The 144179-nt window shown below is 35.7% G+C and overlaps 2 protein-coding genes across 12 annotated transcripts in view; both read left to right on the top strand.

Annotated features, from left to right (window-relative positions):
• Positions 1-9284: 9284 nt before the first annotated feature.
• On the top strand, positions 9285-73024 carry USP15 (ubiquitin specific peptidase 15). 6 transcript variants are annotated; one of them, XM_062583986.1, is made up of 22 exons: positions 9291-9556; positions 23577-23704; positions 28010-28140; positions 30744-30870; positions 34198-34343; positions 37012-37073; positions 47747-47830; positions 54858-55002; positions 60051-60224; positions 60885-61043; positions 61747-61971; positions 63955-64038; positions 64128-64222; positions 64388-64576; positions 65422-65537; positions 65671-65946; positions 66257-66327; positions 66648-66763; positions 68652-68801; positions 69187-69290; positions 69953-70041; positions 71111-73024. In XM_062583986.1, exons 1-22 carry the CDS (start codon positions 9468-9470, stop codon positions 71294-71296), a joined length of 2946 nt encoding a protein of 981 aa, XP_062439970.1. In that variant the 5' UTR covers positions 9291-9467; the 3' UTR covers positions 71297-73024. The 6 variants fall into 6 exon arrangements, with proteins under 6 accessions (XP_062439993.1, XP_062440000.1, XP_062440008.1 ...); XM_062583993.1 differs by lacking the exon at positions 47747-47830; XM_062584000.1 differs by lacking the exons at positions 9291-9556; positions 23577-23704; positions 28010-28140 and adding an exon at positions 30096-30114.
• Positions 73025-89834: 16810 nt separating this feature from the next.
• MON2 (MON2 homolog, regulator of endosome-to-Golgi trafficking) overlaps positions 89835-144179 on the top strand; it is a 76090-nt gene continuing 21745 nt past the window's right edge. For 4 of the 6 annotated variants that reach the window (XR_009959493.1, XM_062584035.1, XM_062584043.1 and 1 more), the window contains exons 1-26: positions 89835-90090; positions 103890-103953; positions 107948-108075; positions 108932-109063; positions 111949-112078; positions 112595-112692; positions 113369-113494; positions 114314-114508; positions 115295-115419; positions 115740-115879; positions 119315-119468; positions 122428-122660; positions 124185-124266; positions 125464-125645; positions 127055-127167; positions 130400-130504; positions 130845-130925; positions 131009-131082; positions 131161-131251; positions 132456-132557; positions 134759-134869; positions 135655-135830; positions 139117-139279; positions 139768-140061; positions 140866-141064; positions 142943-143571. Coding sequence is in view for 5 of the 6 variants with exons in the window: in XM_062584035.1 (XP_062440019.1) it covers positions 89980-90090; positions 103890-103953; positions 107948-108075; positions 108932-109063; positions 111949-112078; positions 112595-112692; positions 113369-113494; positions 114314-114508; positions 115295-115419; positions 115740-115879; positions 119315-119468; positions 122428-122660; positions 124185-124266; positions 125464-125645; positions 127055-127167; positions 130400-130504; positions 130845-130925; positions 131009-131082; positions 131161-131251; positions 132456-132557; positions 134759-134869; positions 135655-135830; positions 139117-139279; positions 139768-140061; positions 140866-141064; positions 142943-143571 (4038 nt within the window). In the remaining variant the exon portion in view is untranslated. The remainder of the gene's footprint in view (positions 90091-103889; positions 103954-107947; positions 108076-108931; positions 109064-111948; positions 112079-112594; positions 112693-113368; positions 113495-114313; positions 114509-115294; positions 115420-115739; positions 115880-119314; positions 119469-122427; positions 122661-124184; positions 124267-125463; positions 125646-127054; positions 127168-130399; positions 130505-130844; positions 130926-131008; positions 131083-131160; positions 131252-132455; positions 132558-134758; positions 134870-135654; positions 135831-139116; positions 139280-139767; positions 140062-140865; positions 141065-142942; positions 143572-144179) is intronic. The other 2 variants (XM_062584053.1, XM_062584048.1) reach the window with 2 other exon arrangements.

Below are 144179 nucleotides of genomic sequence, written 5' to 3' on the forward strand. Positions count from 1 at the left end.
TAATTCTTATTTCTAACTAAAGAGATACCTAGTCCTTTTTTAATTGGGAGTGTTGGCCTGAATTTATCAGTCAGCAGCCTAATGTCATTGTTGCCTTTATCCTGTAGAAAGAACTTCTTTGCAAATTAAAATCATCTTCACACAGGAACAGCTTCAAAATGGACATAAATACAGACTGGTTTCTAGTTTCTCCAAAGTTGATTAGAAATGGATATTAATATAGATTTTACCCTGCATAAAATTAAAAAGACTGAAATCTTCAATAAATAATGCTGGTACAAAACACAAGTGCACAAGCCAGATTCATTAGAAAACAAGTGAAGCCACCATTTCAGCAGTCATGGCAATAGCATTTTTTCCCAGGAGCTAGCATTTTATCCAGGTGTTTAGCTTTTTACAAGATAGAGATGTTTCACTCTTCTGAGAGGATATGTAATGACTGAAAGAAATAAATTTGGGTTTATTTTTTAAAAAAAGCAATTATTTTACATTAGAAAGAATACAAGCCAGAATACCATCCCTGAGCCATCACTACTCAATAATTTCTGAGCTATTTGGACATCAGTGCTTGTTACTTTTCAGTCTCAAATTTGGATCTCAAAATTCAGAAGGCACTTGAAGTAGAATTCATCTCACCAAGCATTAACTGTCATTCTCTCCTTCTCTAAATTCCCTTTATAAACACCAGAAAGACATCCCTGGACAGCGATTTATCTCACTCTAGCTCAGACAGGATGAATCATCCTTCAGAAGAGATCATCTCTCTCCAATGACAGATGAAGGACCAGCTAGCTAAGACCAGACACTAACATTTCAATATTACAGTGAGCTCAGATGAATTTCATAAATGGTGAACTAAGACAAAATACACTTCCCTTTCTCATATTAGTATATTGAAGTGGTGCAGGGAGACTTTCACAGTATATCTATTCTCTTTCATACCTTTTAAAGTCATCTGAAATTCTAGAGATAAAGAAACTGAGAAATCAGTCACAACTTACTGCTAAAGGATAGCCTCCAGAGGTGCCAAACACCTGCAACTCCCTTTACTCAAAATATCATTATGGATTCTTCTAACTTCATTGTCATGTTCTCTAATTCTAGAGTGGAATAAAAAAAATGCAATCACCATTTCAGATAGTCTGCCGCATTTCTGTGTGGTACTGAAAAGACAAATTATACTGTGTAACAATTCTGGGGACATAAAATAAGTTCTTTAGTTAACTGCCATAGAACCATATTTTAACACTTAAATCTATCAGTCTAATTGCAATATGTGCTACAGTCTGCAGTATTTTTCACAGCATACCTCTTTCCTCTATCAATTATCAAATTTCCATCCTAACTCAATTATATGCACTTCTACTGTACCATTTTCACATTTCATATTTGTTGTTCATTTTACACCCAGAATGTGTTTCCATTGCTACTTTGATGTAATTTCTATTCTTTCCCAGATAATTTTCCACTTATTTTTTAAGATTCAAAATAGTCATATTATATTTCTTCTCTTAGAATGTGTTCCATGAAGCTCAGTGAAAATGGGAACAGGTCTAAAGTCATTTGCCTAAAAACGTATTCTACATATATTCCAGGAGAATGATATTTAGATCAATTTATAATAAAGTATTGTGTTACCCACAAAATAATTAATTTAACATCAATATATGGTGTAAGAAATCCTTATTCATAATGTAAGAATAATTCAAAATTTTAATTTCCCACTATTTATGTTAAATAAAGGATCTAGATGACCCCCTGGATCCAATCATGGTAGAGACCATTCACAGAGGAATCACAGAATCACAGAATGGTTGAGGTTGGAAGGGACCTCTGGAGAGCATTTAGTCCAACCCTCCTGCTCAGGTACGGTCACCTAAAGCATGTTGCACAGGATTGCATTCAGGTGGGGTTTTGAATATCTGCAGAGAAGAAGACTTCACAGCCTCCCTGGGCAACCTGTGCCAGTGCTCTGTAACCCTCACAATAAAGAAATTCTTCCTTATATTCAGGTGGAACCTTCTGTGGTTCAGTTTGTGCTTGTTGCCTCTTGTCCTGTCGCATGGGACAACTGAAAAGAGTCCAGCCCCATCTTCTTGACACCTTCCCTTAAGGTATTTGTAGAAATTGGTAAGATCCCCTCCCAGTCTTCCCTTGTCTAGGCTAACCAGACCCAGCTCTCGCAGCCATTCCTCATAAGAGAGATGTTCCAGTCCCTTCATCATCTTTGTAGCCTGGTGCTGGACTTGCTCTAGTAGCCTCCTGTCTCTCTTGTACCAGTACTTGGACACAGTACTCCAGATGCGGCCTCACCAGGGCTGAGTAGAGATGGAGGATCACCTCCCTCAACCTGCTGGTAATGTTCTTCTTATGCAGCCCAGGATACCATTGGCCTTCTTGGCCACAAGAGCACATTGCCAGCTCATGAATTCGTTCCCTAGGACACCTAGCTCCTTTTCCATAGAGCTATTTTTCAGCACATCACCCCCCAACCTGTGCTGGTGCATGGAGTTATTCCTCCCTATAAGGGGAAGAGAGAGCCCTTTTACTCAGCTAGGCAATGTCCCAAATAACAGATAAAACAAATAAAGTGACAGACAAGTAGGAAGAAAGCTGTACAATAGATCAGTTGTCTGGCTGAGAAGAGAAACCAGTCTCCTGCCTCTCTTCCCAGTCCTCTATTAATCTGACCATTAAATAGTTCAACCATCAGACAGTTCACAAAGATCTGAGTCTTGTAGCTATTTGAAGTGAACAATACTCTGTTTACAAGAATTTCAAATGGCCATTTGTGTCTATATTTAAGACACAGATATCTAAAGATAGAGATAGAGATAGAAATGGAGACAGTGATAGAGACAGAGATAGAGATGGAGATGTAAGTATCATCATCTAATTAAGCTTAACAGCATCCCTGCCAAGGAGCGAACTGATCATCAGAAAACTTATCTAGGCTTGTCCAAGATCACACAGGACTGGCATCAAAACTTAAAGCTCAGTAAGTACTCCAGCAGTACTCAAGTCATATATGAATTAACATCAGGTATATGTAAAATTATGCCAAAGCAAACCTCGAGCATAAAAATACTTAAATGGATACAAATTTTGTAATTCGGTTATTAACTTACACTGAAGAATTTAAGGAAATATTAAAACCACTTAAGTTCATTAGCTGTTTGTAACAGCTTGCATCCTTCCTGTATTAGTCTGCTACTTCCTTTCATAGTCACAACATAGCTTTTGGTAATATTAGAGATAGCTTAAATATTTTTTTCAAGTTCTGATTCCTTGGTGCATCCAAACTCATTTTATCTGCAATGAATGCAAATCAGTTAATTAAAGCATTCATGCTTTATAGATACTCCTTTAATATATTCTTATGAGGGCCAGATATTACCACTTTTGTGGGAAATATTTTTTAGAGCTTGAATAACTGACAATAAATAACCTTATTGCCTGTAGGGAAGAACGGACTTATAAAAAGCTAGTCTTTCCCTCACATGAAGGAGAGGCATTTTAAACAGTTTCTTTATCACTCTCCCTAAAGCACTGGTGGGCACTGCTCCAGTCTGCTCATTAGCTGATCACAGCTCTGCTCACAGCCATCACTGATGTCTACTTCACACTGGCTGCAAGCGGAAGTAACTTTCCTTCACACTATTACAAGAAGCAGTTTGGTCGCATTGCAGAGAGTAAAGAATTTTTGTGTCACATGCACTAGCACAGCCAAATCCTGTGTTCCACAACTGCAAGTTAATTGTTTCTTCTTATTAATTCCCATACAGACCCATCAAGAGACGATGAAATGAAATTAGTGTACTTTTTACACTTTTTCTCCTAAAAAATCTCTCATCACCAAAATCTCCTACAGTAATTTTGGAAGGTCAGAGCAGCAATTGAAGAATTTTCAAATTTTTTAATCTTTCCATGCCAGAGATATTTCAGCCAAAATATTTATTATTTTTTCCTTCCGTAGATCAACCCACATTGTGCTTTTCGCTGTATCTTGCTTTGCCAACATCTTGTTCAAATATTTTCCCGGTTAGAATAAATTTTACCATATTCTACAGTTAACAGTAATGTTTTATTATAAAGGAAGCTTACAACAGGAAAGCAGAAACTATCCGTCTAAAAAGTATAGTACTAGCATATGTCTTTATGTAATTATATACTTGACATATAAGAAAATATACCTTAAATGTGATATAGCTTTAATTGTTGCAATCCATGTACATGTGTTTGTGCATGTAAAGTTTGAATTTATTCTAATACATACTATACCGGTATTTTGCTTCTTGTTCTCTTGGTTTTAATGACACAGTTAATAAAATGACTAGCAATTTATTCATACTTTAGACAGCTGGAAAAATATACTTATGCCAGCAATATTAACTTCTTCAACTTCTCTGTTGTCTATATTAGGTCCTGCTATAAATCTCACTGTTTTCTCCTTCCACTTAAGTACCAGCTATTTTCATAGAACAGCAGCCTATTTTTAGCACACAAAGGACAAATCTTACCAAACATAACTTCTACATTATGCTCAGATTCCATAAATCTTCAGCAGCTACTGTTTAAACTCTATATTATGAATCATTTTTTTAAAACTTGTTCCTCTTGAATTATATTAACTGACATGTTTTGTGTATACTTAACATATTTAATTTTACCTCTTGGCTTCAAACACAAGCAGTTCATTTATCAACCATATAGGAGAAATTTTGGATCCACTGTGGTGTGCAAATCAAATATAGGAGCTGGTAAGAGTTTTGACACATCTGCCAATCGTAACTAAAACCTGCTCCCATAATACCTTTTAAAATATTTCCTGTATTTCAAATTCTAGATGGAAAAAACATTTTTGAAAGAGAAATACAGAAGTTAATTAATTTGCAATAATTTGAAAACAGACTTTTGGTATCTAGTTAAAAGCGCTGGGTTAAGGACATGGAAAGTCATGTTATCTCAGTGAAAACAGGTAATTATTGTTTAAATGAACATTTCATTAAAATCAGATAATAGGAAAGGCCTGTTTTTCAGTCATTCTTTTTTCCAGTCCATTTGAAATTTTCAATTAAACAGAGGGGTAACCAATAAAAGGATAGTAACTACATTCATTACAGAATCACAGAATGGGTAAGTTTGGAAGGGATCTCAGGAGATCACCTAGTTCAACCTCCCTGCTCAAGCAGGGTCACCTAGAGCATGTTAGACAGGAGAAGGAGACTCCACAACCTCTCTGGGCAACCTGTGCCAGTGCTCCGTCACTCTCACAGGGAAGAAATTCCCCCTCACAGTAAGGCAGAACTTCCTGTGCTTCAATTTCTGCCCATTGCCCCTTGTCCTGTCACACGGGACATCTGAAAAGAGTTTGTTCCCGTCCCCTTGACACCCTCCCTTCAGGTACTTGTACACACTGATAAGATCCCCCCTCAGTCTTCTCTTCCCCAGGCTGAAGAGGCCCAGCTCTCACAGCCGTTCCTCATAGGGCAGGTGCTCCAGCCCTCTGATCATCTTTGTAGCCCTACACTGGACTCTCTCCAGTAGCTGCATGTCTCTCCTGTACTGGGGAGCCCAGAACTGGACACAGTACTCGAGATGAGGCCCCCCCAGGTCTGAGTAGAGGGGCAGGATCACCACCTCCACCTGCTGGCAACACTCTTCCTAAGGCACCCCAGGATGCCATTGGTCTTCCTGGCCACAAGTGCCTTGTGACTATGCTGGCTCATAGTCAACTTGTTAATATTTCCATTTGGCATATTTAGCTATTTTTTTTAATTGCTTGTATGTTCTATCAAGAGTTAATTCTCTGGAAAATTATAAAAACAAATAAAAAGAATACTTTCCACTATTTAAAAAATTTAAATTAGAATAATGGGAAAATGTTGGCATTTCTTCTACTGTCATTAAATTAGAAAGACTTCTGAGACATCCTCACTTGGTCCCACTGGACTTTTCTATATTGTCATTCCCCTATATTCTCATCTATGAATGTTCTTATTTAATTCTTCTAAGGATACAATGTTATTAGATTAAGGACATGCAGATAAGAAGATAAAGGAAGACTGAACACTCTGTGTTACATAAATTAGAAAAATAACAGTCACATCTTCAGCAGTCTAAACCTTTGTTCTCTCATTTGAAACATCCTTAACTACTAAAAATACGGTAAAAATATAAAGTTGGATTAATTTAACCAAATAAAGAACTATCAAATTTTAAAATGCTGGGGGCATTTTTTGTCTCAACAAAAGATAGTGTGCTATTGCAATAACATCTAGAAATTGCCATTCCACCTAACTCATACAAAGATTTAACACTGTTACACACAACCTACATGAATTAAGCAAATCATCTACAGAGTGAATATCTTAATTACATGTTATTTCCACACTTCTCTGTCTTTTAAATTTATCCCATACTTCTCTCTCTTAAAAGTATATTCTTATGTGCTTCTATCCGTCATTTCTTCCATGCTACCCTGGGTTTCCCCAAGTTTCAAAAGTACTAAATTTTTGTTCCTATGTCAATTTGCCTTACAAGTGCCCTGCTTTATCTTGCCATTATATAGCTCCAGTATATTGTGATTTCTGCTTTCTTGTTTCTGTTACTGAACTACTTCAAAGAAGCTTGTAACTTTATCATTATTTTAAGACAGCTCCCATACATCCCCCAAAAAGTAAGATATGGAACAAAAACAGCAATGGTAGATACTGATAATTGACCTTCCATTCCACTTTAAGTATTTAAAACATATTAAGCTAGTAACACTAGCCTTAAAAGAGTTTCCGTCAGATTTCTCACCCAGAAGTGCAATTACCAATGCATTTTCCTGACTACATGTATGAATGCTATATGTAAAATATGTACCCATGGATATTCAAGCTACATATCTGACTCAGCTTTAAACTAAATAGGAAATTGAAAGAGTCACCCTAGCTGTAATCGTACCATGTAACTTGAGTGTTTGCCGGGCTTTGGGGAAGGGAACCTGAAACATTTTTTCTCCTCCATAAACTTACAGCTATGCTTTAGAAGGCGTAGGAAGAAAAGAAGATATGGAGAAGTGGGGTTTTTTTTTTCTATAGTATATTTGAGGCGAGACTTACAGTTGTCTGCCATTTCTACGGAACGTACTGTGTACACTGGCTTTCCTGGAGAGAAGCAGACAGGCTAATATCCCAAAAGATGAAGCCACAAGTTTCTTTATCAAAGTCCACTAATTGACTTGAAAACAAGAACTGAGAGCGTAAACTTTGTGTTGTATTGGGAATCAATAGAATCATCAACTCACATGCTTTGTTATCTGCAACCCATTTGCTAAATGTCTGAGCAGCTATACATTATTTTAATTGTTTCCCTTTTTTTAGGATCAATGTGTAGAAAAACAACGCAACATGTTTACAAGAATTCATCAGATAGCAATGAAATCAGGTAACAAGGGAGGCCCAATGATTACTGGAAAGTCTGCCACCTTTCTCAGCTAGATTAACAATATCCTGAATTCAATTATATTGAAAGCACTAAGATATAAATCTATATTACAAAAGCTTGTTTTTATCAGAGAGGGCAGGAGGTCATTCATCAGTATCTCCAGCGCTGTTCTTGTTTATCCAATGTTTTAAAATGCAAAAATCCCCAGGCACTGTCTAGGACAGATGTACTTGCAAACAATTCCTTGCCAACTCAGAAAGCTTTACTGAAAATACAGATTTAACACTAACTGGCAGTTTTCAAGAATTTTGCATGGATGAAACATTTCTTGAAGCTTGTGAAGACTATGTGCTGTTTCAGTGTGAAAGGCACAGCTACTTCTTGTGAAGCGCTAACAATCCCGGAAGGAGACTTAGTCATTCTTGTCTCTCCTTTACAGTTCTTAAGCAAAGCTCCGATTCAGATAGCACATTATACTCCTTTCCGCTTAAGACTTTTAATATCTAATGTCTGTCTAATATCTGCTTCTGTACCATGGATAGACTAAATTCAGGAAAAGGAGTTCTTTCACTTAGTAACTGCGATTCGGAAACCCAAAAAGTAGAGGCACGGGTGGCTCCAGGTGAGCCCTCTGGCAAAGCAAACTGGTCTTGGTCTTACTGCAAACTGCTGAACAATAAAGCTGTTTTCCAGCATAGCGAATTGACAAATATTTTCCCCTAATTTACAAGCAAATATATTTTTTGTAAAAATTTAACTTTGGCACATAGACAATTTTCAGTGTTTTCAGATGTTTGTCATCAGCACTTACTCCCTCAGCCTGATTTTCTATACGGTTTTGATTTGATGAAATCAATATCCAAGTGGAAAGGTAGAACAGGGAGAGTTCTGTTAATGGCACGTAACACATGGACTCATTTAACTTTTGGTCAGGTATCAAACGTCCGGTTGCACTGCTTGTACAACTATCAGGTTTTGATAAGGACGACTGAAACAGACCCAACAAACTATCCCGTGGTTTCTGTAAAGATCTGGGAACGTTTACACCCGCAGCAGTGCTTGCCTGTGTCATTAGAGGGACCCAAACCACTCATCTGCTAGCAAGGTGTCCAGCACCTAATTACATTTATGGTTAAAGTAAACCACTGAGAGCAAAGCGAAGAGGGCATCCCAAAAGCCCTTTATCCCCGAAACACGGTCTCCATCACAACCCTCCTTCAGACCCCTTTGGAGACCTGCTCTCACAGGGTTGGAACCGCCCGGGGAGGACGCGACGGCGACGCTCCGCGCCAGGCCGCAGCCAGCAGGCTGCGACACCCCGCGGCGCACGGCGGAGGCCAGCGGACTGCCTGAGCGCCGGCAGCGCGGCCGAAGCGCCGGCCCCGGCTGGGCCCGCGCAGTTCGCCCCCACGACGCGCCCGCAGCGCCCAACCCGCCCCGGCAGAGCCGCCGCCGCGGCACCACGGGGCGTCCCGCCGCCCACGCCACGGGCCAGCGGCAGCGCCGGCGGCGGGGCCTGCGGGGCGCCGGGCCGAGGGGGCGGGGCCTGCGGGCGGCTGGGCCGAGGGGGCGGGGCCTGGCGGACAGGCCACGTCCCCCGGCGGGCGCAGGGCTGGCGTCTCCGTCGGGGCCGCCTCCTCCCTTTCCCGTCAGCCTATGGCCGTGCTGAGTCATCGTCCCGCGGCCCCGAGCTCCCCTCCCCTCCCCACGAGCGGCGGCATGCAGCAGCGGCCCCGCCCCGCCGAGCGCCCCGCCTCCTTTCGCCCGCCCCTGCGGCCGGGCCGCGCGCATGCGCGCTGCTTGTCAAGTGGTGCCATGACAGACCTCCCGGCCGCTAGGGGACGGCAGCAAGCGTGGCGGCGGCGGCTGCGGCGGCCCAGCTCCCCCTGCCCGGCCCCCGCCCTGCGGATTGTGGGAAGGGAGGGGGGGCGAGGGCGTCTCCCCGGTCGGCGTCACTCCCAGCATGCAGCGCGGCCCGCTCCTGCCCCTGCTGCCGCCGCTGCTGCCGCCGCCGCTGTTGCCGGGGGGAGAAGATGGCGGAGGGAGGCGCGGCGGATCTGGAGACCCAGCGCACGGACATCGCGGCGCTGCTCAAAACCGCCCTCCGCAAGGGCGACACCTGGTGAGGGAGGGGCCGGGGGGCCCGGGCTGGTCGACGCGGGCGGCTCCCTCCGCCCCCGGTGCCGCCGGGCCGGCGGAGGGACCGACCTCCTTGCCTCAGCCTTGCCCGCGGCCGCCGGGGGGCAACGCGGCCCCCTGCGCGCCCTGTGGGAGACGGAAGGAGAGGCGGGTGGCAGCTCCCGGGCGGGGAGCGGCGGGCCGCGGGTTGGGGGCGGCCGTAGGGCCGCGGCGGCCGAGGGGAGGAGGGGGCAGGCCCCGACGTCGGCTCCTCGACGGGGGAGGGGGTGGCGGATGGCGGCCGCGGGCGGCGAGGGGCCCGGCGGCCCCGCGGGGAGAAGGGCTGCGGGAGGAGCGGGTCTGCCGTCATCCGCGCTGAAGGGAGGAAACGGCTCCGGCGTCACCTTCAGGTTACCAGAAAACGTGTCTGTAGCGTAGGAATGTCGCTATGAAACCCGTCCTCGGCTGCGATGGGCCTCGAGTTGAAACTTCAATTTCCCCGTGGCCGTGTTAATTGCATAAAAAGAGGCCGCTGAAGGTGCCAGCAGGCCCCTAGGAATGTCTAATCCGTAACAAACATCTTCAAACACATGTTTTTCTGGTCAGGGATGAAATATTTCTTAGTATGCCGTACAGATTGCCAGCAGAATAATCCCTGGTTGAAAAGAATCAGGCAGGTTAAAGAAGCATCTCTTTCCAGATGTGTTTTGTTAATTGAACTTCTGTAACTGAATTATTTGAGGCTAGGAAGCAAGCTTTTTTCTTTCTTCAAAAAAAAAAATAAAAATAAAATAAAAAAACAGGAAAAGGAGCTGACACTTTTTCCACCACTCAACCTTTTTGTCTTTTCCCTTGTGAAATTATCACCCCAAACCAAAGGCTAAAACACAAACTTGCTAAAAATTACAAATACACAAAAGTAGAACTTGCCCACCTCATTTCAGCTGTCATCACTCACTGTTCCAGTTCTATAAAAGACTATATTTAACAGTGTTGATACTGCAGCATGTGTCAGAACCATACATATATTCTGATGCATTATTCAAATACTGCTGAGTGTGTGTTCACTTTTTGGCATAAGAACAGGCTGCTCTTAAACTGAGAAATATCAGCAACTAGAAAAAGGAAATCAATTCACATGATAATGTTGAAAATGACCAGTCGTAGTACAAGGTTGCATAGACTTGAAATCTTCTATTTTAAGAGATTTTTGTTTTATGAGTCTGTTGGGTACTTTCCAAGGACTTAAAATTTTCTCAAACGGTTAATATTACTCAAAATGAAAATAACTTTATGACTGTCTACATAATGACTAAAACCAGTAAGTCTATTTAAGCTGTGTTTTTAGTACATAATGTATTTTAATGTATGTAAAAATCAGTTGGAGAAATAAGCTTCTAAACAAGTATATTTAAGTATATTTATATTAAGTGTATTTAGCTGTGATTGCTATCGAATCTAATATTTCAATACTAGTTGGATGTTTTAAGGCTGAAAAAGCTATGGCAAAGTCTTAACTTTGACTCTTGAACTAGTAAATCTAGGAACAAAAATAGGTATACATGTGCATTCATAAGAATAATACTTAGAGCTATGTATTTAAGACATCACCAGTTAAGGAATATATTTAGTCTAGATATGTTATTCAGAGAGGTTTTGGTAATAGCCTTTAGATCTTGTAGGGGGTCAGTAAGGAAACGTAATAGTTAAAGTGCTTTAAGTACTGATTCAGAATTGCAGTTTCATTCATTCAGTAGTTAGCGTTGCTGAAAAAAATTTGAACAATGGTATATCAGCTTGTTCTGATTGGGCCTTAAAGTATTCTATTTAAAATACACTACTTCCAAAATTACCAGCTTATATTGAAAGTTTTGTCTAAGTTATTCAGGAGTAGAGTCGAGAGGAAAACAATAAGCTATTATAAGGAAAGTATAAAGCTTTGGAGTTTTCCATTAATAAAAGAGGAAACTAAAGAATAGGGCGAAGAGAGGCAGGTCTTTTATCTATAATGAGGGCAATGAAATCTTTCTTCTCTCTGCAGTGAATATGAAGAACTAATGAAATGAAAGTGACTTTAATGCAACATTTTTAAAGTTAGATGTTAGGTAAGAAATTACAGAATAGTGAAACAGTTGTACATTGAGTAAGCTGTAAAATTTGTTTCATAAGATGTTAAAAATAGCTTGGGCATAGTATAGATTAAAATATATTGCCTCAGTGGATGGGCAAGATGAATGTGTTCTGAATGTCCTGTCCTCAGAGAAAGGGTTTTGGGGCTAGTTATCTGGAATGGCCTTTTTGCGTTCTTACACTCCTATTTTTATAGACAGTTAATAAATTGATTGAACTAGGAGAGATTGAGGATTCTTCCATTTTTACATTTTTTTCTAAACAGGTATGTTAATTAAACATCAAAATAAAGCTTTTGCAAGACATAAGCTTATTAGATTACCAGCGGCTTAAAAAACATTCACTACTTTCGTTAGTGAATTCAACATTATAAACCCTACTGGCATTCCACAAAACTTGAATTACATATTTTCTTAATTCTTTCTTCTTACAATGTTGTTCAAAAAACCTTCAGATCCAGTGGCTGAAAGTATCTTTAATTCTGTTTTAGAATAGAAGAAATGTTGTATATGGTTTTATATCTCATTAGGATCCAGTGTGATTACTACTTAGTATTTTGAAATTCCGCTGATCCTTGACAAGTGAAGGGGATTTTAATTGTTAGTGCAGATTTTAATTTCTTCTTCGGAAAGAAAAAGAAAAATTTGATCATTACAATTGCAGACAAATTTGGTCTGAGTCAGTATCTTCCTGAATCTACTCTGAAAAAGTTGAGAGCTGTTAATTTTCATCGTTTTTCTAGTCATGCATAATTGGCACAACCAACTCGCCTTAGTGTTGTCTTTTAATGCATTTAGAGCTGCAGTGGAACTCTTGAGAACCTTGCCAAGCTTTTCTGGTTTTTAGTGTTACAAAGGTACAGTTTTCAGTGCTGAAGGTTATTGATCTTGGAGCAGTTTGCTTAAAGGAGTTCATGAAGACTATCCATTCTTGTATGTAACTTCTGAATATCTCTAATTTCCCCTCACATTGAGGACAGGTTTATTGTCTTCAAGTCCTCTTTCAGCCCTGCTTTCTCTCTAGCTGCTGATCATCTCTGACTCTTGGTCAGCAATGTTGCCTAAATTACTTATGAATGACATTATAAATGCGCTCATACCCTTTACTTTGCTACCTCTTACGCACACTTGCCCTCCATGGGCTAGACTGTGAGACCACATTTCTCACCTTTCTCAGAATCACAGAATGGTTGAGGTTGGACCTCTGGAGATCGTCTAGTCCAACCCCCCCTACTCAAGCAGGGTCACTTAGAACACATTAGACAGGATCACATCCAGGCAGGTTTTGAATATCTGCAGAGAAGGAGGCTCCACAACCTCTCTGGGCAACCTTTTCCAGTGCACTGTCATTCTCACAGTAAAGAAGTTCTTCCTTATATTCAGGTGGAACTTCCTGTGTTTCAGTTTGTGCCCATTGCCTCTTGTCCTGTTGCATGCCTTCGATATTATCTGACAATTAATATTTCACTTACACTGAGTAATAATAACAGTGTGTTTCTGTCAGTCAGTTTCATCTAGTTTTCTCTCTCCCACTGTGTTTCTTTCCTATGTTTCTTGCCATATATTAACTTGTGAGCAGGAGAGAATATTGATAGCATTGGTATTTTTGAAAGCACTGACTTGAAAACAGACTAGGCTGTCACAGTGGACAACTAATTGTCCCAGGGAGTTTGGTGCCTAAGGGAACACACGCAATCCTTAAATATTTAAATATGAAATACTATGTGGCAGTACAAAGATGTGCCATATAAAGTAAGATATTAGTGAAACCATTAATAATGTCCATGTGTCCACGTGTCATTGAAGGTGTTGATTTGGAATAGATTCAAAAATCTCAAAATTTAGTAGAGAAAGAAGAAACCTGCCTTACAGAGAAGAACATAAGGGACTCAGTCTGTCGTGATGGAATATCTAGTCTTGTGTTCAAATGCTTATGTAGGATAGACAGTATCTTATAGGATAAGAATTTTAGACTACCAGATGAAGATTTAAGAAAGTATCTGCACGCTGAAGCTCAGACAAGAAGGAAGGTGCTCATTTTCAGCATTGCTAGCCAATAAATTTTGGATCTATTTACGTAGTGATGGGATAGGTGCTTGATTTTTAAGACTTGCAGATTATGAAAAATGCAGAACTGTAGAGGTTTGTATTCTTTCAGATATCTCTGATACTCATCACTCCTGAAATTCTGGTGACATTGTTCACCAACTAGTATATTTCTTAGAAGATGAACAAAATATTGTCCCTTTTTCCACTGTGAGACTTTTATTGGCTGAATCTTAATGAATGGGCATAGATTGCACTACATGAAAATTCTGCAGTGCCCATCATTGATGATAACCTTGATATTGAAGTGCATAACCTTAATAACAGTTTATACTCTGATCTTTCCATAGATTTCCGTGTTTGATTATCCATTAATGTGGTGCACATGAGTGGAGTACAGGTTGAATATAAATGGAAGATTTTTCCTTGATTTCCCTGAGAGCATGAGCAGAGGCTATGGGCTGCACACCTCAGCAACATTTTGAATAATATTCTGAACTGATGGCTTAGTATGATTGGAAACGAGGAGCACCGTGTCAGTGCTCCAAGGATAGAATTGTCTTCTTTTGGTTTCAAATGAGGTTTAGGTTGTTAATTTTTGTCTTTGAAATCTTATTGTCCAAGTTCTGCATTAGATTTTTGACTGGTATAATCTAATTAGTTGTTTTGGAATTATCTTAATGCATTTAGTTCAACAAAGCTTTTATTTCTGAGGAGGAATGTAAAATATTTAGACTAAGATTTCTTAAAACAGGAAGCTAAGGGATACATTTTTTGATCTCTTTGACACCTGGATTTTTTGTGGATTTGCCTAATTTTGAATAAAATCATGGTTTCAGTTGTATATGAGGAAGTAGACTAATTATCTTCTCTTTTGAGGTCTTAAGATTTTAGTTTCTCTATATGTAGAGCTTGTTAATTCAGACAGAAATTTGATTTTTGAAGTCGTCTATTAATCATGAATGTACTTGGTCAAATAATGTTGGCTAGTCTAATCGTTTAGAGTAGAAATACAGATGTAAGCCCCTTCCTACATTACATATTTTTATGCTATGAAATACTGGCTTGGAATCTTGCAAGAACAGAAATTGAATGTTATGCCTTTAAACAGGAGTCCTAATTTGCTTTCAGCAACACAGTTGTTCCATTTTGTCCTCAGTATTGCTTAATCTGTACTCAAGCACATTAAGGAGAGGAGAGAAAAACTGAACTATCTCTCTGGACAATTTGAAAAGTTTTGCTGTGAAATGACTTGTGTCCAGAAGATTTTGTATCCCAGCAGTACACAGTGGTAGAATGAATGCCTCTGTATGAAGTATCTATATTGCATCTTCAAGTGAATTGCTTTGATTTTTGGAAGTCCAGGGACTGACCTATCAGTATAAATAAACCTAGATTAAATGTTGTTTAATTTTCATAATATATAACTGAAGAAAGTGTTCAGAATGCTCTGAACAGCAATGCAAAATACCAAGATTATAATTGTATTGGTTTTTTTATTATCAACTTCTGCCTTAAGAAAAGGAGTCATACTTATGTAATATTGATGTTGTATTAACAGTGTATGAATTCAAAATGGCAGTAAACCACAGCTGAAGTTAAATTATATGATAAAACTGGAAGACCACAAAATAATTAGAAATTGGTTAAAAGCTGTCCCACCATTATTTTTTGTGAAGTGAACAGTGTCCATATGTGATCATGCAGCTGTGAAATTTTAAAGCTTTGTATAAGTTTATCATTGATTTTTCTATTTGTTGAGTTTTGTTAAAAGAAATGAACACACTTTTACAGAAGTTATAATAGCCTCATTCTTTTGGTTTTGTAAGTTAATGGATAAAGACTATTAAGCCATCCCATTTTGGCTACCCTAATTCTCTACACTTAATCATTCATGAGGATACTGTCTTTGTGGGTAATTTTAACTGCTTTACCTAATGCAGATGTGTATTTTAGATGTAATGCATGACTATCATCTGATAACCATGTTTTAATATGTGACCATGTTGTTACATAGAAGTACAAGGACCAAAATATTTGTTACCTACATTAGGAAAAACAATAAAATTCTTAATTTTTCTCAGTGATGTGCAGATTAAGTTGGAGAAACTTGAAGTCCAATAATTGATGAGAACACAGCCAGGAACAAAAGAGTTACTAGTGTTCCTTTATCCACAGGTATCAGCAGTCCTTTGTAAATGCTGGAAATACTATTTCATCCCACTTTAATGGGGACTGAAGTATAATGTTGTCTGCAGTGAACTGTTTCCTCGGTGTTGTTGCCTTTAAGTGCTATTTGAGGTTGGAATCCTAAAGACAGAGTTAGTCTGTTTAGTGCTTTCGGCTAACAGGTTTTAAGCGGTTATGTTTTGCTTTTTAATGTTGGTTTCCAATGTTTCAAAGTAAACCTTATTAAATTTTAACCATGAGAATGAAGTAGAATATCACACATTTTAGTATGTGAGGAATATGTTATTTTTAAAGAAAATAATTTAGAAGTAGCTTAAGGTGAAAATTAATCTATGCCTTGAAAACCACCTGAGTATAGAAAAGCAGGAAGACGATAATGGGTTGAAATGTTGAGTACTGTGCTTTGTAATTGTCAGTACATCTCAAGGAATCATTCAAATAAATAACTTAATGTTCTGCCTAAATGGTAAGAAAGTATTAGAGAATAGTTTCTATATGGGATGAGCTAGGTATGACCAGCAGTTTTCACTGCTTTTCAGAGAAATGAAGTGACATACAATATCAGAGGATACCAAGAAATATTCTAATCATTTTTCAACTTCTGTCCATAATCAGTTGGCTGAAGTAAGACTTATAGCCTGAAGTAAGACTGGAAGACAAGAAAAGCAAATTTAATCTTTGAGGACCCTCGGACTTTAAATAAAGGTTATCACTTTTGTCATCAGCTGCTAAAAGGAGGAGGATGTTGGAATTTATACTGCAGGATTCAGAATTTCATTCTCTATTTCATCACCTGTTGTAATAACACTGAATCCCTGTGATCTGAAAGCCTAAATATAGTAAAGACAAAGAGTACACTTTGGTGTAATATGTGCCCCATGTGCAAGGAAATCTTTGCCATTGCATAGGTTGTCCATGCCTTTGTTACCAGAATGATACAGAACATGTTCTAAATACATTCTACAAATCTTTGAAACATGTCTGCAAGGACTGACTTTTCTTGTGACTGATCTGATATGAATAGTGTAGATTTTGGTTATACAAACTTCTCTTGTGATCTGGGTGGATATAAGGTTATATTCTTATTTATTATCTGGCATCTAATGGATTTAAGAGTATAAATTATCTCTTGTATATTATAATCTGCTTTAGATTGACAAGAAATGTTTTACAGGTGAGAGCAGATATTTCTTGTAAAAAGATCTGAAACTCGGTCAGAAGTAAACTCTGAATACTGAAGTAGGCCAGATTTGGGACTGGGCACCTGGCCATAAACATATTTTACAGCTTTCTGCTTGATAAAAGAAAATATAGATCTCTTTAAACATATGCAATATAACTAAGGGAAAATACTTAAAACTACTTAAGCTGAACAGATATTTCCAATAACAAGAACTATATCATATTTTAATGTAATTTTCAGCAAATCAGATGTGTTTTTCTGTTTACTTTTACCTAATACTTTGGAGCTGTTCCAGTATTTATGTATTTCTGTTATAAACTTGTTAGCTCTAGGTGTCTAATATAAACAAACTGAGTTGTATTGTTCATATCAAGCAATTTATTGAAGTGACTGATTTATTTAAAATGCCTGTAAATGTTAAGCATTTGCTATTTTAAAAGTTAATGAGTTTTCCTCATTGTGAAGTCATCTTGATTTCTAGATTTGCACTTCAAAACAGCATACCAAGAAATTTGAGACTGTTCTCTGCTTCAGTTTCTATAGAAATCCTTCATGTGTGTTTCACGCCTGAAGATGGGCTGGCTAGCCCATTTGTTAGCTTGACTGGTGACTTCTGAAAGAACACAATTTTCATTTCCTAGTTGAATGAAGTCTTGATACCATCAGTAGTAGAAAACAATCATTTGTTAATAGTTGCTTTCGAGAATGGTTAGGTCATATTTTCAAACTGTGCTAAGGTGTTCTGGGGTAGCTGTCTCAATGAGGTCCACAGTTCAAAAAAAAACAAAAAAAAAATGCTTAGGTGTAGCATTAGACTATTTTTGAGAGCTTTTCCACATTGAGTAATAGTAACAAAAATAAACACAGAACAATGTAATAAGCATAAAATGCAGGTGTTTTTATCTCTTTATTACTAATGCATGGTATGCTATTTATGTATCTGAGACAATACATACAATACAGTGAAATGTATGTAGTCTCAAGAGCATCTTGCAAATTTTTGATAGGTTTCCCCTAAAAAGTGATCAACTCTAATTAAAGAAATGAGGCTTCAGGGCATGTAGTTCTATTTACTTGAATTATATATTTTTCTTCTCAACCAATTCATAGGTGGTATTTAGTTTTCGGGTGCTTTATTGTATCACAGATACTGCAACATTGATGAAAAAAAAACTAAGTTGCCAAACCTATTAGGGTTTCCCTGCCTTGTTTTGTGTAGTTGACTAGTTTTGTTGATTTTTGATGAGAACGCTAAATTGAAGGTGTTTGTAGGATTTAAATTCATACTCTGAAGATTTGATTTTTAGTCTTTACCTTAATGCTAAGAAGTCTGGATTTAGGTATGTGCTATAGCAGTGTGATCCCCTAAGCTAGGCGTGGTAAAATTACATTTTTTGCAATATAATCTTTTAACATGGTAAATCCTTCTTGCATAGAGATGAAGGAATTGTATGGCATTTGCACATAACCATCCATTTTTCTTGCTGAAAAAGAAGTATTTCATCTATTGCTTAAGAAAAAGTTCTTGTAAAGGTGCAAGGTTGCTGCTGCTGTGTTAGTGTTCTATAGTAAATTAAAAGCAGTTCTCACCTGTACTAGATTTTTATTGAAGTAAAAGTTCGTGCTGATTAAAATGCCATATATATATTTATTAAAAATATTTATACGTATGCACGCATAGCCAGTAAGTCACTATAAGAATTCATGGCTACAGTATCTGTTAGAATTTGTCAAAAGCTATCTGTAACATATTTTTCTTAATTATACAAATCACTAAATCCTCCTTTTGCAAGTAATGCATACTACTGTTTATCTCACAGTAGTGGTAAAATGCTCATCTGCTTTACTGAATTTGCTCTTAAGAATATCTTTGTGAGGGTGAAGACTATACTTGGTTAAATTAAGAAGTTTAATTCTGGTGAATCTTGATTCAACAGAAAGCTGTTATTTCAGAACAGAAAATAAATACATTATCAAACATGTGCAAGTATCCTGCTTAACTTTGTTTATAAAGGATGTTAAGAGTTGAATATTTGGATAGTGAATAAGGCAGTACTTTCAAAGCCATAGTCTGCTCTGGTCAACTTCACTAGGCTCTGTTGCCCAGAGCCATATCAAATCTTTAGTGTTTCACTTCAGATTTGATTATTATGATATGATGTAGTCTGTAAGAAGTCGTGAGAACTAGTTGTGGACTGTTTGCTGCTTACCAGGAAGTTCATTTTGTTGTTATTGCTCTATTTAAAAATTACCATATGGAGATAAATACTCCATCATGTTACAACAACTTTAACTAGAGTATTAAGTTTTGCTCGAGTGCACTGAAGCTTCACAAATCTTTTTCAGTCTTTAATAGAAGTTTTTAAAAAAAACCCATGTAGTCACGTGTAGTCTGACAAAACGTAATTTTAATCACACTTTTTAGATGTTACCTTATTTTTTACGGTTGCAAAAGTTAGTGTTTCACAACAATTTTGCTTTGTAGTTTTTTTGTTTTTACTGACTGAAAAAAATGCAACAAAATTACCAGTGATGTAATCCTACTAGTACTGACCACATGCCCAAAATATACCAGGCTTACAGAGTATTGTTCAGTGTGAATTCAGACAGGAAGAAGGGAAAGAAGAAAGATAAAAACATAAAGATATTTGAGTAGTTTTCAGGTTTTTGGCATTCATACATTCTTCATTTTGCTTTTCTCCATTATAGTACTAGATTGCCATTGTTCAAGAAATCTCAAATTTCGTGTGAATTTGCAAGTCTTCAACATGGTTTTGGAGTTTTGTTTCCAGGGAAGGACCTCAACTGTGCCTTTCAAACAATGCCTTTCATTGTTTCTACACTAGAAATATTAATCTTTCTTTTTTAGCATGAAAATACAAATTCTTAAATTTTAAGGGAAGAAATGCAAGCTTTTCTGCTTTATTTTAGGAAACAGATTTTAGAGCTTTTCAGTTAGGAGAACTATAAAGAGACATCACAGAGGAAAATTTGGTCAGTGCAAAATTAATTGAGTGTTGAAGAGTAAGGACTTTACGAAGTATTGAGTTGGTAATACTGAACATTAAAATCTAGAAGAGTGCATTCCTGAGCTTTTTTGTACTGTGAATATGCCCAACCATCAAAATTTTTGATTAGTCAGTATGTTACCTGTATAATCAGACATTTAACAGTAAGCAATTTTAAAGCAATACGATTCTACAGCTTATGCTCCTAGCTAGTTACTTTGTGAGCAGTAATTAATTAGAAGAGTGGATGAGTTTGCCTATGATAATTTGCCTTCTATGTAGACTTATAGTTTTCCTTCTTTAGGGTTGATAGTTTCCTTCAAATTCAAGTCTAGAAAGTACTGGCCGTGGAATGGAGTAGGAGCAAGGATGGCAGGTTCAGTGGCAGAATGGATATTTAAAGGTGACTGAACACAGCTGTGGTTGTTGTGAAATAGTGCTGGAGGGCCACAGATTTTTAAGATAAGCAGGGGAAGAGAGATGAGAATGCTATTGGCCTTTCATATGTTCCTAAGATGGAAACCTTTGTCTGTAAAATAAAAAGCCAAGGGCATGTCAGAATAATCAAACTCTATCCCTTTTTGCATTTATTAAAGAAAATTGAGTTAGATATTAAGAGGCAGTTGGAAAAGGAACTGAGACTTGTAAAGACAGAGTGAAAGGACTAGATTTTTGCTAATTTTTTGCATTCACTGTTGAGTCTGTACCTCCAAAAACATTCTTGTATTCAGTGAACCAGATCACATCTGAAGACATCTATATCTGACTATGGATTTTGGAAAAGGAGGCACTTATTAATTCTGTAGAATTTAGACCTAATTTGTTCATTCTATCCTTTATGATAGGAACTTTATGATAGAAAAATTATAGTTGAAAACCGCTTGAAAACAAACATGTTAAGTAAATTCTGCCACAATCCTGAAATAGTGATTGGCCAGGCATTGAGGATCTCATAACTTTGGACTAGGACTTCAGCCACACTGTTTCATATAATTTGAAGGGTTGCACTGTGCCCAAAGTACCCTGTTAAGTCACTGGCTGTTTGTGACTTTAGTAGGGGTGTAAAAGGACATTATTACAGCAAAATACTTTTCATACAAATTTCCTTAATATTACTTAAAAGAAAACTTGATATTTAGATAATTTTGGTTCAATTTGAGACAGTTTTCTAAATGCTTTATTAAGTTCTTAAAATTTCAGAAAGAAATTGTGTCCTACAAGCACCAAGATAAAAGTTGTTTTCAACAACAATTTGAGAGGCGGTAGTGGCTTGTGCAGTACTGACGGCTCTTGAGCAGTAGTGATGGATTGTGGCTAGCGGAATATGCTCATGTCTAGACAAAGCACTGTGAGGTTGTCAAGGTACCTGCTGCAGAGTATAGTGACATGGGTGTGGGAAGGGGGAAGCGTGGTCCCTGACCAAATTTCTTGTACTGGCAGAAGTGCAACTGTAACATTTGAGACAGCTCTGCATTTGCTGTATGTGTTGTTTTGCTTAGGATAAATGCAAACTAATGCTCTAGGCATGTTTAATGCGAGGAATAATTTATCCACAGAATCATTAAAGTCTTTTACTGTGAGTGCAACCACATTTTGGAGCAAGACTATTTACAACATGATTTAGGATAGTGTTGTCACTGATGTTGTCAAATTGCCTTTGAGACTTTACTCTTTGGTTTTGAAGGTGGATGGGGGAGATAAACATCCAAAAGCTTGTGGTGATCTCATGTATTCCCATCTAATGCCTTCTTTCTCTTACTTTCCAAAGAACTTTTATCTATTGATTCAGATGCTTAAGAGCACATTATGTAGACAACTGAACAACTAGGGCTTAGTGAGAAGAGAATCTGGTAAGTTGACCAGAAAGAATTTAGCTACTAAGTAGTAGTTGTAATTACTGAGTAGTAATTAGAGTTTTAATTACTACTTTGCCAGAGGTTTACTAGGGATACTTTTGAGGGTGGACTTCAGGCTGGGTCTTTGTGAGTAAGAGAAACTGAACTCAAAAAGATTTAAGTCAAAACTTAGATCTTTTAGCTTTCTTGTTTAGTTACATTGTTTAGAAGCTCACATTTAAGAGTGTTTACCCAAGAAATGTTTTTGTATTTTTTGGTAACAGGATTTGTAGGTGTAAATGTTTTGTTCTACATTACTTCCCTGGCATTCGTGGGTAATTCCTACATGGTGAATGCCTATGTGCGTTAGCAGACTGGTATTTGAATCACCAGAAGAGTTTTTGAGACCTGTCAAAGGTTCGATAGCATATTATTGTTGTGCTACAAATAAGAGCTCGGTAGTCAAATACTGGAGAACAGAAGAAGGATTAGCTTAGATCATTAGTTTTACTTAGCATTTCATCCTGGTAATGATATTCTGGCATGTGAGAGGGCAGTAGCGAAAGGGTTGATGCAGACCAGAGAGAGGCACTTGGAGGCTTTTAGGAAAAAGAAATAACAAAAATGGAGTCTTCTTTTAAAAGAAACTTTGAGAAACACTAAACAAATTTGGTATGTTGAAGTTAGATAAAGTATGACAAAGAAGACATAAAATGGAGGTTTCTCTGGATTTAGTAAAAGCCTAAATGTAAAGAGTTCAACCTGTGAAGAAATACTGTGGACCTGGGCTTACAGAGCTATCCCTTTATATGGAAGTGTGAAGACCCATAGGGAGAAATATCTAGTACTACTTCAAAATCAGAACTTTTGCTATATGTATTGATGCTGACTCAAAGTGTCAAAATACCTAAGCTCTTTGTTTTTTGACAAACATCAAAGTTCGAAAATTTTTGTGCTTGCACGTGAATGCTACAAATGAAACTACAGCAGAGAAACTATTTTACTGTATGTTGCCTTTTATTTTTTTTTTTAAGGTCTGTTCAATAATAAATGCCTTTGTATAAAGATTTAACTTGGATATCTTGAATTAGTAAACTGAGAAGAGAAGTCAAAGCTGGTGATATTTCATGCTAAAGAGGAAACAGTTTTTGGAACTTGCCATTCTTCAACGGCTGGTGTGCTGTATTGACAGCCTTGTGAAACTACTTGCCTCTTGTGATTAGTGGGAACATTAATTGTCCACAGTAAAAATTCTTGTTGGTAAGAGGTGCTGATAATGTTTAGCACACCAGACACAAAGATGCTCTCCATTTTGCAAAACTGGTATGTATGAGTGAGTTAATAGGAATGAATTAATATCACAGGAAGTAATAACATACAAATAGCCCTCACTTCTGATTTTATATATATATATATATATATATAATATGAATATAAATGTAAGGCAAAAAGGCTTAGCAGTTGGAGTAGAAACTTCAGGTGCCATCAAATGTGCTTAAAAATATGCCAACTTGTCCTTCTAGAATCAAAGCATACCATCATACATAAGGTACTTTAATATTATTGAGAAGATAAGCTAAGTATTGGTTGAATTTAAAGTAAAGTTGTTTGTTGGTTTGTTTTTCCATTTAAGGTATCTAGTGGACAGTCGCTGGTTCAAACAGTGGAAAAAATATGTTGGTTTTGACAGCTGGGACAAATACCAGATGGGAGATCAGAATGTGTACCCTGGTCCTATTGATAATTCTGGACTTCTCAAAGGTAACCGCTTTTGATTGTATATTAAGCCAAAACAATTTCTAGTGCAAACTTCTCACAGTTTTTTCATTTTTTTCTAGTTTGTAGCATAGATGAATCTCTGCATTTATGCAGATGAGCCTTTTTTAGTTTTCAGACAGTGACAAGGCAACTGGAATAGAGATATCTTTAATGATTTGTTAGTTTATACAAAAAAGTTCCAACAAATAATTTTAGTGGTAACAAAATATTCAATAATGTACAAAATATTAACTTGCAATAATAGCTGGGACATGGAATGCAGTCAAGATCACAGATAACTGGCCTGATTCCATCAAAACTTTTTCAGTTTAACCGAATCGGTTTAAAATAACATTTTAAAATTGAACAGTAAAATTTCTTTTGTCAGCGAACTCCAAACCTTTACACTCATTTTGGAGCAATTAAGGAAGTTACTAAACAGTTTGGCGATTGTATAAAGCATTCTGAAATGACAGAGGATAATTTTGTAATCCTTTATGGAGTTCTATATGTGGTTAAATTCTGCCATTGTAAAAATTACACAAGTCTGACTGATTTTAATGAACATAGTCAGGTTTGTTGACACAAGTCTCAGAAAAAATTTCACAGAATCTAATAGATAATTAATTTCCCCCTTTGTAATTATTGATACTTTAACTACTACATGATTTGTTTACATATATAAATACAAATTTTTACAATTTTATGGGCTTTGGTGGCTTTATGGTGAACTATGACTTTCTTTGTATAAAACCTCTTAACTAGAATTCATATCTCATTATTTAATGACTTATATTTTTGAGATAATCACCACCTTCACAGGACTTGTCATACCATGTTGCCCTAGTTGTCAATTTAAGTGAATATGCATGTTTGAGAGTGACTAGTATCAGTGCTTTTGAGGAAGGTGCTTTATGATCACTCCATCCTCTACCTACAGACTAAAAGATCTCTTTTCTCCAGGTGGGTGGCATGCTTTGTTTTCTGAAACGTGGGGGTTCAGTTCTTTTGTACATTTCTGTAGTAAGTCTTGTAACAAGGTAGGTCTGTTTCAGTGTTACTTTTCTTCTCAATTGAAATCAGACATAGCAAGATCCTTTTTAGCCTCAGCTCGGCAGCAACAGATTGTTCTCTCTTCTCTGTCCACCCATCCAAACAAGGTGACTTCTAGATGTGCAAAGCACTGTAGTAATTAATTGGAGTTACTGGTAACTTTCTTAATATACATACATGTTCTGATTATGTTTAAAGTTACTGTGAATGTGAGGGCTGTGTTAGAGGTTCAAATCTGAAATCATACTGGCTATTTTGCTTTAAAATTCCTGAAATGCAGTTTTCTTACTACTGTGTTGAAACTGCCCTGCACCCCTTTCAGAATAAGCACAGCCTCAGGGTTTATGGACTTAACATCTTTTTGCTCATTCACAGTTCTAAAAGTATGGCTCTGCATTGGCAGTGATAGCGTGCACTCAACTACTGTCTGACATCTGCTGTTCCTATGTGAAGGCGTTTTTAAAATTAAGAGCATTAGTGCCCAACAAATAGGAGCCATCTAGTTCACATACTGCAGAACAGCAATTCTCTGTGCTAGACTTCTTATCATAAATTGAAACTGAAAATGTGTTCATGCTTTTTAATCTAGTCTTTGGCACTTAATAAAACTGTATATTATGTAACAATAGTTGCTCTCATACTACTCTCCAAAAGTGTTGATTCTGGAAGTTTACATCTAATATAAAGAGTGTAAAATAAAAATGTGCATGTTTTCTCAGATATTCTGTGGTGTAGTGCACTGATGAAGGAAAACTATTATTAAATTCAAGAAGTACTGATTCCAGAAAACTGAAGCAATATGTTGTGCTTATATTACTTAAATACTGTCCCCTTATTTCTAGAACATTTGGATGAAGTGAGAGCAATGCAAAAATAACTAGTGCAGGTTTCAGTTAATCTCAACGTACTGGAATGTTGTTGAACATAAAGCAATGCACCCCTACCGTGTTCAAAAGAATAGGTATATAGTCAACTTCAGATTAACGGAACAAGGAAATTATCATTCTGGACAGCTGACTGCTTATCACAGAAAACAATTTTGCATTTGAGGGGCTCAGTTATCAGTGTCTGAGATTTCTCTGATGGAAATAGGTGACTGAAATTTATACTAGAAAAAAGTGTTTTTAGGAGGACATAATGGTGGAATCCAAATAGCATCTTCTCACTATAGGTACCTGTAGCAATATGAAACCAGTGCAGAAATACAGTATGTGTTTCTTATGTGGTAACTGGACACAGATGTTTATGGATTCCTCCCCACCCACATATCCCCATTCTAGTGGAACTGATTGTAGTGCTGCTATCAATCACCATATCTATATTATTGAGGGGGCCAAGTAGTAGAATTGATGGTACAAGTCACAGCTTGTTTCAACAAGAGTTTCTTGGATACAGCTCCTGAATATAGATTTGGGGGTATTGGGGGGTTGTTGTTGTTGGGTTTTTATATTTGGCTATTTCTACTAAATCATTTATGTGATTTTTATCAGAGAAAACTGCATGCAAACTACATTGTACTCTTGTCTGCTTACCAAAGTATCTTCTGAACTGCAGGTACTACGTAGTATGGAAAGAGTAGGGGTTTTGTTTGTTTGTTTTTGCCACCTCTGAGCAGCTAATGGTAGTAATTAATAGCACTCACTTAAAATACATGAGATGAGAACAATGTGCATCTCCCATTTTTCACTTGCATGCTAAAGTACTTAGCTGGAAAGAGAAGGAAAAAGAGTCAACACCAGTGATAAGCTAATAGGGACAAGAGAGCTGTACATCCTTCTTTGTCCATGTTTCCACCATTTGGGAGATTAAAGCAATAGCATTGCTTTTTCCCTTATTTTCCTGTCAGATCACAAACTATTTAAACCAACTTAAGATATAGCAAATGCAAGTAGAATGGGAAGATTGCTAGAGTCTTGGTAAGCTGGAGTCTCGTTGACTCTTCCAATCAGAAAGCAACTACATCCCTTAAACATATTCCATAAATGTCTTCAGCAGTGATGCCGTCCTACAGAAAAGGTCATATGGAAACACAGTTTCTTAAAATTGTAGTACCAAAAAAGTCAGAACAGCAATTATTAAAGGATGTTTTAATTTAAGGGAGGGTTTTTAATGCTTAGAGATTTTTTTTAATTGAAGTAAATATTGTTATGCTGTGTTTGCTAAATCTCTACAGAGGAGAAATGTGAGACATATAAACATGATAAAATGAGGGAGCTTTAGAACCTTTCACATGCATGCACTTATTTTTCTTATTGCAGAAGAATGTGGGTAACTTCATTTTGTTTAGAAGTATTAAATACAAATCATCTAAGTGGAAGGCCAACACCTACAGCAATATGAGATTATTTAAGATTAATTTTATACTCAATTGTGCACTTTCTGCAATTCATTCACATAGATCGTGTATTTATTTTCATTGTTTTATTTATTTTTATACTTCTGTGTTAAGTTTGCTATCCTGCTTCACTCTTTGGAGCTGATTGTATAAGTCTCCCTCTGTCATCTCCTTCCATATGAAGGGGTGTTTACTGGCCTATAGTTGTGTACTTCCAAGTAGAAGACAGCGGTCCTAATTGAGGCTCTCAGTGGCTCAGGTCTGGAATGAACGTACAGGACTGTATGTTCATTCCAGGACACATACAGGATTGCTGTTACCTTACTACTATAATACAGATTGAACCAAAGCTAAAAGCTTGCTATTTATATAAGAGGTTGTCAAACTGTGCTACTTTCAAGTGCTGAATCTCACTGTCTCTGAAGAGTTTTGTAGGGACCGTTTTCCAGAGCCTGTAGGATTCTTTAAACAGGAGAATCGTACTATGCGTTTCTCCCAGTTTGGCATAGGTGAGTGACTTTGAACTTTGGCTGCAACTGCCCATTCCTGCATTTTCAGTCAAGGATGCAGGAGTAGAACTCATTCATGGTGATGGAGGAGTACGCGCAAAGTGGGTGAGGAAATGAATTGAGTTCTTGAAGGTCGTCATGGTGTGTTATCAAGATAGAAGCTTGTGATTGCGAGAGGCTGTGAAGTTCTCATTTGGACATATGAGAATAGGACTACTACGTGTAATAGGTATGCCATGCAGGTACTAGATAGCTTACCTGTATAGTTTCAAATTAGTTTTGCTTTGAATTCCGTTATACTGATAACATAATGGTGACCTAGAAAGTACTTGATTGCTATTTACATTAAAAAAATGTTTCATTAAAAAATGAAGAGTTAACAACATCCAAGTAAAAGTCTTTCTTTTACAGACGGTGATTCTCAGTCTCTCAAGGAACATCTCATTGATGAGCTGGACTACATCCTTTTGCCAACTGAAGGCTGGAATAGGCTACTTAGCTGGTACACACTGATGGAAGGTCAAGAGCCAATAGCGCGCAAGGTATTCTTAAATAAATTTCCTCCTGGGATGAATAAGATTCAAATACAGTTTGGCAAATAATAGCAAATGCATAGGAGTTGCACAGAAATCTATTAGGAGCTGGCTCTATTAGGAGATCTCAAGTCCTGACCTATGATGATCACTTAGACAAATCCTACTTTAGTTGCTTGTAGATACCGAATTTTATTGAAATTTTAGAGACTTAAGTTTTGAAAATTGAGAAGAATACAAAGGTTACAATTCTTCTTTTCTTTTTGAAAAAAGACCTCTAATTTTTCAAGAACAACTTACTTAGAAGCTTTTAAGCCTAAAAATGCAAATGATTTTGTAAAATAAATATAAACCGTAAAACTCTGGTATTAGTGAAAAGTCTAGCCGTTACAATGTTAATACGGACAGAGTAATTGTTAGTTCCTTTTGCAGTGAACAGTCTTCTCTGTTCAGCAGATTGCTGATTATTTTTTAAGTGAAAACTATGTCTTGACACAAGCAATAGTCCTTTGTCCAGTAGAGGAAGTGGCCCTTCATCAATGTGAGTTGACATATGCATGTTAAATATTAACATCTTGGGCTATTTACTCCAGCATTTATACAATTCACCTGTTTATTTAGCAAATATTTTTTAAATTTTGATTATTTCATAAGATTTTCAACATAGTAATTCAAAGAGGGTACAACTGTACTCACTTAAGTTTAAAAAAATATTTGGGAGGTTTGTGATTTCTAAATTGATTGTTAAGGGATATTCTTTCACTTACAGGGCTCTATGACAATTCCTCAAAATTTGCTGAAAGTATCTATTATAATTAGAATTTAGTTTGGCATAATTTTCAAACAAATGCTAGATTTAGCTCTAGAAGGAACTTTGTGTCTTCAAGATTCATGTGGTCAGCAAGAAAAGAAGTTCAAGAGCTGAAAACTGAATTTTTTTTTTCAACAGTCTCTAACAGTAAAATATTTTTTTTAAAGAGACACCGCTGGAATGTCTCTCTTTTTCTCTAGTTCTTTAAAAGCTGAAATCCACTAAGATGTCTCTCCTTCTTTAAGATAGCTATTATTTACTTGTTACTGTTGTTTATGAAGATGGATTTCATCAAAGTGGATGTTCATTTTTCTTCTTGGTAAAATACAGGTTCTGTAACTTCTCACTTTTGTTTTCCTCTCTACCAATATAGGAGGAAATGGAAGGAGAGAGAAGGAAAATTAGAGTAGCTTGCCTTCTACTCAGAAGGAACTAATTGGAAAAATAATTGGAGTAATGAGTAGCCAAGTAGACTGGCATAGATTCATTGGTTTCTGTCGATATGAACAGTAGTTACCATGTGAGATAACATATTTCCATTTAGATAAACTAATTTTTCTTTATGATGCTTTTCTCATTTGTTCATTGATTCCTCTCATCTGTCTTAGTATTTTTTCATAGTGGTAGAATGGTAGATTTCTTTCATCCCACTTGTTGCAGCAACTTTTTTTTTAACGTGGAACTAAATTTTAAATTAATAGAGTATTTTATGTGATCTGTGTCAAACATTATAAATTTTTAGTAGCATGTAAAAATACTATTAGCACTATATCAGTTTTATCTCAGAAGGGTCTTAACACCATTGCACAGTTTTGTTTACAGCAGCTATTTTGTTGTTACTCTAATAGCTGAAAATCCCAATAAGCTGCCCAAATGAAGATGCATTTTGATTTAAAAAGTCATGATTAGCAGTCATGATAGGTAAGGCAAACTACTGAATAGCAGTAGAATCAGAATCAATCACTTTTTTTTTTCTTTTTTCCCTTATGGCACATGCATAAAAGTTATATTTGTTCAGCAGATCTCTCCTAGCAAGTAGTTGTTGCTTTTTTTTTTTTTTTTTAACACCATATTTGTCAGATGTATCATATATCAGGCTGATGGCTATTTTCAGAGCAGTCTACATGACTAAGTACTGCAGTTACATTTGGGAAGATCAAAGGGAAAAACATGTAAGAGGTGACCCTGAATATTTTTTTTTCTACATTTTACCTTTATAAAAATTTTTTTCCTTTTGTACTTTACTGTTTTGTAATAGATGTTACAAAAGTGAACATCTAAACAACTGTAATGAGTAAGTGAAATTTCACTTAAATTATTAAATGTCAGAATATAGCTGAAAGATCTGATTTGTAGGTATTCGTTTAAAAATCAGTAAATTTTGTCCAGAATTCAGCTGTTAGTCTGTTTTTTGATAAATGTTCTTTAACTGCTGTGTAAAAAGCAGCTCTTCATGTTTTGAGGAAATAGCATACACTGAATGTGTTTTGAAACTAAAAAAAAAATTTATCTTTTGATCTTATCTTTTGATGAAGTTATGCATGTTTGGTTTTCACTGTACTTAACATTTCTGAAAGGCATGGTGGTGTGTATACACAGGTAAGATATAATCATGAGAATATTTTACCTTTCAGGTTACTATATTTTTAAAAAGTTATAAGAGTACCTTAGTTCTCATTTTTGGCGTTTAAGTGTCTTAAGTTATCTGAACTTTAGTTTCTTGAAGAGCTGTTAAAAATATTTTGAAGTGTATGTGTTAAAATATATTTGGACTGATATCTAATGCCAGTCTGTTTTTCAGGTGGTTGAACAGGGTATGTTTGTAAAGCACTGCAAAGTAGAAGTATATCTAACAGAATTAAAGCTTTGTGAAAATGGAAATATGAACAATGTTGTCACACGAAGGTTTAGTAAAGCTGATACAATAGGTATGTACAATTATTTTTTAATAGTTATTAAGATATTAAGATAGTTATGTCTTTAAATGGTACTCGGTGGCAAGTTCTGAATAAATATGTCCTAGGAAAATGACAGATGAGTATCATAGCCTTTATGATGGGATTAGTCTTGTTTGGGTCAATAGTAGAAATTGATCAACTTGGAATGTTTGGGAGTTTAATACAGTTTTTAAAAAAATTATGGTTTATTGTCTAGGCATCTGTGTTAACTTAAAAGTTTGTGCTTTTCAGAAAGTGAACAGCTAGATGTTTTTCATTACCTTTGTTGGATTTCACGGTGCTTTTTCTTGGCTCTAATGTGTTTAAAAAAAAAAAAAAAAAAAACTTTGCTTGCATTTTCATTGATGCCTTTCATTAACCAACACTTTTAGTCACTTAGAAAGGTATATTGGGAAATACAGGAATGAATTGAGTTGATACATTAATGGCCAAAGGTGACCTATAAAGATAACATTCTTTGAGCTGTGGAATGGCTTTTCGGTAACTTTTTGCTCACTGGCAACTCTGTTCCAAGCACTGATCTTATTTGTTTTCCTGAGATACGGGATGAGGTGTTCTTAGAAGCCTTAAAAACATGTCCTTTCTGATGCTGAATCTTATGCATAGCAGTACAGTGGGCCATCATAGAGAGGCCATCCAAAAAAGCTTGCCTCTTAGAGATAGAAAAATTGAGAACAATTTCAAGGGTGAAAGAATAACTGATCCCTGCGCTTCTTATTTTATGCTCCTTTAAAGAGATGGTGGGAGGGGGATCTGTCCTTATCTTTAGTATATTTGAAGTAGTCCTGGAATTCATCAAATGTATAGCTAAGATACTCATTATATCAGTAAAGAATATGCAAAGGGTATCTTACAGAACCTTGAATATTTTTCACCCTTGCTTGCATGTGCTAGTCAGAAGGAGATGCATGTTACCTGTTTATGGTTGCAAAAAGCTTGTAGCACAAAAGAGTTGGTATCAACCCCATTAAAGTTGAGTAGGTGTAGTAAAATCTTCTCAAGAGGTTTGAATATTTCTACCTCTCATCATAATTGTTTATATTACTTACTACCCTCCAGAGGTCAGGACTAGAGCTTTCTTAATTCACATCCACGGAGGAGGTTTGGAGATGCTTACATACTCTTAAGTGCAAGATGTATTTATCTGCCAATCTTCAAATGTGTATTATTCCTAGAATTCCTTTGCTTTTCTACCCAAGTAGAAATATTTTAACTAAGCTAAGTTGTATGTGAATAAGATAGCACAAGATGGGGAAAAAATTAGTTATAGTAGATGAGCCTAATAACGACTGTTGTTTTTCTTGGGATTGTATTGGTTACATCTGGTGCGTTCTATGGGCCTTCTTGGAGATCTGCAATTGAGGACGCTGCCTTTGGAGTCAGTGCATATTAACTTTGAGACTGGTTGACTAAGTCATTTTCGTTGTTGTTAAGAAAAGAAGCTAGATAATATATGTATTTCAGGCAGCATTTCTTTATAGTTTATATGCTTGAACAGACGTGTACATTTTGGATCATAAGTCAGCACTTCAGTGATACTTGCTTGGGGTGGCTGAGGGCAGGAGGGAGAGGATTATAAAGTGCACATTAGTTAAATTAATGTAAATGTATTAAAGATATCTTAGTTTCACAGTTTCCAAGTAGCATAGTGGTCAAGCAAAACAAGCTTTTCCCAGAGACGTGAACATATGTGTCTGTTGTGTTGTCATCTGATGGGATTGGTGCTTCCTGTCTTGTAACAGTTCTTGCAGAAGATACAGGAGGTATTACTTCAGTGCTTGCTACAAATGAGAACTGCAATGATCAAAAACTTAATGTATCATGGTATTAATAAGATAACGAAAAAATACACTTTTTTAAAATTCATTTTTCTAATGAAAGTCATTGACAAATTTGGAATATTTTGGAAGATTGTTGCCGGGTAATCTTATTCTTCTGTTCAAGTATAATGATTTAAAATCATTGATAATTGATTAGACAGTACATGATTAAAAAAAACAACAAAATAGTCAACAACCTCTTGCATTGTTCATAGCACCTACCTTGCTACGGATGACCTCAGCATTTGCTTTCACACTGAAAGCATAAGTTAACCAATATAAAGGGAACTTGTATTCAATTACTTACAATATCTACAGATACTATTGGCCAGTTGTTATGCATTTCACAAGCCAACAGTTGGATTTTTACAACATACAGCTAAGCTTTAAATCTTGTTTTGACTTTTTGTATTTGTCATAGGTGTATTAGAAATAATAATAATCTTAACTAAAGCGGGAGGTGGAAGGGAAATGCTGGAGAAACTGAAACACTGACATTTTTATCCTGAGACTTCAGAGGAGCATCTTCCAAAGAGTTTATGTTGCGCATTTTTATTATGGTTTTCAGTGATCATGAGGAATCAACTTGTTTAGGATAGTCTTTGTTTTTTATTTGGCTGTTTGACAACTGATTGTTGGCTGTTAGGAGAGTTGACAGTTGGCGGCTTTATGAATGGACCAGTTAAAATCATCTACATAAAGTTGCTATGATGTAGCAGTGACTTAAGACATTGGTTCATATTGAATAACTCTTTCCCAAATTCACCTTTTGCAGAAAAAGAATGAAGTTAATGATTAAGTTCTTAAAATCCAGTTTCAGACAATAATTATACTACCTCAAAATTATATAGCGCTGAATATGTTTCTAAGGAGCAGGAGCTTGTAAACCTTTTTATGTTAAATCTTTCAGGGACCTCAAATATTTCATAATTCCTTCTAAATAATTATGCGTTCCAGTTATACGGAATAGTCTTCAGTTTCTGTGAGTCTACAAATTAGCGTTTATGTGTATGTGCTATGGTGAGTGATAGGAGTAGTACAAGTGAGTGAAAAAACAAAGGGATTGATCTGGGGAGAGGATCAGAACGACTTGCCTTCCCTGTTTTGCTGCCAGTCTCACTTCTAGTCACTGCCCACCCATTTAGCCTCTTGTGTTACCACACTCTCAGGGAAACAAGTAAATGGATAGCTGTGTAGATCCTGTCATCTGTTATTTGTGTACCTCTCTTTATTTGATCTACTTTGTCAGAGCAGTCTGGTGAAGGAGAATCAGTCAGGAATAAAATAGTTTTTTGGCTGTTTTAGACAACTAGCAAATTCCTGCTTTTCCTACAACATGATAGAATTGCATGTTTATTTCTACACTCTTATTCATATTCTGAATATAAAAAAGAGTAGGTGCCTTTTGTGCTTCAGTAAAACTCACAGTGTTTGTATACTGAAATGCTAAACCTGTGTTTTCTCTCTTTCAAAACAGATACAATTGAAAAAGAGATAAGAAAAATCTTCAATATTCCAGGTGAAAAAGAAACCAGACTGTGGAACAAATACATGAGTAATACTTTTGAACCTTTAAATAAACCAGACAGTACCATACAAGATGCTGGTTTATACCAGGGACAGGTACTATGTATATCGTTTCTGTTTTGTATATCTTAATTTTTTGCATATGAAAATGTTCCTGTACTCAATTTTCCATATTTCTAAGTGGAATTTACCTCCTGTCCTAATAGGTTATGTTTGGGATACAGGATTTTATAAACAAATCATCAAAATAAGTTGTCTCTGTGTGCCTTTTCAGGGTTAAAAATGAGTTTCATTCTCCTGGTGAATGTAATATTGCTGACATGAATTTGGTAAAACCTGAAGTAAAATGTTCTGGGGATCTAGGATATGTTCTAGTCATGCAAACCAAGTTTTGAATAACTTTTTTGATATCTAGGAGAATAAATCCTCTGCTCTGATTCCAGTGTCCAGATTTCAGAAAGTAGTTAAGAAGAATTGAAGACGTTTCAGATAAGACCTATAGAGATTAAAGAGCTGGAAAACCTGCTTTACCATGAGACTACATCATTATCTAAAAATATCTTGTAAGAAATCTTTCCATAAAGATACTTATGGGAAGATTTCTTACAAGGTATTTTTTTTTAGCTGCTCAGAGTAATGTAAGAACAAATATTGTAGTTAAATCTGTACAAATGTAAGTGGGAACTGACTAGACAATTTGAGGGGTGGCATCATTAGAATAACTTTTCTGATGATTACATTGATTCTGTGTTATGTAGTCTTCCAATCAAGTTGGATATTTTCTCAAAAGCTGTAGTTCATGCAGTCCTGTTACAGATATGAATGGATGAAATCTGATAGCAATATTTGCAGGCGAGATTATATTAAAGTATTTTCTTTGCCTTAAAATGCTGAACACTAACCTACCTACTAGAAGCATTTATGCAGTGCTTTAGTTTCTTTTATGGGACAGAAGATGAATAATCAGTGTACCAAAATAAAAGCTTGAGGTACAGTACCCTTTTAGCATTGTGCTGCTCACACTTAAACCCTAATGCAGTTAATTTTCACAATGTGCAGGTCCTCCTGTAAGAGCCCACATCTTCCATGAAAGATTTGTGTCAAAGATGTAACTTGTAAATTGCCTCTATACAAGTGAAACATTAACCATGAAGCATGCATGTCCTGAAATTAGCCATAAAAAGATCTACAGGTAACATCTGTACTAGCAGCAAAACAAATATTATTCAAAAGCATGGTTTCTGAAAATGATAAATGTCATGGTAAACCATGTCTGCTTGAGTCAGTTGTACTTGCTGACACACTTGAGGTAGTTGTTTTTCTTGTTGAGCCTTCTAATCTAATAATAGTTATTCAGACTATTAGATTCTATCAAATCTAGTACTTCTTCATTACCTAATACCAAACTATGTATGTGATTGGTAAGTAAATTAATGTTCTGAATTGAATTGATATTCACAAGTTGGTTTCTGAAGTGAACTTTTAAGGATTCCACTCAACTCTTAAGTATAAATTTTCTTTTTAATGGGTAGTCTCTGAGAAGCAATGAAAGGAAATGTTGGCTGTCTTAGAGCACTTATGACCAAAGACAACAAACTATTCTTTTCCAGGTTTTCAGATGGTCATGTTAGAAACCTGTTTTCAAATTTCATGTGTTAATGTGTTCAGAGTGAAAATGTAATTTCATCTTCAAGTGGCAGCATGATTTATATGTAACGTTTTAAACATCAGTACATGTGAATGTGTATGCCTTTGTGTATCTGTATGCTTACACAATGTAACAAAACTTGGCAGTTATAATCCTGTCATGTGAATGTACAATTATGCAGAATTAGTTTCATTTGAAACTAAGAGTTAGATTCAGCTTAAATTTTGGAGTCTACTGCCATTCAGATGATTTTGGCTCTCCTGCCTAGCTTTCAGCTGTCAATCCAGAAAGGCATGAGTTTTTTGTAGGTCCTGTGTCATATCTGCCAGCCTAGGCCAGATATCTCAAATACCCAACGGCGTTTCAAATAGCACTTGATGCCTGTGTTTAGGACTGAGTGTTCTGTACTCCTATTTGTAGTAGTAACAACTTGAATTAAATGAATTTCATTAGCCAACTGTTCTGCTGGGAAATAAATATTATATGAATGGTTTTACAGAGCGTGCAGGAGTAACCAGATAGGTATGATTTTAGGGATGTCAAGGCAGCAAATATTTCTCGATCTGTATAGCATCTGAGGCAAAATTCCATCATTAATGCCCCTTCCCTTAACAGGGCTGTTCTGTAGATATGATTTGTATAGATTGTTTTGACACTGCAGTTCTTTTTCTAGCCAATGTGCTGCTTTGCCTTTAACTCTGAAAATATCTATTATGAACTTAACAGACAAAACAGTCTGTGTACCTTGTCTGCCTTAGATACTTACATGGCATCCCAGTTATAATGGTAACTTCAAATCTTAATCTCTTTAAGTGAATTCCCACTACATTCTTGACAGGTAAGGACTTGCCATTTTATCCATGGGGAGTTAAAGCACAGAAGTGATAAGTGACTTGCCCAAAGCTTCACAAACGTGCAAAGAAAGGAGGACTAGAGCAAGAAAAAAATTCATGTAATTGAATGGTTTATTCTTGAACCTCAGGGAACTGGCTTAAACATCAGTCTTTTCTCTCTTGGTCATGTGTCAGCAAACCCATTAAAAAGATCCTCATTAGAATAGAATGTAATCTATTGATATTGTTATCTCATTTTTCTTTATTTTACTTTTTTTGGTAGGTACTAGTGATAGAACAGAAGAATGAGGATGGAACATGGCCAAGGGGTCCTTCAACTCCTAAGTAAGTTGTGAATTTGTCATGTTGCTTGATAAATCTTAATTTCTTAATGTTCACTAGTTATTTTGCTTTAAAAACAAGTGGTTTCTTTTGAAAGTGGTGTTTTATTTTGAAAACCATTCTTTAAAAATCTAGCTGAAAAAATGCAATAAGCTGTATTTGTCATTAAACTAAACATTGTAGAATATGACTTTTAAAATGGCTTCTTACATATACATTGCATAATTCTGTTGACTTCAGCCAGTGATATGCTTTGTCCTGTTTACAGTGGCTTTCTACCATGGATTGTTTTCTATAATACTTAGTTTATTTTAAATTACTGTTTTAAAGCATAGTATGTCTGTTAGGAGAACATGGGTATGTATGTTTTATTAGAATTATTAAATATTCTCATAGGTGGTTGATCCTTTTATCTGTAGAGCACAATGTTTACACATAAACATGCTTTTAAATTGCAGTCTTCATCACTAGAATGTTCCCTTTGTTCTTTGGGGCTATCCTCAATTAAGAATATAATGGTATTTGTCTTTTCTATTTTTCCTGCAACCATTAACAGCAGCATCTTGATAGTGGAAAGCAAGTAGGAAATGACTTGTGTGGGGAGGTTTTTGTTTCTTTCTTTCTTTCATTTATTTGGCTACATTTTTTTGGATATCCTTTCTGGAATCTAGATTGTGTTGTTCATTGTTTACATGCATTTTGAACAACAGTTGAAACTAGTTACTAGTAGATTTATGGCATTATCTCAGCCTTACAATATTTAACTTTTTTCTTTTGTCTACTTGATAAGTATATTTTTCATTAAAACTAAGTTCCTCTTATTCCTTTTGACATCCTGAATTCATATAGATGAGGTTTATCGTAGGTTTAAAACACTTTCATAATATCTTCTCTTACCCTTTGAAGGACAGAGATACTTATCTTTGGGATTATCTATGCCAGCACTTTAGTTAGGAGCACCAGTTCGTGTTAAGTTGCCTAATGAAATCTGATTTGTCCAATTTAAGCTTTGTATGAGCAGTATAACTTTACTTAGCAGGATGTTATTTCATGGAGAGAATGGAGAGCAGCAAAAAGAATGAGATGCAGAATACTTGAATTTTAATCTCTGGTCTTAGAATGCATCTCCTTGAAATATAACTTGACTTTCAGTCAAATTTTTAAAGGCGTATTTGAAGGCAAATGGAACTTAATTGAACATCATGGTTTCTTTTGAAAGTTTTGCTAGGAAAATATTCTTGACGATGGCATCTACTTTTATTCTCCCAAATTTCCATTCCACTACATGGAAGACGTTCAGAAGTTATATTTAAATTAAAGCATATTTCTTGGAAAAAAATTGATTTGGGGGAAAGTAAAAGGCTAATTGAGAATTCTGGTATCAAAAGAGGCTCATCTGGAAAACAGAAAATGAAGATGAACAGTTCTGCCACTAACTTGAGGTATATTTTTGAGATTTGAGAGTTATCAGAAACATAAATTAGTTGAAAAAATGCAGATATGTTGTAATAACAGGTTTGCAAAATTAAGTGAAAGCAGATATAAGCTAGCAACAAATAGTAATGGGGCCAAGTTTTTATATCTGTTTAAAATTTTTATGAAACAAATGTAAATCTTTAAAATAATAGAAGTGTAAAACACTTGCTTTTGAATATTATATGGCAGATTAGGAGTATTATTATTTTATTTGTAGTTTGCCATCACTATTAGTACATCCCCAAGTATCTTCCTAAAGTCCTGTCGTTGGTGTCTCATACTGCACTAGTCCCTGCTGAGACTAGTTCTTTGTAATACTTGTTTTAGAAGAGTACATTTGTAAATTTTAATTCTTAGGCTTGGAAATACAATGCTGTATTTAGAAAGATCAAAATATTGAATATTGGAAAGTGTGAAAGAATTACAATGCTCGAAACAAAGTCGTTTTAGAACATAAGCTTAACTTCTCATAGAATCACGGAATTGTTGAGGTTGGAAGGGACCTCTGGAGGTTGTCAAGTCTGACCTCCCTGCTCAAAACAGGATTACCTAGAGCAGGTTGTTCAGGGCCATGACCTATTGGGTTTTGAATACTTCCAAAGATGGAGACTCCACAGTCTATCTGGGCAACCTGTTCCAGTGTTCCACTGTCACAGTAAAAAGAAAAAAAGTATTTGTTTTGTTCATTGCCTCTTGTTCTATCACTGGACACTACTTTGAAGAGTTTGACTCCATCATTTTTTATTCCCACCCATCAGGTGTTCATACACATTTATAAGATCCCCCTGAGCCTCCAGGCTGAACAATCCCTGCTCTCTCGGCCTCTCCTTGTTTGATGGATGCTTCAGTCATCTTCCTGGCCCTTCAGTGGACTCGTTCCAGTAGCTCCATGTCTCTCTTGTGCTGGGGAGCCCAGAACTAGACCCAGCACTCCAAATGAGTTATCACCAGTGCTGAGTAGTGGGGAAGGGGACTTTCTCCACCTGCTGACAACACTTATCCAAATGCATCCCAGGATGCCACTGGCTGCCTTTGCTGCAAGGGCACACTGCTGGCACATGTTTGACTTGTTATCCACCAGAACCCCAATGTCCTGGTAGCAAAGCTACTTTGCAGCTGGTTGGTCCCTAGCCTGTACTGATGCAAGTATTATACCTACCTAAATGAAGGACACTGTATTTCCCTTTGCTGAACCTCATTAGGTTCCTCTCTGCCCACTTCTCCAGCCTGCCGAGAGGTCTCTCTGAATTGCAGCACATCCTGTATGGTGTCAGTTGAAAATGAAAGCTAGCGAGATATTCTGGTTGTGATACTTTTCCATGCCTGTTTCTTGATAGTTGAAGCAGAATAGCAATCTTAATACTGGTTATGCCCTATTGCAAGTGGGGAATGGTGGCAGTTTTTAAGAGAAACATGTTAAAGGTGTGTTCATCTTTTCTACAGCAAGAGAAGAACTTATTTTGAAAATGTTCAAACTGAAGCCTCAGCTGAGGAGAGGAGAGAACACTTTGGAAAACGACAGTTCTGATTATCTGATTTTCAAGACTATTGTGAAGCAGTATAAGTGAAAAGATTATTAGTAGCAAAGCAACCTTTTCTTGTAAAGAAAATAGGAGCAAGTTAATTAAACTTTGAGATCATTTTTATGCAGCAACTGTGCAACTGAGAATTTCAGCAACTGTTGCAACTGAGAATTTATGTTGCTATGCAAATAAGAATTTCAGCTCTATGTCCAAGCCTGTCAGTGCTTGGTTTTCTTATGTTCAGTGCTCTAACTTCTGAATTTACTTAAGTTTTGCAAGTAATTGCATCATCCCTGTAAAACCCCCTCTTAAATCTAGTACTATCTGCTACTGTCTCATATCTTAACACTGCTTGAAATATCTGGAAGTATATTAAGAGTATGAAATGCATTCTTAAAATGCATACAAGGTCAGTCTTCTGGCTTAGTATCTTGAGAATAGTTGGATTTTTGGCTCTCTGAGAAGTTCTGTTTATATCAGCTGTTTATATTGGCTACTGGGATGTTTGTTGCTCAGGAACTTTGGCTTCTGTGAAACTGTTTCTAGGGAGCTGATAGTGACTTCTCCCGGAATGTCTTTACTGTCATTGCTCCCAAAATAGATTTTATTTGGCATTAATGGATTGTTCTGCGGAAGTGAACTGTATTATACAAACTTTTCTGTGAGTAGCTGTCTCCTAAGTGCCATATATGTGACAAATTCATCCAAACATGGAGATCCCAATTGTTCTGGTAGCATAGTTTCTCGGATCCGAGTCTTTAAATGAAAACTTGCAATGTGAGTGCAGAGGTTGGTATTCATATCCAGATCCATCTAGGGCAGATTATTGCACAGACAGAAAAACAATTATTTGAATGTCTTAAGAGGATATTTTAAACTAAGATGTCAAAAATCTAAGATTGTAGTTCAAATAACATTTGAACTAGCAATTTTACTAGTAAGTTCTTTCCTGTTTATGTGCTATTATAAAAGCAGTTTAAAGAACCATACAGAGAAGTGACTTATATTTTTTCCTTCTGATTTTAGAAAGATGACTACTGTATTTTTTAGAAAGTTTGGCTAAAAGGTATTAAAACTGTTGATTCATCGTACCTTCAGTAATGCTTCTTATTTGTTTTTAGGTTTTCACAGTATAAAATATATAAGCATCTATCTTTTCATAAATCTGTCATACGTCTTTGTATAACTAAGAAGAGTAACATGTAATTCTGATTTGCTTGTTCTATCTTTAGCTATTGACTAAATCATCCTAATAAAATAGCTAACATTCATCATATGATCATGTTTTTTTATAAGAAAAAAATTTGATTCTAAAATGTATACCTTTTTTTCTGGGAAAATCACTAAAGACTCGCTTCATTTTTTGTTTGCTGAGCTAGGCCCCTATGATTTTTAAGGAAAATATCTTTTATTCATAAAAAATATTATAACCATCCTTTTGGAAGACCATGAAGGTATATTTACTCAGATATAAATATGCCTGTACAGCCTAAGTTTTTTTAAGAAAAAACATCCATGATACTTCAAAAGAAAAACTAAGTTTGCCTACTGGAATGAAAGATACTAACTTTCATCAAGAGGTTTAAAATCTGTTTTTTCCTGAAGGAATTAATGTGCAGATAAGTGTACCTTTCTCTTGACTTTGCTGTAAGAAAGACAAATGTAGAGGACAGAGCTGACGACTGGGGACTTAACTCTGGTGTCTTAAATCATAAAAATGCTTACCTATATATGTGCTATTATAAAAGCAGTTTAAAGGCAGCTGTGAAAGCTTGCCTACTAGTACACAAAGAGCCAGTCTGCAGTTCACTGGTGCATAATAACTTTGTGGACTATAATAACCATGTGTCTGAGCCCATGTGGGTAAATATCAAACATCCATAATGTACAGCAGAGACATTTTCGTGTTAACTTTAACAAACATGTTTTCTTTGGGAAGAAGGAGAATGAACTTAACTGAATTAGTTATTTTTTGTAAGAAGAGAACAGCCTATACTGTAGTTGGTGTAACTTGCTAAAGCTAGATTTAAAACAGGTAAATTGTATATAAGCGTGATTTCTAACCACACCTTCATGGATTTTAGCTATCACAGAAAAATAGTTCTCTAAGGCTCTACTTTGCATATCCACTATGCTCAGTGAATGAAAGAAAATTCAGCATAGTCTAAAAACATAAATATGACAATCAAAGAATAAAATCAAAAATTTACATGAAACATTGAAAATGTAATCTAAATAAAATATTAAACAGCTAGGAATCAAGGAGGGAAAGAGTTGTTCTCTGCTTGCAATAGTTTTGGTATATTATCCGTATTTATGTATTGTCTCTGTGGATCACTACTAAAGTATAGTATAAATTAACCATAAGGTTAATGAGACAAAAGTTTAATTTCATGCAAGCTCAGAAGATTCACCAGAGTTTCTGATGATTTAGTGCAATACAGAAAAAAATATGTATTTCAAAATTACATTACATAGTTCCTGATGTTATTTTTCTAGCTATGCTGAGAATTTGGTTTGCTGTCCTACTTCTCCTGCATATGAGAAATGAGGCTATTTAGTATTTTTTTTCCTCTTTTTATTTGACAGCCAGAGTTTCAAATTGATTTTTTTTATCAAGTCAGTAACTATTCGTCCACGAGTGTGTGATTACTGCCAGTGATCAGGTATAGTATACCTGGTATCTTCCAGGAGTGTTACCTATATCCAGAAAAGACTTTAAGTTACTTTATTTGTGTTGGGTGAGAGCATGGGCATGGATACCTAGAAAACAGACAGGCGGTAAGTCTGTATCATGGCTTACCTTACAATTCCTTTTTTCTGTATCCTCAGTCACCATGCTGCTATGTCGTTAGCTTCTTACCTTTCTCTTGATCAGGCAAATAGTTTAATTTCAAACTAGCTTCAGTTTCTTTCTGACTGTTTGTGGTAAGCTCAGGATGGCATAATCAACTTTTATATGCTAAAAAAAGGACAGATATTTGCATCACCATTGCCCTTTCTGGCCATCTTCAACTGATCAGGATTTGTCTGGGACATGATGTTCATGCCTCCTGTGAAGGAATTTCCAAATAGCTGTGTGCATATTGGGATGTTTCTCTATTCCAAGCATCAGATCTGGATTAGGCTTGAGTTAGGTATGTCCATGTCCTATGTTCAGTGCATCTAGCCACATGGATTACTGCTAGTGAGAAAAATATGATTAGCATCTGCAGCCTGTAATATTTTACATATATTTTAATACAAATTGAATCTTCTTTGTGTTATAATTTATCCTACTCTGCCAGCTGTTTTAAGATACAAAAAACAAGGTGATTGTTTGTCCTAGGCCATGCAGAGATGGTCTTAACTATGAACTTGACTGCAGTTCTTCTTACGCATTGGATTTTGGTTTCTCAAGTCTTTGTGCCAGCTCTGAGTTGGACTGCAAACTTGAAAGAACTAGGCAAAGATGATACATTGTGGTGATATTATTTAATTTAGGCCTTTCTTATCATAAGCCAATGATGCATGAGTGTCTAGAACAAAACTACTGGGCTCCCTGGTGCAAGAGGAACGTGGAACTACTGGAGAGAGTCCAGCGTAGAGCTACAAAGATGATGAAGGGATGGGAGCATCTTTCTGATGAGGAAAGGCAATGAAAGCTGGGCCTGTTTAGCCTGTAGAAGAAAAGACTGAAAGGGGATGTTATCAGTGTCTACAAACACCCTAAGGGAGGATGTCCAGAGGATGGGGCCAGACTCTTTTCAGTGGTACCCAGCAACAGGACAAGAGGTAACAGGGTACAAACTGAAACACAGGAACAGGCACTGGAGCAGGTTGCCCAGAGAGGTTGTGGAGTCTCCTTCTCTGGAGATCCTCAAAGCCCGCCTGGATGCAACCCTGTCTAACATGCTCTAGGTGACCCTGCTGAGCAGGGGGATTGAACTAGATGATCTCCAGAGGCCCCTTCAACCTCAACCATTCTGTGATTCTGTGAAAACTCTCTTTGAAGCATGAGTAATTTCATGTTGTTCATTAGTTTACCTCATTCTTCTGTATGTTGTCTCAGAATTTGTTTTGTTTAGAGATCTGCTGTAAACCAGATGAACTGCAGCTAGTCAATACACTACTGTTAGGTTTAGGTTGGGGCAAAATTACAGATTTTTCTGTGTTGGTGCTGCCGTTCCATTAAGCATATAACTTCTTTTATGTAGGAAGAATTTATTTTGACTGTTACAGTTATGTTTCAATTTATTAATAAATACTGGTGTAGCAGTCTTCTACTAAATTCTTTTACTGAACATAGTATACTAGTTGTCTTATACTTCCAGTTACGATTCAGCCTGTACACTTTTTTATAGCTCCAGCTTCTTCCTGATACGAGTGTTGGTCAGTTATTAGGAATAAAGACAAGAGAATTGACCCTGCCAAATATAGTGTGAACATCCAGTGTTCCCTAATGCGTAACGTTGGAAAGTAGAAAATACACAGGTGTTATCCTGTTGTTAGCTAAACGTAGAGTATCTGAAGTAGCAACATATTTTGTTGTGCCTTGTGAAGATGTAAAAGCTGTTTTAAGATTTGTTGAAATCAAGGACAGTGTAAAACACAAACCTTTGAACAGATCAAGCCAGAGCTTTAGTGAAGAATGGGTTATAGTTGGAGGAGTAGGGGAGAGAAGCATGCAGTAATTTGATTATCTTTCCCTTTGTCCCAGTGATTCCTAATTTAGGGGTTTGTCTCAGTGAAATAAAGCAGGGCTTTGAAAACCTTCTGGCTTCTTTAGCATCTCTATATTTTGCCGCCTCTTTCTTTTCTCTTCTCTTCTCTTCTCTTCTCTTCTTTCCTCTTCAGCAGACTTGTCCCCTGTGTACACTTCTGGGTGGCTTTATTCCTCTCAGATGTTGCAGAGCTTCCATTACTACAGGAGTACTGTGGTGTAATCACCTACTTACAGCAATGTTTGTTTTGTTTTTTGTTTTTTTAAGAACACCTGGTAAACGGGATGGCAGCACTTAGATTTTTTTTCTCATTTCTGTTTGATAGTCATCTTCCATTGTTTGCTTGATTGTAGGTTTTCAGGGAGCCCTATGTGTATATCTATGAAGATGTGCTTATAAATATGAACAGAATAAGTTATTTAAGAAATGCACTGAGTGACTCCAAAGCCTGTTTGGAGAGGGTGACAGACTGAGGTCATGATTGCTGTTGACAGTGGGAGTTAAGACTGCTGGGCAGCTGATACACGGGCTCTGGACAGCAGGCCTTTGGCCTTTCAGGGAACATACTTCATTTCACTGTTGTGAACAAACACATAAGAATATGTTAAATGTAAAGCAACCTTCTCCAATAAAACTAAAGCACTTTAAACAAGAACTCAGGTCAAACCCATAGGGTGTCGTCTTTGCATGCCAAACAGAAATTCAGAGCAGAACTGTTTTTTTCTGTTATTACTACCCAGAATGTTTCTGATAGCTTGTCCATGGGAAAGTATATAGTCTGGATCTAGCTGTTCCCCCAAAACAGAAGGAGGGACAGTCTTCTGGTACTGCTGTGAGTTCAGTGGCCAGCTATATTGTGAGGCTAAATAGGTACTTACAAACTTGCAAGAGGAATGTTGAATGCTAGTCATTTCTCCTCATTCCTACTTCTTAGAGATGAAATGATGAAACAAAAGTCCACACAACTCTAACATATTTGATAATTTGAGAAGCTCCAGAGTTAACTCAAGTATTAGTTGGTGATATATTTGTGATTCAGAATATCATTTAACTAGTAAAGACCCAGATAAGAAAATTGTGCAGAATATAATTAATCTGACAAAATCAAGTAGATTTTTTTGTTCATAATTTATTACAAGAATGCCAAACTTACCACTCTTTATACAAACATTAAATATAAGCAAGTATTCGATTAATTGAGTAAATTTTATTTCAAATATTCAAATATGTGAAAGTGTAGAAGAGTACTACTGTGGGTTCTCTTCTTACTTGACCCTATTGTTTTACAATAAAAATGTTTGTTTATAATATTTCATAACCATATTTCCTGATGTTAAAATGCCTTCAATAAATATGCATAGTGTAACAATGCAAATGTTTCACTGTTTTTGACATAACTTGATTTATTTTTCTAAAAACAGAATAATCTAATCTAAAGTCTTACTAGGTTTTATATATTTAAATGCAGGGAAGAGTTATTACGTTACATCTCTGTATGCAGGACTTAGTGATGTAAGCAAGAACATAAGCTGCTATAAGCATGTAGAAGAGGATTCTGTTCTGTTTTTTGTGTCAGTATCACATTGTATTTGATAGCAAATGCTGAATTTTAAGTTGATAAAAAAAGAATAGACCTTTGTAACTTATTCTGGTTACTTAGAAATTTTAGACATCTGTTGTTATATATAAAGTTTTTAATATTAAGACAATATTCTATTTGAATTTGATTTATATTATATAATAGCTTCAAATTTGTTTTGAAAATTAAGTCAATATCAAATTTCAATTCCAAATGACTCATTTCAAGTAGCTTTTTGTAAAATATTTACATGTATATAGTTTAACTTTTGCCTTGAATTCAAATATGAATACACTGATTTCAATATTATCTTTCTTGTGACATACTCTATATATTTTGCTTCTTTGAAGATAATATTGTTCAAAGGAGCGGATTTAGATTGATAAAATTGTTCAGATTGATATTGCATGTTTTCTTTTGGATAAAGTTTTATTAATAAGAATTTGAAAATAAATGTCCAAATATACCTGAAAGTATATTAGAGTAAAAAGTGTATCTTTTTGCATATATTATTTCTTGAAATGTGTTTTTTTAAAAAAATCCTCAGCATGCAGAATTTATTGCTGCCTTAATTTTGAGATGTATTTCAAAGCTTTACATGAACAGCTGGAGCTTGATTCAACTCAGCAGCTATGAAGCTGCATAGGGTCCACCCAAAGAAGCATGAAGGTGCCTCAATACCTTTGAATATTCAGAGCCTTTTTCGTGGGTATCTGTAAGATTTGATCTAGAAAAGAAAAATACACTGCAAGATAGTTGTATGTTGTATTAAACTGTTACATTGAGAGGGTCTTTTGTAACTAAAATGTTCTATATTCTTGTATTTAAAAATAGGCTTATGCAGTGGGGTTGGTATTACATTTGGCTAGAGAGATTTTAAAGCTTGCTTAATAGCCTGCATAATATCATGGAATTTTATAACAATGTTAATAAGACAATTTTAATTAAATGCTTTCATGCTACTTTTAAACTAACCTTGGAGTATACATCTTAATCACTTTCATATCTCACCTCAACACCCATTTATGGTTAAATAAAAAAATTCATAAAATTACCATGTTAAAAACTTTACGTTGTAGGTTTTAGGACAACATACTCGTATTATTAACTGAAAATGATTTTTAGTACTATGGTCTGTGGTTTTTTGTTTTGTTTTTAGTAGAGCTATCTCTTTAACATCATACGAAAGTTTAAAGTGTTGTGAAGTCTTTTCACTTCTTTTAAAAGATGAATTCTGGGAGTTGCATGTCCTGGCTGTTTTTAGTATGTAGCTGAGTTTAAAGGAGAAAACCTTTTTCATTCTTGTTTCTATGCATTGTTCGTTTGTTAGCTTTCTTTCATTGTTTTTAATATCTCAGAATTTTTATCTAATTTATCACTTTTGTATTTTTAAAGGTCCCCAGGTGCATCCAATTTTTCAACTTTACCAAAGATCTCTCCTTCTCTATCAAATAATTATAACAACATGAACAACAGAAAGTAAGCAATATTTCTTAAAACTATTTCTTTAATTGAATCACCTAAATATGACATCAGAAAATTTCTTTGTTTTTGTAGTTATTAGGTTAAGGATTTGGAGGGTTTTTTGATAATATTTGGACTGTAAGTTGTTATCAGTCAGTATTTTATAGTGTATGTGTTGTATTGCATGGTACCAGGAAATGAAACTCTGTTAAAGATGTTTGGTAAATTTTAGTCCGCAGTAGATGAGATACTAAAAAGAATGTTGAGCACCGTAAGAAAAAAAATAAAAGGACTCTATTCAGAGTTTATCATGTTAACAATACAAAGTATTACAAACATTATCCTCCTATCTGAGATGGCCAACAACTACTTCTAGTTCAGGTATTCAGGTTTTCCCTTACTGATTGATGATAAGATATTATAGCAGCATATATGATATGACACATTTGAGACCACTAAAACTGAAAATATAATTGTTATCTTAGTGAATATTGCCATTAATTTTCAGCAATTTAACTTCTGTGTCTTACCACTAGGAGTTTTGAGAGAGATGAGTTTGTGATTAGTGTGCTTGAATATTGTAGAGTAGAGAATTAGTAAAAGAGATTTCTCATTTTTAAGGATTTTCTCCTTTTTATTGCATATTAGAAGTTGCATAAAGTATGTGGGTTGCTTAATGTGATAAAACTCTAAAAGAGCAGCTTTGATAGCCTAGTGGCCAACTTTCTACATAATCCGTTTTGTTGTACACATCTGTAAAAAGTTGGCGAATATAGAAAAACATGGAATTATTTCACTTTAACTTAACAGATATTGGAGCATCTTTCAAATGCTTGAACCAGAAAGCACCCATCTTTAAGGCAAACATGAGGAAATTGAAGAGGCTTATTCTTACCATTCAAATCAAAATTAAAATATTTTTCCGGACTTGTGTTTTGTGATCAAACATGAAGATGTTAAATATTAAAAAGGTGATATAAATATTAAATATCTTATACAATATCTTCCAGTTAAATACTGCATTTATCAGAAGTGATTTTTCGTAAGGGGTGAAGTGTCACTTGTGCTTCTACCAATTGTGAGTAGCCCCAACTCTCACTGTTAAACAGTTCAAATCCATGTATTTAACTGCAGTCTATTGTACTGTGTGTGTGAATGTGTAGTAAACTTAAAAAAAAAAAAAAAAAAAAAAAAAGTTTATTTTATCTATGATTGTATGAAAAATTACTTGACTGGAGCTGAGCCTCTAGCTGAGAACTAATCTCTCCTTCCCCCATTGCTTATGCAAAAGACAGTTGTAATGCCTAAAGCAAAGCTTAACAATCAGTGTTTTCTAGGGAGACTAGATTTTAAATCAAGTCAGTAAGCTCTTTTTTTCATTTGTTTTGGATTTTTTTTGTGTGCGTTAACATATGTTATCTCCCTAGTGATGCTGTAGCTATTTTTACGAAGCACTTACAAAACCTGTTGCCAGCTCTTGCAGCTCTTAAAGACATTTTCCTCACTTGCTTTAACTGATTTTTGTTGTTTGTTTTGAGACCAAAATAGACATTTTTAGAACTTAAAGTTCTGTTAAATTAATTTCTTTTTTGAATTTGAGGATTTCAACAGAAATGAATGCTTAAGAGAAAGTGATAGAAGATTGAGATTTGATACAGAATTTGCCCTTCAAAGTGCCCTAAGTATAACTTTAGTATTTAGAAACTAGATAGTAGGAGCATGTTCTCTGTAGTGTTATGAAATACTAGCCATTTTTCTCTTGTAATTCAAAACACTGTATATCTGGATGTCAGGCAACACAGATACTCAGTGCAGAAGTATGTATTTTTCCTTACAATGCAGTAATCCAATTATGGTAAGTTTAAATTGTACAAAAAGTACAAAAAACCCCATAAATTTGTAATTCAATACAATATGTAATAACAGAGAACCTTTAGCAGCACTTTTATGGAATGCATGTTCAAGATGAAGTCACTCAGTAATAAAGAATTCGTATCAATTTATGTACAGAGTATGTGTTTTAAAGTATGTAATGTTGCACTAAGAATTTTTGGCTTCAAAAGATAACTGAAAAAAATACATTTCTGTATTTAATTCTGGTACAAAATTGATTTTCTACTCTTCCCTCAAATAATCTTCTTTTCCGTTACTTAATACTACCTTCATTACTTTCATAATTAACTATTTATGTCAGCCTTGTCTGAAACTTATTTTCATATTTCTGCCTCATTGTCTTTTGCATTGCCTTCTATCTTTAGTGCAAAAGAGAAATTATACCTTTTGGGGCCTCTCAGGATCCATTGGCACCTCCATATTTAGCTCAGTTGATTGGAGCATGGTGCTAATAATGCCAAGGTTGTGGGTTTGATCCTCGTACAGGCCACTCATTTGGAGGTTGGACTGCATGATCTCCAGAGGTCCCTTCCAACCCTACCAATTCTGTGATTTCTGTGATAAGATGCTGTGACTCTTAAGGAAATACCAAAATTTGTTTTGAAGATAATTTTAGTTGACAAAGCTAAATTTAAGGCAGAAAAGGAAAAGAACAGTCATATATTGGTTATTTGCTAATAGATAATAATTAGCACAAGAAATTTGAACCTCTGGGTTGTTTAGTAATAGTAGTAAATGCTACTAGTTGCAAACCTGTTTTTTGCAATCAGATAGCTAATCTAAGCCACAAAGTATTCTGAGTGATATTAAGCTTTAAATGGTTAAATACTTAATTATGAATTGAGCTATTCATCTGTTAGATTAAAAAAAATAGCTTGTGCAAATTTTCTCAGGACTAAAGCCTTCATTTCTGTAAACATGGATTTAAATTATGCATTTGTTGGACTGGATGATTCGAAACAGTTGATCATTGATATTATTTTGCCTTATTTGTTCAACAAGATCACCTATAAATAGGTGAATTAGCATAATATGTTAGTGGATTCAGGAGCAGGGAGAGACATGCATCATTTAGGGTCTTACTGAAATGTCTGTCATAAATCAATACATTTCATGACACACATAAGGTATTTTTTTAATTATGTGGGGGAAGGGAGGATTAAAAATAATTGAACGAGGATTTTGCTTGGGGATTTAAATAAAAGCTTTGTTTTGTTTTCTTCATTTGTAACCATTGCTGTAGACTCCTAAAATGACATGCTTCATCATTTAGTAATGTCAGCTTGTCAGAAGATAGACAACTGGCATCTTTGTTCACATGCTTAGTGAAGACACCAATATTTCAATAAGTACAATTATTGATTATATGTCATGTGTAGAAACAGTTTCTTCTTATTACATCTGGCACATAGACAGCATAGTATGAAGAAGATGGGTTTTTTTTCAGTCTTATCTAAATGACTGTAATGTCATTGTTTGATCTCCAGATGATGATCATCAGAAATCAGAGTAGTCTGTGTAGTGGCATGGGCCTCTCCTGCTGCATCAGGCATGTCTAACAATTGATGGAACCCAGTTATGGGTTTGTTAAACTGTTTGGTAGTCACAAAAATACATTAACAGTACGTTAAAGTGGCTGAAATATGGCAGAGCTCAGTAAGTGTTCCAAGCTTCAAATCTTCTGGGCTCATTTTTGCTACGCACGTATTTTTTTACAGCACCTGTTGTTGATGTATGGGACTCCAGTGCCATGTTATGTGATTCTCAAAGCTAGTGATGCTTTTCTAAACCTCTCTGTACCAATTTAATGCTTCCCAGAACACCAAGTATGCTGTGAATGCCCCAGACGTGATCTCATCATCTCATCTGAGAGCTGGTTTGAAGTTTAAAGCAAGGATACCAGTGGTACCTATAAGTCATTTCAACTGTTTCACACGCAACCCAAGATTTATAGATTTATGGATAATAAAATCTCTTTCAGAAACCTCCCTTTACCCTTTTCACTACTCCAGAAGCTCGGCCTAGTTGTTCAAGGGTCCTAAGATCATTTCTGTAGTCTTGCCTCATTTTTTGATTGAGCGGCAATTTCTGTTAAGAGCCAGTGGTGTTCTCTTTTTGTTATTGTACTTAGAATGCTCTATTTTAACACTACCCTACTAATTTTTCTTGTGTTATTCTTCTCTTACAGGCAGCTTTTAAAAGGTTTACTGGAAAAGTTGACTGGGGAGGGTGGCTGTGGCAAAATTTCTCCTAGGGCGTTTCTGTTTTGAATAGAAGTTTATATAGACTTGCCTTGGGTCTAGATTTTCTTTCCATTGTTAGCCATTTACTAATGGCTGTTAATAATCCTGTAGCTTTTGTCCCGTTTCAAAAGCATGAAAAGCCAGCGGCAAAATGTAATTTAAATAAAAATAACTTTCAGGAAAAAAAGACATTTGCAGACTGATAAAGTTATAAAGAGAGGTAAACTAATCTTAAACATTCTTTTTACTTGTGGGTAGGATTCTTAATGTATATACCTCTTTTACTATTTTTCCCCATAAAATGCATAGCAACCAAATGATTCTGTATATATAATATATAATAAAATATAATGCCTCCTACGTGTGATAGGCACTGTATTTCATCTGAAGCCTTTTGATAAAATACCAGAAACTTGAAAATTTCTGCATATGTGCACAGTATTTAACTCAAAAAGAAAAGGAATTTGCCAGATTCCTGATGTTCTCTGTAGTCTCTTGAGGGCCCTTATGATTGCCAGTCTAATTACTAAATCAGGTAGTACAGTTATTTCACCAATTGAAAGAATACTTCTTCCTTGAGAAGAAAAATAAATGAATAGACCTGACTCATGGGATGAGTGTGATAACCCCGCTGTCTAAACCTCTAAAATGTACTTCTGTGGGCAGATACAGGAGATGAAAGAGCTTAGCAATGGCTTTCTCTTTTGAGATATAAACTTGAATAGTTTGTCCCATATAGCAACCTTGCTCTGAGGATCTATCTTCATTACAATTATCCTGAATTAAACTGTATTATTAAATTAAATTATATTACTCAGCTAATTTGAGGAGGTGAGAGAAAGACACTGATTGCAGTTTCTAACTTTCTAGTGACCTTCCTAAGGTGACAGTTCTTGAGTGGGAGGGGGGTCTTGGAGACAGAAAAAGAGAGGGAGTGAAAATCCCCAGGGAAATTGCCTTCAACTAGTTTATTGCCCTACACCTCCCAGATTTCCAAGAGAGTTCTGTCTTCTGATAACCATGTGAAAAGTGTTATCTTTGAGTCAGAGGAAGAAGCAAGCAGAGTCAAAAGTTGGAATTTATTGTGTAACCTGTATGTGTGTAATCAGTAAGAGGTACATTCACATACTGCTTTTGTGCACTGTTGAGCTGAGTTGGGTATTATATTGTGGAAGTTGCATTAGCTCCAATGGCAGGATTGTGCTTTTTCTTCCTGGGAGAACCAGAGCTTGCCAATTTAAGGCAGTTGGGGTTGATATTGACTGCAGTGAGCTGGGTTGCAGTTGCAAAAAGAGACTGAAGGTATTTTTCCCTGGGAATCTTTGCATGCATGGATGAACCAGGGACTAATAATAATAGGAAAGGGGAGACTGTAGAGAGAAGTTGAAGGGAATGTAGGCTCTACACTTCAGAAAATGTCTTGTATAAAATAGGATGAAGGATTTAGTTCAGGAATAAGATGAACAGGCCCAATGAGCTTTACAGGGATTTTGCATGGAAAATGACCAGTAAACACAATGCCAATTAGCTGGTTTGGGGGCAGATCAGACTGAATATGCATATGTATGGAGAAGGGAAGGGCAGAAGGGGAATTTGACTATTAAAAAAAAAAAAGATCAGATGTTACGATTGAGAACAAGAACTCTTAAGGGTCAGTGAAAATATAAGCTATACAGATTCTTGAGAACATCAAAAAGGAGAAATTCTCTTCCTTCTTCCATTTGAAATTTTCAGTAAATCTTTTTGATTAAAAACAAACCAACTGCTACTCATTAAAAGGATAATTACTGCACCATGGTGACAGCTGGAATTCAGTTGGATATGGAGAGTATTATACTGCAAAATGAAGCAATGTGACTAGAGTATACTGTTGGGTACTGTTGCATCCTCATACTTTTAAGATTACAAATCTTGATTATTTTTCAGGATTATTTCATTGCACTGCAAATTTTTCTTTGTCATTCTCAGAAATTGACTTTCACATTTTTGTTCAAGTTTCTTCTAATGTGAGTAATGCTTAGGGAACTTTAGCCAAAGCCATTATCACAAGTATTTCATTATGATCAGTGACTGAAATAGTTTAAGAAAGAGTTTAACCTTTTCATTTCATTGGCTTTTTAATATCTGTAATATTACAGTGCATCACTACAGTACTAGATTCTTTCACCTTTGTAGTGTTGTCAGATATGCTTGTTTTATTGTTTGGGGTGGCAGGGTTCTTCTGTATTTAGTTTTTGAATTATATCATCTAGTAAGAAAGTACTGTAAATCTAACCGTTTCACCTGCTTCAGAGTTCTCCAGTTTCCCCCAACAGATGCATCATAGGAATTTCTAAGGAAGTTGATTTAAAATAAATAAAAAAATAAAAGGCGTTTTGTGTTTCCCCTCTTCCCTGCTCTCTCTCAAGGCTTTCCTGCGTTTGCATGCTGGATTGTGCTGTCCTAGCAGGGAAGCTATAAATAGAGTATCTGATGCAGTGAAGCAGTGATGCCACAGTGGCCTTGGAAATCTCAGCTCTCATCTGTAACTCAGTAATACTCAGTGAGTGTCCTCACTGTCTTACAGTAGCAGGATGCAAAGGGGACATAAATGATTTATTGCTGCTGGTGGTGTCTAAAGTCTGAGTGTGTTAATGGCGCAATGGAGTCCTGTCAAAAAGGATTAGAGATGTAATGGTTATGGTTACTGCAGTACATTAGGGTTTGGTTGTTTGCAAAGGCGACTTTTTAATTTGAAATCTAATGTTTTTACCAAAGTAAAATGCTACTTTAAAACCTTTTTGTGTTCACAGTAGTTCTTTAAAATTCTAAATCATTTAAGCTTATAAAATATTTGTATGTATTAAAGCACTAGAGTATATGTGTTTACATGGTGAAACATGTTTTGTTTTGTTTTGTTTTTGCAGTGTGAAAAATTCAAACTATTGTCTCCCTTCATACACTGCTTATAAGAACTATGATTATTCAGAACCAGGAAGACACAATGAGCAACCAGGCCTTTGTGGCCTGAGTAACTTGGGGAATACATGCTTCATGAATTCAGCAATTCAGGTATGTACTTTTATAGTAAAATGAGTTTATCTTATTATTTTAAAACTAATATTTTATGATACTTGTGTCATATTTGAAGCTAACATTTAGGGACTCCACCAAGTGGCAGGATAGTATTAATACTGAGAAAATAGTATTGATATGAAAAAAAGTAGATTTACATACCTCTTTCATTGTTTGCCCTTTTTCTGCACTGGTGACCAATGTCAAAAAGAGATGTGGCTAGCCTTCTAAATGAAGGAACCCGTAAATGGGATTTTTTGCTTTCTGTAATGATTTTCCTGCATGTCATGAAAAATAGTAGAAACAAAGTGAAATATTTATTGTAATATTATAGTTTTTCGTCTTTTTTTAATTAAGTGTATGTAGTTGACTACAAAGAATTACACTTCCTTTACAGAGAGGGAAATAAGGAGAACACATAATAAAGATCAGAAAATCATTTTTCTGTGCTGTTTTGAAAAATATAGGGAGGAAAAAAGTCAGAATTCTGAGAAGATGTATTTAAATTCTCATTCTTGTCTACCACTGCTTACTTTTCTAAGTACATAAAAAATTAGTGTTTAGTAGTTTCCCTAGGTAGCTAAAGCTATTACCATTTTTTACAAAATGTCCTGTAAAGCTTTACTTTTTCATTTCTGAAATGTTTAAATAATCCTTTACACATCTATGTTATTTCTCCAAGAAGGAACCTGAGGCAAGTTTCATGACTTTTCCAGAGTTATTCCTTTGCTACATTTGTGATACAATCCTCAACTGAACTTTGTAGTTGAAATAAGTGTTTCTTCATACTGATAATAATTTTTTGTAAAAGATAAGAACATTTTTGCACTATTTTACAAGTTCATTGGTAGAATAAATGTTTGGTTCCACTGACAAGATAATATTCTCTGTGCTAAAGAGGAGAGTGCTCATTTATTTGTAAAAAGGTGGTTTTGTGGTTAGTGGATATAAAAATCCTTTTACAGACTTTGGTCCATCATATTACATAGAATTAAGTGGATTTTTTTCTATAACCTCATTATATCAGATATGAAATGACTGAGCAATGCAAACTATACCTCTCTGTTTCTCCAAAAAGAACATACTGCATTTACAATGTCTTCTATCAAAGTCTATCATTAAATCACTGCCTATCTACCCTTCAGAGATCCTTCGATAAAAGTGATATTTGTGTGTTTTCTGAAGGCATTTTTGTTGGCCTGTTAATGAAGTGCAGCATGAGCTAAACAACTCGAATGTATATGTATTTTACCATTTTAATTTTGCTATTAAACTTGCTGGAATGTGATGAGGATTTTTAATACCCTCACTTGGCTAATGAACATTTAAACTTTATCTTTTTTGAGATGCACTTGAATACAGATCATAGTGCTGAAGCACTGAGCTGTCAAAAAAACTCAGTAGAAAAGTTCAACTGATTACTTGGCCTTTATTTCTAACTAGTTATCCTGTACTTTTAGCATATAGGTTAGTGTATCAGAAACCTTTGAAAATATTTCCCCCCCAATCCCAACCCCTTTGAATTGCCATTATTTCATGAATGTAACTGAATATAACTGAAGAGATATAACTGAATGTGATTGCAATAGGATTACTAGTATAGCTGTACTGTTACCAAGATAAAGAGCATTAGTTCTTTTGCTTTTAAGTAGAAGCTGCAGAAGTAGATGTGTTAATGGTCAGAAAGAACCAATACTCTAATTTGCTTTTGTCTATTTCTAAAACTTCTTTTCGTCAAAGCAATCTTATTTTTAAAAAATTTAAAATGTAGTTAACCTGCCTTTCATGTTTTTTTCCTGCTGAATATAAAGATATTAAACCTTAACCAAGCATGCTTCAGAGTTATTCTCCTCCTTCCATCATCACAGTGGTTCATAGAATCATAGAATCAGTAAGGTTGTGAGGGACCTCTGGAGATCATCTAGTCCGGGTTCCTTAATTACATTTGAGATCTCTTAGGGTGAAATAAAAAAAAAAACATGTTAAACTCCTCCTTTAACCTGTTCAGGAAAGTAGTAGTTTCATATACAGTTGTAAGCTAAACTTAAGCTGTTGAACTTTGTCCAGTAGAAGAAATATATTAGTGATACATAGTCTGTACAGATTTGCTATCGTTTCTGTATATGTAGAGTCAGAGAATAACTTGGGTCGGAAGGGATCTCAGTATGGTTTTTGGCCCAGCCCTCTGCTCAAAGCAACCAACAGGGCCTTGTTCAGTTGGGCTTTGAGTACCTTCAAGGAAGGAGATTATACATCCTTACTGGGCAACCTGTTCTTGTGTTTGGCGTACAATATCAGAACAAAAATACTATGCCTGTGGAGTCTGTGCATTTCCTGAAATGAATTCTTCAGTTGACAAACAGTTTTCAGTTTTGAAGTCATTAATTGTACTTGTTTAGCTCTTGTTGTTTTCTGTTACTCTTCATCCATCAATATACATGCTGATTTATCAATCCTCATTTTTTCAAAGTGTAGCTTAAACAGACCACATATATATGACTGCTTTGCTGTCTAGTAGATTGATTTGATGCCTTCTGTAAGGCTTCTTTGATACCTACAATGCATCAGATCACAAGGAGGAGATGAGAATGTAGGCTTCCTGTCAAAGTGGCTGCTGAATGCTATTTTTTTTCTCCTTGATGATAGTCATAATCTTAAAGGTCTCCTCTACCATCCTCTCAAGATGTAAACAAGTTAGCAATTGTTTAGCCTTATAAATAGTTTGAAAAGATTATGCATCAGTGGCCAACTGTATTAGTTCCTTTAGTAGCTACTGAAAAGTAGTCTGAAACTGTAGAAAAGATAACAGCTCTGTATTTCAGATATAGCCACATTCAGACAGATAGATATGTGTACATTCCATTTCTACCATTAATGTCTTGCTCTGTTGGAATGTGAAAATAAATACAAAGAAAAATGGCAATGATCTGTAGTAATCTTTCCATTTCATGTATACAAATACAAATGAATAGTCTTAACAAAGGGATAAAACTAACTGTTCAGATGAAAACAGATAACTAAAAAATTAGCTTTCTGGTGAAACAACATATTGTCAGCACACTAAGTGTAGTGCTTTACTAAGAACCTGTGGAAGAATTTACTATTTTTGCATTACTTAATTCCTTGTTCTGGAACTGTCATCATGCTAAGCTAATCAGCTAAGCTGATTTGACCTGCTATACCAGTCAAAGAGAAAAAAAAATAGACCAACAGAAGAGTGAGGAAGAAAAGTACTTTTTTTCTGGTTAGTAAACTGAGTAGGCTTACTGAGTACTTCAGATGAGTATCAGAACCAGCACAGAAAGAGCAAGACCTCTCTCTTTGGACAGCAGCAGTTATTTGTCTCATAACTCAGAACATGAGATTTTACCTGAAGTGTAATTTTATCTGTTGTTAGCTTAGCCTGATTTGCACTGAATAGTTTCGGGGTAACTGGTGGGACTTGGAAGCTCATCCATTCGTTTTTAGGCTAATGCTAAAAGCAGTCTATTGACAACTCTCCACTTGACCACTTCTCTACAGCATTGAGAGACCAAGTATTTATCCTCTTAGCTGCACTGAACAGTTCAGAATTGACAACACATCTGTGAGGTAGGATTGTCTTTAGATGACCACTACTAGGGATAAAACTCTTTGCCACATGACAGGAGGAAAAAGAGCATTCTTCAGCCCTCAGTGTTCCGAAAGGGCCTGTAATATGAGGATGATTTCGCAGTGTTTACAAAGGACTGCGATATGCTACGAAACTCAGCTCCTGTATGAAGAGCTGCCTATAACGTAAGACTGACTTTGCTTAGTTGTATCCCACCAATATAATAGGCAAAAATAGCACCTTTTTTCCCTCCTTTCTCAATAAAGCTATAATTCTTCCACCCTCAGTTGCTGCATCTTAAGCAGAAGAGTGTGTGGACCCAAAATTTTTGTTCTTCCCCTTCTTTGCAGGGAGGCAGATGAGAAGGATGAAATGTTTGATCTTTCTTTGAACCTTTAATAGAAGAAAGAATGCAGAAAAGTTTGTAATGCATAATGAAGAAGCTTTGATAAATCCATATGTTAAGACATGGCATATGGATCATTTCTGAGTTTTTGGAGAAGTTTTTGCTTAAAGGAGTGTGAGGAGTAGCATACGCAAATTCAAAGTGGTTTCCTAAAATTGTAAGTGTTATTTCAATGATTATATCCCGGTATCTATAAGTGCTGACAGAAGAAACAAACTAGTACAAAGGATAAATGATTATCTGAGTCTAAACAAAGGCACCTACATTTCTGGAACTAGTTGAGGCTCTAAACAGCTTCACAAAATTTAAGAAAACATAGAAAGGGCTGCACTAGTTCTGACCCCCAGGGTCCAGTCCATATAGTCTAGTATACTTTCTTCAACAGCATCTGTAAGCAGATGCCTAGGAAGAGAAGGAGTAGGGCAAATATCTTAACCTTCCCTTCCTTCTCACTGCTGCCAAAAATAAAAATGTTTGCAACTATTTTCAGCTCACAGATTGTTCTGAATGTTGTGTAATCTGATTAAATAAGTCCCATTGGCTCTCTCTTCCAAGTACCTATGCTCTCTCTTCTTGAGGCCTTGTAAACTTTGTGCATCTGAAACATCCTTCAGCAAGGAGTTTCATAAAGCTACTGTTCATTTGTCAAGAACCACCTTTTTCTTTTGTTTTGAACTTGGATGAAAATACTGTCATCACCCTGGGCAACAGGAAGAGATTGTGCAAAAGTATCAGTTTTCCTACACAACACTTAAGCTTTAATTGACTAAACTACTATTACTATGTCTATTAAATTTTGCTGTAAAGCTTTTGAAAGTCATTATCCTTGAAGGACTTGTAATGATAGCTGCAGCCAATCTTGATTTAAAATCATAATTTGCTTCTGGAAAAGACCTAGTTTTTTCTGGTAGGCACGAGGCATTGCAGTTTAGAGTATTGTTTACAAGTACTTTAACAAAGTTCAAACCTCTTTTTTTTTTTCCTTTTCAGAACTAATTCTAATCACAGTTCCTTTTATGTCTAAAAATTCTCTATTTCTATTTACAGTGTTTGAGCAACACACCTCCACTTACAGAATATTTCCTCAATGATAAATACCAAGAAGAGCTAAATTTTGACAATCCTTTAGGAATGAGAGGTGAAATAGCAAAATCTTATGCAGAGCTCATCAAGCAAATGTGGTCAGGAAAATATAGTTATGTTACCCCACGAGCATTTAAGGTTAGTATGGAATTTCACTTGTATGTATATTGTCAGTTTTGTTTCCATAGTATAAAAAACTCATGAAAGTATGACAAGAATAAGAATTTGAAGTAATATTCATTAGTGCATTTAACCTTTTGTTCAAACATTTAGATGTGTATTTAAATAAGTCTGATGTTCATTGTTTTTTGTTCACTGTAAATTAGTTTTGGCTTCCTGCCTCCATTGAAGAGCTTATGTTTGATTTTTTGGGGGCTCTTTTGACTTGATATTGGACAAGATGTCAATAAGCTTTGTCTTCTCTGAAGACAGTCTGGTTCTGAGATTTTCTAAGATGCATACCTATGTATCATGTACACTATTTTGCACTGTGCATAGTCTCCTTCCTTAATTAAATACTGTATTTATATATTTCACAAGCTGTTAATATTTTGTGATTATCAATAAACATGTTAATGCACTTAACTTTTACTTATCCCTCCTGTCTTTTGGTCTTCATCTTGCATAGTTCCTTGTTGTGGATCTTTATATTTTAGAGTAGTTCTCTAATACTTTTTATAGTAATTAAGATACTAGAAGTGTTAATTTGCAATTATTGTAAAGTTCTAGTGGCATTGTGCTATTAGCTCCTGTTAAAGTAAACACTAGGTTTTCTGAACTAAAAATTCCTATTTTTAGACACAAGTAGGACGATTTGCACCGCAATTTTCTGGTTATCAGCAACAAGATTGCCAAGAGCTACTGGCTTTTCTCCTGGATGGTTTACATGAGGATTTGAATCGAATTAGGAAAAAGCCTTATATTCAGTTGAAAGATGCGGATGGGAGGCCAGACAAGGTAATGTTTTTGGTGCTGGGTTTTTTGGTTTTAGTCAAAGCTATAGGTTACAAGATATTTTTTTAACATGTTCAGGTGCTGAAAGTTTGGAACACAGATTAAGTGTCACTTTTTCTGGAACAGATTTAAGAAAATATACTGAGAGCTTAAAATGGAGATCTTATTTACATACAAAAGTAAGTTTCTGTTTACATTGAAGAGAAATGCTGCTGAGGGGCAGTGCTAATGCTATAAGTGTTTTCTGTTCAAATCCTTGCTAATTTCAGCTGGAAAAACAGTTTCCATTCTTTTGTTTTTATTCTCATGTGTACAGTGTACTGGCTTTCTCCAGTACTCTCACCTTGGGACACTGCTTTAGCATTGAGCTACAAGCATCTTGATCATTTGTCTCCTAGTATGAGTTACTTAAAATAAATGTTTACATTTATTTTTTCCTTTTGTCATGCCCTGCGCCACTTGAAGTCTCTTTCAGAAATTTAGTATCCCAGACTCTCAGAACTGGTTTCTCAATCTCTGTCCTAGAAAAGGCACATTTCATTTAACCTGTGGTCCTGGTAGTAATAACATACTTAAGGAGTCCTTCAGAGTAAGATTTCTCTACCTAGCTGGTAACTGAGAATGTTCTATCAAGTATTCTTGCTAATAAATCTCACTCGTCATTTCTTGCTACTTTGTCATAACCCAGATTGTACTCTAATTACAGGTGGTTGCTGAAGAAGCCTGGGAAAATCATTTAAAAAGAAATGATTCCATCATTGTCGATATATTTCATGGCCTTTTTAAATCCACCTTAGTGTGTCCTGAATGTGCTAAGATCTCTGTAACCTTTGATCCCTTTTGTTATTTGACACTTCCGTTACCCATGAAAAAAGAACGTACTTTGGAAGTTTATTTAGTTAGAATGGATCCACTTGCTAAGCCTATGCAGGTAAGCATCTTAGTGTATATATGACACTCCTGGTTCATGTGGCATAAGCAGTGAATCTGAGCTCACTTATATTTTAAAGCTTGCAAATACAACAAGTAAGTCCAACAAATTTTAGTTTTCTGGTAGACGTTCTGAAGTTCTACTCTGAATATCTGAGGAAAACTACATATATCTTAGAGTCTTATCAGTTTCAAGGAAGATATTGGTAACTTCTTTATGACTACGTCAATGAAGTTTCCTAATCTTTAAAATGTATAACCTGCTCTTTATATCTTTCTGCTGTTGCCATAATGAATTTTTTGTGGTTATAATAAAAATAGCCTTAAGCCAGGTTTAATTCCTCAGTTTATTAAGCTCAAAAAATAGAGAATTGGTGGCAGGTGATAAAGAAAAGCATGACTAAATATACTCAGTTGTCCTGAATTATTCTGTGCTGTCACTTAATAGTCAAAAGAATTTTTTTCGGATGAGATATCTTTGTTGAGAGAATCTGCTTTCCCTTCTTTTTTATGACGAGTGTATACACCTAACAATGGCAGGAAACAGTATATGTAGATTATCATAGCAAAATAATGACAAACAGGTTCTAGCTGTGTCCGATGATAGATAGGTGAAATAAGACACGGGCAGTTAGGTAGACCTGCCAAAATGCTTTAGCACCTGAAATCGGAGTACTAGAAGTAGGAAAGTAGAAGGCGGGGGGGGGGGGGGGGGGGGGGGAGAAGTGGTCAGAACATTTCCTCAAAGGCAATGTGAGTTAAGTAGTCAAAGATTAAAGGACATGTATTAACTGGAGGGAGATGAGCCTACTAGGAATTTATTTAGTTGTGAGATTTGATTATATCTGATAATGGGGGAAAGAGAGTATGGGTATAATCTGGCAGGGTTTGCACAAGGATCACACTATAGTTGAGAATGAGCCCTGTTGGACAGGTGAGAAATGAATAGAGATTGGAAAGTACGAGTTCAGTAGAGCTATTGTGAGTCTAAAGAACAGTAAGACTTCAAGAGATGCCAAACATGCTCTCCAGGAAATTAATTACCAACTTAGAAAGTCATATTTCCAATTAATTCTGTCTTGATTTATTATGCAAATAACAGCTATAAATCCTTTCTAGGGTTTCATTACACACTGCAGGAGTATTGCACAAAGGGACTCATGGAAACGTTTTCTTTGTTAATCATCGTGTTCTCACTGCACATGAAACGAGTTCAGTTGTTAGCCTTTGCCTTCTCTTGCTTTTCTTATCCTATGCTGAAAGCGCTACCGGAGGAAAAAAAAAAATATTTGCATGATAACATTCCATTCAATAATACAATATGCTGCACTTTTAACAAAGGTCTTTGAAATACTGTGACAAACAATGGCTAAGACTAGTAACCTGGGAAGTATTCCAGAGTATAACCATCCTAGAGAGAAAGCAATATCCCATCTTTTCCTACCAAAAACTTTTGAATTTGATTTTAAGAAACCACAGAGTATTACTGTAGTTGGTTATTGTGTGGGGATTTGAGATTAGTTTTTGTTTGTTTGTTTGAGTTTTTTTATGCTTACAAGGTTTAGGGCAAAGTTAAAGTTAAAGTTAAAAATAAATTCCAGTAATACTTTTTAAACTACTTGTCTTGTGTTCCAAATAAAAATAGATATTTAAAAATGTAATCAACAGCGCACATACTATTTAAGTATGTCTAAATCAATAGATACTGCTAGTTGTCGTATGGAAAAAATAAAATAACATCCAGAAACACACTTCAAGAAAGAAATGTGTTCAAAGTGGGCATGTTCATATAAATAAAGCACGAAGATAACAAATGTTTTCAGTACTGGAGTTTTCAGTAACTCTTGAATTATTAGTTGTTTTAAATACTTTATACCATAAATTAGGAATCTGAAAGAAGTACATGAACTATGCTGAACATGTGATAAATCTTTTTCATGTGTCTTTGGTCTCTTAAGAATTAAAGTAATGTTTTATTTTTTAGTACAAAGTAGTTGTTCCAAAAATTGGAAACATATTGGATCTTTGCACAGCATTGTCAGCTCTGTCTGGTGTTGCTGCAGATAAGGTAAGAGTAATTTCTTGTACGAAGCACAGCATTAAGCATTCTAACATGTATTAACCCAACTTAATTATACATACTCTGTTTTCTTTTAGATGATTGTTACTGATATATACAATCACAGGTTCCACAGAATATTTGCCATGGATGAAAATCTGAGTAGTATTATGGAACGTGATGACATTTATGTGTAAGTATAGATTATATATTTCATGACTTTCTGCAGTTTTAATTGCTTACATGAAATTAAATTTTAAAGTATATGATAAAGACAAAACTTGGGGGATTTTCCCCTCTTTATAGCTTTGTAAATGGCAGTTGTCCTTTCAGTGTCTGACTGTTTCATGTTTTCTAGATTTGAAATTGCTATCAATAGAACAGAAGATACAGAACAAGTTATAATTCCTGTTTGTTTGAGGGAAAAGTGCAGGCACACTAGCTACAGCCATAGTGGTTCTTCGCTGTTTGGTCAACCTTTTCTCATAGCAGTGCCTAGAAACAATACTGAAGATAAACTGTATAACCTGCTGCTGCTAAGAATGTGGTAAGATTATTGCTTAAAGAAAAATGCTTGTTGTGAAAAATGCTTATAGCTGCAATCAGTAGTTGCTTGTCTTTACATATTTGCTAGCAAATTAATTAGATTTGAGTAGTTAGTCTTTTATATGCTTTCCGTCAAATATAGTAAATTTCAAATTTTAAATGCTTAAGATGTGAATTTGTGTGTATTTCAGTTCGATTTTTGTTAGCATGACCTCATACAAAAGTGATTTCAAAGGTCACTGGAGAGTGTCTCTGGCAGTTTAGGGGAACTGATTCTGTTGTGTATATATAGCTGTTTGTTAGGGCTTGGTAAAATGGAAGCATTTCACTAATTTTTCTGATATAGTTAAGCCTATGTATTTGCTATACAATTCTATATACTAACTTTTGTAGTAAAACTACATGATAGGCTTTTTCAAACTAAACTAGAAAGAATGTCATCGCATGGAGGAGTTTAGAGTCATATAACCTTCAATTTAAATTTACCATTTTTCTTTTATTAATGTAACTTTCCCTGTAAGTGACCTTATGTATTTCTTCTGTGAAAAATGTGGTTAATGTGATTTCAGATTAAAAAGAAACTAATATCAAGAACCAAGCTGTATAAAGTTAAATGCCTCCCCCCCCCCAAAAAAAAGGATAATAGATATGCCAAATTTCAGATGTGCCTTCAACAATAGACCTATTAGGTGATAAAATTATTTATTCTGAATAAATGAGAAAGGATTATATGAATACAGTAAGTTGTAAAGAATTTACTGTAACTGTGTAGTTCTCTGGCTTCAACAATATAAATATTAAAAAGTCCATTGATACTAAGTTGTTGTTTTCACTTGTTATATTTAGCCGATATGTGAAAACATGTACTGAAAGTGAAGACACTGAAGGATCCCTACATTGCTGTAAGGACCATGGTATCAATGGTAACGGCCCAAATGGAATACATGAAGAAGGATCTCCAAGTAAGACTGGAACATCTAAACCTGTTTAGTATTTTGTGTTCAATATAAAAATGAAGTTATTCTGCGGTGTCTTTTCTTTCAGTTCTTGTTACTCTGCCTCATTTCTTCCTCTTTATTCTGTCAATTGTTTAAGGTGAAATGGAGACTGATGAACAAGATGATGAATCCAGCCAGGATCAGGAGCTTCCTTCAGAGAATGAAAACAGCCAGTCAGAAGACTCAGTTGGAGGTGACAATGACTCTGAGAATGGATTGTGTACTGAGGACACTTGCAAAGGTCAACCACCTACGGGACACAAAAAGCGATTGTTTACATTCCAGTTCAATAATTTAGGCAATACTGACATAAACTACATCAAAGATGATACCAGACACATTAGATTTGATGATAGGCAACCTAGACTTGATGGTAAGTGATGGAGAACAAATTTATCAGCATTTGATTCTAATGTTTTTTTTCTTGACTCTACTGCTGTAGAATAATGTGTCAGTCCCTCTGTGTGCTATATGAAGTTTGTCTCTTTCCCAAGAGTAAATCTTTTGTATAAATAATGATCTTGTTATTGTAATTATTAGAAATGCAGAAGTTAATGTGTGCTTCAATTTTTCACCTTAAATTCATAACAATGTTGTTTAATTTTGATGAGTCTTTACTCAAAGTAAATATAATTTAATATAAAGAAAAATAATATTAAGAAAAAATGTGTTTTTAATCTTAGAAAGATCTTTCCTTGCTTTGGATTGGGATCCTGAATTGAAGAAGAGATATTTTGATGATAGTGCAGCAGAGGTAAGCTGCTTACGTTGCTCCCCTTTCCAACACTAAATAACATGTAAGTGTGAAAAATACAATTTAATTCATGTAATAGAGGTTTTAAAACTCTTCAAAAGAAGAACCTGGGAGGAAAACATGTGTGTTTCATGTCATTCATATTAAATACACTTCATTTATGCATGTAAGTAATTAGCAAAACTGAAGCTAGTTTAGAAATGAATGATTTCTGATCAGCTTTTCCATATATAGGAGCTTTGTAGTTACTGTTAAGATGACATCACTAAAATGAATTTTGTTTCATTTGTTCTCTTAACTCAAGAAATACTTCTCTTTAGGATTTTGAAAAACATGAAAGTGTGGAATACAAACCTCCCAAAAAGCCCTTTGTGAAATTAAAAGATTGTATTGAGCTGTTCACAACAAAGGAAAAACTAGGTGCTGAAGACCCATGGTAAGGACAAAAAATTAAAAATTGATATGTTCTATGGAACTTTTTTTTCTCAAAATGTAGTCAAAAATCACTTCTAATTGTCAAAAATACCTAACTGATTTCTCATGGTGTTTTGAATCTTTTCATATGTTAAATTTCAAGAGTAGCTGAATTGCATTAAGTATCAAAATGTTCTCCATTTTGCTTTATTTTATAAATAAACGCTGTTACTATGTATTGGAGATTGTGTTTGTATAGGAGATGATTTGTGCAGTCAACATAGGAAGAAGAATGGATCCATAATCAATTTGTGAGTTGTGATCTACACTGAATTATTAAATATCATGCCAAATGCGATACAGTGATTTAAATGAGTATTCCTTTCTGAGATGAAAAAGCTTACTGCATATTATATTTTTGATGCAAGTATATAATTTGCCTTACATTGATATGTGAAATAGTGATGTGTTTAAACAGCAGACTTGTGCAGTGGGGGATGCTTGGAATGAGTAGAACCTTTTGGATTCATGTTCCAACCATATGTTGTTAATTTTGGGGAGAGACATTTATTATGACTCGTAGTTCTTCCAAATTCTAAATTTGAATGATATCTAAATATTCACAATTACAGGATGTTCCCCTAATATCATTCTTCTGCAGGAATTTCTAGCAAATAGATGAGAATCCTGCTCAACACCTGAAGTTTGAAAAGATCTGCTGTATTCAGTTTTGTGGATACTTACAAGTTTTGGACACTTCTAAACTCTGTAACCAGAGGACCTTCCAAAATGTGTTTTTCATTTCCTTTGGCAGGAGGAGCAGGGGTACTGAGTTGCAACTTATTTTTCTAGGTTGGCTAGATTATACAATGCTGGACAGACTACTTGAGATACTGTGCAACTCAAGTATGGTGAAGTGTTTGTTTTTGCAGCACATTTTAAGCAGTGTGTGGAGACTACTAAATACTACTACTGCTCAAGTCTTGCAGTTGCTTCTAGATATGTCTCACAAAAGGTCATTCATCACATTCTTGATTTGTTGGATCTTCCCAGCTCTAATCTATGAGAGCTCCTCATGCCTGGTCCAGCTATACCTGTACTGCAGATGTTCTAAGCCAACTGGGAAAACAGCTCTTTAATCACAGTCTGGCCTTACGGATGAAAAGAGAATTGTATCTTATGTTGCTGTGGAAAGGCAATTGTGCAGTCTTTTCTAATTAGGATTTATCTTGCTTTGCTAGTTCTTTATTTACTAGATACCAAGACATAGAACAGATGTAGGTCACTTAACAGAAAAGTTGATTTCTAGTTCTTACTACTTGTTCTCCTCCCTGAGCCTTGATGCTTGGAAGATTCAGCTGTATCTTGGAGGGAACAAAAGCATATATAAGTCACAGCCCTTTTAGCACTTGATTACTCACAAGTAGGGATGTAAATAGCTCTACAAGTTCCAGTAATCACTGTTCTCTCATTTTAGTGGTAGATATGAGGGGATAGGAGATGTATGGATTTAAAAATTGAAACTTGGAAGAATCACAGTTGCCTGTTGTTTATGGCCTTTCATAAAGTCAATTTTGCTGAAATTTTTCCATAACCCTTCATCTTTTTTATAAAATATGAGAAAACTTGTGTTTTAAATATAGTCTCTGGAGATTATTATGAGAAAAGAAGAATACTATATTGTAGAGTGCTACAAATGTGTTCAAAATATTGTGAAGGCTTTGTTGTGAACTGGCTTGCACACTAGCACCTTCTGTTTTAAACTAGAAGGGATACCAGTGGTATTAGCAACAGTAGATGGAAAGTTTGTGTTGCAGCTTTTACTCATTCTGTTCCTCCCCTGTTTTCTCCATGATAATATATTTTAGCATACATAAGGATTGCAGTTATTTATTTTTTTTTCCTTTTAGGTATTGTCCTAACTGTAAAGAACATCAGCAAGCTACCAAAAAGTTAGACTTGTGGTCACTGCCCCCAGTACTGGTAGTTCATCTAAAGCGCTTTTCCTACAGCAGATATATGAGGGACAAGTTGGATACATTGGTTGACTTTCCAATAAAGTAAGAAACCTAAGTATTTCAGTGTTAGAACTGTAAAAGTTATCATGCCTAGGACATAAGCTTTAATCCAGCAGTTATGCAGAATGGGCTAGTGCTCAGCTTCTGTACATAAATCTAGTATATACTAATGAGAAAATATTTGGAGGTGAGAAGAATGAACCTAAACAGTAATAGTAGATAAGTGTGGCAGAACTCTATACATAGGTTTGGGAAAGATTACTGATTTTTGTTTTACTCCTCAGAGATTGAAGGAGATGCACTGTCAGCGTGTATATGTTTTTTTTCTGTGGGAAATGTAAGATAAAGGGCTCAAGGACAAATAAAACGTGAAATGATTTTAAAATATTATTAGTGTGAGCTTATTGGTTGTTTTCTTTTTTAACAGTGACCTGGACATGTCAGAGTTCCTTATTAATCCAAATGCAGGGCCTTGCCGCTATAACTTAATTGCTGTCTCCAACCACTATGGAGGAATGGGAGGAGGGCACTGTAAGTTGATTTTTTAGTTTTACACATCAGCTTTCTTTCCATTTTTGGTGGTGTTTTGTTTGTTTGTTTGTTTTTTAATTTAGGTACTGATCACTTTGAATTCAGTCACATTTTCTGATGGTTGAAGAACAATTTTTTTCATTACCTTGAAATGCATAAGGGGAAAAATTTAATGCTTTCATAAGTGTTCTTATACAAACCTCTATATGAAGTGAGCTTTCAAAAATAATTGTAGGTTCTTTTGTGGTTCTAGCTATACATATTCCGAAACAGAAAATAGAAAAGCTCCATAAGAGCTACTGTATTCTGACAGCTTAATTTGTCTTACTGTTCTGTATCTGTGTACATTACACAACTCCTTGAAAGAAGAGAGAAAAATGAAAATGTAACTGAGGAACTTTATTTTGACTATTCTTTCTCTCTATTCATTCCCTTTAAAAAGGGAGTGTAATTGTAAATTATCGTCTTTATGCTGCTGATAGGGTAAGATGATACTTAAGCCCTCTTAGATAAAAGTAAAAAACTGAGATTATGACTCATAGCAGTAATAGATTTTCTGTTGTTAAGTGTCAAATGTCAAGTGGGGCTAACTAGCAACTGACTGTAGTAAATCTCTGAAGGTGCAAAGTCCTTAGTCATTGCACTTTTTCTTTCTAATCTAGATACTGCTTTTGCAAAAAATAAGGATGATGGAAAATGGTACTACTTTGATGACAGTAGCGTGTCAACTGCATGTGAGGACCAAATAGTGGTAAGTACCTTTTGCATTTCTAAAACTGTGTCTATTGACGATACTAACCTGAGGAAAGGAAAATAAGGGTAAATCTTGAAAGCATAAATTTGTAACTAGGATTTTGTTGTCTTTTAAAGGGCAGTAAAAAGCCAAAAAAGAAAAAGAAAAAAAAATAAGAAAAACTTATTTACATGAAACTTTTGGATCTCTATGTAATTTTACCTAATGAAGCAAGTTGTCAGAGGGTACTGTTTTGGTATTTTCTTATTACTTCAGAGCTAGATAAACAATCATGAAACTGTGCTTTTGAAGGTTTTTTCTAAATCATATTTTTTGTGAAGTAGAAGTTGGAAAAGCGTACAAGCTTTTAAGTTAGGAAAAACAGAAAAAGTACAAACTTATAGGAGCACTGCAAAATTAAAAAAAAATGAAAAGCATCAAAGAAATGTTAGGAACATTAAAAATTAGTAAGGTACTGCAATATATTTCAATAAACAACTCTACTTTGAGTGATATTTCATTTTTAGTAAGGTTTTGGGGGGTCTTTCTGAAAATTTATTTTAAAAAATACTTCTCTATAATATTTATTTAGTGAATCTTTAATTTTACAATCTGCCAAGTGCAATTAAATCTGGAGTCCTTGGCTTTACTAAAAAAAAAAAGAAAAAAAAAATTATGGCCATAACATTGGGAAGAGCTCAAGGTGCAGGAATTGCTATGAGTTGTTTCTTCAGGGCAGGTAGCTTGGAACTATACGCTGTACTGAAAAATGAACCTGTTGTGTTGTGTTTGTATTAGTGGCTTCTATTACAGTTGAACAGCAATGTTTTCCGTAAAATATAATAATTAACTGTCCAGGGCTTTTTATTTTCACAGAGATTAAGCACTTTCTGGTCTTAAATCCATTCTCATCCTTAACTGTATCACCTTCCAATTCATTTGTAAGAAGTGAAAGGCTATTAAAAAGAAAAAATATTGAAATCACACCCACTTCTATTGTGAATGTTTTGTTTGGACTGTCATCAGCATTTGTATCTTTTTTATTATTATTATTATTTTTATATATTTTTTTTTATTTTTTTTACAGTCCAAAGCAGCATATGTGCTCTTCTACCAGAGACAGGACACAATCAGTGGAACTGGCTTTTTTCCTCTTGACCGGGAAACTAAACAAGGTGCTTCAGCTGCCACAGGCATCCCATTAGAAAGTGATGAAGACAGTAATGAAAATGATAATGATATAGAAAATGAAAATTGTATGCATACTAACTAATGGAAGAACTAGAAGCCATAAAAGAGACTTTCTTACTGGGGATACCTATTGAAAGGAAGAGTGAGATTGCCCACCAAATTAAAAACAAAAAATCTGAGACAAGGAATTTCAGATAATAGAATGTAAATCTTTATTACATTTTAACATGTGCAGTACTTGAAGTGAAACAATAAAAACTTTAACAAAAATTGTCTCTAATGCATTTACAGTCTTGTATTCACAAGCTATATATAGGAAATCACAAATAAACCCCTTTTAAGTTTTCTGCTGCTGTTCTGATGGATTATGTTTTCTTTTGTTTTGGATGTGAGTTGATAACTAAAATGTTAAATTTGTGGACTTCTGACATTTATTTTCTTAGTACTGCAAGAATACTACTGCCAAATCTTAATTTCTGGATGAATATATTCATGTTCATTAGGCTGTCACACTGGCTACAAATAAAAATGTCAAAAATATAAAAGCAGTAGTTTTCTTGAAACATCAATTTTTTGTTCCCCCCCCCCAAAAAAAAAATAATATTAATTTAAAATAAATCAATCACTGTAGAAGAAAATAGATTGAAAAGGTGTTTTAACCTTTTGTGGTATAGTTGAGCATCCAGAATAATATGTTCATCTTACTGCTGCTGTGGAACAGGTTCTGGATTTCATGCTGCATTAACAAAAAGTTTTCAATTAAATGTAAGTATTCTTTGTTGCTTGTTGGATCTACTATGCGGACATAATTCCTGATATCTTGCTTATAAGACATGCATAATTTTAATCTGGTGTCAGTCCAAAATTTAAAATTGTGCTTTAAGTTCTCTCTCCCCAGTTTTGGTAGTTTGACAGACTACAAACTACTCTAATAGAGTCAGAGATAATAGTATTCTGTATCCATAGTAATGACTATGTATCAGGCTTAGATGAGGGGGTTTTTTTCCATATAACTTGCCTTTAAATTGTTAATGAATGAATTGGTTTTAAAAGTAGGCTTGTTAATTGTCTTTGTGTGTTCCTGGTGGACTCACTATAGCCTTACAGCATATCTAAAAAGGTAATTCATTAAGAAAATTGGCATTTGCATGTTCAAGTCAGAACCTGTACAGTATATAAGGCATACAAACTTTGAATTGGATTTTTAGTTAACTACGTTCAGGGGTCCAGGATGCCAAAATAAGTGTGACAGTTTGAAACATTTTTTTTTAATTTGCTGCTTTCCCTTTGATCTAGTTGGAAGAATGTATTGTTGATTCGTATACAATACTGCCTTTGAGAGGAACTCTAGTATGGGGGCACACTTCACATATCTGCTACCTGGAAAGTTGCTTTGTGTCCCACTGTTAAAACAAATAATTAAAAAATAAAAATAAAAGCAAAAAGTATGATGTTCTTCACTTGAACTAATCAAATACAATAGGTTATAAATTGTGTATTGTAAATAAAAGTTCACTCTGTGAGTGCACATTTTGGTAAATTATTTATTTATGTTAGCATTTAAAAGTTTAAAATGCATTTGACCAGGATATAAATGAGGTATGTTGGACATGGCTTTGCTTTATACCTTGATATTAAAACTGGTGTTTCATCCTGGTATTTTAAAGCTGCTTTGAATTTTTTTTTAATGTAAACTAACCTCCTGCATGACAGAGGTTAAAATTTTGTCTGCACTTGAGTTCACTTGGGTTTACATTTGAAATGCGCATGTTTATTTATACAGATTTCAATAAAGCTATTCAAGGCCTTATTCAGTCTTTCAGTTTCTTCCAAATTCTTTTCCTATAGCATTGTGAATTGTGTAGTCTTTATTTAATCAGAAGACTTATCATTGGTTACAGAATGGTTATTTAATGACCAACGTCATGATTTACATTATTTGCAGAAGATAGAATGTGTAAAATGGGTTCTCTTCTATCATTATCTGGCTCTGAAACATAAGGCAGCAGAAAAATTATTCCATGTCAAGAAAGCCAAGATTACTTAAAAAAAAAGATACAGTGATAATTAATGGTCAAGTAGAAAGATACTAGCCTTTGGGCATGGACCCTCTTATCCAGTTCTGAAATACAAACCCCCAATACAGAGCTAAATGCAGAACAAAAATAGAGCTTCTGAGTTTAATTTGGTTGTTATTCAGACCACTTGAGAGAAAAATTATCTGTGAACTGGAGAAAGTAACTCTAGAGAGTTACACTCAATCACGTATTTGAGTACTGCATACAAATTATCTTTCCTACACAGAGAGCGCCTTACATTCATACCCCTGTTGGTTTTCCCATATCGTGTTAGCCTAGAATTTGGGAAATAACTAAACAGTTTGGATCCTCCTTTTATAGAGATTGTTATTTAAATGAAATTTTCCTAAAAGCTGCATTACTGATTGTCATAGAGCTCCTCCAACTTGTATTCATCAAAAGCAAGCTCTTTGCATGTCAACATACACCAAATAGTACCAGACTATGCTTGAGCAACAGAGGTAAAACTTGTTCACACATCTCCTCAAGTACCACTGTAAATTTTTCCTTAAAAAAATAATCAGAACTTCAGCCCTAACATATAGATTTCCCAGAATTTGAGTTACTTTGTCCAGAAGAACAGATCTCATAGAAACTGTGACTTTATGAGAAGTCTTTTGGTATAGGTTTTTAAGTCTTTAAACAACCAGAGCTATAATATTTCTGCTGCTTATCTGAAGACTGTCAAAAGTTTAAGACAAAACTCTGGCTTTGTTTTTAAAAATAATCTTGATTTTTTTTTCGGGGGGGGGGAAGAGGGGAGCATGGTCAAGCTATTTCATGTAAATAGTACATAAACATACTGCTTGTTACTGAACATCATGATTAAGATCCTATATTTGTAGCTCTCAATTCATTTTTCCCTCAGTCTTCTAGTCAAAAATTCTGCTAGTATATAGTATTAGTATTTTCCACAAAAGTCTTTAAAACCCAGTCTGACGTCAGTAACTACAGTAATCAGGCTTGGCCTCTTGAAATAGGGTTCTACATTTAGCTCTTACTGCACTGTTCAGTTTGCTTCACTGGTCTGAAGCTTTTTGTTGCAGTTTGCCTTGGAAGTTTCATCAACATTCTGAAAAAAAGTTTGTTTTTTTTTTAATAGAATATCACTGGAAATATATGACTGAGGCCACATCTGTTATAGGCTATGATTGCTTGAAATATTATATCTTTTTGCATTTATTGGAAGTATATGAGAACAGCTTTATGCCTTGAATGTATGAGAAGCCTTCTTTAGCCACAGAGCAGCATGTTCAATAGAGCTTGAAGCATTTCTACAGGCAGTTGATTAGTTTGTGTAAGTTTGGGGAACATTTAGATTTTGAGCCAGAAGAAGTAAGATGACCAAATAAGAAGCTTATATAAGGTAAATGCATAGAGGGATAACATCTACAGCTGAGGCTAGATGAGATGAGTTACAGTGATTTCAATTATTTTTCCTTTTCATGTTGCCAGTGAGATCATATTAAACTCGGGGACATGTTAATCATCAAAATTGCCAGCTTTGTATTTGGATCCTGTCACAAACATGAATGATGTTCATCCATATTAAACTAAACATCTTCTATTGTGATTTTCATTGTTAGTTCTAACATCATAACTACTTACATTTATTTTACTGTGAATACTTTTGCAGATGCTACAATCTGTCAATTTTCAAAATAAGATTAAAATTTGGAGTATTTTACTGTTTTCAAAGTAAAGGCAAAGAAGATATGTTAATATCTTACTATACATACTTCATGATTTAGCTCCTTTTAAATGCAAGATTAAATATAAAAGAAACTTGGCACTGATGTGTAGAATTACAATGCTAGTGTTAAGCATACAAGTCCATACAGATGCATATTTCCCTGAATATCTAGCTATGTGCTAAATAGCTCTGATTTGGAAACTAAGCTTTTTAATAGTGTGTTCCACCTCAGGCAAGTGATGAGGAGTAACTGTAGCACCACAAGCACAACACCGCTCTAACGCAGCTGTTGTTCCCAGATTATTGTTTTGAGATTGCTTGGCCCAGGATAGAGAAACTCAGTTTTCCTGCATTTGGTTTCATGACGCTCCCCAAATGATTCATATTGTCTAGGAAGACGATAGGATGCGCACTGGCATGTATACATTAGTGGTTAATCTATCTGGTTAATTTGCTGAGTGCAAAGAAGTTTCCTGCAAGTTCTCCAGAGCTGAACTAATTTTCCTACGTCAGTAAGGACAGTGAAACTGGGATTCATTACTAAGAATCTTTTTCTGGGTTTAGATAGTAGAGGGTCCTTTTGGAAATGAAGGATTGTTTCACTTTTTTAATTATTACTTCTTTAGCAGTGTTTATGGAGGAAGAAAGATAAGAGATTTGCCCAGATGAGGTTTGGACTCCATTACCCTGTATAATCACATTGTCATTCAGGGAATTGATCCGTCTTCAGCTGCCCTTTTTGCATTTTTTGCATTTTTTGCATTTTGCTGTGCAGAAGCAAATGCTGCAGTTCTAGGACGGAGAAAACAGGAGAGTTGTGGTCCAGGCCCAGGGGTGCTTACATGAGAGCACAGTCCTGGGTTCCTCTTCCACCTACAGCTATTTATGCATTATATGCAATAATAAACAGAGTTTGTGGATCTGAGCTTTAATATCTGATAACTCAGTTTCCATGTAGACTTCATTCCCCCTTTGAAAATGAAGATCTATATATGTGATCTTATATCTGAAGGAATATATTTATTCACTAATAGCTGGATCTGGCTAATGTTTAAAGGATGTTGCTAAAAGTAAAGTTTGTTTAATCAGCTGATACCTAGCAGAATCTGCCCCTTGCTAAATGGTACACCAGGGACTGACGAGACTCTCAACACAATCTACGTTTCAAATAGACTTACAGTCTAATAGTGATAATTCAGTATGATAACAGAAAACAGGTAATCTCAAAAAGCAAAATTAGTAAAATTCCCTACCCGTTTTTTGTGATGACTTTGTTATTACAGCACTATCTAATCCAAAGCTGACTTCTAGAGCCTATTTCCAGTAAGAGTTCTCAAGAATGCTACTTTCATATTTTGGGCAAAGGAGATAGAATTTTGATCAGGTCTCTTAAGGATGATCTTTATAATTTGTCCAAGCCAACTTTTGGAAGTTCTTGGAAAATATCAGAAAAAAATTACATAGCTATTTTGGTTTCTAAAATACATTATTTTGTTGTTGATTTGGCTTCCTAGACTATACATACTGTGTATTAGCTTCCTAATCAGATATAAAAATTATTAACTTTTCTATATGACTCTCAAAGATCATAGGGAGTGCACAGAATTCTGGGAATTTAGTTAAATTGTCAGTTTAGTTAATAATTATGTGTTCATACATAAGATATGGTAATTCATTCAGTGCAGATATTCTTAAGTTTAAAACTACAGACAGTATATAATTCCAGTTTTTTATGATTCCTGTCAAAATTTTTGTCACTCAGTTTATGTTGTGAAGAAAAGAGGTTTCTGCAGTCTCTTTTTCAGAATCATTCCTGACAAAAAAACATTAAATTTCTTTTTTTCAGTTATATTGACAGCATACTTTTTGATCATTATAAGTAGCAGAATAAAGACAAAAATGGTAAAATACAGTTAACCTTGTTAATGAGAGATTTACAGAAACAAAACAGAGTAGGAGACAGGAGACAGCTTGCAAGCCCCATTATTCCGCCTAATTTTGCATCAGCAATATTTACATTATTTAAGATCTGACTTGGGTGCTGAAGAGGTCGGAGGTATATTGCCTGCGCCCTCTCGCTCTCGTTGCCTTCAATCTGGATGCTGCTGTGCAGATCAGTGCCTTGATCTTTTTTACCATCCATTACTTTAGACTTCTGCCTGCCTTCCTGACACACTACAAATATGAGGAAACAGCAAATACTGAGACTATAGGTGCTGGAATAAGTACATTCTTAATCTGCAGGCAAGATGCTTGGTTTTTTTCTTCTTCAGATTTTTTAATCTTTTTTGTCTCCTTGTATACAAACTGTGAGAACAGCTCCACTTACTCAGCTGCAGCACTGCATGCTCAGGTCACATCAGATACTCCTGAGGCGGCTAAAGAGATCTGTCTCATTGGAAAACCAGCAAATCTTGGAATAGCATGAAACACCAGAACAGTCCAAGTGTGACAAATTTCTGGCAATTCTTCCCCTTAACTGTGGAGCGAACAGGGTTCGTTCTGTTTGCCAGATAGCATTAACAGCCCTCTTGGGCCAAACGATGGAAAAGCTGATGCAGGACTAAATTTGATAAAAAAACTCATGTCAGTCATTCTGACTTTATGAAATATAAGTTTGTTAGATTATAAAGGAGTTTTATTGTTACGGAATAGACTTGATAAAGATAATAATGTAGGTGCACTTAGAACAATTTAAGTGCTGAGCACAGTACTGCATAACTCTCATCAAAACATTAGTAATATGCAGTTTCACTCGATACATTTCCAGAGATTAGGAACTGATCAACAATCTTAAAATGGTTTTCATTAGGAACTTACCGTGGAATAGGCATGCTGTTAGCATGTCTGTGGAACTTGGGCTTAAATTAATTCAGTTTTATTCAGTGTATAAAATAACTGCTCACTAAGTTTGTGGATGGCAGTTTTAGAAATAATTTTAAGGGAATGAAGTATCATCTGACTCATTTAGTAAATTAGGTCAATCAATCAAAATTAAATTGCTTAATAATGCCAATGCAGTATAGTGAAGGAATTAGGAACTCATAGCTACAGGATGATGGGTCATATACCAGAAAGTAGCAAGTGTTCCTGTATCTTGTGCAGCCCTAGCAGCTAGGCAATCCTGCGCAAGTTCCCGGTAAAACAGTGGCACAAGGATTTGTCCTGGAATGCATAAGCAGAAATAAGAAATTAATTTAATCTTCCAAGATCAGCAGTAAGGAGGATGCTGGAAAAATACACCATTTGAGTTAATGCCTTTTGAAAGTTCAGATGAAAACTGGAAGGCATTTTGGAAAAAAGTTACCACTCCCAAGTAAATGCATTCACACTAACACACAAAGAACAGTTGTTTTATCAGGAAGATGAGTCAGAAGTGACTAGATTTGTTCCCATCACTTTGTGGGGGCAGGGGAATAATCGCAGCCAGAAGGGGTCTTGGAAGGGAGAGTAATACTTAAAGAATTAATGGTTCAAAATTGAAACTGGACAAACTGAAAATAGAGATAAGTGTACTGGCGTTTAATGCAATTATTTGTTAACAGTGAGACGAAGATACCAGTGCAACAGCCAGCAAAGGAAAGAGGTGGATTCTGTTATACTCAGGCTGAACATCTTTTCTGGACTAAATATTTGAAACGTAATACCCTTCTACTGCCTGAATGGAGACAAAATCTGAATTATCATCTGCTGCAGCTTTAAAATCTATGACTTTTTAAATACTGCATTCTCTTCAGAGAAATGTTCTTGCCTGTTCAGACCAAATGACACCATTTAATAAATCAATTAAATGTTTAGTTGAATTATAATATCCTCTGAGCTCAGTGTGTTTGGAGTCAAGGTCTTTGCTCACTAGTGTTACTACAATTTGCCAGTATGTGAATAAAACCCAGGCTGTTGTTTCATGGCAGAAGAAGGAAGGATTTTTTTTTTTTTTTTTTCCTTTCAGCGCCATCGCTACTGACTTACAAGATCGCATTCATGAAGCAACACCAAACACGGTTGGAATGACCTCTTTGATTTACTGTCGTTTCCTCAAAGTAACTCTTCTTCCAGGTCACTTCCTAAACTCAAACACATTTCTCTTCATCCTTTCTTGTAATGCCAGGTAAGCATTGCTGCTGCTTTATGCAAATTCCTGCTAATGAATAATGCAGGTTCAGACATGTCTCTGTTGAAAAATGCACAGTTCCTTGAAAATGAAAATTAAAAGCTACAAATCATGCAAATGAAGAGCAGCCTGCTGCAAGTTCTGAGGGCAGGAAATAGTTGTCCGGAACACAATGAAAAAGTGTGTGGAAAGAAGAATTTAGATGAGTTGTACTAATTTTTAACATCTGTCCATGTTGCAAAATATGTACTTCTCTATAGGTGTTTTGCGAGTGTGTCTCTCAACTGAGAAGAAAATCTGCTAATAGAAGGGATGGTAATTTGTAATTCTGTATCAGCTATACTTATTAAGAGCAAATACAATCAAAACTATCTTCTGCCAGTTAAGTTGTATGTTCTCAGTGGTATTCAAGAAACATACAGTTTAAGACAGTTTATATAATATTATTTTTCTTGTGCAAATTGCCAAATAAGATAAAAAGATATTAAAGTCCCATTTTAGTTCTGCTCCTCCCATTCCAAAGGTGAAACATCAGTTTCCATAAACCTTAACGTAATTCTGCTACATGCGAACATGTCAATAGAAGTTGCAAAACAGTTTTATTTCCAAATCAAATGTGTAAGTCATGCAGATTAATTTGGTATTACTTAATAGCTGCTCAGTGAAGTAAATGCAGTGTCCACATGAACCTGTTTATTTGGTGAGTTTAATATACTGTCTAATTTTGTCATGAATGGCATGTAAGCAGTACGTTGAAACAGTCCCATGTTTAGTCCTTGGCCTTCTGGTTCTTAAGTGCATATATAGATGAATGTTTTTGCATGTTTTAATTTGTGCCGGCTGCTATCTAAACTTTGCTTTGGAAGTCACAGGCCACATATGCCACATGTCTCATAGCAGACATGCTGCTCTGCTTCCTTGGCATGTATTTCCCTGACGCTTCCTCATTCGCAGTACACGGGGATTTGCTCCAGATTTTTCCGTGCCAGTCAGTACCACCCTGCACATTTGACTCAAAGCAATTATTTAGAGCAAGGATTTCTAATGCACTCGTGACTACAGTGCTTGAGCAGCAATAGCATATTTAAAGATGCTGAAGGGATTTTGACATGGTAGAAGCTGGGGAGGGGGGAGCAGGCATGAAGCAATTTCACTTTCAGCTTTTGTTAATTCTCTTTGCATTTGGGATAACGTGATAATATAGTATCTTTAATGATAGCTTCTTCTTTAATGATAGAACAACCAAGCTTCACTATCTATAGGATCCTACAGAGATTTACTGTGCAAAACACCATTCTTTTCGTATTAAGATCATTTCAGTATCACAAGTTTCTTATGTCAGAAAAAAATAAAAAAAAAAAACTACGAAGAAGCACTTGGTTTTTAGTAAAAAGGAATAAGCATGATGGGTCTCTGAAGATGATCAAAACTTGGCTGAATATGACCCTGACCAACATGTCTGAAATCTGAAATTCTAACTTTGAAGTTGACCCTTCTTTGAGCAGGAGGCAGGACCAGAGGACGTCCTGAGGTCCTTTCTAACCTGAATAATTTCTATCATTCTTGACATGAATTCTGCTCAGGCTCACCTATTAGCAGATTAGATTAACAAAAAAAAAAAAAAAAAAAAAAAAAAAAAAACAATACTTCTGAATGGATTTTAAAGTCTATTAGCACACAGGAGTTTTTAATCCCTCAAGCAATGATATAGCAGTAACTTAAGCACAAATATTCTCATGCATAAGCATTTGTAGAACTCAAACCTGGATTCATACATATCTTTCAAACGTGTATTTGGATTGTCAGTAATGACTGATTTTCCCTTTAAAAAATTCAGTATCATCAATGTGTTTCTGAATATGTGGATGCTTTTATTTTTAACTGTAAAAGAAAAACATTTATATACTAAAGAAGGTTTTGTTTTCCAAATTCTTAATGAAAGAAATGTTGCAAACATTTTAGATTAATCAAGCTAATTTCTGTGCAGTAAAGTCAATAGAAATGTTTTGAACTAGTACATAATTAATCAGAGTTCTGATGCCCATAATACACAATAATCATAATCAGCTGATGGGATAGAGACAATAGAATTTTCTATAAAATATTTATTCAGAATTGTTGAATTAACTGACTTTTACAAAGTTCGATATTAGGTGTACATGTTGGTTTTTAGTATAGGAAATAATGCCTTAGAAGTTGTCTTCAAGAAATGTAATCTTAGAGATTTCTGTAATATTTTTGCGATAAGGTGGCCAAGATTAAGAGATAAATCAAACAAATCTGTAGAACCACCTAGCAAGCATTTGGTTATCTTGTCTATATAATCTTTGGATTTCTGTTTGGTTAACTTCATGCTCAGACAGAGACTGTCATATAGAAAACTCATTTTTTTATTACGTAAATTGCTCCCTCAATATCAAGTGTGATGGATTATAGTGTCTAAGTTTTCCCAGTAGCTTTTGACAATATTATTAGGACTTGACTGACATGATATTCTTTTCTTGAAATAAAACGCCCACACAGAAATATCAACTTAATTTATTTACCCAATAAAGTTCTATGAGAAGAAATGTACAGTAAAAAGAAAGCAAAGTAGATTTAAAATTTAAATTAAATATACACGATCCATTCCAGAACAAACACATCAAGTATTCTAATATGATTATACACTAGGACGAGACAAAAGCAAAACAACTCATGGCAAAGAGAAAGAAATTGGGGAGAGCTGTGAATTTATGTGAAAACAATGAATCAAAACTAAGAAGACAAGGTCAGGAACATGGAAAAGCCTATACAGCATGAATATAAAAGATGAATATAACTAGAAAGTAGCTGTAAAATACTAATAAGGATGTGGTATAGCCTTTCAAATACATAGTAAGAAAGCAAAAGCCTGTGATTAAAAAAGCAGATACTGCAAAAGTGACTAACAGGAGGCTGAGAACTGAAATTATTAATAGATGTACATTGTCCTGTAGGGAAATAAAACAAAAGTAATGTGGTTCCCAGCAGTGGATTTAACTTCTTAGCGAAGATACAGGAAACCACTAGAAAGGAAACAATTGTCAGGCAACTCAAGCACATTATGAGGACATTTTGAAATAAGGCAGTAATAGAAAAAGCCCACTGTTTTTTAACATGTGCCTTCACTATTTGTTATCTAGAAAACTGTAGTTTATGTGTTCTAGCACTGGATGACATACTGAGGAGAGCAGTAGCTGTGTTAATAATTTGAGGGAACAGATTTACAAGGGAAGGTCCCAAATGTCTTGAAGGGAAAAAAAAATCGAGAGCCATGGTTTCTGAAACACTACTGTAACTTTACCAATAATGCTGGTTCAGCTTTTACAATCTTTTCTCCATCAAAATAAGACCTTCAAGTTCACCACACATTTGTGTCCTGCATACCCAAGTGTGATTGACCTGAACCAGAGCAAAGCCATTTGTTGAAGTTTTAGTAGAACTTGTCAATACTTAGTATATATTAGCTACTAATTTTATAATCAAATTGCTTATCAGATCTTCTTGGCTTATGGTATGGTTTTGTTACATAGGACAAGGGCAGGCGAGTCCAAGCCTCCTAAAAAGATAAATGGCCACAGGAATCTACTGACGATCATGTTGTCAGAAGGAAGCCAGGTCTAACTGGTATCCCCAAGCTTCCTGCACATGCCACCTAATGACTCGTTCAGTTGCTCCTGGGCTTGGCTTTTGGCAGGAATGAGGAATAGTCAGAACTGGAATTTCCTACGCTTAAGTTAGTGTTAGGCTAAGAATGCATCCACATACTGCTGCAAGGAGGCAGGTAAGTTCATCCACAATTCCCTGTGAACTAACTCCTAAAAAGGGCTCCAAACTGTGCAATACTTAATACAACTAGAAATTCTCCTAAAATTCTAGAAGTAATTGTGAAATTGCAGTATGTATGCATAGCTGGATGTAGGTGTACCTGCTTCTATATAACCTAGGACATAAATATGTACTGTAGTATAGTCCTACTTTATTTGGGAAGATATATATTTATATGTGGAGGTAATCCATAGAATCATTCTACTACAAAGAAAAGCCTGTGGCTCATTACTGGATTTTTTGGATGTCTTCCAAATTCTCTGGGAAGTATGTTCATTTTGTTTATCTGTTTCGACCCAACCTGCGTAACAAAATTCTTTCAGGTTGCTGCTTATAAACACAACCACACGTGCAGCCAAGCAAATATTTATACAAATGGTAAAGTCCTTTGAGCGAAATGAAGAGACCGGAGTGTTTCAAGGAGTCTGTAAACCTTACAAACCACAAAAGACAATCACAATATAAAAAAGTAAATCAAGGCTGCTATACAAAGAAGTCCTTGATAAAGATCTCTACGTTAAGAATCCTCTAATCCAAATAGTTTAGAGAAAGATCTGAACATAAAATAACTGAGTGGTCACAAAAATAACTGAGTGGTCACACTTCAGTGAGTTGTGGGGACAGTTATGCTGGAGGTGCTCAGAAGTAAACATAATGAGTCTTACCTAGACTTACCTGAGTTTGCTATAGACTAAGTTGGTCATGTTAGCAGCGTAGCAGTGGAAGTGTGAGAAAAAAAGAAAAACCTAAGTAGTGTGCTGGCCTCCATGCTACTTACATGGTTAGGTGTGTGCAACACAGACAGAGACCTGGCAAGCACTCATAACACAAAGGACCTAACAATTCATTCAGTAAATGGAAACTCCTCTGTCTGATAGTATCAACCATCTGCCACACTGAGACTTCAATCTGCTACTGCTTTCTTAAGGATTCATAAATGCCTGGTGAAAGCATACAGTGGCTTCTTGTCTCTGCTACAGCAGCCAGAAATGTTATTTTTACATATAGGAACACCCTTCTCTTACTTGTTGCTTTGTGATCAGTAGATTTTGTTGGCTACTGGGTGTCTGGAAATATTGCCACACTTTCATACAAGCTGAAGAAGAGATAAAATGAAAAAGATCAAAAATACATGGAGAATTATTTTGGTAAATACTTAGGAGAGTAGCAAAATAAAGAGCCTACAGCACACACACACATTTCTGACATTCTTGACAGGAATTTTATGTTCGTGTTCTGCAGTCAGAATAAGATATTCAGGGAAAGACTTCTCCAGGCAGTGCAGCTGAATCCACTGTCTGTAGCAAGAGGTCTAGATCAAAAAAGAGCACCTAGAATCAGAATTATTTTGCTTCAACAAATCTCCAGCTTCATTTCTAAACCTATCTTCTTAACTATAGACATGAAGATTCCAGTAAATCCTGAACCAAAGTGCCGCATTACTGAAGGCTCTCCATCCTCTAATGGTGCTCTCCTGCTGTGCTGTTAATGTAGCAGCACAGATGTTCAGCAGGGGATTTTTCAATGTAAGCAATCGTCATGTCACCTTTATCATAGTTTCCTCTATTCCTACACTTGGCAGAAAAAACATATTGTGTACCTACCATGTTACAGGCTATGGTGACTAATGCTTCTCTTTGTTTGTTTGCAGAGAAAATTCACAGGTGCTGCCTGAACAGCTAATAGTTCAGTTACCTAGTCAATAAGATAATACTTATGTAAGGGAATGAAAGACAATTTCAGTTTCATGCACACAGTGTGGTTTCTCTGCCAAGCCACATATTTCCTGTGTGAGTGGGAAAAGTTATTTTATCTATTCTCACTCATCCTCAGTTGTAAAATAAGGACAAAGAATATGGGACCTGCTGCTAACTTTTTCTGAATATCATATATCTGTCGATCTTTTATTACACTATTAGCTCCATCAACAAATTAATTCAAGTGGTGGATAACACTGCTTTCTCAGAAAAGATGTTAACAGGTTCAGCTGATTCAATTAGTAATAAGTATTCAAAAGGACAACAAACAAATAAAACAAAAAAAAAAAAAAAAACGCATACAGATCAGTTTGGATGAGATTCAAGCAGGAGAGAGGGAAGAACCACTCTGCTGGCTGTATACATGGGAGTGGTAAAAGCACCTAAGCCTCCAGTTGAGAGATTTGCGTGTAGGACTTGAAGCAATTGTACTGTAACCTAATAGGGAATCATTGCTGAGTATCCAATACATGTCATAGGTCTAACATTTTGGGCATCTGCTACTTAAAATTTTTGTCAGTGATTGTAAAGATAACATGAGATAATTACTGATAACTCACAAATGACCAAGAGGATGAATCACTGATAGCAATGGGAACTGGTCTTGTAGTTGATTTTAAAGAATCTGTACTAAAATCTAAGCATACAAACAAAACTTGTAAAGACTTGTACTAACATTTAAATATATACTGATATCTAAACAAAAAGGAACATGGGTTAAGTGCACAAGGGGAGTTCATGCTGGAATATTACATTTTTTAAAAATCCCAGAGGAGCTGGTAGATATAAATCTCCAATCCAGCCACATCTGAAAGGAATGAGGGCTCATACTGGATAAAAGAAATAAAACTAGGTATTAGTGGAAGGGTCATTAACTCTGCTTTTACCCATTAGTGGCCAGAAGAATAGTCTTGCCCAATTTCTTGTGTCCATAACTTAAGAAGGTGCTTATGAAGTGCTCGCATAGTAAAGGGTGTCTACCAGGCTTGTCTGCGCTTGCACAGACCAATGCAAGGCATACCTTTTTTAAATGAAGAATTACAGGAAGACTTTGCATTAAGCTGTTCCTCACATTTCTCTCTTTTAAACTATAATTTCACAGTCTTTTGATAGATATCAGTGTCCATTTCTAATCTACTATAAGGCAAAACTCTTTCCATTCTGATTCTTAACTCCGCAGGGGAGAAAACATCCGAGACAATTGCAAACCTCTTTACTTGACCATGCAGTTGATGCTATTTCACATCCTGAAGTTTATTTAGTATTGTTTCCATACACAGATGCATACCAGTTACAGAAGTGTACTGGAGCGTAAGTAAAATGAAAGGAGGAACTCAGAAGAAAAAAAATACAGTACTTCCAACCAGCCTGAGTCCAATTTCGTTGCCACAGTGAAATCTCATAGTTTTGCCTCTGTGTACAGTGGCAACAGAACCATGTTCTCATAGTTAAAGTCTGAGTCTGTATACGTCTATTAGGATGGATTACAGCTATGAGTTTACACCTGAAACTAATACAGCTAAGTGCTATCTCATTTTTAATATAATAAAAAGGGCTGATACATATCATTTGGAATGATCATGAACAGTGGTTCCAGGAGGTAACTGCATGAATCATAAGTCTCATGAGCATTTTCATTGGTAATTAGGGTCATAAAGCTACTGTGAATGATTCCAATCACTCACTGTCCATCACAAAATAACATATGATTTAATAATAAAGCAAACAATATAATAACCGTAGCACAATACAAAACTTAATAGCTAACTAGAATTTTTAACATGCTAGTCAAAAATGTGCCCTCAGAAACATCCACACAAACTGTTCCATTTACTCACCCAAAAGCAGCTTGAAATGAAATTGAGGAATTTAAAAAAAAAAGAAAAATTAAAAAGAATACCTACAACAGCAATGTAAATATTTATTATATTATAGAGTGAGTAGAAGGAATGAATTTCCAAATGAGATAAATTAAATAGACTTTCATGACACTGTCAGGGAAAAGTTCAAAGACCGGGAGAGGGGAAAAAATGCTCAACAACTCTACAGATTTTAAGAATCAAAAATATGAATAATTTTTGCAGATGACGTAGCATCTGGTCCTTTCTTTCCTGATCTGCAGAACTTAGCCATATTATGACTAGCCAAAAGGGTGTGATAGCAACAAAAGACATCTTTAAAAAATTTTAGATGTTAAATGTAACAGAGGTGACAAGGTTCCTATCAAGCCATTGCAAGTACAGAGGGCCTATATCATGTTCTGATTCTATGCCATTACATATCCAGAATAAGAAAACACAGTTCAGTAGCAAGCATTATAAAACATAAGCTAATACGATAAAAATAATTAACAATCATGAAATAATCTGTTTTAGATTAAGAAATCATCCCTGTACACAAATAGTATTAAAACACAAATTAATACAAAAAGTATTATTTCTAAGAGAGTTGTAATTGTTTTCAAAGTATTCCAAAGTATTAACCATTACTGTTTCTAATTTTTTAACACAACTGTCAGAGTACAATATTCTCTGATCAAGTTCTTTTATATATATAAATTAAATATATATTTATATACATAAATATATATTAAATATAAATATATTAATCTATGGAGGTTTTAATGTTTAATAACAAGTTTACTTATTTGTAGATATTTGATGACACATGGTATTTGGATTTAGCAGAATGATACAGCAATGTACTGAAATCATAATACAAGTGCAAGTTACACTTTGTGGAATATAGCAATTGCAATATACAGTTGAGTCACAGTACTAATCTGATTCTCATTACAGGTCTGTATAATATGTTTACCATCACAATGCCAGGCATCTCCAGTCACTGGAAAGTAATACCTGAGTTGAAACCAGCCTGAGCCCATTACCCTCTTCAAATTTCTTTTTGTTGGTTATTTTTTTATACTGTATGTTAGGCTGAGCCACTGCCCCCATGCTGGTCTGGCTAACTCAAGAAGACATTCACATTCTTTGTAGTAATTCAGGAAAAAAAAATTTACACAACCAGTTGATCCACTCAACTGATATAGCTGTTTATCTAAAACAAAGACCTCCCTCTAGTCCTCCTTTTCTGATATAAATCCAACTTACTTTGCAACAGGTGTGGTCAGTCACTCTCTACATTTTTCCCTGAGCTTCATGGGCACGTCACCCCTGCCCATCTCCTCTGAGCATATACCTTCAGTAGTCTTTAATTTCAGAAATACAGCATTTCTCTGTGAGGAAAGATGGGAAAAATCTAAGGCTGTGGCTTTGACTGAAGAAAGTCATCTATCTTTCATAGAAGTTAATCTATGAGACATTCACAACGTAAGAGTAGTCCCCTGCCTAAATTGACTGTTTATGATTTTTTTTTTGTTAAACAAAAGAGTAAAACACACGCAAAATTACAATACATATATATTCTAATACCCACCAAATTACTGGTTTTAAATACACTTGATTTCAGTTCTTCTCACTTGTCTCACCATTGTGAATAGGCAAATATGGCCATATGACAGTCTTCCTCATCTTCTCATTTGATTATAGGGATAATAATGACAGTGAGAAACTTTAATTCAAGATGTCACATTCCAAAAGAATTCTTAGTCCCTTGTCATTACAAAAGCTCCTAGTGTTATTGAACAGTTTTATGGCCCTCACTCCACAAGTTACGCTTGTTTTAAGAAGACAAGCAGACTCAGTAAGTACTGACGTGCTGACAGCTAATCATGTACAGTGAATTGTACAAGAGGCATGTGAACAAGCTCCAAACAAGAGAAAGGAATTAAGTAGTTAAAGCTTACTTTAGAAATAAGTATACATAGGCATAAATTGCCGTAATTCCCTCATTCTCCTAGCAAGTCATCCATGTTTCTTATCAGGATAGTACTTGGATTGGCCAAGGAACTACTGTCAAGACTAAAGACCAGCACTAGGATGTGAAAACCCTTAGAAGTGCTTCTTAGCAAAGCATACCAATGCCTCCACTGGAGACAAAATAATACAACTTTTTTTTTTCTTTTTTTTAATGAAGCATATAAAAATCAAAACCTTTGGAAATACACAGAACAATGCATTTTGGAATGTTAATGATGTCACAGAACCCTATTTTCCTTTTCAGTGAATGTATGGGTGAAATCCTAAATTCCTTATCTGAAGGCACAGTAATTGCGACCTCCTAATTCAACTGTGCCAGTATCTCACTCGGTTTTAAAATGTGCAACCATTTATCCAGTTTTGTCATTTCAAAAGCCACATAATCCAATAGCTTGAAAATGATGTAAAAAAATCTTTAAAGAATAAATAAACTAATTCTGTACTCTGTGCCTTGTAAAGCATACCTAAATATGTTTGTCCATAGATAAACATGCTTAGTAGAAACAACACTGTGCCAATAAATTACATTTGGAGACTATTCTTCCCTGATTTACTATGTGATTTGCAAGGTTTTATAGTAAACCAACCCCCAAAACAATGCTCAAATTTATGACTTTTTTTTTAACGGGACAATGTATAAAATGAATCCTCAGAGTCATCTCTGAGTAAAACCTGGACTTTCGGGGAAGACGAAGAAAATCCATTATTGGAAACAAAATTGTTTCAAGCAATCCAGTAAAAATTTGTTCTCCATTTTGTTCTCGTTTCCAAGTTCTCTGGGATTACGGAGTTAGTGCAGAGCCGCTGGGCACTGCGGCAGACGAGGCCCCGCAGCGCAGCCAGGACACGCGGAAGAACTACCTCGGCGACGACCGCGGTCTCCGCGGGACGTTACCTGCCCGACGGCGGCCGCGGCCCTCCACAGAGCAGCTCCGCGGAGGCGCGCGGCCCGCGGCGCGGGGCGGCGCCGCCACGAAACGCCGCGTTTCCAGCGGGCAGCGCCGCCCCGTGATGGCGGCGGCGGCTCCCCGCGGCGCGGCGCGGCGCCCCGAGCCGCCTCCCGCCCCTGCCCCCGCGGCCCTTCCCGAGCGGCAGAGCTGAGGACGAGCGGCTCGTCGTGAACACGCGCCGCCGCGGCCGCAACCGGAGGCGCCGCCCGCCGCCGAGGCGCAGCGCAGCGCAGCGCCCGGCATTGTGGGAGCCGAGGGGGCGGCGGCGGCGGCGGCGGCGCGGGGGAGGGGCCGGCGCCGGGGCCGCGGCCGCCGTGACGGGTTCCGGTGCTGGGGCGCAGACGTGTCGGGCCGCGTCGGTGGGGCCGGAGGCGCCGCCGTCCCGTCCCGTCCCGTCCCGTCCCGTCGCAGCAGCTGCCGCTGCGGCCTGGGGCCGGCCCGGCGGCGCCATGTCCGGGACGAGCAGCCCTGAAGCCGTGAAGAAGCTGCTGGAAAACATGCAGGGCGACCTGCGGGGCCTGAGCCTGGAGTGCCGCAAGAAATTCCCCCCCGTGAAGGAGGTGAGGGGCCGGGCGCCGCCGCGGGGGGCGGCCCCCGCTTCCCAGGCGGCTCCTCCCGTGGCGGCGGCGCTGCCGGCGGCGCGGGAGGGGAGCGGCGAGGCCGCGGGGAGCGCGGGCCGGCGCGGCGCTGGCAGCGGCAGCGGTGGCCGGCGAGGGGGCGGCCGCGGGGCTGCGGCCCGGGATGTCTCACCTGCGCCGCGGCGGTTACTGGCCTTATGGTACTTGCGGCTTCAGTTATCTTGGTGACTAGAATCACCCTAACTGAAGGGAAATTAGAATATTCTCTCTCGTTAAAAGTATGCATTTTGTCAGTGGGGTTTTTTAGTCTATATATGCACAGTGAATTTAACTTTCCCTGTCAGTAGTCTGTGAGTTGCCATTTCTTAAAACATATGTTCCACACTACAGTGGAAGGAAAAACAGATCAAGTTGCAGAACCGGAAAGGTACTTGTGAAGATACGAAAGAGACGCTGCCAGTTTGGAAGAAAGGGATTGCCTATGTAGTATGACTTTAGTTTTAATTAAGTGATAGTATAGTCAAAGTCATACAAAGCATTAAACACTTTAACAGGTGAATTGAAGCTAATGACTGTGCTGTTTTGAAAGGCATGAAGTGCTGTGCTTTAGCAGAGCGTGCTACGTATGTTTATAGTTTGCGGAAGAGTATCAATGTGTTTGCGAAGTTGTGTGTGATCGCATATAATCGAGGAAAGGTTGTGATCGCTTGAACAGAAGGCCGGGCATGTATTTTAGAGGGAGGCTGAGGTTCTGTTTCCACACTTTCTGGTGTATTAATGTGTGACTTTGTAAGTTACTAGGTTGCTGAACCACTTTTCCCCACTGTAATAATGTTTATCTTCTTCAAGATCTACCAAGGAGATGGGCACTGTAATTCTCAAGTTAGTCTTTTTAATAATGCTTCCTTATATCTGCCATGCTGAAGGTTAAAGTAACCTCTGCACAAACAATTTTTGATGTTTGCTTGTTTTCCATGTTTAGCATGTTCTTATGCGTGACTCTTTGTATTCCCTTTTGCATCTTGACAGCAGTTTATATAGTTTGCTTTACTAATAAAATGTTTTGAGTTAAGTTCTTCACAGTTTTGTGGAGTTTGGATAGCTATGGATGTTTATGGAGTAGTACTGGAAGGTGTTAACAGAGAGGTGGGACTTTTTTTCCGTAGTGAGTTGTGGGTCCATATATAGAAGTCTGAGGTGAGTAGCAGTCCTGTAATAGGATATATGATACGGTTGCGAGGAAGTAAGACTGTTTCCTGCTTCTGGAAGCCTTCCCTACCCCCCACTAATTTTAAAGGAAACTGGTATCCTGTGTTACTGTCTATCAGATCTCAACTGATGAATTGGTATTTGAATCGTATGCATTTGTTCTAATCATGATTGGATCTGAATAGTGATCAGAGGAGTTGAATGTTCTTAGTGATTTGGAACAGGGCAAGTTTTTGAACTACTTTTAATCGTGGACTTCTTTAAACTGATTCCTAACGCTTATAATCTCGTATACTTGTGATATAACTAGATGTTCTCATTACCACCTCATGCAATGTAATTTATATGCTTATCTTGCAGCTGATATACGTGCCCCTGTGTCACTTTTTAATGCTATCATAGTGTGGCAGAGCTACTGAAAAATAGAGTCTAAAATTAGTAGTTATGAGCTCTCTTATAATATTTGGATTTGGTAAGTACTGTGTGCAGGTAAACTGCTTCTAATCCTTTCAGTTTCTGAGGGAAGCTTTGCTTACGGCTGTTCGTTATCATCAGCTCTTTCCAAAATTGTTTCTGTCTACTCTGCTCTTTTGGACTTTTATTTCTTTTGGACTGCAGATAAAGAAAGTAGTATAGTTCTCGGTTCTGCTGGTTGCTCAACTGATTAACTCCCTACAGTACTGATCCAGAAAGGTTTTGTTCACATTAAAATGGCACGATCAGAAAAATAATGCCTGTTTTAATTAAACAGGTCTTAGTTTTCACCTTTTAAATATGTTTGTAATGTGCATGTATATAATAACATGTGCATACATATATATACACATATATATATACATACACACACGTATGTTACAACTACTGCTACAAAGGGCAAAACAGTGTTAAATGATTCTTTGAACAGACAGGTAGATGGCACAGAAGTTTTATCAGATGTTTAGGGGTCAGCAGAAAAAGGATCAGCTGGCTGTCTTTTGAAATCTGTGAGACTTAGAACTTCTCAGACAGGTGCCTGAATTAAGGTCTTGAGACCTTGCTGGGAATGGAACTTGAACTCTTCAGTGTTTTAAGCAACTTCATCTCATATAATTTCAATTACTTAAGAGTCTGTGAAGTTTTCGTAGTAAGTCATTTCTGTGGAGATCCTGTAGTTTTTCAGTCCAGTCACTTTTAACAGTGGATTTTCAGGTTTCTGCTAATGCTCTGATAATCTGTTAAGAAATCTTGAAACTGTTGAATATCTCCCAATGTTAAACTTACAAGTGTGTGGCAAACCCTGAAACTTCCTTCCCCTTGCAAGCAAAAAGAAATTCTGCCTAAGAAATAACAGGATGTATTTTTGCCCCCAAAGCAGTCAGCACTTCATCTCTGCTGTGTATGACAGATTATGCACATGAGTAGAACCATTTGTTTTGCTGGGTCATGTCACTTAATACTGTGCGAAATGGGAACTGCAGAAAGAATTTGTGGACTTGACATTATGTTGTTGGCAGTATTTTGGGATTAACCACGTGTTAGACTTTTCTCCATACCTTAAAAAAAAATACTGGTTACTGTTAGATTTCAGACTGACATCTATTTGTTGTTAGAATTTTCTTGTCTGTTTCTGTATGATTAGGGTATGTATCCTATATGTTACTTAAGATTGTCTACAGAAATACTCTAAACATGAAAGCTATATACTGTGACCAAGAGTGATTTGGTGATTGCATCTCTATGATACGCCAAAACTGTTTATATTGGCAGATGCACAACTAATTACACTGCTGAAAAATGTACTTTTGTTTTCACAGTGTCTTTTCATATCCTTGTGTCTGTTACAAGTTACAGAAACAGACACTAACGAGGGAGATGATAAATTAAAATGGATCTTTGGAGTTTAAAATAGAGGAGAATGAAGCAGTCTTTGGTATCAGCAGCAGTTGTGCTTGTGTTGTATTAAGTAATATGATGTTTGTCCAAGAATAAAGTATTACTTGGCCATAATTTTCTGTCTTTAATATGGTGGGCTTTAGGCTTTGTTCTTTATTAATACATATAGTAATGCTTAACTTCTGACTCTGGGTTGACCTGCACAGAACACGTAACAGAGCTCAGTGCAGTATTTTAACCTACTAGACCACAGTTTGAATATCCTGTGCTGAGTGTGTGCCAAAGCAGATAGTACTGTTTTTAACCATCATCTTGAGTAATTGTTGTGCCATAATCTTGAATAATTTAGCAGAAGTGCTTCAGATCTGCTTTTTAAACAACAAATCCTTAATTAAAAAAAAGCTTAGAAAATAGAGTATAAACTTTGTCTTATAATAATGAAAATAATTTAGTGTGCTAAATCAATTGTCTACTGCTTCTTACTCTTGTTGAAAATTCTGTTCTGTAAGTAACACCTGATTTGGTTAGATGATCTCTTCGGGTAAGGAACCTTAGAAGTACCGTGGAAGTATTTATATTTAACAGAAATAATAGAATTAAAAGGAGGAGGAGAAAGCATACCAAAAAATTCTTCTCAACCTGAATGTCAAACTTGTTTCAATCTTGTAACTCCATGTTGTTTACATACATCCAGTCCAGCCATTTGAGTTCTCTAAGTAGGCTTATAGCCTCTAGGTTGACATAGGACTTTTGTTTTTCAAACAGCCAGTTAAAACCAATGGAGCTTAAAAAGCACAGAAAAAGTTTAACTCTGGTCCAGCTCACTGCACAGTTACAGGAATATTTGTGCAGGTAGAAGAGGGGTAAGGAAAGAGCAGGTAGGGTTGGGGAAGAACAGGAACCCTGTGCTTGGGTGACTGCGTCAGCTTGCATGGCCTAAACCAGTTATGGAACAGAGGTGTGTTTTTCACTTAGCAGCCCTTTAATTGGTTGGAAGACATAGTGTCTTTATGTTTTAGGGCGTTTGCTGCTAGACTAACTTGGAACAGTGGGTGTGGAAGTATTTGGAGTATTTCAGTGAAAGTGCTCTCTAGAGATTCTTGAAAGGCATTTTTTGTTATCCTTTCCATACTGTTTCTTTCTCAGAGCTTTGACAAGCAGCAGAATTGCTTTTGTGAAACTATTTATTGAGTTGTGTATGTCTTTGGCATACTGAAGTGTTTTTGAAACAATGTAGTAAATCGATTCACTATATCAAGGAGAAATAATAGGATCTGATTTTGCAGTCTTATTTTTCCTTCTTTTATTAGAACTTTACCTGTGGGCAAGTGGCTTTAAGTTATTTGAGTAAAGCTTGAAGAGTCCAGATCTGAGCAGCTTCTGGATAAGTAAGAAATTGTTTCTCAAATTGTTTCATTATACTATTTATATGGCCCCTTCTTAGGGACTCCCTGTTGTGTACTGTGAACACAGTTTTATTCATATGTTTCTTCCTATGAAGTCCACGGCAGTCTGTGTGGAGATGTACGTGACAGTTGCATCCACTTAATTAAATCATTCTAGTTCTGGAATGATTTACTGATACTGAACACATCTTAGTACTAATGCTGAAAAAATTAATTTGGAAGCTTATTCTTTTAAGGTATCACTCTGATATCATTGGGTAGCAACATGAAACCAAATGTAAGGATATATTGCAATATTTGAACATATTACAAAGGTTAATTAAGTTCATAGTTTAAGTGATCTCCAGATATTCATATTGATAAATCTTGACTTTGATATTCCTAGTGCAACTGCAATGAATAGTTAAAAAAAAAAAAAAGATTAAGTATGGTGTGTCAATATTAGCTGTTTGTTTTGCAATAGTAACAGTATTTAAGACAGTCTGTTGAGTGTAGTCCAGTAGACAAATCAGAGAGAGACTAAGAAAGAAAAAGATGTGCTGAAATGCTTTATGTTTTGGCCCTTTCAGTCACTCGAGGTACTACTAGTATTGAAGGGTTTGAGAGCGCTGTGTTCATGCTACTGTCACAGTGAAAAAACAGGAAAGTAATGGACCTGGCATAGAACAAAACTTAGTACATAAATTGTTCTCTGTAGAGGTAATCAAGTGTGGGGTTTTTTTTTGCTTTATTTTTCTCTTAAAAATGTATGAAGTAATCCTGAAGCTATAGCCTATAGGAAACTTAACCTGCAGTGAGCTTTCGAAGTTGATTAATTTTCAGGTCTTCACAGCATTACTTCAGAAGGATGCAAATACTGTAGAGTTTGTTTGCTTTAATGATTCAACACTTAACTAATGTTTTGAAAATTCTTTTGAGGTGGAGAAATTGTGATCTGTAAAAATGCATATTTTTGTAATTAGGCAGCTTCCGCTCAAGCAAGTGCCTTGCACATGTTGCTGGAAATTACTCTATAGTGTTTTCTGGTTGTCAGCCAGTAGCTGAGCTAGTAACTTGAAACAGGTGAGTCCTAATATTTCCTACAGTCTCTTTCTTATTGCTAATCTTCACCAGTTGCCAAGTCTGCTAGCTTCATGTTTGGAATCAATTTTGCTGTGTTTTTATTTTTAAAATAACTTATTGAAAAAAATATTACTGTACACAGATTATTTTTGAATATACTGTTACATTTCTGGGGGACTATCACCTTCTATTCAAATGTCTTCTAAGTTTCAAGCCTTACTATAATCTTAAATTTCATGTGACCTTTTGTTCTTTCTTCTGTGTTTTAGTCTTTAATAAAAAATGCCATGTGTTCAAGAATAGCTGACATGCATGTAGGCCAAATTACTGTATCATACAGTATTTTAAAACTTTAATGTATCATTCTTACTATCCTAAAAGATATAATAGTGTACTTATAGAACTGTTTTGAAAAACTTTCCTTACCTCCGTCTATCTGCAAACTTTTAAAGGCAGAATTCAGTGCAGGACTAAGGTGCTTGTTCGTTGCCCCTTCATTGATCATGTATTCTCTGTTCATGATGGGAATACAGTCAATGGAACGGCTTTTCAGAGGACCTTGCAGTAGATGCCAAGGGAGTTAATTCAGTCCACACATAGGTATCTTTGCTAGCTGAGATGCCTTAATGTATTTCGCTTGGCTTGCAGCAGCTAGTCCAGGAAAGCATGGGTCTTCCATACATCCTGCACGATGTCCTGCTGTCCCTATGTAGATGTCTCAGACGTGGAGGCCCAAGCTTAGACAACTGTATTGAGCCTCTGCTGGTAGGTCAGCTGAATTAGTTTAAGGAGGAGTTTAAAGAACTAAGGAGCATTCAATAAGGACTAAATTTCCTTTGTAATGGGAGTCTAGATAGTTAAGTTCATGTGTCTTAATCTCAGATTGAATTCTCTTCCACTCTCATGGCTTCCTGAAGATTGTACAGGAAAATAGATTTTGGAGACCCAGATTCTAAACTAGTGTCCAAACTATTGACAATGGAGCTTGTTTGTTTGTTTTAACCAGGTGCCAGGCAAACAGCCATCACTGTCGTGGGTTTGCAGACTCTGACTAGGTGGCTCTGAATATGGTATCTGTGGTAATGCCTTAAAAAGTTTTCTGGTCCTATCTGTTCTAATTAACAAGCTGAACACAAAATTAGTTTGAACTGCAAGTGCAAATCTCCTGAAGCTCTGAAACAGATTTTTATATAGAATTATGATTATTATGGCAAAAATATGTCATGAAAATTAAAATTATCTATTTCAGTGATTTTTATAGTCAGTTGTGTTGTACTTGATGGATTATTCAAAAATACGTTAATGCTTGACATGGACTTTTAAGATATACCTACATTCTGTGCACACGCAGGCATGTGTGCACATGCATGCACACACACATATAAATATAAAAGAAATATTGCATAATCCTGACTCTATCTTACTATGCAAGATTTGACTAAGAAATCTTCACTAAATGGTTGTTTCTTCTGTATCAACTTCCAGTTAACATTTTTCTTTACATTTCCATCAGTGCTGCTCAGTAATGAGTTCTTGGTTATTCTCTCTGATTCGATCTCTTGATTTATGTGATGGTTTTCCAACTGAAGCGTAGTGTTTTGATTGTCAAATGAAAATTCTTGATATTAAATGTTTGTACTTCATTATCTTTACCTAAACATTCATGTCAGGTGACACAACAGCTCTGAAGCAATTTAGATAACACTGGCACCTCTTCTGGTATTATTGACAATTAACCTTCATGTTTCTGAATTGGTTGCTGATTCTGCAAGCTGACAATTTCAGAAGATTAGTAGACTAGAAGAGTAATTGCTCCTGTCAAGAGAAATAGCACTTTTAACATCAGGGCAACTAATATAGTTGCACTAAAGCTGGAAATGAACAAGGTTCTCTGTAAAACATATGGAATATCATAAATCTTGAGATGATGGAGAAATTGTGTAATAGAATTAATTAGCACATCTATATTTTTTTTTCTCATAGTATTGGAGTGTCAGTGTTTGAGAATTGTACTGATCTTGAATAGAATCTAGCAGGGATTAGAGTTTAGTATCTTTAACTGTAGTCCCTGTTGTTGGGATGTACATTATTTTTTTTCTTCCATTGACCACTACTGGACCGTGATTTAGAATAAACCACAGTAATTTTGTTTCTGTCTTGGGGTAGAGCGTAACAGTTAGAGAAACTGTCTTCTGGATGAAAAGAGAATGACCATCTCTTTGCATTTTCTTGCATTTAGCATTTATATGCTAAATGAAGATAACAGGAATAAAAAAAGGCAAATGTATTAATTTTTTGATTAAATAAGTGAGGCTGTTCAATTTATGTAAATTGCACATTCCATGCTTAAAACAATGGGAAAGTTATAGTTGCTGCTACTTTTCCATTGAAAATGTGATGATGAAAACAGCTTACTGAAATATAATTTTCAATTTTAGGAAAATTAATAATTTTAATTTTACTATCATTGCTAAGATTCTGTGAAAGAAAAATTATGGTAGGAAACTTGAGCAAGAATTGTAGAATTGCAAGTGATACAAAAGAAGAATTATTGCATTTCTTTTTCCTTACAGTCTTTCCTCAACATGTATACATATCCAGGATGTGATATGCATCTGAACAGTGATTGCAAAGCAGTCCACATTCTCTGTGGCCCCACAGTAGGTACATGTAGACAGCAACAAGCTCTCTCCTGAGCCATTCAGGAGAGGCTCAGGCTGAACTAACATAGCTCTCAGCCTCCCCCTGTACGTTGTTCTCCAGCCGTTGACTGTCCTAGTGGCTGCCTGCTGGATTCAGTCTAGTATGTTGAGGTCTGTCTTGTACCTGGGAGCTCAAAACTGGACAAAGTACTCCGGCGGTGGCCTCACAAGTGCCAAACAAAGGAAGATTCAATTCCCTCAGTGCACTGGCTATGCTCTTACTAGTACAGCCCAGCATGCTGGCCACTTGCTGTAAGGGTGTAGTGCTGTCCAGCAGGACCAATAGGTCACTTTCTGCAAAGCCACTTTCTAGCCAGTCAGTCCACAGCCTGTGCTGGTGCATGACCTTAAACTATCTCAAGCACATGATTTTGTGCGTGCCTTTGAACTTCATGGATTCCTATCAGTCCACTTTTTTAGCCTGTGTGGGTTCCTTTGAACAGCAGCTCTGCCCTCTAGCATGTTGAAACCCCAGTTTGATATCTGTCCACAGACTCTATCTCATTATCTAGGTTGCTAAGCTGTTAAATGGTATTTGCCCTAGTGTTGATCTCTGAAGAACACTGCTAGTAACTGGGTGCCAGATGGACTTCATTGTGTTTGTCTTCGTCCTTTGAGCCTGACAGTTTAGCTAGGTTTTCACCCACTTTATTGTCTGCTTGTCTCACCAATATCTCGCCAATCTAACTTTAAGCATGCTGTTGGAGATGGTGTCAAAGGCCTTTCTGTAGTCAACATATACGATATGCACTGTTCTCCCCTTAGCTGTACAGCCAGTCTTCTGATTGTAGAAGGCAACCAACTTGGTCAAGTCCATGGTAAATTCCTGTTGGCTGTTCCCAGTCTTCATCTTGCCTTGCATGTGCGTGGAAGTGGCTTCCAAGCATATTTGCGCTATAACTGCCCCAGGAACTGATGTGAAGCTGACTGGCCTGTAGTTCCCTTAATGTTCTTCCCTGCCCTTCTTGAAGATATATATGGCATTTACCATGTAAATCAGTAACCTATCAGTAACCTTCCCCAGTTGCTATGACCATGATAGAGAATGGTCTTTCACTGACCTTGGCCTTTGGATGCCTCTTCTCTGGTTCCATGGACTTGACTGTGGCCAGTTGGCTTAAGTATTTACCTTACGTACTCTGTAACTGTGTTTTCCTTTACAGTGCTTCCCAGAGGCTCTGCTAGTTGACTTTTGGCTGAGCCACTAGGATGTGAGCAAGCTCTAACCCAAAAGCAATAAGTCATCTAATATAATAAATTCCTGTCAGTACCCAGTTCCATGAGATCAGAACCAGCATTTCACCATTTTAAATACAGAGAGCACGAACATAGATCTGTATACAAGAGAAGTGTATGAGTAGGGGTTATGCTTCTAATGAGGAAGATAAAAATATAACCCTTTTTCACACTAATGTGTTATACTTGAGTACTTCTATGGGACTGATTTAGTGTGGATTTTTTTTCACGTATGTGGCCTTTTCCAAATAATAGTCTGTAGTACAGTAATAGTTTGCAGTGTGCTTTTGCAAAGCACACCAGTGAAGTACAGTGAAACTGTACTTTAGAGTATCTCATGTCTAAACTGTTGGATATAGGTTCAGTGTTCCAGTTAGAAAGGCATTTAAAGTTGAATAGAAGCAATTTTAATATTTCTGGAGGTAGCAATTTGCTCTGAGCTTTCAGCTGAGATGCAAATAGTCATTTAAAATATTAGTGGTGGAAGTTTTTGATTTTATTTTTGATAACAGTTCTGTCCGATTTAGAAGATCATACACCAGAATATTTTTAAAATTAGAACAATCTGTAGTATAAATTTCAGCTCAGGCCTATTGTTCTGTTCAATATCTCTTGGTGTTTTTTTAAAAAAATGCCGATTTCTGGTCCTAATTGCAAGGTACCAGTCCCTTTGAAGATCGGTAAATTCAGCAGCTTTTAAAAATGGTGGTTATGGTAAAGATAATGGATGTTTTTTATCTTCCTGAAAAGGGTCACTTGTAAATGACGTTTTCTAGATTAGAATTTTGAGTCATCTTTCCCTTTTGAAAAGCTAGTAACTATATTATTATTTTTCAGTGAAAAAAAGGTTAGCTCTTTCACATTTACCCCAGAGTAAGAGAAATTACTGTGGGGCAGCTGACATGCTGTCAGATCATATTGCAGTCGAGACTGTTGCACCTTGCTCGCATGTCCATATGCGTTGCAACGTTGCGCTCGGGGGTCCATGATGTCTTTGCCCTAAATGATACGCGATTACATATTCAAGTATATGCCATGCCATAATTCCTTCTAGCCGTTCTTTTCTTGAGCTGCCAAGTGACATTATCATTGCTGTGGTGTTAGCTACAGTGGTATCTTTTGATAATGCAGACAGATCCACTGCAGTTCAGTTTGAGAGCTTTCACAGCTTTTTCCTGAAGGACAGATTGGTACACTTCAGGTGCAGTTGTCACTGTGCTACTGATATTGGTAGGTTACCGTTAGATCATCCTGAACAGTAACCAGTAGAATTGAGTACTCTAATTGTCCTAATGCTTAAATACAATATTTATAAGTTATATGTGCATGTTTTTTTTTTTTTTTTTAAAAAAAAAAAAAGATTCTAGGTAGGGAAATTTAACTTTGGGACTTGAATGTAACCTAGTTGTTGGAAAATGTTGATTCTGCTGGATGATGGGTTAATTCTTTGCTTAGAGTTAGCTGAGTGTCTGGGCAGTCTGTGTTTCCTGGTTGGTGGTTTTGGCCCTACACAAGCGTTTACACCTCTTACGATTGGAAGATGTACACAGAGGTCTAATGACAGGAAGACTAAAGTTCGTTTCCATTTGGACTAAGAAGTTAATGTGAAGAGGAAGAGTTTTGGATCTGAGAAACTATTAAAGGTGGGGTAAAAAACATGAGATCTAGATGTGGGAATTCATATTTTGAGAAGACGACGTGTATAATGTAGCTTTAGCTTGAAATTCTCAAAGCTATGAATGTTTTCACCATCAGACTGTATACTGGAAGAGGAATTTTGGCTCTAAGAGGTAGATATTATACATAACTTCAAGTTTACTTTTTCTACAAGTATTACACCTGCACTGTGTGTATCAGGATTTTTGTAAATAAATTCTTTCTTTACTTTGGCTTCTCTTTAGAGTGATTTCCATGTAATAAGTAAATACCTAGGAAGTTCTGTGGAAGCAGAAAGATAATGAGGCAAGTGCTTGAACCCAGAGGGCTACGATGAAGTTTCGTACAAGATTATTGGGTGTTTCATTACCGCTATCCAGAAGATTGATTTGTATATGAGCAATCACTGAGAATCAGTGTGTTCTCCATAAAGATTCCCCCTCCCCAAACTGAAGGCTGCAGTCACTTCAGCAGAAATGTGGATAAACCAGTGATGGCTAGTGTATGTTCAGGGCATTTTATTTCAGTTCAGTACACAGATACTAAAGTAGCAGACTGAAAAATATAACTGACTGAAGGTTTCAAGGTACACTTTGAGCTTTGTAATTCCATAGGAATTATGTATGTTTGCCTCTTTTTAAAAACGAAGAGCTCCAACTTGCTCATTGGACTATTCCTATTTACTGTGGTGCTAACTGAAACTCTGATAACACTACTTTTAAAAGTGGTAATTGCTTTAAAAACATGATGCCTTATATTATTTATGTGAAAGTAGATTATCATATTTATACCAGTAAATGTACACTATGATACTGGCCATCTGGATTAGTATTCTAATAAGATCCTTTTATAATAGACCAATGTCTTGAAGAGTGTTGCAGTAATTTGAAAATTCATGAAACTTGTAAATGTGATGCCCATTTTAACTTGCCAAGTTAAACTGAAGCTATCTAAATACACTTTTATATTGATGTCAGTAGGATAACCAGATAACTATTTATAGTCTCATTTTCTTTCTGTTGGTTATTTTTTTCAACTAAAGTCATTTTTTGGAAAAGGTTCTTATGTAGTTTTTTTTTTTTTTTTACATACGTAGTTGAGTGCTGGATTTTTTTCTAGAATATGTGCAGTATAATTGATTTTTAATTGCAAACATTTTGATTGAGAATGCTAAACAGAAACCAAAGCAAAATCCAGATAATCATAGAACTTCCTGTGTCTTGTAAGAAAAAAAAAAATTTTGTATTCAGAATGATAGTAAAATGTCTAATAGTTGTTCTTTTATTTCACCTTAGTTTTAAAAAAGAATGCTATTTTACATAAAGCCAATGTAGAAACAGCTAACTGGGGTATGTGTTAGAATTTTTTTCCTTCATCCAGAGAGGCCACAGTATATGTGAATAGCATGTGTGTGTGGGCAGGCTTAAAATTTATTTGAAGATTGATTTGCACTATGGCAAGAAAGAAATTAATTGCCAGTAGATGTGATGAGGCTTAGTTTAAAGATAATTGAACTTGGACTTTGACAAATCCTTCACATTCATTAATGGGAATAATTTGTTTTGACAATACCCCCCCCCCCCAATTAGCTTACAGTTTATAACTGAAGCAGAACAGGGATTGACTTAGACACCTCAACACTTTAACTTAACGTAATTAAAATAAATGAGCTGCATTCAGCACTTCTCGTTTTAATTATGCAGGAGAAAGATTTGCATGTCAATCTGTGTTCATTTCAGCGTGTTGTATGTCAGTTCGGGCACGATATGCATTGCACCGTTTTGTAAGTAGAAACTCTGTGTTCGGGGGGGAAAACTGTGTCTGCGAAGCCGCACGGCACCCACAGTCAGTCAGGTGGCCGGCTGAGAGGGCGCCCACGGGGGAGGCGGACGGTGCTGTTGCTGGTGACTCCGGTGGCCCTTTTGGGGCCGGGGCAGGAACTGTTGCTGTGGATGATGCGGCAGGTCAGGAGGAACCGAGGCTGAGGGCAGGGAATGCTTGTGGAGCTTATACGGAGCACTTGCACTTACAACGCTGGGATAATTTGCATATGGAAATTAGGATACAAAATCCAGAGGAAAATGGGTTTCGGACTCACTGTTAGCAGAGGCCTTTGTTTTAGAACTGAAAATACTACTAGGTGACTGGAAGAAACATGATGAATTTCAAGTGTTGAGTACCACATCTAGTTTATTAACTAGATTTCATTGCTTAAGTGATTGTATAATTACTGATATTCACAAGGTCTTCAGAATTTTGACCTGGTAAATGTGACAGATAGTATGATACGTAATGGTAATTGTTTCACTGTTTAAAGGCATGTAAAAATTACATATCACTTTTTATGTTTACTAGTGATTTTTCTTTGCATTTGTAGGACTGGAAAGTAATAAAATATATTTTTTTTTGTTTTCTATAAATTCTGAACCACAGAATAAATGCCTTTCTGTATAATTCTGGAAACTAATTTCAGAAACTACAAAGACTTCACTACTGCATTAACTTTGCTAACTGAAAACACTATGAAAGTGTTTTTGCTCTGAGATTATACATTTTTATTCTTAATAGATGTATTTATTTCTTTTCTATAATGATAAATGAAATAGCATCTAAACTGATTGTTCTGTTTCTCTTCCAGGCTGCAGAATCAGGAATAATAAAAGTGAAAACCATAGCTGCACGAAATAGTGATATCTTGGCAGGTAATTATTTCAGTATCAATGCAATGGGAAATGTAAATTTGGATTTTGGATCGGAAAAAAGATTTATCATTAAAAAGATATTTTGAGTTTATTTAATAATCCTACAGACTTTTTAGTGTGCGTTGTATAAATGATATTTTACTTTCTGACACCTAGCAAAAAATTAAGTAATACAAAGATCCTTTATGCTGTTCCTGTTTCATGTTAGTGCTATACTGATGCTGAGGAAAGTCTCTGTTTTCAGTTATGGTTCTACAAAAGTAGTCATCAACATAGAGGAAAGAAAAAGAAATTCATAAGCTTCAGATTCTCACCATCTTGTTCACTGCCCACATTGACTAGAGCTGTTGCTGAGTGCTCTATATAGAGTTCTGCAGTGTGATCCTCATCTGGATGTTTAGCGTGAGAATCTAGCCTGTGGAAACTTGTACTTGACAGGCAAAAATCCATCTCAATCTGAGACAAGGTCATTCAATTTAAGATGTACCATTGCCTTGAGGGACAAGAGATCTCTTGTGTGTTGCAGCTTTGTAAGCACTTAATACAGTATCTTTAACTTCCTTCATCTTCCTTAAATTGCGTGTAAAGTGAAGGCTTCTTGCCAGTTGCTGTTTAAGCCTTTGGCCAAATTTATATGTCCCTGTATTAATACATGAGTGTCTACACTAGCTGCAGTCAAAATCCTTACAATGCTAAATTACAGGAAAGGTCAAAATAAAACCTAATGAAATGTTAATCTATTTCTTGTTTTGAGATATGTAAGTTAAATATTGTTAAGGAGGCACTTTCTAGAATTATTTGAAATAGCAGCCCCCCCCCCAATATTTCACTTTAATACCTCGTTTTTTATTTGTTTATTTTCTTTGTTTTTACTGCTGTCATGAATGCTGACATAAGTGGGAAAACTATGCCAGGTAATGTCAGCTATGCATCAACATACACAAACGTACTAGACGAATCTCCAGTAAGCCATTTGGGAACTTAGCAACATTCTTTGGAATATTCCTGTGTTAAGATTTTTACATTTTTTTAAAAAAAGCTAGTTTGTGATCCTGCAAGATTTTTTTTTCTCTTTATTTCAAAGTGAGGCGATGTGAAAGATCATTGATTCTATAGACAGTCTTTCTTTTTATCCTTTTGAAGGGGCACTTTCTGGTAGTTTGTGAAATTTTGTAAGTATTTTCATTTGAAAGATTTAAACTAAGGTATCTAGTATTTGTTTCACCCCAGAACTGCACAGATTTGTTGGTATGAGGTTTGAAATAACCTCAGGCCATAAAAATTACTTCGATTTGTTGATGTTTGCTAGTAGGACGGTAACTTTTTTCCAGTTTGATACTGAGGGGCAGAAGGGAGCATGTCATGTGCCTGCATCTTCTCCTGATGCTTTACAGCTTAAATGTAATGCCATTGAACACTCCCAAATCTTTATTTATTCTTGTTTTTTTATTTATTTTTTTTAAGCTGTCAGTTGTAACCTAGTCTTGTAGATAAGGCAGTATCCAGATCTCTGTCTCCTACATGCTGTTTAATGTGCTATTTCTGGAAGAGGATGGTATATATACTTTAAGAGTAGCCGCCGCCTTTTTTTTTTTTTCTTTTAATTACTAATTGGGAGATCTAGTGACGCGTATGCAGCTGCTAAATAATTTAGGAGCAACTAATGGACTTTGTAAAAAAAAAAAAAAAAAATCAAAAATATATTTTGATCAGGATATGATTTTTCTTTACGTTTTGATGGAAACACTGTCATTTCACATAAATAGAACAATTATATTCTGTTCTTTTAAATAAACTGAACTGTTGCTTTCTTCAAGCATCGCGCTGTGTAAGAGTAATTATTTTAAGATTGCATCTATTTTCCAAATAATGTTACTTCTGTAATATATGTTTGTAATATCTGGTGAGATGTTTTTAACTTGCCAGAACTTTGAGGTCATTGATCTAGCTTCTTTCTTTCTCTTGGAAAAGTTGCATTGAGCAGTTTCAAAAATTTCACTCTTGGCAGTCTATATGTGCTTTTAAATTTATTTACGAAGATTTCAGTACTTCTAAAAGAGCAGTTACCTCCTGTGATCTGAAATTCAAGCTAGATGTGAGAAGTTATTTCCACATGGCTCTAAGATGTGCCATTTTTAGGTAGTTCATACTTTTGCTGAAGAAGTTCTGTTGATAGAATGAAATTCTAAGTCTTTTTTTTTTTTTTAGCAAAAATTTCTTTTGTGGTGTGGTTCATCATAGAAGATTTATTTTTAGTATAATTTCTTTTTCTATATAATTTTGGAATAGTAAAATGGAAGCAGACCTTGATATAAGCAAATTCTTGTGTGTATTTTAAGACTGAAACTAATATAGTAGCCACTAGTACAGATTTCCAAGCATGTAAACTGTTCAGCTTAATGAAATTGCGTGTATAGATGCTGTTATAAGATTGTTTTTAATTGATTACAGGAACAATACTGTAAAAAGTCATTATTTTTATTTATTCCATTATTTATTATTTCCTTTGTCATTTTTGCCTTTCAGAACTCTATCATGAGCCTTATGCTAAGTCCTATGTTAAGGATAAATGTTTTGTGGTATCTTTTTTAGTTTAGTTCTTGATGATTGGAATTTGGTGGCAATTTGGAAATCTATATGAGTAAGGTGCATCCTTTAGGACGAGGTCTCTAGGCTCTGTTGACTCTGTGTAGTAGATATTCATAGACTATAAAGGGAGCTTAGAAATCTAGCTCACATATAAACATTGACAGATACATAAATTACATATTTTAAAGGGGAAATCACTTCCACTATTTGATTTACTTTTTTTTTATTATTATTTTTAATGAGAAAATCATGGATTGGTCAATTGAAGAATAATTATAGTGGATACAGTTTAAAAGGAAGTTTATTTGCTTGATAGTGTTTTTTTTGTTGTTTTTAAAAAGACACAACAGTAGATATCAAAGCAGAGAGTTAAAGAGGCAGTGACTTGTATTTGTTACCATTAATGGAGACATTTTTTTTGTCTTTGATTAGGCATTTGGTCCTCAATCAGCTTCTGTCAACTTAACTGCTGCCTTGTACTGTCTCTAAAGAGACTGACATAACTATGGACTGTCTGTGTGTTAATAACTGTTACCCTATGTATTAACAACTATTTCTCTATAAAAATTGGCATTTGTAATGGGAATGAATAGCTAAAATCATAAAACCTTGCACAAATCAACAGTCTTGCACACAATCAAAAAATTACTCAGTTGATTTGAATCATGCTTTGCTTTGATCTTTTAGATTTTTTTTTCTTCTTTAATTCTATGATGTTTAGCTTGGATATCTTGAATTACTTTTATGGGGAAAAGTTTTTGAAATATCACTGTGGAATGTATTAATTGTGATTTTTTTTTCTTTTTTTTAAAAAAAATTAGATCTTCATGAAACTTGTCACTTCTCATAGAAAGCTTTTGTCTTAATAAGCTGCTATTTCTCACAAAAACCCTGTTTGAAAAAATCACAGCCTGGTATACGAATCCAGGATTCAAATAACCCAGTTTCTTTCTCCTGTTTTTTTGGTGGTGGCATTTAGCTTAGCTGCTTCCCCTCATGCTACATGCTTTGGTCTCTTTATACCACACTTTGTGTCACTTTTGAATTCAGTTCAGAGGTGAAATAGAGCGGAAAGAAAAGGATGCCCATCTAAGATATCACTAAGGCTAGAAAGAGTTTTAAGAAAGTCACTCAGTGAGAAGCAGGTCGTTGAGGAAGGAAAGTGTAATGCAAGTGCAAGTGTGTATAATGGAGAAGGTGTTTTGGATTAGATCAATTATTAGAGTGAGCTCTGGCAATCCGTTATATTTTTTTTCAGTTAGCTTTTCTTGTGCAAAAAATAACTCCCAAATTTCTACAACTGGAGATTGCTTTTTGTTGTTCTTAGTGGATATGAGTGACAATTTTTGCATTGTATTCTCCAAAGTATTGAAAATTGACTGCTTCCATATCTCTTTTTCAAAAGCATTGAAAGAAAACAGCTCAGAGGTAGTCCAGCCTTTTCTAATGGGTTGTGGAACAAAAGAACCAAAGATCACTCAGCTATGTCTAGCAGCTATACAAAGGCTCATGTCCCATGAAGTTGTTTCAGAGGTAAGATAAAGGTTCGTATGAATATTTCGGTGTGGGCAATACAGGCCTGTAAGTGAATGTGAACACCCTTTTGAGGAGGCTGTTATTAATATAATGAACATAGCCGTCAAAATTTTACTTTTGTCTACTTTCAGAAAAATAGCGATTTAAAATAAAACCTTCTTTTTAAGTATTAAAAAAAATGGTGAGTAAAAACAGTAACTTCAACAGGGAAATCTATGACATTCAAAACATCTCATTTGATTTGCATACTTGGACTACAGGAGTGAAACATATGTAGTCTGTGATAAACTTATTAAATGTTGCAGCCAGAAAATTTAGTGTTTAGTGTGATGCACTTGTTATATGTTTCTATTTTACGTTATTTCTTAGAAGTAACATATTTTCTGCAAGATTTCCTCCTTAACTACCATGTGATCTGTTCTGGTACTTTATATACAGCATGTTAAGAAGCTTGTGAAAGTTGTATTATTAACATACCTTCAATTGTGCTTACATAATGTAAAATTACAACATTTTCTGTATCATGAATGAATTGAGGGTAAAATGTCTTTGTACTATCTCTTCTGCCTGTTCAAGTTTAAAAATAAAATGTATCGAATTTTATTTGGACTGCATGTTAAGAGATTTCTCAACTTTAGAAAAATCAGCTCTTAAAGCTGAAAAATCAATCTTTAAAAATATTTAGAGATGCTTGTGACAATGAATTTAATTTTATATTCAAAATGTAATCCAGTAGTATAGAAAAACAATCAAATTCGGTTATATTCAATTGAAAGAATGCTATTCTTACATGCATGCACGTAACTTAGCAGTATATAAATATCTTAATTGAATGCACATAATTTCTTTATAGGCTGCAGCAGGAAACATTATTAATATGCTTTGGCAACTGATGGAAAATAGTCTTGAAGAACTTAAATTGCTTCAGACAGTTCTTGTACTTCTGACAACAAATACAGTTGTGCATGATGAAGCACTGTCCAAGGTAAGAATTTGTTAGAGCCAATGATAGTACACATAATGTGCTAATTCAGTTACATCAGTCATACCAAAGAATGGGGGCAACTTTTAGAAAAAAGGCTGGCATTAAAGGCTGTTGGTGAATATCTGTCATTCATAAATGGTGCCCTTGCTGAAGAAATTTTCAGTAAGGTTCATTTTTTTTTTCTGTATTAGCTTAAGTCTATATACTGATGTGCGTACTATGCATCTAATAGTAATTATCTTTATAATATTTAAAATCATTTGAAATGTGAAAAGAGTAGTACTGGACCTTTAAAATTACTGGCTCAACACATTTGGGGCTTGTTTTCTCTTACCATATAGTAACAGGCATGATGTAACAACAAATATCTTTCTGTATAAAATATATTCATAAGGAGATAGAAAATAATATTATTTTTGACACTTACATTGTAGTTTTAGGAAAAACAGTGAAACTCAATATGCAGTAGCAACTACTTTCTGTTTTTCCCCTATGAAGTTAGTAAAAAAAGTTTTATGTATGAAGCTTTTGGAAATAATGGAGGAGGGGGAGTTTCTTGATTCTGTTATGTCAGTATTATCTTCATATCTAGACTCTGAGAACAGAATTTCTTTTATCTTCCATGTTAATCTCTCTTTTAATTCCTCCACAGTAATCAAATTTTGACTTAATGAGCATTTTAAGTTAAAATGCTGAGCAATTGCTTCTCTTTCTGACATACTAAATTCATCTTATGTATGATTTCAAATCAAAGAAATCGGTGTATGTAGCTCAGTGTAACCTAGGCAAGGACATGTTTGGAGAAGCAACACCCCACCCTACACTGAATCTGTTTCCTAGGTAGTGTTACACAACCTCAACTTGATTAATATTATTCCATTATTTGCTATCGTATTTGCAGGTTTTTCCATCATTCTCTAATGAATGGATGAAAGGCAATGGGTTTCCAGTTTCAGGAACTTTTTCTATCTTCAGCCTTATTTCCCTTTCCTTTGGAAAGTTGTGAGAAAGCCTGAAATTCTGTGGTTTTTATTCTCATGTAAAATATTCAGCCTTATATAGTAACTTTTCGTGTAGTAGGTATTCTGAAGCAGAACTGTAAATTTTGATGAAGAAAATGGAAATACTTTAGAAAGTAGGATTCTCAGTCTTTAACTGGATAGCAGGTATTCTCTAATCACTTGCAACATTGTAGTTTTATCAGATTTTAATCTAGGCTCTGGAAAGAGGCTGTCTGTTGAAGTCCACTTTTAAGTTTCTGGTCTATGTATCTCGTATCTTTTACAGCAGTGTGCTTCTTACCTCTTCCCTTGTTTATTCTGCTTTCCTGCCTCCGTGTACCCCCTCTCTCCCTATTATTCTTTGGTCCTTAATATCTACATCCTATTTCATTTGCCCCTTTTAAATGCTTTCTCCAAGTGCCTTTATTTTTTAGCATCCCTCATTTCTTCCTCTCTTTCATATCCTGAAATTTTCTCCTGTTGAACACTGTACATAAAATAACTAGGAAAGGTCTTTCCCAGCACTTTTCTCCTCTCCTATAGGACAGGATATCTTGTCTTGATACATCTTACTAGGATATATCCCGATCCAGAAGCATATTTGTGTGATGGAATTACTGGAATATCTAATTGCTGGACTTTTAACAAATCCCTTAGAGTACATTAAAAACTAGTGTTTTTCAGAAATTTATAGTCAAATTTGGGCAGATTTTGACAGGAGGAAGAAAAAAAGCTTAATTCCTGTCATAGAGTGTTATACTTATAAAAATGTCTACAGTGGAATGCTAGGGTTTCTCAGTGAATCAAATGTAAACCTTAACATGGGTAAATGATGGTAATGATGGATTATTTGTTTCCTATCGGAGATAGGTAGAAACATCTTTTAGAAATATCTGAAAGGTTTGTCTTGTTGAAAAGTTCCTGGAAAAAGTCAATTTGAGGCAGACATGTATGTTGCTTCTGTAGTTTTTCACTTGACTGATAGAAGTGAAGAAAATTATCAGTAAACATTCTTGAAAAGGCCCTTAAAATAGGCATTGTTGTTAGAATATGCTTCATGAGGCTGTAGGTTAACCTGAAAGTCCAGAAGTGGATGATGTATTTTAAAATTTCAGACTAATATGGAGATAACATCTGAGCAGAGTCCACAAATCATTTATAAGAAAAGGAAGCAAAAGAAAAGTTAAAACTTGTATGGCTCAGGGCATGTAGCACTATGGCTTGGTGTGATTGAGGTTCATCAAAAGCAAGAAAATGCAATAAGGACAAAAGAACATGAAGTACAGGAATCACCAAGCATACCGATATTACTTATTTTACAATAAACAGAAAATTAATTATTATGTGTTGGAGGTCATATCAAATCCAATGGGAAACAGCATTTAGCCAGCCCCGTGACACAGGAAAACATGTACCTTAGAGCAGAATAGTTGCTGCAGAGGCTACATGGTTGTGAAAGTACAGTGATGTAACACAGAGAGGAAGCAATAGGTTTTGTGCATCTTAGCTTTGCAATTGCCTGACCTTTCTGTGATTAACCGTATAATTCTAAATCCTTTTTGACATTAATATTAATACAAGTTATTTTATATGATTGATTACTGTATAGTTTCTGTAGGATAATTATAATTTTATTGGTGCATCGTGATGTCTTCATAAGTACCTTTTCTAGCTTACCTTTAGGGGGGATCTGTAAAAAGAGACATTTTCTTCTGTGAGACAGTCCACAAAACTACTCTGTTTTTTTTCAAATTTACAATGATTAAATAAATTTTTTTAGATAATTTTTGCCAAACTACAATGGAAAATGTTCTCCAGTCAGCTGTCTTGACTCTGGGCTAAAAGATAGATCTATTGTTGTAAGGTTAAATTCTTTTCTTTCAGGCAATAGTACTTTGTTTTCGATTGCACTTCACGAAAGATAACATCACAAATAACACAGCAGCAGCTACAGTGCGACAGGTAGTTACTGTTGTATTTGAGAGAGTGGTTGCTGAAGATGAACGATACAAAGGTGGGTATATTCCTTTGCTCTCTCGTGGTAACCTGGTTCTTGGGCACACATCAAATGCTTATCTTTTTCAGATAGACAGTAAAAAATATATAAAGAAAACAGACAATATTAATTTTTATTGTCTTTTATACACTTACTTGTATATAAAGGAGATGAAATCCTCAGCCGTTCCATAGGTCCAAATGATCAATATATCAAATAGATTTTTCTTAATGTGGGAGCTGGTCTTAAGGCTAGTATTGCAAAGGAATTTGGAGCAAGAGAGTCATTTAAGGTGCAGGTAATTTAGATCACTTAGTATGAAATAACTTAGTGATAGTTGTGAAGAGAACACTTTTTAAAATAAGTACCTGGTATTCATGATCTTTGATATTCAATCTAATCTTTATTTCTATAGAAATCATAAATTACAGAAGAATTACCACAGATTAAAATCTGTGTTTGTTAGAACACTCAACATGTACTTGATTTTGGACAGTTCTTTTGTTCACAAAACTCATTTCTGTTTTTGCATAGATGCTACTGAACAGCCAGTTGCAGTACAAGGAAATAGTAACAGAAGATCTGTCAGTACACTAAAGCCATGTGCTAAAGATGCATATATGCTTTTTCAGGTAATTGCAGAGTATATACTTATATATTTGCAGTTATGATTGGATGCTTCTCTACCACTGTATAGAATTTCAGAAATCTTCTGTCAGCATATTGATAAGGTCCTTAATCAGAGCCTCAGGTTTTCTTTTGCATAGTTACTGTAATTGTCAATGGAATGTTACATCCCAGAGGAATGATTGGAAAATGAAGACAAAGTGGCTTAGGAAAGGTTTTTAAAATAAATGTTAGCTAATAACTAAGTGAGCATGTCTGCATTAATGTCAAGGTGGTTCTTTGTTTTAGCCAGACACTGCACCATAGTGCAGTCTTGTTTCTTGTATTTGGTATGACGTTGTAATGTGGAATGTATAATGAAAGTAATGATTGTATTCATTATACCAACAAAATTTTTTTTTACTTACCAATTTCGCTCTTGATGTTTTTGAGAGCAGAACGAACATGAGCACTGTGCAAGGATACAGCAGAGTTCAAAATTTGTTTAAAAGGTTTTTTGCTTGATTATGTTTTGTAAAAGATGTATCTGAGAAAAATGAACTTTAAAGTGGACAATTATTCATCACAAAGGAGGGTTTACACAAAGAGTTTAGATTTTGTTGTAAACTCAGAAAGCTTGGAAACTTCATCCCAATAAAGGATTGTGAAGAGACTGTAAAAGCTAATGTATTTCTTTCTAAGGATCTTTGCCAGTTGGTTAATGCTGATGCTCCCTACTGGCTCGTGGGCATGACAGAAATGACCCGGACATTTGGACTTGAACTTCTTGAGTCAGTCCTCAATGACTTTCCACAAGTGTTTTTACAGGTAAGTAATTGTTGGAAGGAAATTAGGGTTTTTCCTGATGCGTAGTAAAATTAAATCCTCATTAGTTTAGTGAGAATATGTCAACACTCCTTTTAAGAGGAGGTGTAACTTTTGCATGTTTTTTTTTCCTAATAGAAATGAACCACATACTTAGCCCACATTTTTCTGTTCCGTACACTTCATTTATTCACCTCTGTGTGTTTCTGCCTTTCATAGAATGTGTGGTACTTTGTAAGTAAGGTCTGTTTCACTTTATATTTTGCCAGTTATATCTCTTCCAAAGATGCATTTCCTTATCTTGCATGATTTATGAAACTGTTGATGATATAGCTGTGTAACTTAGTTTGTGGCAACATTATTTCCGCAGAAACAGTAACTTCTCCCCACCTGCAAAACAATAGGAATTGTAACTTAGAACTGTATGAATCTGTTCCGTGTGAATATACCATGACTTTTCAGTAACCCGTTTTAATAAGCAGTAGCTAAATTCAGAAGTTACTTATATAATACATGATGTATTAGCACCTTATTATAATTTGAAAAATACAAGAGAAGTGTGTGGTATGAACCTGACGGTGTCATTTCATTGTGCTTTTTGGTAGCTTTTTAATGGTGTCTGCTGTTCTTGCTTTTCATTTCCTGAGCATGTAATTTATACAAAGATTTACGTGACTTCAGAGTACTTGGTCTTAACACTAAATGTAAATAAGATGTTTAATCAGAACTATGGGTACTAATTGAAGAAGATCTATTTTTAAGCTGTGATTTTCATTTGTGTAATTTGTTCCTAATGTGAATTTTTCTTTTTTTCTCTTTCAGCATCAAGAGTTCAGTTTTCTCCTTAAAGAAAGGGTATGCCCGCTTGTTATAAAGCTCTTCTCTCCAAATATCAAATTCAGACAAGGTTCCAGCACATCATCTTCCCCAGCACCAGTGGAAAAACCATATTTCCCCATTTGTATGCGTTTGCTGAGAGTAGTTTCCGTTTTGATTAAGCAGTTTTACAGTTTGCTGGTAAGAACATATTCAAATTTTGTTTATACAGATCTGTTTTTCTGTGTACATACTAGTATTGAGTTCAACAAAGTATTAGCTGTGGGGAACAGTTGACTTATGAGGGAAGGAAAGTCTGAATTGTATGTTCCTTTTGTGTGTATTTGTGTTTACTTGTATACTACAAGTAAGCATTCTACATTCTACTTGTATCATTGCTTGGAGTAGATTATTAACTGTCTTCGGATTTGTGCTTGCCGAGAAGTTAGTTCATTTACTTGACTGTCTTTCAGTTAAGTTTTTAGGAACCTTTTAATCCTTTTATATTGTTTGTGTTGATTGTGGTGTTAATAGTCGCTAAGAGGATTTTGACTTCTGCTGCTTAAATAAAGTGTTGGCAAAAAGTTTAAAAAAGATATTTGTAAGTTTAAAACCTTCTTTGTTTATTATACCACTAACATTTCAGCTTTTCAGCTGTTTTTTTACTTCTCAAGTTTTAGATATTTACTAAAAAAAAACATTTTTTTATTGTTTTATTGTAGAACATTTTAGAATTTTGTTGAAATGTATGTAAGGAGTTTTACTTCTTGAATACAATCACATATGTCATGTTAACTTGGCAAAATGATATCATGATTATTAGGCATATATTTTACATTACTTTAAGTGAGTGCTTGTTAAAGCTTTTTAGATCCTGTGTAAAACTTGCTAGCATAGGTGTCCTGATCTGGAACAGCACTTTTTGGAGAAAATAATTTGCAAGAGGCTTTTTCTTCTATTTTAATGGTTGTAAACTGTATCTTTTAGGTAACAGAATGTGAAATCTTTCTGTCATTGCTGGTTAAGTTTTTGGATGCAGACAAACCACAGTGGCTAAGAGCTGTTGCAGTAGAATCTATTCACAGGCTTTGTGTGCAGCCTCAGCTATTAAGGTACAACATATCAAACTTAAAGTGAAGAAATCTTTTTATTTTTCTCTGGTGGAAAGGACTTCCTAAAATATTGTAAATATTTAGAAACTTCAATAAACTCTTCAAGATAATTTTTTTGGAAGCATTTAACAATGCTTATTACCCAGGAATAGCTGAATTATAGTGATGTGATTATCCCAAATTCCCTGTATCTCACCAGTATTGAGGAAGCATTTACCCAAACCAAAATGTTGTTATTCACCTGAATATTTGCAGTTAAAATGTGCTTTTATTCTCTAATTTGTCAAATACTTACTATAATTTAAAAAAACGTTTTACAGGTCCTTTTGTCAGTCCTACGATATGAAGCAACATTCCACTAAAGTTTTCCGTGATATTGTGAATGCACTGGGGTCCTTCATCCAGTCACTGTTTCTTGTCACAAGCACAGGGAATACATCAGCAACACCAAACCAAGCTGGTAAAGCCTTGTTCTTACGATCATTTTAATTTTCCGATATTTTCCTATAATAATAATTTAGAATTGTTCCAGTTTATACATTTGGTTTAGTACAAATCTGTAATTTAGTGTTTATTTAGGTGAAAAGCTAACTTTGAGATAAAGTGATGTTTTCAGGTGTGTTACAATGGATGAGTATCTACCTGTAGCGTGGGGTAGGTTTAGCCCCCAGTCAGCAGAGCATTGCCCATGCAGCTGCATCCACTTCTAAAGCAAGCTCCTGATTAAGAAGTTTTCTGAAGGAAACTGGGGGAATTGTTTCTGATTTGACTGCTACAAATTTGACTACTGGCCTAATCTTTCTTGAGGTGTTGTAAGGGCTGTGTACAAGGGAGGTAGTAAGACTGTGTGCACGTTTGCTTCCACTTTTGAGAGACAGAAGCTAACTTGTTTTTTTAGGGCCAGAACTGAATTAAGAAAGCCAAGGGCAGAAAGGAAGATCTGTATTTTACAGATGATCTTTGCTTTTTCTGTGGGCAGAAAATAGTTCATTACTGAAACTTGATTATATTTCCTTGCAGCTAGGATTTTGGCATTTCACTAGGTATATTTTTATTTTTTGTAAGAAGGATTTGTCTTACTGTTAATCCCTTTGCAGGCAGTCAGAGCTGAGTTATGGCGCTCTGCTTCTTCACGTGGCTCTGAAAGCAGAAGCCAAGCAACAAACAAAATTATAATAATTTCTAAGTGTTTGTGTTGACATGCTTTCTTAAACAAGATAATTTGATAATAGTTCTGATAATATATCAGTAATAAAAATATAAGTATATAATATTAAGAGAGTTACCCTAGCAGCTTAAAAATTGTGTATTGTATGTGTTAGTCCTTCAAAGAGAACGAAATGGAAATCTTTGTTGTTAAGCTTTGAATACTTTCTCACTGAAGTCACGAACAGTTTCCAGCCTCTATAAGTGTGAAACTTTGCAGAAAAGGCAGGCTGAGGCTACAGCTTTATCAGGAAAGTAGATTTGTGTGGATGTATTTATTTATGCTTTCATGAATGCTTTTTTTGTTCAGTCTGGGAACCATGACTCAGACCGCTCTGGAGGTAAATGGATTATTTGGTACTGAGGTATATAGAAAAGTATAGTGTAAAATTTTTTTTTTTTTTTTTTTTTTTTTTTTTTTTTTTGTAGATGTGAAAATGAATCGCCTTGTCTTCAAAATGTTGTTGTATTAAGGGGAAATAAAATGCTCAGTATATTTCCCTGCTGCTGATTGCTTTTTGACAGGCAGATAGGCATCTAAAGAGATAGGCATCAGATTGCCTAAGCGAGTGCCTCAGAAATGAGCACAAATATTTTCCTATTCTTCACTGCAGAAATCTGTGCATCACCAGCACTATTCAACTTTTTATCAAAGTAGTTAGCCAAGTATACATAGTTATGCCAAATCATGTGCATGAATGAGGAAAGAATGAAACTGCCTGATCATGTGTGGTGTTTTTTAAGAAATTTGTCCAGTAAGAACTGAATCAGTTTTGTCACTTTTTCTCGTAGTCATTTATTCTTGCATTAGCAGTCAAAGCAGTATCAAAGTTAGCAGGTCTTTCCTTTTCCTTCTAGGACATTAGAGAGAATTCTGTTTTTCTATAGTTTAAGGGAAATGTAGAGATAAATTATGCTTTAATTAATAAACATTGACAAATCTGTTGTCATACATGACTCATACATGTCAATACTCACTCATCAAGGTTAGTGTTCAGAATTCCAAATTGGTGTTAGCCTCATTTATGTGGAGGAATTTATCACAGTAGCTGTTGTTCAGTAGCTATCTGTATGGAAGCTAATAGAGCAATTTTATTATTTCTATGTTAGTTTAACCCCCTTATGGTAAATCAGACAAGCAGTTTTCATCATGTAATACATGCATAAGAAGTTATTCTTAAATATTCGCTCTCCAAATTTACGTTTTTTTCCTAGTCTGAAACAGCACTGCAATACAGTGTCGTCCTTAGCTCTATCGCTATTTCTCTGGCTTATCTTTCCAATTCATTTTCTCTGTTAACTTTTTTACCTTTTTCCTTCCTGTCTGCATGTTTCTTATGCATTTCTCTTTCTGTTTCTTCTCTTATGGTCATGTATAACAGACAATGACCAAATCAGTGCAACTTAATTTTCTCTCAATCTTCCATTTCCTGTGATAACATTGTGGTGACTGTATATGCCTTATGAGCACGTGGTTGTCTTTTGGACTTCAATTTTACAACAAGGTGGCCTTTTCCTGGAAAAAAATAAAGCTGCATCTACCTAAGCTTTGTAACATCTTTATTATACAGGTGTAAACATTTTACCATTTGCTGTAAGAAGTTCTGTTGGTACAAAGATAGTTTTACATGATTAACCCCACAGTGGGGTGACAAATAACTACACCTGTGTATTTTGTTAGTGGCAGTATTTGGACCATTTTGGTTTAGCGATACGATTTTTGTTGTTCTAATCTGATAAGCTTTACTGTAGTAAAGTGCATAGGCTTCTGCATGCACTTGTTTTGCCTAAATTAGTAAAAGTGTATAGTGATTATAGCCTCTTTATACCCTTAAAAGAGAACATACCAAAATGAAAGTTGTTAGACTGATGCAAACAGGTGCTTTGAGGTACCTTATTGCGGACTCTGCTCTTCTCACTGTCCTTTGTCTATACAGAGAGACAGTCTGAGCAGCTTGTGACAGCTACTCCTAATAAGTATAGACTTTTGTCTGTAAAGTCCTTGTGGCAGCTTTTTTTCTTTTCTTTTTTTTTTTTTCTACTTGGATTGGGATCGAAATTTGTTCCCTTTTGGCTAATGATTGACATGTTGTTGACTCTTCCGTGATGTTTATTCTTCTCTAGCTTGGAGTGGAACAGATGCAAACCCTGCAGTTCTTAAGCAACTTGAGTTTCTTCATGTGGCTTTTGCGTTTTTTAAGTCTTTCAAGTTTGTGGTATTTTTTGTTCTTGGAGTGACTAACTTGTATTCCCTATAATTTCATGAGTTCTAGATGAAGCTATTCAGAAAATCCGTGACTTTGTTTAAATGTCTGTCTGATGCTACACACACACATATGTATGTAAAATATAATTTTTTTTTCATCAAGGTCATTTAAGTTTAGTTTGCTCATAGGGTGTTATGAATGCTGCTGCTGCTGTACCTTTCACAAAAACATTTTAATGTGACTGAAAACAGAGCAATTGGTATTGACAGTGCCTTTTAAATTAATTACTGTGCATGTAATACTGTGTTTTAGACAACAGGGGGAGCACAAATATAGTAGTTCCACTTCCCCCCACAGAGCTGGTGGTCTTAGATTGATCCATATATCTCGACATAAAAATTAAGTATTGAGAAAGGCTGTTTGGTGATAACTAATATTAGATTGTGAGAATGGTGATTTTGTCGCTTTGTTTCCCTGGACAGGAGGCAGTGCATCAGGAAGCACTGGCTCAGCACAAGCCACCCCAGGAGTGCTTGGAATGGGAGGGGGTGCAACTGTGCTACCTGCATTTGAGTACAGAGGTACCTGGATACCTATCCTGAACGTAACAGTGCAAGGAAGTGCTAAAGCTACTTAGTAAGTACCACTATCCATTTTAAAAATATATATAATAAAGATCTTTATTTACAACTTGATTATATAAGGATTTTTAAATTAGTTGATATGGATGTGTTGTTTCACTGCACTGACAAAGACAGAATCTGTAATACATCTTAACTGCAGTGTAATCAATCTATTTTTTTTTTATTTTGTTAATGTTTGGGATTCTAATTCAAATACCCTGTATGACTTTAGCATCTGTTGGATTTTTCTTTACTATTCCATCATAGTGTTTACTCTTTAAGTTTTAGGCCTTGTTATATATAGTAAATAATAATTTAATAATATCTTTTAAAGGTTTCTGTGATGGCAAATGAGAGACACATTAAACTAGGGGGACATTAGTGTGAGTAGAAAATAGCTTTCCCTGGTGCTTCTACTGTATGTCAGTTATTATGGAACAATATATTTTGATAGATGTGTGAAAATAAGAGTATATGACTTCTACCTCACACATCTTAACTATAAAATCCATTAATGCTTTTTAATTATTTATATGTATAAATATTCTCTTCAAGGTTGTAGGAGCTAAAACTGTTATGTTTTAAAAAATATTTGTAGAATAAAATCTCACCTTGAAGAACATTTCTTTAATATGAATAATTTTTAGCAAATGCAAGCATATAGTTATATTCCATATATAAAATTCCATATTTATATTAATTTATAATTTTATTTTATATATATGTTTTTGTGTGTTTATACACATACACCATATGTTAGGGTTCTGGTCCCAGAATTAAGAACCTTTTGAGAAATATTTTCAAACACTAGTTAACTAAGTCCACTAGTATAATTCCTTCAAAAGTTAGACCTCCTTGTCAAAAATGGGTAAAATGACAATGTTATCAGCATAAGTCTTCAGAATGGAAAGAAGAAATATAAAATAAAATTATAGTAATTTTGAAAAAGACAAATTTTCATAGGCTTCTTAAATTATTGTATTATCAAGACATAATATGATTTTTTTTTCCAAGTATCCTCTTCATCTTTAGCACTTTAGTACACAGTAGGACAGAGACATTGTATGATTTTGTACAGTATAATGCACACAGCTTGTCAAAAGTTATTTTTAAATTCCATGAAATGTGGTGACGAGATTAAAAATACGACTCCTTTTGTTTACAGTTTTACTCTACTTCAAGTCAATTAGAATTAAAAAAAAAATGATGATGAAGACCTAAAGGAAAGAATGCAGCATTACTACGTTTTTGTTACTTAACCAACTTGCTTATTAATCTCTGTATAAAGGCTTGTAAATCATGATGAAAATTTTTCTAACCATTCTGCAATCCGTGAGGCTGCTAATGGAAAAGTACATGCTTGTAATAAAGGAAAGAGTGTAGCCTGTTGGCTATAGTCTGTTTCAATTTCATTATTGGTCAGGTGATTGTAGATGAGCAATGATGGTTTTAGGCAATCTGTTTTTCTGCATAATCTGAAAGGCTACCTCGATTTGACTGAGCTACATACCACAAGTTTTGGAATAACTAGAGAGGGTTTAAGCAAAAGTAGAAAGTTTGCATGCATCAAATAGTTTGACTGCTTCTGGGATTTAGCAGCACTTCTTAGATAAAGTGCCACATTCTCCAAAGTAGTCACATGATAGCTTACTACAATATAGAAGTCTTGTGGTAGCATGGCACTGAGCTGAGGCTCAAGTGTACCTTTCGAATCAGTACTTACTTGAATGTCAAATTGAGTTGATGTAGCTGTGTGTTTCATGACTACACATTTTCTTTTTTACGGAGTCATTGTGCTTCACTTAATTGTTAGTCTGGTTTTGCTGTCCCTGTTACCTAACATTTTTTGTTGTTACTGTTCCTGCATAGAATGAGCGTTGGTCTCTGCTTCCTCCACCACTTTGTGTCTGCCTTGTCCCACTCTAGATCTGATAGTAGAAACAAAAAGTTGAACATTTGATCTACCTGTACTTCCTAGGTCTTCAGATATCCCAGGCTACTTCCTATAGGAAAGTAGAAGGTAGAAATAATACCTGAAGTGTTATTTGTTTGGGAGAAAGAAAGAAAAGCCTTTGAGAAGAAAGGACTGGTGATAAGGTGGTATAAAAGTGTCTTTAAATTGTAGCTGGTGTGCCTGCCCTTACGAGTGGTTTGCAGATCAAATCATGAAAAATAGTTTTTGATTTTTGGGTTAATAGGTAGTTTCTGTAGGACTGTCTCTCCTTGGGCAGACACTGGTGCTGTAGCAGCTACAATCTGTTTTCTGTAGGGTTTATAACTGAGTGGTTCTTTACATGCTTTTAAGGTAAAAAATGAAGAAAAGTGGCAATGAGGCAATAGCTCTCGAATAGTGATATTTTAATTGTAGGGCATTCAGAATGAATAATGTCAGCAATTCCTCTTTGTACAAATAACTTCCATTGTTTACATGTGTATTTAACATAGTTGATGGCAGGTGATGAATATTTGGTCATATATTATCTTCCAGTGGCAGGGTTTTCCGGTTTTATGGTCTCAGTGGTAATGATCATTGAACATCTGACCTGTTCTCAGTTTGTCATAATAATATTCACATTGTCACACTGCCTTGTTTCTTCTCTGCAGATTCTTCTGAAAAGCTTCTTTTGCAGTAGCTTTAAGTAGAATGAGAATACAAGTAGCATAATTAATTCAGTGACACTTCCTTATATGTGTTAATATTTTAATATTTATTTGCAGATCGACATACTGTATTTGGAGTTTCTACTCTTTTGTTTACTGTTTTGTTTAGTGACTTGTTTACTATTTTAAGTAATAACTTAATTTGTGAAGTAGTTTATTTTCTGAAGTTTCTATAACACTTCAAGGATGATATTTGGGGCCTGTTTGTAGTTATCAGGTGTCTGGAAACTTTTTTTTTTTTTTTTTTTATTATTGTTTTTAGTCACAGTTATACTGTTACACACTTATTTGTAATGCTTTCCAATTTTTAGTTTGGAAATGCTGGACAAAGTAGAGCCACCTACAATTCCTGAAGGCTATGCCATGTCAGTGGCATTTCACTGTTTACTGGATCTTGTCCGGGGTATCACTACCATGATTGAAGGAGAGTTGGGAGAGGCTGAAACAGTCAGTCAAATCACAACAGAGGCAACCTCATCACCAGCACAGTCTTCAGAGCAGCAAGATTTGCAGTCTCTATCTGACCAATCAGACAAAGACCTAGGTATTTGAAAATGCAAATAACACAAATTGCAACACAAGAAACAAAACCTTATTAGTACAATTGTATGTTTAATATATGTACTTTTCTATTATTTATTTTTTTATGGAGACATTCTAGCATCTGCATCATTAAGATTATTTAGAGTTTTATGCAAAGGAGGGTTAAAATAATTCATGCTTTGTTGTTGTTTAAGTTCATTATTTTGAAATATGTTAAAAATCAATTAAATAGTAATTTGTAGGGTTTTTTTAATCATTTCTAATTGCATTTGAGCAAATATTTGGAAATAGCTTTTGAAGTTTCTCTGAAATAACTTCTAATTTTGGGACTTATTTTAGGGTTTGTTTTTTTAACAGAACTACAGTAGATTACAAAAAGATACTTGACTTTTACATACGGTATGTGTGTGGTTGGGACAGCAGTGGAGTGATAATAGGTGTCTGTTCTCCAGGACTATTACTCTGCCTTCCTATAGTCCTAACTTTGCTTAGCACTGAGATCCAAGAAGGCCACCAAGAGGTATCCTGACTAAAAGAAATGTGGCAGTTGCCAAGGACATTACAAAATTCTTTTTCTAGTGACAAGATGAGAGGACAGATGTTTTAATGGAGAGATGTTAAATAAGGATTCAGGGAAGAACTTACCTTCTTTAGGAGCAGAAGTAGGAGGCTTGTATTTTTACAGTATGTGAGGAGTCAGTATATGTACATGCAGAAAGATTTGGCTCCCTGGAGCGTTTTTACATTGCATATGAGAAAGATGAGCTTGTAGCAGTGAGGTTGGTACCAAGGCATCAGCGCTGCAGAGGGCCGGGGAAGTGCGTCGGTGCTGGGCTTAGGCCCTCGCTGAACGCAACTGGGGAGCTCTCCATGGTGCTGAGGCGAGCAGGCCCTGTGCAGCAACATGGCAAGTCAAGGCAAAGGGAGGCAGGGGTGGGAATCATAAAGGCAAATTACAAGTCTATGAGACCTATAGTTTTTTCCTGTTAGGATAGAGAAATGAAAAACTGTTCCAGGAACCTGGAGAATTAAAAATGCCACGGAAGAGATGTCTTTCCATCACTGCAAAATAGTGTTTCTTGTCTACCCCATGTACCCAATTTATGCACTTCTGCATGCTTGTTTTTCTATAAAAAGCCTTAAAACAGTTGTATATACCTTTGTAGGTTTTTTTGTGTAATTTAGTGTAAGCATTGTGTTCAGTACAATTAATTTTATGTGGTAAACACAAGGGAGTTGATTAGATTTGGTGACGCATTGAGAAATGTAAATGAAAAGTACCTTTACTATGTAGTTTCCTTATTAGGAGTTGTGTTGATGACACTTTTTTTGCTTCAGCAATGTTACTTGAAATGCAGGTGTTTAGATAGTACATGTGTGTGTTTATACATTTTTTTGATACATACATTAAAAAAAAACACTTTAAAAATCCAGCAGTGAGCATTGTCCATTGATGTCAGTATTTTATTTAATAACTTTCAATTATGTTTTTCTGCTACAAACATGTATATACATTTCTTTCAAGTTAGCAGAGCTGTCTGGGAAGAAATGGTGAATGCATGTTGGTGTGGTCTTCTTGCTGCATTATCCCTCCTACTTGATGCCAGGTATTTCATCTTCTGTATCTATTTTCTTTCATAGATAGTATTCCCAGTTATATCTTGAACTGAGTTTTGAAGCTCAGGACTAGAGCATCTGCCCTATGAGGAATGGCTGCGAGAGCTGGGCCTCTTCAGCCTGGGGAAGAGAAGACTGAGGGGGGATCTTGTCAATGTGTATAAGTACCTGAAGGGAGGGTGTCAAGGGGACGGGGACAAACTCTTTTCAGTTGTCCCATGTGACAGGACAAGGGGCAATGGGCAGAAGTTGAACCACAGAAAGTTCCGCCTGACTGTGAGGGGGAATTTCTTCACTGTGAGAGTGACGGAGCACTGGACCAGGTTGCCCAGAGAGGTTGTGGAGTCTCCTTCTCTGGAGATCTTTAAGGCCCGCCTGGATGCAACCCTGTCTAACATGCTCTAGGTGATCCTGCTGAGCAGGGAGGTTGGACTAGGTGATCTCCAGAGGTCCCTTCCAACCTTACCGATTCTGTGATTCTGTGAAAATACTCAAATTGACAGAGAGACTATGGGACAGATCTCTTCATAGTACGTAAGCAGACAATACCAGAGAAGTTTGTGTACTAGTGATGGATAGATTGAGTGAAGATCTGTTAGGAGTAAACTACATGCAAGTCCCTGAAAGTGTAGCATAAAACCCTAATGTATATAAAGCAGTTTTACATACTTGTGATGTACGTGGAGCTCTAACATATAGAGAGCAGTTAATTATATTTTCAAAGACTTACATTTAAATTTTAATATTTTTATTCTTTCTTTATTTTAACTGAATATTTTATCACACTGAAGTGATTCAGTCTTAATTAATGTTGGTAAAGTAACCAAATAATTTTTTTAATACTCATTAGCATATACAATCTTTCCATTGAAGTGGAGTAGCTGTTCAGTAGGTAACAACTTTGGCAATTTAACTACCTCTTTCAAGGAGTTTTTAGTTATCAGACCCCCTTTTTCTGAAATCAGCATTAAATATCTCCTTGTAGGCTCCTTTATGCTAAATCATTCAGAACTAAAGACCAATTTTATAGGAAGTGGTTCTAAAGAATTGTGTTGATTGGTTGTGCTTGCTCTTCAGCATTTATAGTGTTGCTTAGTTTTAAACTGAGTTCACATTGCTTTCATGTTTGGTTAGCTGATTTTTCTGTATGTAGATTAATTCCTATTAAATGATACATGCTCTTTCAGCACTGATGAAGCTGCCACTGAAAATATTTTAAAAGCAGAATTGACCATGGCTGCACTTTGTGGAAGATTAGGTCTTGTCACGTCAAGAGATGCCTTTATTACTGCCATTTGCAAAGGGTCCTTGCCTCCTCACTATGCCCTTACTGTATTAAACAGCACAACTGCAGCTCTGTCCAGCAAATGTAAGTATATTCATTTCCTTTATTGTATGTTCAAATATGTTTAATTTTTTTACATGTATTGTCCATGCTAAAATAACTATAAACCCAACTTTTTTTCTCAGGATGTAGTTCCAAACATAAACAAGTGTAGTGTTCTTTGGCATAAATGATTTAGTTACATTAAATTAGTCAAAATACTCAGGCAGGATTTAGGCTGCCTGCCTTTCAGATCTTAGTCTTGCAGCATACTAAGCCTGCTAGGTAGTGTTCTTCTCAACTTAAAACTTCCTTCAGTGCTTAGCATATATCTAAATTTCCTATTATAAGAAGATCTACTATCCTAAAGCTCTGTTATGATGTGTAATTAAGACACTCAAACTCTTGCGAAGTCCCTGGGCAAAAATCGCAGATACTCCAGAGTTGGATAGCACTTGCTTCATTTGTGTGTACTGCAATCTTTTCTATAGTTGTCTAGTGACTATATCACTTACTGATTATTACTTACTATATTACTTACTGAGTAAATGGCAAATCTTAAATTCTGGACTCTGTTCAGCTTACAAAACAATGAACTGATGCTTCCAACATCCTGAGAGTGTGCTACAGGCACCAAGTTATGGGATATGCTAGATAGTAGTGTATTCTGTTTCTGATTTTGAAATTGAATTATTATGTAGCCAGAAATGGAGTTACCTGGAGAGTATGCACATGCATCTAGCAGTAGACCTCTAATATTATATAAAAATACCCTTTTTGGGAATGAGTGCGAGAACTTCGTCTTCAGCCCGCCAGCTAAGTATATTACTAGATTGCAAGCCTGTGAAACACTGAGGTGCTGATTTCTGCTAAAGTGCAGTACTTTTGCAAGTTGCAAATATAGGTTAGAAACATAAAATAAGTTGAGTCTGAATATTTTTATAATACACTTAGATTTTTCTGAGGGGAGAGGAACAGTGAGCTTCACCTTCTTATATTTAGATTGGTATGTTACTCTTCTTTCTACAACTGAATTACAAAAGGGATCACTTACAGTCCTGTATTGGAAAAACATTACAACATAGCAGATATAACACCTTTATTTTCAGATTGCACAAGTACAACAGTAACACAGAGTGATTTTAGATAGATAACTGAATTGAGGCATATACACAACCTGTATGTGCTTGCACAAATATTTAATTTCAGATATAAATGCATATATTAACAGGTTGCAAGCCGTACCTTGTAGTTAATGAAGGACAAATTAATACCAGTTCCTTTAACCCTGTAAAACAGTGCTGTAATAATCTAAATATATCTGAAGATCAGATTGTAGTGAGCTGCCTTTAGTACTGTGATAAAATTAACAGAAATTTGTTTGTCAGAAGGTAGTGGTTGTTACTACAGTGAGTATTGACTTTTAAGTTCGGATTTTTTTCATTTTCCTCTAGCATATTCTATTCAGGGACAGAATGTTCAAATGATCAGTCCCTCAAGTGAGTCTCATCAGCAAGTTGTAGCAGTAGGTCAGCCCTTAGCCCTTCAGCCACAGGGAACAGTGATGGTAAGTACAATTTGTAAATGATCTCTGTCTTGCTTAACAGACTTTTTCTGCATCTTACTATGTCTCAAAAGAGACAACAGATAAACAGCACTCTTACAAACAAAGATTATCTGAAATATTCTGCTAAGCTCTTAATTTAGGCAGAAAGTTCTGTAAAGAAGGTTTGCTCCAGGCTTTTATCTGAATTTTAGTTCAATTCCTACCTATTTGATTTGAAAGCCCTTGGATCTCAGCTCTGTTATGTGTTTGCATGCAAAGATTAGCTTAAAGTGTTCTTGTAAGATAGACTCTGATTTTGTAGAGAAGATACAGTTAAAGCTGGAGTACTTGAACTTGTGTTTTTGATCTTTCAGTTCCCCTGTGAGTTCAGTTCTGTGTACTGTGCTTGTCTTGCTTACCACCCACTCTTCAGTCAGGAGCTTCTATTGCTTTTGTTTTACCTGGTTTGACCTTTATTACCTGTAGCCTGTTCTCTGCTTAGGTCAGTGAAGTAATGTCACAACATGTCTCAGTCTCAGTCTGTCTCCTTGTTAGAAAAGCGCACTGGGTTTCTGATTAATCTCTAATGTGATTTACATCTCAGAATGTGATTAAAGGAGAATTATTCAAATCATCATTGATATTTTAAAATACATTTTAAGAAATGGTCAGGGCTAACTATTAAAGCCGAGAATAATAAAACTCTGAAGTCCTCTTGCTGCAAAATAAAGCATAGCGGTTTAAAATTCGTTATTTCCATGCTTTCCTGTCTCAGCTGCAGGGAACTTGAGTGTGTGATCTTACATAATAAAGGGAACTAAAATGATTCATGTTCATGAGCTGAAGAAATTTTTGTTAGGACAGTCTCATTTTTGAAGTGCAGAAAGAGGATCTGGATGATGCAGGAAAAGAAACTGGTGCTCAGATAGCAAACTTCAGAGTCAGTCTTAAAACACACAAGTAGCAGGATGACATAAAATGCAAGAGGCTATTTTCTAATACCACACAGGAAGTCAACAACCTATTTTCTACTATGTTGTGTTTGCCAGGTATATTTTAGCATACACTGTTTTTTGAAAATTAGACAAATCCATTGAAATGGCATTTACATGGATAGATTATTATTCCAGAGGATCTAAATGGTAAAACTTAGTGGCAAGTTTAGTGAAAAGCTCCCTTAGGAACAGCAGTGTTTGGCCTCTCGGTATTCACAGCCTTGAGATAGTAATATAGAGGGCAAGTAATCATTTTCATTGTAAGGACGCATCTCTATCCTTGTTAATATTTATTTGATTTTTTTTTTCCCTTCCTTCCTGGAAGGTGATGATTGACTTTCCCTGTATGGAAAAAAATCTAGTTCAGTCTAGTTGGTGAGATTCACAGAATTGTGGAATCACAGAGTAGCTGAGGTTGGAAGGAACCTATAAATACCATCTAGTCCAACACCGCTGCTCAAGCAGGGTTGCCTACAGCAGGCTCCCCAGGACCATGTCTGGATGGTTTTTGAATATCTGCAAGGATGGAGACTCTACAGCATCTCTGGGCAACCCGTTCAGGTGCTCAGTAACCCTTAAAATAGCTAAGTTCTTCCTTAGTTTCAGATGAACTTTTGTGTTTCAGTTGTGCCCTTTGCCTCTTGTCCTGTTGCTGGGCGCCACTGAAAAGAGTCTGGCTCCATACTCTTTACACCCTCCTTTCAGATATTTATATGTACTGGTAAGATCTCCCTCAGTCTTCTGTTCTCCAGGGTAAACGGTCCCAACTCTCTCAGGCTTTCATCATACAAGAGATGCTTGGGGGTGCACCTACTCAGTACTGTCCTCCAATTAGACTTTGGGCCACTGATCACAATCCTCTGAGCTCTACTGTTCATGCAGTTTTTCTCCACTTTACTGTCAGCTCATCTAGCCCATACTTCATCAGCTTAAGGATGTTATGAGAGATAGCGTCGAAAGCTTTACTGAAGTCAAGGTGGAGAACATCCGCTGTTCTCCCCTCATCTACCCAGCCAGTCATTCCATCATAGAGGGCTATCAGATTGGTTAAGCATGATCTCTAATTTGTGAATCCATGCTAACTTCTGCTCTACCTTCTTGTCCTTCCTTGATTCCATTTCCAGACACATGATTAGTTGCTCCATCACCTTTGCAGGGATGGAAGTGAGGCTGACTGGCCTGTATTTCCCTGCGTCGTCCTTCTTTGCCCTTTTTGAAGACTGGAGTGACATTAGTCTTCTTCCAGTCCTCAGGCCCCTCTCCTGATCACCACGACCTTTCAAAGATGGTTGACAATGGCTTAATAGTGACAGCAGCTAGCCTCCCCAGCACTCGTGAGTGTATCCCATCAGGTCCCGGGTACTTATGTGTGTCCAATTTGCTTAAGTCATCTCGAACCTGATCCTCTTCCACCAAGTGAAAGTCTTCAGGTTTTTAAACTTTGCATACTTTCACCAGTGTTTGCCACACAGTTTACAAGTCCCTTACTTTGTTGGATATACTCTTCATTATCACCTTAAGATATGACAAAACAAAGGAGAAGTGTTTTTCTTTTAATGGAAACAGGAACACATAGAATATGCTCATTAAATATGTTGAACTAAAAATAACTTTTGCACAAGTGTTTGAGGCACATTCAGTTACGCCACTGTTTTTTCCACTACGAAACAATTACTAAAGCAAACCAAGTTTGCCAAGTGTGTGAAACTCTGGGATTTAGTTTGAAAATTCTTCAAAACTTAGGGGAAGCTTCTGCTGTGAGTGTTCTGAATTTGCATAAGCCGAGTGTTCTGCAGTCTCAGAGCTCAGAGGTGGTCTTGTACAAAATGGCTATGTATGCCTGGGAAGCAGCGTTCTCCAACCCTTTGTAGGGCAGCCTTTGCCTTAGGGTATTACTGCTCTTTTCTTATGCTCATAATAGAGACTTAATGTTGGCAACATTTATTAACATCTTTGTACTCCTTTTCTGTCCTGAACCAGTGCTTAAAGACTGTAATAATAGGGCCATATGACCCATATAACCATTTCATTCAAAATATGTTGGACACCTGTATGAAAACGTACATAATTTCTGTAACACTGAAAATAATGTAACTTTCTGTGAGGAAAGTGCTCAACCCCAGAAAGATAAGACTGAGGGATGGAGAGCTGTTGAATTACTTATCTAAAATAGATGCATTGCACCAATGCTAAAAATAAATAAGATTGCACATTTCCTAGAAACGTTGTTATTGTAGAACAACATAATTTTTTTTTAGCTGACTTCAAAAAATATCCAGTGTATGAGGACATTACTCAACTTAGCCCACTGCCATGGAGCTGTTCTTGGTACATCGTGGCAACTTGTCCTGGCTACTCTTCAGGTATGGTATAAGAAATAATTGTATGGTTTTGATGCCTTGTTTTTTGGTTATAGATTGGCTTTGGGTGTTTATGTGAGCAAGAAAAAGCTTTAATGCTACTCATGGTGTACTTTGAGTTGCCTTGAATGGGTGCTATAGCATTTCCTTTGAATTCTGTTTGGCTGGCTGGCTGCTTGCTAACTCAGTGTTAGTTTCATTTCTGCCTGAAGAGGTTTCTCTGCTGAAATGCTAATATCTGAGATCTAAATATTTCTGTGTAAATAAATATAAAATAACATGTTTAAATATTTCTACTACTTTATAAAAATCTCTGTTAGAAAATCACCGTCTTGTATTTCAGCATCTTGTGTGGATTCTGGGATTGAAGCCAGGTATTGGGGGTGCCTTAAAACCTGGAAGAGCTGCAGAAGGGCCCAGTACAGTAAGCGTGATTGTTTTGTAGCTTAATGATTATGCAGTGTTTTTTGTTGCAATCTATAAGACAAATTTCTATTTCATTTTAAGGTTCTGACAACAGCAGTTATGACTGACCTGCCAGTTATATCCAACATACTTTCAAGGCTTTTTGAAAGCTCACAGTAAGAGACTTCATCTTTTAATTAAAATAATGGGTATTTATCAAACTTGGCAGTGCTTTGATAGCAGTTATTTTTCAGGTATCTTGATGATGTGTCCTTACATCACTTAATAAATGCGCTTTGCTCCTTGTCTCTGGAAGCTATGGATATGGCATATGGAAACAACAAGGTAGAAGGAGTTCTTTATTTTCCTTTTAGATGTGTTTGTGAGACAAGCAGAAGATTTGTCTATTTGTTTTTTAAGCTAACTACTTCTAATATTAAGCCAGTAATACATTTGATGCTCTAGACTGTAAAATAAGAACCAGGAAACATCTTGTTACTTGTTCCTTGTTACCAGAAAACATATGATTACTAAATCCTCTGAGCATGTTCATTGTATTCTTTTGTTTTTTATTAACAGAAATACATGAAATTACTTAGTTAATTAGGTTACAGATAAACAACTTTTGGCCCAGAATGCTTAAAGACCCTTTGATTGAAGAGAATTGAATGTATGTTCTCTTAGTCATAATCTAATCCCAGAGGAGGGTTTCTGAACATCCTATTGTTTTTTTTTTTAAAAAAAAAAAAATAAAAAAAAAAAAAAACGTAATGATGACAGAAAATAAGTAAATAGAAATTTAAAGTGTTTACATCAGAATATCTGACAATTATATCATCAGTTCAATTCTTTACGGCAGAGAGAGAAAAATAAAGTAATAGGTATTTAAAATTGGTTGAAAAAGAGAATAAAAAATCAGCATAAACGGGAACAGTGAAGAACAGAATAATTTCAGTGTAGCAGTAACTTTGAATATGCATTGTTTTTCTATTATTGTTTTTCTTTTTATAAATCTATTGTAAATATTTACATATATATTTGATAAATGGAAATTTACATATTCCTGCAGGGCATTTATGAAGGTGAGAGAAAATAAAGCAAAAGGGGATCCTTAAATGGAATAACCTATAATGTTCATTTATATATAATTTCTGACTTTTAAAAATCATGATGACAAGTCTGTTTTGTTAGTAAAATATGTTATGCAGTCCTGCGTTATACCAGTTTTATAAAAATGAGAATTTGAAAGGAATATTAGGACTCAACTCCGTGTTCAAACTAGGAGAAAACTACATGAAAAATTACGAAAAGAATGTTCTTCATGGTACTCTGTTGCTACCCCCTTGTGGCTTCTCTTGAAGTACTGCAGATGCTTTGGAAGCTTCCTGGTCCCGCTACTGATGCTGTAAATATTATCACAGCAGTTTATGAACTATAGTACTCCCATGCCGACTAGCTACATCCTAATTTATAAAATATAATGTAGAGAAAAGCTCTAACATTATTTCAGTTACCTCAGAGTCATGTGTTCAAATTCCATTTTACAAAGGAACCATCACTTTTCGCTGTTGCTAAATTACTGGAAACGGGACTAGTTAACATGCATAGGATTGAGATTCTTTGGAGACCTCTGACGGGTCATCTTCTGGAGGTAACTGATTTCTTTTATCAGTCATAATAGTAGTTAATTTATGATAATGAACATCTTGTGGAAATGTGTTTCTACAAGGGTAATTTTTTTTTTAAATCTAAACCCACTTTAGATGTTTTATATGCTTTGCTTGTACAACTTGAATACATTAGTTTGAATTTAAAGGTGAATTTAAATACTTAAATTTCAGTATTTTATAGCTATAAGTGCTATTATAAGTCAGTGCTATGTCTTATAAACAGTGATAAATACCAGTTTACAATACTCCACGTATGATTCATACTCAGTAAAGCACAAGAAGGTTTTATATTGGGTTCCCATAGAACAAATAGCTAGGAAGACTTTAAGATACATTTTTTTTACTTGTACCAGATAGATTCGCACATTAGATTCACACAACCTTTTTGTTGTTTTGTGGGGGGAAGGGGTTGTTAATAGTAAATGTAAACTAATGTTTTGTGTGATCTCATAGAAGAAAACCTTGTATAAATAACAAAATAATTGTCATTACTGTATATCGGTTTCTTGAGTAAGTATTTTACCTTCTATATGAAAAAATGTGCTTCATCAAGGAAAAAAATCGTAGTTTTTGAGTTTGAATTTGAAACTAGAAACAAGTGAGGGTCTGTAGCTGTTAAGTTTTTATCTTGCTCAATGATATGTAGAAGAGATTTTCCTCCTCATTTTCCAGAAAGTATTGGATACTTTTATAGTATTAGGGATTGGCCATCTCTAACCTTCTTTATGCAGATCAGCTCACCTTCGTGTAATCTTATCTTTTCTTCAGGAGAGAGAATTTGGATACTTTAAAGAGTCTAAAGGCTTAAAGCAAAAGCATCTCTTCTTTCTCTTGCTTCCTCTTTTACTCCCCTCGCTGCCCACCATCACCACCACCAAGCCAATAATGTTCACCATCCGCATCCTGGGAGTTCGTGATTTTCTCATAAGCAGTCTACATCAGTGTCTTATCCATTATGGATATTTGCCACTGCTTTGGAGAAACACATTTGGAGAAAATACACATTTTCAAGCATCGTCTGATTGCCTTTTAAATCTAAGTCTTCAAGAAGCAATGAGAAAGCACCATCTGCAAATTAGATTTAATGCAACCTAAGGGAAAAATTCCTTCCTTGTCTCTCAATCTGATGATCTGGTCAGATCCGCAGCATCGTGAAGCAGTTCAAATTTTATCTTTTTTTTTTTTTGTTTTATTTTTTCACATGAAGTTACCTATTCTGTCCCTGCCTCCTTTCCAGTTTTGCTAGTGGCTAATAAGGAGGCAGTCCACCATCCAAAGCCATCTGCCTTATGAACCTGCCTTGGACCTTGAAGGGTTCTGAATTTTCATGTCACTGCACTAGGGCTAGAAGGGTGGGTGGAAATAATCATTTAGAGGTCAAGGAAACCATAGATCTCTTATCTTGTTTGACAGACACAAATCAGGTGCATGAGTACAGTTCATAGTATGTCTATGTATGTGGAATAGATTTTCACGGTATTTTTATTTTGCTGTTCTACAAAAAGCAACTAGCAAAATCATTAGGTTTAGATAATTAGGATGCAAAGAACAAAAAGAAACAAGTACATTTTGAAATTTAGGCAGATACTCAGTGTTCACTATTGTTTTGTCAAGCTTTTGAAATAATGGTTCGTAAGCCTTGCTTTACATTCACCATGTAGTTACTTTTTGTATTTGAGTATGTAAAAGAGCAGATGCTTGGATTGTGTTGATTACTATTGTGCTTCCACACTTGATTATGTTACACTGAATATGGAAGATGAAACTTAGGTTTAGTTTGGCCTTGTGATACTATAAAATCCAAGAGCTTCAGGCATACATTAGAGTTGTTCGGTGCTTTTTAATCTATTATTATCTGATTTGGCAATTAGTACATTGACGTTAGAGAATGTTTTGAATTGAACTGCTGTGATTTTCATTTTTTCTTCTGTCTTTCGCTGCTTCCTATTGCTTCCTTATTCAGAAGGTATGTCTGTCCAAAAGATAAGTTTTTCTTTTTGACTGTCAGACTTAATTTTTATCCTTTTAGAGTTGCTGTATTTGCTCTATTATTGTATAAGATTTATTATTGTAGTTTGTGAAAAGTCTACTGTACTTGAAATATCCAATTTTTATATATAAAATATATTCAAATCTTGGTTAAATAAAAATGGCCTTGAACAAAACTCTGTTGTGTTTTCAGGTCTGTCAGCATCCAAACTCCAGAATGAGAGAATGGGGAGCAGAGGCTTTAACTTCTCTCATTAAAGCAGGACTGACATTCAACCATGATCCTCCTTTATCACAAAATCAGGTAAAGTAAGTTTATGAAGAGCTGCTTTACTTTTCTGGAACTTACAATGAACACGAAATCAAAATCTTCCCTAGAGGAGGTTTTCTACAGTTCAGTGAGTAAGTGATATCCATAAAGTAATTTTACCATTGAGTTTATAAAGCCTAAAGCCGTAACATTCAGATACAACTATTGAGAATCACCTCATGCATTCTAATGAACTCTCTCCCCCTCCCTTTTGCAAGGGCATGGCAAAGAATGGTGTTGCTTACACATTGTGTCCGCTCATTAGAAGGAATTGTGGATCACCCTCATGAGCACAAAACAATTTCAGAACGTTTAGAAGCATATATATGATTTAGTGGCAGGCAAAAAATAAATTTTCTTTCTTTGTAAATTACAGCTATTCAATACATTTTTGAATAAAGCATTCTAATATTTTTACTGAGATTCAATGGATATTATTTCCAAGGTGTATTTAGTAGAACGCTTAGTCTAGCCCTGCAGGGTCACCATAAAGCAGCATATGACAGCATGCTGTAGTTGGCATTTAGCTGGTCCCTCCCTGAAGGACCTGGATAACAGGTGAAAAAAGAAAAAAAAAGAAATGCGAGTGTCCTGCTGAGATGCTTTATGAACAGTTTTTTAGAAGGGCCAGTCTGCCAGTGAATTTCAGCTTTTTAGGTAACTAGAAAACTCTTAAGAATCTTAGGTTGATACTATATGATGTTAAATATTGTATATGAAAATAATTAAAGATCTGTTAATTTTTAGCATCTTTAATATGCTTTATTGTTTACTTTTAGAGACTGCAGCTGCTTTTATTAAATCCACTAAAGGAGCTGTCAAACATTAGTCATCCTGATATCAGGATTAAGCAATTGGAGTGTGTGCTGCAGATTTTGCAAAGTCAGGGTGACAGCTTGGGACCTGGTTGGCCATTGGTGCTTGGAGTCATGGGGGCAATCCGAAGTGATCAGGGGTAAGTGATGTTTAAAAAAAAAAAATTAATCAGTAGAAAACAGCAGAAAGAATTCAGCTTTTACTTTTTGACCTTAACTACTTTGTTAATAGTCATGATTTTTATTGTCATTTTTAGCTTATGAACAATTTTACTCAACAGAAATCCATTTTCGGTATTTTTTTCTGTAATGTGTTTTCTGTAATGTTTCAAAGTATCGTTACGTTCTACTTTCTCCCATGGTCAGCATGTAGTGTGCACTGAGGAATACTGAATACTTTTTGTGCCAATTCAGTTTATGTCAGCCATCTGGTGGACACATCTCTGATGCCACCAAAGAATTCTGCATGGCTTAACTTTACTTGCGATTCTTCTCTTGTTTTTTAATCTTTAGCCTCTAGGATGTTTCTTCCTCTGAACTTTCTCTTTTTTTAAAGATTTTCTTTCCCAGTGGCTGCTGCTACAACGAAGTTGGAGGATTATTTAGTTGCAGTGGGTAAAGCCCTTGACTGAGTAACACAGCTGATTCCTATATAGCTAGGATGAGGAGCATGAACTGGACTGATGTTTGGTACTTGAAATCCTCTTGCCCACAGGGGAAAACAAGAACTGAAGATGCAAGAAGTTCTTTTGAAATTAGCAGTTGACTCTGACCCTGGAGCTGTAAGCACCAAGAACTGTACCATACACTTAGACCATATCATCCCTTCTTTGGTACTAGTCAACACTGTGTGTACGAGGACAGGTCATCAAATAACTGTCAGAATTCATCTTGCTTCATCTCTCCCTTCTCGCTGCCATAGTTTGTCTTCTGGCCCTCTGAAGACCTTCTAACTGCCTCCCAAGTGCTTGAGAGTTTTTTGCTCTTGCACCAGCATTGCTTGCTCTAGCAGCAGTCCTCACAAAACATCCCCCAAGGATGTTGGTGCCCTTGGCTGTCAGCTAACTTTTTTTAAAAATACAAATGCCATTTTAACTATGCTTCCTTTGTACCTGCTGCTTCCACATTTGGTACGGTGTGTTCTGGGGTTCCGAGATGATGTCTTATTTTCACTGTTGTTGTTGATGGATGGGAACCTGCACTGGCCTATTCTCAAGATAGGCTTCAGGTCCCTTTAGACCTCAGGTCCGTACTTTGCTGGCAAATGTTTCAAGCTGAAAGATTTTGTGTTATACCTTAGTATCATAGTACAAAGATGATAGAATTACTGTCCTTCAACTACGTAGCACTGTTTTTCCAAATCATGTCAGCTGCAGTAAGAAAAAAAAAATTAAGCAAACCACCAATTTTTCTTGTGAAACAACTGAATGTCTTGCCTTGCTTATAGTTGTGATCATGAGATGTGGGCACTATTGCTGTACTTCAGGCTTGTTGATCATTAGACTTTCTTCTCAAGTGTTTTCCATCTGGTCAGTGAACATCTTGGCTTCCAGGGTAGAGATTCATTTATCTTCTAGAAACTCTTCCAGGCTGCTATAAATACAGAAGATGCTGTTTTGAGCAACTGTGATATTTCAGTCATTTTTTGATTTCACCAGACTAGCCTGCCAAGCAAAAAAAAATCTTCTTTTGAAGAATTTCTTTTCAATGGGATATTCCTGTCTATTCTAAGGTTGAATAAAGCTGTAAACAATCTTAAAGATTTCTAGAGCTAGGCTTAGGCTTCTTGCATTTGTATTTCCTTTTTGGATGTTCATTCATAGCATTAAGAGCAATCTAGCATTTTGAAGAGCTGTCTTGCAGCTGCCATTTACGTGAAGGACTTTGAAACCTTCCTCCAAATACGTAGTACTGCAGGGAACTTAATTGGGAAATTAACTGTTTTGAATTTATTCCAGTGGCCTCGTATTTGAAGATAAAAAAAGAAATTGCTTTCCCATTAACTCAGTTCTTCAAAATGAGTAGTGTAAACATACTTTCATTTCCTGCTTCCCTTCCTTCTCTCTTAGCGTCCTTGGAGGTCACATACCCCTGGAATTTTGTAGCTAAGAAGGAACTAAAACAGTTTTGGGAGTGTTTGACGTTATAAACTCATGTAATGAATATGAGGGAAGGTAGTTTGCCATACTCAAGTAGTATACTCATAAAGATGAAGCCTTTGGTCTTCTATGTTAGGATGGGTGTCCATCTGTAGTACACATTTTTCTAATAGAGATTAGGTGCACCGGTATTGTCTGTGTGAAACTTCTTGTGCATTCCTCTCGCTTCCATCTTGTATTGGCTGTTACAATACAATAGAAACTGGTGATCCAGAATACAGAACCACTGGTGATTTTTATTTTGAATTACACAAAAAGAAAAAGTGGTTCTTTTATTTAGCATTCTAAAAAACACAACTAACAGACCTGTGTTCTAGATCTTTTTTTCCTGCAATATATATTCTGAAAGACACGTAGTTTCTATATTACAAACCTTTTGGATTTTTTTTTAGGTTAAATATTAAACATTTAAAAAATTCTGTAGTAGAATTTAAATGCAGCTGCAGCAGTTTGCCTTACCTATTTTGTATTATCTGTACTCCACCAGTCCTTTTTGATTTCTTCATTTCCTCTCTTACCAAGCAAGTTTTTGGTTATAGATGACTATGCTCCTTGTGAGAGCTTCTCTCATAAACCTTTTCCAGTCTGTAGTGTTATTTTGTGTTCATATTCAGAATCCAATTCTGAAAGTGAAATATTTATCAAGACTATGTTTAGTAGCAGAGATTTTCAAAAGATACTGTCTAACATAATACTGTATTGAAGCAAGTAAGATGTTATATACAAGCAGCCATTAAGTTGGCACACATTTTTGCTAAAAAGTAAAAAGACATTTTGCCTTTCGATCTGGCTGGCATACTTTAAGTAATTACTCTTTGTAACTCCTGAAACAAGAAACTGTTCGTAATAACTTAGTTTTGGAAGTTTATAATGCTTAAACTGAACCTTTGTTTTGCCTATTGCGGCTTTTTTAGAATGTCCTACCTTACACATTCAAATTAACAAGTCCTAGAACTTTAGAATAGAGAATCAGACCTTTCTTTAGCAAATAAAACTAGCTGAGGACTATTGGAGAGTCTAAATTTCAACTTCACTAGTGAACATGGACTAAAATTATTTATCAGAATTGGAAGCTTCAGCTTAATGTTATATTTCAAAAAAATACTTGTTGAAATGTTTTAGGTGTTTCAAATTTATCATGGAAACTTTAAATGGATTTTTTTTTAATAGTACTGTCTCCTGAGGTATTGTATTCAAAAGTTTCTGTGCTCTTGAAGAAATTTGAAATGAGTGTGTGTGTGTGTGTTTTTTGTTTTGTTTTCTTAAGAGAGTCCTTAATACGGACTGCATTCCAGTGTCTTCAGTTGGTTGTGACAGACTTTCTTCCAACAATGCCATGTACTTGTCTACAGATAGTTGTTGAAGTTGCAGGAAGCTTTGGACTTCACAATCAAGAGCTAAATATTAGCTTAACTTCAATTGGTTTGTTGGTGAGTTTTATGTTAACCTACAGTGATGCTGCTTCTGGCTTTCATTTTCTTCTTTTTTTTTAATGAAAATTTAATTTGTAGTCTGTTCTACAAATGAAAGCCAAAACCCATTTTTTGAATTATTACAGAACTCCCATGCAGTCATTTGGAATCGTATGTAAACTGTGCTCACTCAGTTCAATGCTGTGTAACACCATGGTTATGTAAAACAAATAGCGCTGTGTTGCGTACATGTTCACCAACATATTATTTTTAATATGTTATTTTCCTTTCTAGTAGTTCATGTGTAATGATGTCCTAAAAGCTACAGCTAAGAAATATGCTTTCTGCATCTTGCAGTATTAACATGCTGATCTTCTTCCATCAGTGTATTTGATGTACTTTGTAAAATTCTCCTAAACATGAAAATCATAAATGATTTATTTCATGAACATTAAGAACATTAGAATATCTTTGTTGTCCAACAATGTATTTTATTTATTTTGTAGTGGAATATTTCGGATTATTTTTTCCAAAGAGGCGAAATAATTGAAAAGGAGCTAAACAAAGAAGAAGCAGTGTTACAGAAGCAGGCAGAAGAAAAGGGGGTGATGCTACATAGACCATTTCATCCTGCACCACCATTTGACTGTCTTTGGTTATGTCTCTATGCCAAGCTTGGAGAACTGTGTGTGGATCCTCGACCTGCAGTTAGAAAAAGTGCTGGACAGACATTGTTTTCTACTATTGCTGCTCATGGAACTTTATTGCAGCATTCAACATGGCACACTGTAATATGGAAGGTATAACATGACCTTCTACTAAAAGGTTTTTAATATTGCATTCGTGTTTTAAAACAGCATGCCTGTAAAAGGTTACATCAACTATTTTGTTTAAGAGTTTTTAGAGACAATGTATTGTAGCAGAAGTTGCCTCTCTGCTTCTTTTTTTTTATTATTATTGTTTTATTTTTAACAACACTTTCTTTTTTCTGGCTCCTAAAGCCTCTTATAAAACTTCATTTTTGTACCTTGATCATTTCTTTCTTGTACTAGTATAGTATAAAAAGGGTGTTCCTTTCTGGCACAGATAAATTACTCCTTTCTTTGTGTGAAAATCTGGTGACATTTCAGGGTCATGTGATTGGACTCATTTGTTCTGTCTAATGTCCTGTTCTGGATTATGGTTGTGTTAGTAGTGCCTTATAGAGAAATTGGGCTGCGGTTGAGTCGGTTGTTACCTGTTGTATCTGAGCAGTGTTTGATACAGAATCAGTAGGGTTGGAAGGGACCTCTGGAGATCATCTAGTCTGGAGATCACCTATATCCATAGATGTTGGGCTTTTGTTAGTACTAACACTGTTCTCAGTGATTCTGATCGTGCTATTTCTAACCCTTCTCAAGTGAATATCTGTAAAATACTTTACTAATTGTTCTGCTGATTGTTGTTGCAGAGGCTGTTTAGAATAAGGGAGCTCTCCAGGTTCCATAATGATATAAAGGATAACGGAAAATAAATTTCGTATTTCTTTGTTGTTCTAGCACAAACACAAATATCTTATTCCAAGAGTTACTTTTTCCCCTTTTCCCTTTTTCTGACTATTACAGGTTTTATTTCACCTATTGGATAGGGTTCGAGAATCTTCTACCACAGCTGACAAAGAGAAGATTGAATCTGGAGGAGGCAACATCCTCATCCATCATTCAAGGGATACAGCTGAGAAGCAGTGGGCAGAAACATGGGTATTAACACTGGCTGGAGTTGCAAGAATATTTAACACCAGGAGATATTTATTGCAGCCTTTAGGTAAAATTATAGTTTTAAATTATTGAAAGATACAGTAATGTACTTTCAGCTTCGCATATTTTTTTCAATTAGAGTACTGGGCAAGAATCTTAACTTAGAGCTGTGTCCTGTTATATTTCACCTCAAATACAATGAAAATCACGAAGTTTTTAATTCATAATCCTTAGAGCCAAAAATCTTAAGTATCAAATTCATCTTCTATATCATGGTAGCTGAGATTAAATCTCACTGTTCACAATTCTAGATACCAAATAATTTTTGTTTATTGTAGCTTGGTAACGGTAATAACCAAAAGATCAGAAAAACTATCAGAACCTATTTTTCCTCTCGTCTTTTTAAGGCCACAGAATATATGCCTAGAACTCCTGTATAATATCAGTGTGTCAAGTTTTACAGTATTATTAAAATGTAAGGAGAACTCCCGTAAAGTCAATGGAGTAAAACAAGTCAAAACTGTCAAAAAGAAGTCAACTGTTTGAGAAGGAAGAAAGGGAATTTCTTAAAGTGACATTCACTATGCCGTGAAAGTTAAGGTTATGCTCTTTCAAGTGATTCTTTTTTTTTTCCTTCTCACTCTTCATCTATCCACTGTTTCAATCTTAGACAAAGGTGTTAGTTTGAGTTACTTTACTGTTGTCCATTCCCCAGCTAAAGCTCGCTTCTACTTCTTCCTTAAAAATCTTCTCTCTCTCTCCTTTTGAGTTTTTATTTTCTCTTGGTACTGTTATTTCCTTCTCTTGACTTTTTTCATATTCTGATTTTTCCTTTTTTCTTTTTTTCTTTCTTATTATAAAAATTAAGCATTAAGTTATTTATGAGATATTGTACAATTAAAAAATGTAAATGTATTGAATTAAATGAATGAATATAGTGCATCATGACCGTGAGGTAGTTTTGCATAGAACAAATGTTTTGCCTCAGTTTAGACTGATCAGAGATGTCTTGGTATAATTTTAAAACGACTTTTCATTTCTTAACTAAATTAATTAGGATTACTTGACATACATTACTTTTAAAAATGTGATATAACTAATCTGTAGTTTGCACAAGGAATTCAAAATTTCGTTAATGTATCTTCACCATGTCATAGTGTGTAGTTAATATATGCATAGCTAAGTTGTTTTACTTATTTTCATTTATTCATGTGTGTGTATATATATATATTCATTCATTTATTCATTTTCATTGTAGTCTTTGGCTATTTGTGATATAGATACCAACATATTAACAACTGTCAAGAATATCTGTTATCTGAAGAAATGCAGTGGATTTGAAACTGTATTAAACTTGAGATAAACTGAATGAATAATAAACGTTACAGGGATGCAGTAATTATTGAAAACCAGTAATTAGTAGTATAGACAATTTAAGACTAAATTTAATGAAAATCTTAAGTGATCTTAAAATGATGAAAATCTTATGCTCCAAAATGAAATCCTACTATAGAGTATAATTATCATAGTATTTTAAAATCAAATCCTTATAAATTGCATGACTGTAAGCTTGACTCTTTATTTCTTGTATATGCTTAACTCTTTCTGAAATTAATAGGCATCTGGTATCCATAAGAAAAATCTGTTCCACTCTCTGGAGTAAAGAAAATTTATTTCCTTCAGTGGTATGTGATGTATTGCTAGCAAATTTTGGTATAAGGAGTGATCTACTATTTCAGTCCTTATATTTGTGTATTTGCCTATTGCATTCATTCTTTTTGGTTACTGTTGAACTGATATAGTGTGAAAACCAAAGGTGCGATCAGTTGACCTTGTGAAATTTTTCTGAATTAGAGTAACGTGTATATCAATAGCCTTTCAGAGAGAAAGGGAAAAAGTAACAAGCCAGCCTCAAGTTCATTTTTGTTTCCTCTTTTTTAAATAGGAGACTTTTCCCAAGCCTGGGATGTTCTTCTTGATCATATCCAATCAGCAGCACTCAGCAAAAATAATGAAGTTTCCTTGGCTGCTCTGAAAAGCTTCCAGGAAATCTTACAGATTGTTTCTCCTGTCCGAGACTCGGAGAAACCTGACACACCACCCACTATCAATGTTTCTGTACCTGTGGTTGTGGGGACAACAACTGCCACTAGTCTTGGCAGATCGTTCATGAGAACTGACTCTATAGGAGAAAGAATTGGAAGATACAATGGATCTGAACCACCTGTAGTAACAGATGAGATTGAAGATTTGAATCTTTGGTGGGCAGCCTGGAACAGCTGGTATAGGATTGGCTCAGAAAGTACAAAGCCTCCAATTACCTGTGATAAATTGACTTTTATTCCCAGCCAGCCTTTTCTTACAGCTTTAATTCAAATATTCCCAGCTCTTTATCAACACATCAAAACTGGTTTCAGCATGGATGATCTCCAAAAGCTGGGTGTCATTTTACATGGTGCTGTTTCAGTTCCAATCAGTTCTGATGCTTCGCCTTTCATCCTTCCATCTTATACTGAAGCAGTTTTGACAAGTTTACAGGAAGCAGTGCTTACAGCTTTAGATGTTTTACAAAAGGTAATAATGTGACTTCAAACCTGTGGTGAAAGGTGAACTATACTGTGTCTCAGCTTGGAACTACAGTGTAGTGACTTAAAAGTTAATTGTTTAATTACTTACAGTTGCACGGAATACTGTTTTAGAGCGATCAGAACTCCATTGCTGGTAAAACCCAGCTGCTCTACCTAAAAAGGAACAGCGTAATCTACCAAAAGCACATTTGCTTGACTGCAGAAGTACCTTAAACATTGTGATGTGTTTTTATTGTTTTACTTGTCTATCTATTAAAGTATTGTATTTTTCTGAGAATCTCAAAGTGGAGGTGGGGCAATATTCCCCTCTAAAAGTGTTCCTTACGTTGCCCAGGTCATGCCATACACAAAATGTAGAAGAATGATGATCTTGATTTTTGAGAACTTGGAGTTCATGCAAAACAATCTGAAAAGGTCTTTGGCAGACCACCTGCTTACCTCTTATTAATCTGTAGTTTACAGAAAATGCAGCATCTTGCTATGGGAGTTCTTACTATAGAACTCATCCTCAAAGAGTACCCGTACTGCAAGTGAATCAGAAAAGAGAAAATTAGGGTATCTTATGACAAGACAATAAAAGACATTATTTTTTCT

This window comes from Rhea pennata, chromosome 1 (genome assembly GCF_028389875.1).
Source record: "Rhea pennata isolate bPtePen1 chromosome 1, bPtePen1.pri, whole genome shotgun sequence".
In the NCBI taxonomy this organism is placed as follows: Eukaryota; Metazoa; Chordata; class Aves; order Rheiformes; family Rheidae; genus Rhea; species Rhea pennata.

Excerpts from the sequence above, each read along its gene's own strand:
- USP15 (XM_062583986.1), top strand. The coding sequence starts at position 9,468 with ATGGCGGAGGGAGGCGCGGCGGATCTGGAGACCCAGCGCACGGACATC. Across the intron at positions 61,044-61,746 it reads CGGATGGGAGGCCAGACAAG|GTGGTTGCTGAAGAAGCCTG; the intron begins GTAATGTTTTTG and ends CTCTAATTACAG. Across the intron at positions 65,538-65,670 it reads ACATGAAGAAGGATCTCCAA|GTGAAATGGAGACTGATGAA; the intron begins GTAAGACTGGAA and ends CAATTGTTTAAG.